We start from the raw sequence: 144,179 nt of genomic DNA, 5'->3' as shown, positions 1-144,179 counted from the left end.
AATAATTTATCTAATATTTACAAAGTTTTTATGCTAAAAAAGAGAGAATTTTCTTCAACGATTTATAGTTTTATACTTTTGAATAGGGCTTTTCATTTTAAAATCACGATTCACATTTGTTTCGTACTAAATGATTTATAACCAATGTGATAAAATGAATAACAAATATCTTCTATCTTAGTCCTACTTATTGCTGTCAGTACGAAAAAATAAACTCTGCACTTGCGCTTATGACATGATGAAAAGGCCTATTATAGAATTTTGAAGGTTCATGATGTAATGAATAAACTATAGATAGAATGAACCAACATATTTTCAATATAATTTTATAAAACAAAACATTATTATTAATACTATGATTATCATTTTGGACCGGTGAGCGAATGGTGATGGCTGTTTGTCGAATTTCGAACTACATTTTATATTGCTTGCAGACTTTCTATTATTAATTATATTTTATTTTAAATATATACCGCATTATTTTATATACTAAGCAGTAAACTAACACACTAACACAACACATGCAACTAGGATTGCCAATTTTTTTTTTTACAAAAAAACCAAATTGTTTGCATAAAAAAAAATTTTATTGAAAGAAAATAAAAAAGTATTTTTCCATTTTATGATTATACCATGTATATTTGTAATTTACAAGGTATACTAAGTTTAGTTCCAAGTTTGTAACGCTTAAAATTATTATTAAAAATATTGTGTTGATGCTATGAACAAAATTTTGGTATAAGTGTTTATAAAATCACCTAATTAGTCCGTTTTTTGCTGTCTGTCCGCCTGTTTGTCTGTCTGTCAACACGATTACTGAAAAACGAAAAAAGATATCAAGCTGAAATTTGTATAGCGTATTCAGGACGTAAAAAGTGAGGTCGAGTTCGTAAATGAGCAACATAAGCCAAGTGGGTCTTGGCCTCTGTCCCATCTTGTAAAATGTTAGAGATAGAACAAAAGTATAAAGGTAAAAAATTTTCCAACCAACTTTTATTTGGAACATTTTTTCGTAAACATCACTGTTTACGCGTGAGGGCGCAAATTAGGCGTTAATTGTATAGTATGTACTATATGGGAATATCAGTTATGTACATGTGACATGTATGTATGTATAATGTAATAAAGTTATCAACACTGTCTATACATGGTATTTCAACAATTAACTCAGTCAATGGTTTGTTTTCACTTGTTTAATCTTTATGTTTAGTCCTAAGTGCTGGACACATGGCATTTGAAGACGAAAGCGTATTTAGATTAATTATTCAGCGTGCATCAATTTTTCAAGAAATGTAAGTCTAGAGGTGAATTACCTAAAATCTCATATATTCGCAACAACCTTAATAAAAGCTAGTTAAGAAAATTTAAAAGATATTGTTTGAAGACGTGTACTATTCGGGTTGTATTGACTTCGTCTGGTAATGGTCTCTAAGGTGTAATTTTGAATATATTTTTAAGTATGACGCTGTAGCGTGTAGCTTTTATACATAGTAGGGTAATTTGTTGTAACCTGGACACAATTTACAATGAAACACGGCGAAGGTTCTACCGGTGAGAAAGTTACCGAAGTGCTTGAAAAGATGGTAGTCGGTTGGCAAGAAAATTAGTTTAATTATGAAAAGTGCGGACGGGCATTGACGTCGAGCAGAATCGGACCTATTCTGTTCCTCTTCAATTTTCGGTACATTTCGTCAATTTCCTCACAATAGGACTTTGCTGTGAGGATTTGGTTCGGTTGCAAAAAGTTATAGTTTTTCCAAACCATCATAAAAAGCATGGAACCTGACGCTCAGTTCTTCCGCCATCCCACGCACCATTTGTGATAGGCCAATCTTCACCAGGGTCCTCAAATCTTCGCAATGATTTTGAAGATCATCGTCAATTTTTTAGTTTTTAACTTGCACTTGAAACATAGCTTAAAACACTTTCCATTAAATTACTTTTCAAACAAAAGCAAAAAATTGGTTAATCTGTTTAGGCACTACGATGCCTCCGACAGAGAGACAGGCATACACACATAGCGGTCAAACTTATAACACCGTTTTTTTTTAGTTCGGGGGCTAAAAATACCTTCACAAGGACGAGGGGCCATAGTGCTGTGGTACAATACTCTCCCATACCGTACTGTAATGAACAATGTCGTTTAAGTATAATTAAATTATTTATACTATAATGTAGCCAAACCATTATTTGCATACATTAAATAAAACTTTTTGAAACAATATCTTGTTCTAACTCTATTCAACCATTTGAAAACTCCACAACTGATTTTTCACTACAATATTATACAAATTATTATCATCATTGTGTTTGGTGTGCTGCTACTGGTTTTTCTATTTTCTTTTTTTTTTCAATTTTACTAGATTTAATAACTGGTTCTGATGAATATAATTTTGTAATTTTATTCTGATTTATAAAATTATTACGATTATTTCATTTTTTTATTTCTAGAATGTTAAGGTTTTGTACCGTAAGATCTTAGATGGATATTACATCCATGAAATCAATGAAATAAATCGGGATTTGTGTTTACTTTTAGTTAGAGTCCTTCATTTCGACGCACAAAATCCTAAATTTGCCCTTGAAACATAGCTAAGAACACCCCTTAAATTATCTTTCAAACAAAACCAAAAAAATCAAAATCAGTTCATCTGTTTAGGCACTACGATGCCACCGACACACAGACAGACACACACACACTTAGCGGTCAAACTTATAAGACCCCTTTTTTTTGTTTCAGCGGTAACAAATTCTAAATACACATAATTTATATGTTTAGTTTAGTAATTTAAATGTACGTTTTCAGCAACTCTGTACAGGTACGATTTAGGAAACTTGATAATTTAAGGACATTTCGAGGGATAGGGGTTATCGTAAAATCGGGATGCACAGACGCAATTTTTTCTGAAGATTTTTAAGCTGCTGATTACGAATATGTGCGTCATTTTTTTGTAACAAACAAAAGTTATTAACAATTTAATTGCTTAAATCGCGGTAACTCGAAAACTTTCAATGTTAACCATGAAAGTATATACTAAGGAAATGATGTTTCTGGGGATTTCAGAGGTCGCTAAATTCGAATCTGCCCATAAAAAAGAGATAATTCCAAATGGTGACCGGAAAATTCAATTTTCTAGCTACTCGATTAAAACAAAATCAAGAAAATATTACTATTCTGAATGTTTTCGAAGCCACTTAATCCTAATTAGTAAATTTTCACATTTTTAATGTTCAAATTCGAATTCAGCGATCTTAAAAGCCCCCAAAATGGTATTTTCATCCTCATTGAGGTTTGCGTAGGGAGTAAAAGGGATGAGCAGTGTTTTCTGAAGGTTTTTAGGTAAGAGAATCGCCTAAAAATGACTTTACGGTAAGATTTTTTGTGGATATCACTATGTCAATATCAATGTGAACGTCATACTAATTTAACCATTGAGGGAATAGTGACATAACCAATAGTTATGGTGGACGAGTCAATGCAGTATGGTCGTCAGACCCATACTGTTTGGCGGGTCTCATAATACTTCTGGTGAATAGCCCTATTCAATATTGTTATATTACTGACGGTATCATAGTCTCTATACCATACCAGCATTGTAGTAAACATTTCTTACCGTGATAGTTATGAGAAAACCTTTTCTGGTACATTTCGGAAATATATTTAGAAATAATTGTTTACAGAGCCCTTAATGTGATCGTTTAGAATAAAACTTGATCGTTGAAATATAATATGCAACATTGTTCGATGATAATAAAACTGCAACTATTACCATAAATTGGCTATTTTAAATGAATTTTATTTAGTTACTTATAAAATTATAACATTTGTGACATTTAAAATGGAGAATGGACCCTTATCTACTTTTTAGGTAATTGAATCATACAAGTGACTATATTCACATTACACCACTTGTGCTCATTTTATCACATTTATAACGACAATCCCTTATCATTTTTCAATCTAGTTAAAATTTTGTATTACATTTTTGGATAAATAGAAATTATTAAATCTTGGTGTAAAATTTCATAATGTACTTAAGGATGTATGAGCGCCAAGGCACAATTTTGGATAAAAGGTTTGATTGTTTTTATATGAACGTCTCAATAGAGGGAAGTGGATTATATAATTTACTGGGAACCACCATGGCTCCCACTCAAGAAAAGCTTGCGAGGATGCCATACCAAGAAGGTCTTAACAGATTAGGAGATAATCTGAAAAACCAACAATTAAAGGCATGGACCAGGTACGAGGGAGGGCGAATCGCCAAAAGCCTGTTTGTGAAGGAAACTCGCTCGGTAACACAGCCGAGGAGATCTTGAAACTAAACAGAGCTGATATTAGAGTCATCAGGCATGATAACCTGAACAAGTTCCAACATCAGATTGGAAAAAGACAGTCTCCCGCGTGTGACAGATGCGGAGAAAATTCAGAAGAAACATCGATCCACTTTCTCTGTTACTGCCCGGCGCTCATACAGCAGCGAAGGAAATGGTTTGGTCCGGCCATAATCGAACCAGAAGAAATTAGGAAACTCAGCGCCAGGCAAATCCTGGATTTCAGTACATAGCCACTAAAACCGTAGCGGGGATAGAGTACAAGGGTCTACTAGGCTCGAGCATGGCCCGCTAACCTCCATACCATACCATACCATACCGTAATTTAAATTATAAATGACTCCTTAGTTTAGCTAAATCACTTATTTTGAGCTGAGCCAATACCTGATTGAATTTTATTCATACCTTTTTTTTTGACCATCTTGTAATATAAAGATGCTACCTATAAGCGATTCAATATCCCAGAGTCTAGACAATAATTTACATGACATATCACTTAAGTAAAATGTACTAATCATAATTTATGTATGATGTAGATTGTAGAGAGAGTATATTTTTCTTATGGTTGGTAATATGAATTTTCTTATTACTTATTATTCATTGTATTTTTAAGTAAAAAAGTTCTTATACGCTAAAATATATATAATAAACTTCATACACTTCCACACAGCCCCGCTAGTTCGCGCGACCCACCCTTCACATACAACATGTTCTTTGCATGTTATATCAAAGCTCGTTATTGCCATATTCATTGCACTATAAGCTCTCACACCATAGACGCGGTGCGATGTTCGTAACAAAACCCTTGTTAAAAACTTTATCCTTATGCGACATCCGTTATTATTTCTGTTGTTAATCTTAAGAATATATTCACATTAATTTCCTATTATCATTTACTCCAAATTTCTTGTTTATTTATTATTTTCATGTATTGTTTTTCAGTTCTGTTTTCCATATAGTTTTTCATTCCTAATCATAGTTCTGTTTCTAGGTATCAAATTACTCTACTTATACTCAATGATGACATTTTACCAACTCTCTAAGGACGAAATAGTGAAAAGTAAAAAAAACACTATTTTGTAGTGACAATTCACTATTTGCTAGTGAGAAGTATACCACTATTTGAAATAGTGAAAATAGTGAATAGTCACTATTTTCACTATTTCGAACTTAAGGAGATATGCAAGGATTGAACGATACTAGGGATTTCAATAAAAGAAAGTTTACAAAAATCACAATAAATTCCTAGGTCATCGGGCTTTTTGTTTATTTTTTTATCGTTCAAAGTTGGCTGAAAAAATGACGAATCATATAGGCTATCCTTTTCAATTGGATATTTCTATATCAAAAAATCTAGAGAGTGTGATAAAAAACTATTTCAAATATTTAGACAATCTTGATAGTAGTATCTCTATCAGTTAATGAAAGTTTCTAATAGTTTTCTAGTTAATCCTTCATTTGAATGTGAAGTGCTTTTATAATTGTAATTAAACACTTAAGCTCAATCGTCCAAATGTGTGTCACAAGTATCTTCAGTCAAAAGTCTTTGTATTGTACACTAACAATTGTTGCAAAACTTTTAATTGTTTAAAAGTCGACCAAATTGCCGACATCTCTTTTATTAACGAAAGTGTCTTATTATACAGCTTGAATGAATATTTTAGTACAAGAAATAGAGATTTTCCACAGTACATACTTAAAAACCAAATACATGCTTTGTAGTCAAGTAATGAGAATTTGAAAATTTGATAATATAGATATCGCTCTTCAATCATCAATACTCTAACTACAGTCGTCTCTGTTCATCAAATGATGGATCTTCGATGAACTCAAGATTGTCTAAATATTTTTGATAGTTTTTTATCACACTCTTTAGATTTTTTGATATAGAAATATCCAATTGAAAAGGATAATCTATATGAATCATCATTTTTTCAGCCAACTTTGAACGATGAAATAAAATTAAAAAGCCCAATGACCTAAGAATTTTTTGGTGATTTTTGGAAACTTTGTTACTCAAAAAATGTATTTATAAAGTTTTATTGAAAGCCCTGGTATTATTAAAACCTTTATATCTCCTTAACTGCTTCTTATAAATTTTATTGCCCACTTAAACTGGTTAATGAATCTTTTCGTGAATTAATTGAAGTGAATTGAAATGAATTATCGCGAGCGAAGCCACGGGAAAAAGCTAGTGTATATAATAAATTGAATATAACATATAAATTGATTAAATAAACTACATATAAACAATACTGAAACATTTTTTGATTAAATAAAAATGTTCGAATATTGTTGTAAGAACCTAAAACGATAGTGAATTTTATTCGATAGGTATAATCGTAATAGAACGATTATATATGTCAATACATATTATTTACAAATCATTGTACATTGATAAATCGACATAAAAGACACATTTCGTATTTATCTATAATAATTATTATAGAAAAATTTTCCAATCGATCAGTTTTATTACAGTTTTTTGGTACTGTACACTGTTCAACAAAAATCAGTTGTAAGAAATATGTTTCTGATTCAAGAAAATATCTTTCACTTTTAATAATTTTTACCACCTTTTCTGAAAGCAAATATTTTATTTAATTATAATCAGTAGCCTTATATCCATGAACTGCTTGCTGAGCATTCAAGTTTTTTCTACAATAGATAGAGTTAGATAAACTGTTATACAAAAATCATTGCTGTTTTTTCCGTTGTTGATTTTTATGAATCTGTTTGTAGGAAAAATCTTATTTGTAATGATAACAAACCTGAAATTTATGCCATTAAAACTTGTCGCAGCACACGTATTGTTGACAATGAATTAACACAATGAATTCTCGACCGCCAATGTTCGTAAATAATCACAGAGGAGTTTATGTTTTATTTCACAACACGTATAGGAGAAATCAACATGATTATATAGAAACTTATCGAATATTCGATATTAAATCAGTGTCGAGATGACTCTATAAATCGATTTTTTTCTCAATTCAGACATTTTCCACTTTTGATGTTGGTACGCGTGCCAACAAACCAGTCGGGAAATTCAATTCCCGCGAATTGAAAAAGTTTTCGAAGTTTTCGCTAAAATTTGCCGCCCCTCAATTCTTGCCACTGTAGGCGACTGCCTACAATGCCTGCATGGTAAATCTGGGCCTGCACTAAATGATTAGTTTAGGGAATCATTGATTCATTTCGAGACCGTAACCTTATCTTCACATATCACATCGATACCCCACGGACAATATAGAAAATGCCAACCTTAAGGGAAATCCACCACATGCTATCCTTTAATCCATTTGCTCCCCTTAGGCTGCATTCCTCTGACAATAAGGAGGAAAGTAAAAACCGCATTTCTCTAGCATGTAAAGAAGGAAAAAGATGCTTTTCCTATCATTCTAATGAAAAAGGTAGTTTTTTGGGTGTTTTTGCCATTTTTGGGGGGTTCTGATTTAGATATTATAATAAATATTAAATTATAGATTGAAGTCTATTTCCTTTTCTGATTTGTGTATTATAAAACTGCCAATAACTTAACCCTAACTTAAGACATCATTTCCCATACAAACTTTCAGTTCACCCCATTCAAGTTTGTTTTTTTTTTCACGACAAAAAGTTTCAAATGCTCTTCCTAAAAGTCTCTCTATATCCAAATCAGAAACCATCACAATTGGTACAGCAGTTTAGGGGCAGAAACGTAACAGACAGACAGACAGACACAGGGTTGTATGTGAAAAGGCGTTCGTTGCCCAGTAGACTCAAATAATTGAAATTAATTTTTTTTTTAATTTCTAGTTATATGAATGTGACTAGTTTTGTCTGTAGTTTTAATTGTTTGAATGAATCCTTTTTAGTTGAACTTCCAAAAACTTATTTTTGAGTTTGAGGTCCTCTTCAATATCTTGGTTTGCGATGGCGGAAACTTCGGTTGACCTGGAACTTAAGTTCGGATATAATCTACTATCTGCGACTGCGTGTTATATGCGTTTTTTTTATTTACCTAGCACACGTAATAGATTTCTCGAGTTCTCATGGCGTTAAGTTTTTTTTTCTGTACTAAATAAGATAAATTTCTTGAGAATTATCTTTTTTACAGTGTAGTATGATGTTGTAGTCGTTTTATTAACGAATATTGAATTCTCAATGGGAATATAAAGACAATATCTTTCGTTTTAATTGGACTTTATTATAAGTCATTACAAGTTTTTTCGTCTTAATGTAAAAATAGGAAACCTAATCAAAAGTTAAGTTTTTAGTTTTGGGAAATTATGAAAATTAACTAAATTAACCTCTTGGTAACATTTGAAAATTACTACATATGAGATTGAGGTAATCAGAACAAGAATACACGAAGATCTTGACAGAAAATTGAGTCACTTTATAGTCTACTTCCTAGACCGGACATCTAAAGGGCTCAGATTCAAGTCCTGGCTTCTGTGTAATTTTTTCCGTTTCTTCTATTTTTTTTAAATTTAAATACGTTTCTCATATACAGGATATAAAAATGATTGACACAATTTAGACGAAGAAACAAAGCACAAAAAATGATCAAAGTTCGAAAAATTTGAGCAGTAAGTTGGATTTGAAGGCGATTTTTGGCATTCGATTCGTTACAGCGTCAGGAAATTTTGTGACCTAGCAAATAGCATAATTAATATGCATTTTATAATTGCATTTTAATTGACCGTTCATATTAAATTCGGTTAATAGCGATGAAAATGATTTCAAACTTGTTACTGTGCGGATTTTGGGGTCGCTGAACACGAATATCGTGACAGAATTGGTCTCAGAGGTAGCTGGTGCTCAAGATAAACAGTTCCTCGTCGTCAAGTAGAGCTTTCGAGAAATTCCTCATATTATGAGTTCAAACTCGTTACTTTGGGATTTTTGGGGTCGCTGAACAAGAGTATCGTGGCGGAATCGGTCTCAGAAGTACCTGGTGCAACAGTATCCCCATCGTCTTCTAGAGTTTTCGAGAAATTTGTCATTTAATCAGTCCAAACTCGTTACTATAGGGTTTTTGGGATCGCTGAACACGTTGCATCGCTTAATTCGTGTTCCGTGATCCCCCGGGTAACAAGTTTTGAACCATTTTCATCTCTATTAACCGAAATGTGAATTTAAATCCGACTAGATCACAAAATTTTCTGACACTCTAACGAATCGAATGCCGAAAACCGTATTCAAATCCAACTTACTGCTCAAATTTTTCGAACTGTATTCCTTCGTTTCTTCGTTTAATGACTATTGATGTTTGGCATGTAGGGTATGTTGTATAGAGCTAGCTCAAAGCTGGTAGATTTATCAATTAAATATGTGGCCAAAACATGCTGCGATACACGGACCATGGAGTGTATGAATGTTATTCAGGTATTTCAGTATCATAATAATAGTCTCCTATATACGCATATACGTTTGATGCGATATATAATGACATTGTTATGTTATTACAACATTTTGTAGTCACTAGTTACCGACCAGGGACCAGGGACCACTGACCAGAGACAATAGTAAGTGGGTATAGTTTTTTAAGTAGTGTTGGAATAAATAATTTTGATTTACAAAAAAGATTGGAGATATGCAAGGGATTTCAATAAAGCTTTATTAATAAAGTTTTTGATTAACAAAGTTTCCAAAATTCGCAAAAAATTCCTAGATCATCGGGCTTTTTATTAATTTTTTTATCGTTCAAAGTTGGCTGAAAAAATGATGAATCATATAGGTTATCCTTTTTAGTTTGATATTTCTATATCAAAAAATCTAGAAAGGGTGATAAAAAAACTATCTAAAATATTTAAACGATCTTGTAGTTTATAATAATACCATCAAAATATAAGGTTGTTGATGATATAACAATAAAATTTTACTTTAATTATGAGTTCATCGAAGATCCATCATTTGATGAACAAAAACGACTATAGTTAGTTTATTAATGATTTAAGAGAGATATCTATATTATCAAATTTATAATCAGCATTTGCACACAATATATTATATATTTTTGTAGTTGCCTGATATTGTAAAGCTAAAAATAACTCATTACTTGACTACAAAGCATGTATTTGGTTTATATGTGTTTGAACTTGAGACGGCGTTTTTTACGTCCCACTAACAGAGGTAATTCAGTGCTAACGCGTTGGAATCGCAGCATGAGTTCCAGTTATCGAGGTTTCTCACATATTCAGGTCCTACTATAGCCAAGTTTCACGGTATTTTTCGGGTTAAATTTTAAATTAAATTGCATAAAGGAGAAGACTTTCGTCGTGCAACGAAGCTGACAAACACAATCTTCATTTTTAGAGTTTTAGATTATTTTCCAGATTTTTTATTTTAACGAAAAGTGACTTGATCTGATCGAAAATAGGAAAATTATAATTTTTTTGGTATTCTCTCTATAAACATGACGTATCCGTCCGTCCAATCGAATACAAAATAGTTATAATCCATGGCTTTGAATACAATTACAGGAGGTAGAATATCATTGCGCGTTCCACTTTGTTGAGGGTGGGGGGTGTAAACCATATATACTGATTACTAGAATATACTGTTGAATGAAAAATGAAATAAATCAAAATTATCGGTTAAATATGTGTTTTTCCAAATAAATATGAAAAGCATACCAAAAAATTAAAATATTCATCAACATCGCAATAAATTAACTAAATATTTTTTTAGTCATGTTTTCCCCGAAAATATAGACTTTGTCACAGCAGAAGTAAGGTTATGACAAATTTTTGACAAAAATACAAAACTTTGTTCCAATCTTTCGATTGGGCGAGTAACGCTCTCTAATATAAGAGTTGAAACGTATCTTATTGCAGTCCTAACCTAACTGGTTTTTAAGTAGCACTTTGAAACAAGACGAAACTTTTCCTTTATATCGACAATGCTGGGAAATGTGTCATTTCCAAGATATATAATATTTTTTCACAAAATATGACGTAATAATTTACCCCATTTCACTGTAAGATGTATTTTATATGACTTGTTAGCTTTGATTAAGATTGAACATGTTGATTAGGTAGACGGAGTGAAGGGTGGATTTATTGAATAAAATTTCCAATTGTATTTGTAAATACAATTATATAAATAACTAGCTGTACCCTCCCACACTTCGCTGTTGCACACAATGATTACATGGATATTTATGAGAAGATTAACAGCTGATAAATTTTATAAAATTTGATAAACCCCCGACAAAAAAATACACAAATTTTAAACGGCTGATTTTCATGTAACTTATAGATTTGTTATATACACGCCATGCCCATTTATATTATTTCGTACTTGGGTATATTTGAAAATTTTTGATTGTTCATACCCAATTTCCTCCCCACATCCACTGTTATACCTCCTTGCTTCGGGGGCTGCATTTTTCTAACGCATACAGGTGGTTTCCTTTAATTAGGCCATCCTCTAATAGGGTTGTATATGATGTAAATATTTTAGCTCAATCGATGCAGACCTTTTGAGTTTTTGAAGCATATATATATATATATATATATATATATATATATATATATATATATATATATATATATATATATATATATATATATATATATAGATTAATGATACCTACAAATAATTGTAAAATATGTGCCATGTATCGTATTCGTATCCTAAACGCATTAATTTAATTAGCAACAAAATTAATTAGTTCAATGATATTCTAAGAACAGTGCCTACAGTGGCGGATTTATTAAAAAAAAAAAAGGCACAGCGAGAAATTTCTATCGAGTAACTGGTTTTCAGAAAATAAAATGACAAGTTGGACCACTAAAAGTCCGCATTGGGATGCTCTTAACCATTCATTATTCCTGGGACAAAGATGATTTTTTTAATCGACCCAAAAAATTGTATTCAGATTGGATCAAATTTCCTGAGTGTCCAAAATTAATCGATTTTTAAACGATCAAAAAACAAAATTATAATGTGCTCTATCAATCAATTCCAAAGTATATCCTAATTTGCTACAAGGCAAGTATGTTATTTGACTAAATTTGGGTCATTCTTTTCAAATTTGTGGTCAAATTAAACTTATCTCTATAGAGGCCTTGTCTCGACAAAAATGACTGTCAGTGTAAATCGAATATCAAAGACAAAAAATTGAACCAAATTCCTATCTTCAATTGGTTTCCAAAATGTGTGTGTCCATGGGATTCGTCTTCTAGGGGAGCTTATTGCTTCCTTATTAACCGATGAAATCCGCCACTGGGTACGTATTATGGAAATATATATAAGTATTATAGAAATATAGTGTCATGTCGCCCTCTGTCTCCTAATTTTAACCACAATGTCTTGCTGTTGTGATTAGTTGGTTTGCTGATCATATTAGTATAATTATAAAGCCATATTCACACCTATTTTATTTTAACCCTTTTAGCGTGTACATGATCTACAGATAAAGACCGAAACGGTAGAAATGCATAATTTAAAAAAAAAACAGTTAACACAGTGAATATAACAGTCGGGGCCCATTACAAATCTAAGACATAAAACTTTGGAATAACTGTGTTGTTTTTAAGTTTTTTAATTATAGTATGAATAATTAAAACTTCATAATTTGTGACTTAAAATTTTTAACATGTGTTTAAAAACTATTTTATAATAATAATTAAAAAAACGCCATCTATAAATAGTAATCAAAAGTAACCAAAAAATCAGTTAAGTGATCAGAATTACGTATTCATAGTTAATTGTACAGCTTTAATTATTATAAAGACGTTTAGAAAACTGAAAAATGCTTTAGTTTCCTATTTTAGTTTTCTATTCCTATGTCGTCTAACTCGCCTATAGAAGTTTTCACCTCAAAAATTTCGACCAAGAAAAAAGTGCTTAAACAGTTTTTTAAAATAATTTTTATTTTCTACAAATAATATTTATTTTGATAAAAACTTAAAATTTGGTTTATTTACCTGTCTTAGCTATAATTTTTACATCAAAATAATAAACTAGTTACAACAAATCTTGTTATGTAATTTATTTTTATTTTATCAAAATAGTATAAAATACTTATATCTGTATAATTATTATTTTTGTTTACTTATAAAATAAAAAAGTGAATATTGATATCAATTAAAATAATTAATTGAATAAATACTATACTTATATTGGTAGAGCACTTAGACTCATGCAAATGTGGCATTAGTATGTTAATATAACATTGCCTAACTGTTTCGAAGTTAGTGATATTTGTCTCACATAATAAGGTACATCCCTCTTACATAATAAGGTACACTGTGATTCAGCTAATACTTTAAGAGCCGTAACCTCGAAACTATTAAGATAACACAATGGATTTATTACTGTTATGTTTTAATAAGAGTCAATCTAAGCCATGAACCATTTAATCTTTCAGATAAGATAGAAGTATTTTTCTATGATTTTTTATTTCGTAACTAAAGCATTGTTGTTTATTTACACACAACTAAAAAAGTTAATTGCTTTCGACGAATTTATTAATTCGATATTTTTTTAATTTGTTTAAAATTGTTTCAGGATTTTATTAGATATTTCCGGATTTTATGCGATATTCAAAAAACTATTTGTCTAATCGGCAAATGCTACCGATTTTCGTATTTTTTGGGTTAAAATGACCTTATAAACTGAGTTTGATCAAATTCTGAACGAAAATTTTTTTTTCGATTTTTTCGATTTTTTTGCAGGAGTACCCCTTTAAAAAATTTCAAAAAATCGAAATAATTTTTTTGTTTCGGAATTTAATAAAACTTAGTTTATAAGGTCATTTTGACCCAAAAAATACGAAAATCGGTTCTATTTTACGATTTAGCGAGTAGTTTTTGAGATATCATCTAAAATGGCTTCAAAATTCTGAATATCTCAGAAACTATTTACCCAATCGCCAAATGAATCCCATTTTTGTATTTTTTGGGTCAAAATGACCTTATAAACTGAGTTTTATCAAATTCTGAAAGAAAAATTTTTTTCCGATTTTTTCGATTTTTTTGCAGGGGTACCCCTTCAAAAAATTTCAAAAAATCGAAAAATTTTTTATGTTTCGGAATTTGATAAAACTTAGTTTATAAGGTCATTTTGACCCAAGAAATTCAAAAATCGGTTCTATTTTACGATTTAGTGAGTAGTTTTTGAGATATCATCTAAAATGACTTCAAAATTCTGAATATCTCAGAAACTATTTACCCAATCGCCAAATGAATGCCGTTTTTGTATTTTTTGGGTCAAAATGACCTTATAAACTGAGTTTTATCAAATTTTGAAAGAAAAATTTTTTTTCGATTTTTTCGATTTTTTTGAAGGGGTACCCCTTAAAAAAATTTCAAAAAAATCAACAAAATTTTTATCTTCTCAATCTCAACAAGACTATGAATTTAAGGTTAGTTTTTGAGAAATTCAAAATTTTTAAGTCATTTAAGACACAAATAACATAAAAACTCTCAATATGTCCATTTTTTCATTTTTTGCAAGAGGGTAAAATAAGGCCTAAATGCCCTAGGTAAAAAAAATAATCGTTTTTTCACAATTCAGGATTGTTATGGTTAAAAAATCCAATTCATATTATTCTTATCCAAAACCCTTGGATTATCTGAATCACGATCTGAAAAGGTTTCTGAGATATACATGTATCCATGTTCGTAACAACTGTAGTCACACCCCTTACAACATGACGCCTCTACCCCTCTCACATAGCATTACAATGTTTACTTTCACCGCGAATGAATAATGACTCAATGAGGGTGTATATGTATATGTATTATATGTTTTTCTATTATACCCTTTCACTTTCCCATCTTTAATGTTTATGTGTTGATTTTCATTTACGACTCTGAAAGATTTGTTTTATTACAGTAGCGGATGTATGAGGACAATTCGATTTTACAGTGTGAACATATCTTTTATAATAACTTTGAAAAAAACGACATATCAGTTATAATGACCAAGAAAAATTTAATTAAAAATTTTCTATTTTGAATATATTATGCCAAATATGTATGAAATATATCAAGATATACTAAGTTTAGTCCCAAGTTTGTAACGCTTAAGAATATTGATGCTACCAACAAAATTTTGGTATAGATCATGAAGGTTATAAAGAAGGAGAACGATCGCTACCTGTTAAAGCATTAGCGCGTCTGTCCCTGAAAATTTATAGAATTTATAGTTCATTTTTCAGCCACCAGCCGCGCTGTCATCATTAAGTAGTATCTGCGAAGTTAGCTGTTTATGAGTACAAGTAGATGAAGTTAGTTGCATAATGTACAAATTGATATATCATTTCAAATTAGGGCACAACAGCCCGCTTTTATTGATACAACTTATCGATCGCAGCGCCTCACTTATTTTATCCATATTTCGGGGACAATATTTTCTATAGCGATCGTTCTCCTTCTTATAACCTTCATGGTATAGATGGTCATAAAATCAGGTGTTCTAATTAGTCCATTTCCGATTGTCCGTCTGTCTGTCTGTCCTAAAATTCAGGATAAACTCCGACGCAAAAATCAACATCAGTTTGAATTAATTACCTGAGAAATTGTACTTCGAAGAAAAATGAAAGTTCGCTCGTCAAAAGGCAAGCTAGTTTTACTAACCCATTGATATCCAAATATCCAAGCGTAAAGCTTTTTTTGTTGAGGGATATAAAATTCTTCTTAATACGCTCCTGGTTGATGGATTAGTCTACTATTTACAACACTTATAATCATTTAATAAACAAACAAAAATTTTCAGATTTTTTTGTGTGCTTTCGAAAAAAGAAAAAAAAATTATATAATAATCTGGAACTATCAAAATTAATCCAGAAATGGTTATAGCACAGACAATACAGACTTAAGGATCAAAAATTTGACGAAAAGATATGATTATATGATATATAATAATAATTTTCTTGGCCCTGTATCATGGAGTATCAAGAAAATATGGAAAATTAACATCACGAAATACAAAGTAACAAAAAAAAAGTTCTAGATGACGTAAGTGTGTACATTTTTGAAGCTTACTCATTAAGTGTTGTATAATGTGCTGTGCCCATCAGGTCATTGTCAGTTTCAAACAATAGATGCTTTGTCTGCAATACACAAGTACGCAACGCATACACAGCCATTACTAAAAAGTGAAATATACGCACGATATTTTACGCAACAAAAACGAGATCATTCGATTTTGAACAACTGTGAACTTATTCAACAATCAGGCGATTAAGGGTTTTACAAAAAAATACATGTCAGCTCCTGAACTATTTAGTAGGATGTAACAAAATGAAATATTTATAAGTTTGAGTCATTTATTATTTGGAATGTAATAAACATTTCCCTTATCGATTAATATTCGTCAAAGTTAATAACTTCATACATCAAACGATTTAAAATGCAATTTTATAAGTTGTAAGTATAAGATGTATAAAAGTATAGGCATACATTTTGAGACAAACTATAATAGGATTTATAATATAAAAACTTGAGAAAATATAAAATCAGCGGTGCTCCATCACTAAGGTCAAGTTTCTCCTCTATTAGATACATTTTATTCATTTGTATCAAATTACAACTTCAACATTATGGGTGGTTTGTCTGTAAGTACGCGGTCCGTTTTGATAAATACTTGCTCAGTCAATTTTTGTTTTCACTTGGTTTTTATAATAATATCAATAGCCAAATAGAGTTTTTTTATGGTAATTTTGCATTTAGGCCACTTCTTCACACTATGATAAAACACATGCTCTGTTTAAGTAGTGTTTTATTGGATGAATTTTATTTTGATGAATGTATTTATTATTACTTGATTAACATTTTCTTTTTTTTCTTAACTTATTCAGGAAAGTTCTTCAGTCAATTATAAAACATCCCTGTATGATATACCTACAAAAAGCTCCATAAATCGTGGTCTAAGAGTTATAAAACGAATTTATAACCCCCTCCCCCTTTCTGTTGACCTTCGATAGAATGCCATAGTATATATTTTCGAAGAAATTATAAGTAAAAACATTCTAAAGCTTCTTGGATAAATAAATTCTTTGAGTATATTTTCAAATCATTACTAAAACTTGACTTCATTAAATATTCTTTTTATTTTAAATATGATAGGAATGTTTTTTATACAACAAGTGAAAACATACAATTGACTGCGTTAATTGTTCAAATACCATGTATAGACAGTGTTCATTACATTGTCACATTACACAACATACATGTCACACATATATAACTGATATACCCATATAATACTATACAATTTGCGCTCTCACGGGTAAACAGTGACGTTTACGATGTTTCAAACAAAAGTTGTTTATTTTTTACATTTAAACTTTTGTTCTATCTCAACAGTTTACAAGATGGGTCCTACGGACCCAAGACTCAATTGACCTATGTTGCTCATTTACGAACTTGACCTCACTTTTTACGTCCTCAGCACGCTTTAAAAATTTCAGCACGATATCTTTTTTCGTTTTTGATCGTGAATCGTGAAGACAGACGGACAGACAGACGACAGACGACAGACAGACAGACAGACAACCGGAAACGGGCAAATTAGGTGATTTTATGAACACCCATACCAAATTTTTGTTCATAGTATCAGTATTTTTAAGCGTTACAAACTTGGGACTAAATTTAATATACCTTTGTATATTTCATATACATGGTATAATAAGTATAAAAGTACGTATATACGATCGACGTAAAGACGCATAGACGAACAGACAAATAGTTAAGCTTACGTCTTTAAAAAGAAAAAGTTCTTATATAATTCCCATATAATTGAAAAAGTAGTCACAAATCGTTAATAACTAAACAGAACTACAAATTTTCCTTAAAAATGTTCCCGGATTATGTTCTACATGTTTTTTCTTACACAGAAGAGAAGCCATTTTATCATACCATTTAACTTAAAAGAACCATCAAAATTTTTCTCATTGATAATAAAATAAAGTTAATCATTAATTAAATTGTTTATTTAATAAAAGTTGCACAAAAAATGAACAAAAACTCTAAATAAATATACTTTGGATGTTAAACAAGTGAAAACAAACAATTGACTGAGTTAATTGTTGAAATACTATGTATAGACAGTGTTAATGACGCAATCGTTTGTTTCTTGACGTCAAGTAAATAAAGAAAGATCCACTCTTAAATAGCCACACACACATAACTGATATTCCCATATTAAAATGCACTGTAAAATTTGCACCTAATAAGCGCCCTCGTGGGTAAACAGTGATGTTTACAAAAAAATGTTTCAAACAAAAGTTGTTTATTTTTTAATAAGGAACATTTTTTACACTTTTGTTCTATCTCTAACGGTTTACAAGATGGGTCCGTAGGACCCAATTGACCTATGTTGCTCATTTACGAACTCGACTCGAGTTATCGTGCTTACGGACAGACAACCGGAAATGGACTAATTAGATCATTTTATGAACACCTATACCAAAATTTTGTTCATTGCATCAATATTTTTAAGTGTTACAAACTTGGGACTAATCTTAATATACTATGTATATTTCATATATACATGGTATAAAAATTTAAAGGTACATTTTCAGCAACTTTGTATTGATACCATTTAGGAAATTTGGTATACAAATTAAAAAACCGAGAAAAACTTTTACATTAAATTAAAAAAACTTATCGCCTTGATGAGATGAAAAAAAAAGAAAACGTTGAGCTTAAATTTAAAAAATTATATGAACCTATAACTTTTTGTACATGAATTTTATGTTTCAAAGATTTAAATATCCCATAAACATTTATGCCCAAATCAATTATTGCTTTTTTGGTGGAGATCGAATACCAACGATAATGTTTGCATTTAAATTGTTTTTAAAATTCGATTTTCTTTTTCTCCTGTTTTTATTTATTTCGAATTATATTTTGAAGAACTTTATAACACAACTTATTTTGTATTCCATACGATTGATAAAAACTTCGATAATGTTCGAGCAAACAATTGAATGAAATATAATTTATACGTTTTTCAAGTTCAAAAGGACATTCTATGGGATTTTTCAGTAACAGTGATGGTTTTAAGATAGTTCTTTCACTGACTGGAAGTAAATCCTGACCTCTTTAATTCAATAAAATAAGTATTCGAATTTTGAATTTTAAAGTAGAGCAAGAAAATATTTTCTTAAATCAAAGTATTTACTTGCTGCCTTAAGAACAAATTTTACTGCTAGTACTTTTTTTTCAATTTATTTAATACCTCCCACATCTAAGTGTCTCTGTATGGGTGAAATAGTTAGATAAATATGTTTAATTTTTTTGTTTTCTTTATAAATGAAGACAACAAAATATTTTTTTTTAGTATTCGCTACCCAATTAAATCAATTTACAATCAATTATTATTTTATGACAATCCCCTCTATATTATCTAAGTGACACCTACTAATTTAATAAATTTGATAGGTCTGTGAATTCATAAATCTTTTTATTTTATCCATAGCCATATCTCCCGAATTAGACCTTGGATCGAAATTTAGTAAAGAGCTTTTCCATTTGTCTTGATAAACTTAATTTACTGGTATAATTTTCTGTTATCAATAATAGAACATCCTGTATATACCATGACCTCGGTACAGCAGAAAAAATACTTTTTGAGATTCGAAGCTACAAGAATACATGACATTTAAGGGGACAAAACTTTTGAAACAACCTAATTTTTCGCTTCTAAAATTAAAAGAATCCCTCTTTGACAACATTAAGGATGTATGAGCATGACAACAATGTTTGATTTAAAGGCTCAAAATTTGTTTGTAGGTAGTCTTTTACTCAAAGAATATGTGGTTAAAATTTCAGCTTAGGTAACCGTGCAAATTTTTAAGAAAAAAGTCATTAAAAATCGATATAAAATACATTGGCTCTTATGAAGGAATCTCAAAAAACGACATATTTTGGAAGTTTTTGATAATTTTCATTTGGAATGAATGAAAACAAATTTAAAAAAAACTTTTTAATAGAAAGTAAACATATTAGCAATGAATTAGAAAAGAAAAAAACTAAGTGTCACCGTCCATATAAGGGATGTAAGAGCAGGGTAGATTAAGGGTTGAAATTATTTTTATCTTATTTTCAACTTTGATGATGAATTTTGTTATAACTTCATGAATGTAGACGAAAAATAAGAATAAAATTTTTCGATATGTGTCTTGGTTTTCGAAATATCGAAAGCTAAATAATTAAACAAAATTTTCAATTTTCGATATTTTGAAAATTAAGCCAGATATCGAAAAATTGTATTCTTACTTTTCGTCTTATATCGTCAAGTAATAATATAAATTTATCATCAAAATTGAAAATATCTATTTTTAAATTTGTGCCCCCACTACCATGCTCATACATCCTTAAAGAAACCATTTTTGAATCTGGGTAAGGTTATTTAAAAAAATAATAATTTTCAACAATTGTAACTACTTGTAAGTAGATGATTTTAATTACTAGAAAACACTTTTTAAAAAAAAACCCATTTCGAGAGTATATTATTATTTGAATTGAAGAACAAAAATACACAATTCTTTTAGTATTGTGAAGAGTTGTGCGTACAAAATATAGGAGTAACAAAAAAAAAAGTAATGAATTTGAACAATAAACGTCATTTTGTCTTTACGTAGGAATATTTTATGTTATCATGGTTTTTGTTTGATGCTTAAATAATGAATATCACAAGCCCTCGCTACATCTCTGCATTCAAACAAACATCAGTTTGTTTGTTTACGAAAATGTGTCACAGTCTAAACTAAACGATACTTCAAGCGTTTATATGGATATTTATATTTGTTTTAAGGGGATGTTTCGAAAGTAATTGATCACATCTTCAATTTAGAGCGCATTTAGGGGATAGTATCCATAAACCTTAAAAGTTTAAAAAATTTTATTTCAAAAGAGTTTAAAAAATTTTAATACTTTTAACAAATTTTTTAAGTTAACAAAAAATTCATAAAAAATAATGAATGAGATATGCAATGATTGAATAATTATGAAATCATCGAAGATCCATCATTTGATGAACAGAGACGACTATAGTTAGAGTATTGATGACTGAAGAGCAATATCTATATTATCAAATTTATAGGCATCACTTGTACACAATTTGGTAGTTGCGTGGTATTGTAAAGCTAAAAATAACACATTATTTGACTACAAAGGATGTATTTGGTTGATATGTGCAATAAACCAAAACTTTTTTACAATACTGAAGGCTTACATTCACCTTAAGCCAATTTTATTGATATTACAATTTTTTTTTCTCCTCTCTGGGTGGAAAGTAGTCGCTTTCTGCCTCTGTCGAGCAAAAAAATAGTATTCACTTAACACTCTTCCCATGTATACTACCCGTTAAATATTGTGCTAGTTATCGATTTAAAAACCGCCCTGTATATAATATATATTGACACGCAAGAAAACAACTGATTCTTATATTTAACTAAATTCGTTTATTTCTGTCCGCAATGATAATTTATGTGCTTATTGATCAAGATTCAGTAAATGTTACACTAACCTCAGTCAGTCGGTAATTAATAGTATAACAATTGTTGTGGGGGAGAGACTAGACCGTTGAACATGTCGACATTCTTAGAATTTTTTCACATAAAACAATTTCTTCTCTCTGGTTACAATCTTACATTGTGTGAAAAAAAAAAAATTGTTTCAGTTTATTAAGTATGTTTATTCAGACGCTTTGTTCAAACAGAGAATCTTTCTTTCAAATAGTTCAAGTTAAAATTCAAGGATGTTAATGTTGAATTTAAGTTCTTACATTTGCTAGCTCTTTTAATAAAAAATCATCACTTTCCGAAGAAAAATGGAAACTCAACCGTCACAAGACAAGCTGGAATATCAAAAAAATGGATCTCGATACCCAAGAAAGACATCAAATAAGGTTCTAATGACATTTCTGAATGATTGTTACATAGTTATAAAATAGTACATAATGAATTTTAGGTCGGTTCAATGTCAGTATAATCAGCTTTGGCTCTATTTCTAAAGCCCATATTTCTTTTCGCCTTCTAAGTAAATTTCGAAGTAAAATGTGTTGTGTAATTATTGATAGACTGACACACTAGCACGTGTAAAACAAATTTATATAAATAAAACATTTATTTTAAAATTGTTGTGTATTTAAATATATTTATTTTATTGGTACTTTTGGTAGGTTGGTAGCTTTGAAGGTATTTAAAATGAATTTCTAATTACTTATTTGTAAGGATTTAAAAAGGACTTACAATAATCATACAATTTATTATGTGAAATAATTTATGTAATAAAACGTCGTAAACGGGCATATATTTTGTTTTTGAGGTGTTTCGTATCCACATCAACTCAATCGTTTATAAGAGGCGTTTTATGGGAGTATTTTTAGATATACATTAGCAATGCTGTCTTCTGCGCCGACCTTCGAAAACTCGACCTACTTTAAGGTATTGTGTCATCCAACCAGGACCCAGAATTCATTTAGCCTACGCATTCGGTCATCGAAAACGCCATATAGCGTTCGTAGGTCGTTTGGGTGAAGAAGAGAACTGAACCAATCCCAGATAAAGTCATCAACTTCAGGAAAACATTTTCCCTGTTTAACAGTTTTCCCAAATACTTAAAAGTTTTACAGGTACGCTAGCTTTGGCATTTATATGTACGAAAAGAATAAAAGTATTGGCATCAAAGCTGAAATTTGGTCAAGCATCCCGAATCCTTGATTTATCACACCGTATAGACAGTTATTTTGGAAAATATAACATAACTTTGTGCCTGGAGTTGTACAAATATACCCGCATCCGGAGGTACTTTTTCCGACCAACTCCTCAATGTAGGTATTTTAAGGAAGGATAATTTAAAGGATAGGGTAGTTCGAGTAGAATCAGAGGCGTTCTGAATCAACATCCTACTTCCTAAGTTCTCAAAAACCAATATCATCCGAGCTATCACTGGGCACTGACTAACTAGAAAACAAACACACAGAATCTTCGTGAGCCTTTCAGTGGGTTACGACTAATTCAGAAACTGACTGATTTTATATTGTCATGTCCATCATTGTTTGGAACGCAAAAAGAGGGGGTGGAGGCCCGCTTTTTTCTCAATGCACCAGGGCCCTTGCCCACTTAGCTACACCACTACACAGGATAGTGGCTGGAATTAAACCTGCCATATGTCATGGGTATCATAACGAATCTCATGGTCTGGTCTAGGCGAGTCTTTGATACTGCCACTATAATTTAACTTAACCTAAAAAAGTTTAAAAATATAATGAGTCGATTCGGATACTAAACGCGTTGTTTAGTATTTCGTGGGTACAGTTAACGTCTATCTTGAAGGTGAATATGTATCTATGGGTAGTTATAATATACGTGTATGGTATTTGTATTTACAAGCGTATTTGTTATTTAAATAAATATGTTTTCATGTAAATAATATGACTTATTTGATTTATGGAAATTTATAATTAATTATTTTGTGAATTTGTATATGTTTTGTGAGCTCCTAGTCCATGAATACGAATCGAAAATACGTGCTTGTGTCTTTATCAAGTATTTCAATCTTATTTTACCTCTGTCAAGATACGTTCCACATAGGCAACGCAAAGGTCTATTTATATACAATCCAATAAGTTGTATTTTCAAAAAAAAACAAGTGAAAACAAACAATTGACTGAGTTAACTGTTGAAATACCATGTATACACAGTGTTGATTACTCTGTCGTATTACACATGCATACATGGCACACATATATAACTGATATTCCCAGACTATATAATTTGCGTATAATTTGCGCTCTCACGGGTAAACAGTGATGTTCACGAAAAATGATTCAAACAAAAGTTTTTTTTTTTAAAGAACATTTTTTACATTTAAATTTTTGTTCTATCTCTAATGGTTTAAAAGATGGGTCCTACGGACCCAAGACACACTTGACCTGTGATGCTCATTTACAAACTCTACCTCAATTTTTGCATCCTAAGCACGCTATAAAAATTTCAGCTTGGTATCTCTTTTCGTTTTTCATCGTGAATCGTGAAGACAGACGGACAGACAGACGACAGACGACAGGCAGACAGACAACCGGAAATGGACTAATAAGGTGATTTTATGAACACCTATACCAGAATTTTGTTGGCAGCATCAATATTTTTAAGCGTTACAAACTTTGGACTAAACTTAGTTTACTTTAGTATATTTCATATACATGGTATAAAAAAAAAAACTAAAGTAGTCCGGAAGTCACTACTAAAAGTTTTATATCTCGAATTTCGAACTCGACTCAAAATCTCTATTGTCGGAGCTATAATAATGAATTGAACATAAAATGCAAATATTTCAAAACTTAAAATTGTGAACCAGTGATAAAAACATTAGGAATACAATTAATTAGATAGAATAATACATTTCCTTAAATTAATTTACGTTAATACTTAAGAAGTTACGTTACATGTGTGCAGTATGACAATGACAATGAAACTGATGGACATTTATAGTCTAACTGTTTGATGACAAGTAATTAATATTAATTATAGTTAATAGTTGCTTTAATTCAGGTGATTCATTAGCCATTATCTGGTTAACAGCAGCTGTGATACACTCAACTCAACTCGAATCAGTTGAGCTGAGTTAGAACTGAGTTAGAACTGTTAGTTGGGTACATTCGCTATGTACTATGTATTATAGTTCAAGGTGGCGCAGAAAAGTGTGTGATTTTGAGAAGACCGTTGAAAAATTTATGCTATCGATTTGTCCAGAGGATCAAATCTACTGTTTTTATCACCTTAACTCACATATAATTGGTTTCACTCGCTATTTGAATATTTCATCCTGAATTTGTTGGGATCAAGTTAGCACGAGTCTGCCGATTTTTTAGCTCCAACGTTAATACTGGGACAAAATTACCGGCGGGTCTTTGGGTTGGCCATGCTATTTAGTACAGGTCTATGAAGTTTTAATCCTGTAATTAATAATAACAGGCGTTCTACGAATTGGTCATGCGATTAATGAAGTCGAGTTAACACGGATCTACAGGCTTTAGGGCCTTTGAGTTAGCCACTCTCTGATCAACAAACCAATGCTAGTTCCGAATCAGAATGAATTTTATGATGTACGTAAGGTGACACTAGGATAATTTGGAAATATTAATGGAATTTAATTTTGAGCGTGTTCAAAATCGTAGACTTCTCTGCCCCATACTGTAATACGTAGCAAGTACTATATGTACTAAACTAGAGATAGTTATGTTAGAAATAGTACAACAAGGTGTTCTATTTAGTATCAAATTAACAATGGAATTATCAATCAATCAATATATTACATAATATAATACCACACACATTGTGCACTAAAATTAAATGAGGCATTCATTACTAGAGTAAGAGGACACTCGTGTTCATTAAAAATGTACGCACTAGCACATAAGGTCGTGATAGTCATCATAAATTTTGATATTCCTATCGAAATTTGGATCCCATATTTGAAAAATATGACCCAAATTTAGTAGGATTACATACTTTGTTTATCAAAATTGGATATTATTTGGATGTGATAGAACCAAATTAAAATTTTTGGATTTTGATGACGTCACTAGATAAAAAAATCAATTTTTTCGAAAGCAGAGGCAAATTTTATGCGATCTTAAAGGAATTTTTTTTGAAACCCACTAATTTTGGGCCAAGTTTTTCATATTTGAGGTTGTTTTTCTCTAACGATCATCTTTATGATAAATATCGGAACCAGGACCCTACATTCTTGAAACCTATTAAAACTATGTTAAATTTGACAACAAATTTGAAGAATATGACCCAAATTTAGTAGGTTTACATACTTGGTTCATCAAAATTGGAAATTATTTGGATGTGATATAACCAAATTAAAATTTTTGGATTTTGATGACGTCACTAGGTAAAAAAATCATTTTTTTTTAAAGCAAAGGCAAATTTTATGCGATCTTAAAGGAATTTTTTTTGAAATCCACTAATTTTGGGCCAAGCTTTTCATATTTGAGGTTGTTTTTCTCTAACGATCCTCTTTATGATAAATATCGCGACCAGGACCCTACATTCTTGAAACCTATTAAAGCTATGTTAAATTTGACAACAAATTTGAAAAATATGACCCAAATTTAGTAGGTTTACATACTTGGTTTATCAAAATGGATCATAATTTGGATGTGATAAACCAAATTGAAATTTTTGGATTTTGATGACGTCACCAGGTAAAAAAATAGCGAATATGTAATGATATTCGATGTTGTTATAACCGATACAATCATCAGGGGTTCGTCGTTATAACAAATTCGTCGTTGAAATCAATAATGTAACAGACTTGGACTAGAGTTGCGAGTGTATTTATATTTGTCAACATTTATTAACTAACAAATGTTTTATTTACAGTTTTAATAACATCAATAATTACATTTCAAAATAAAAATACATTAAATGGAAATCAATAAAAGTTGGAAAAACAAAATGAATCGTTTCTCACAAATCATTCTGTAGTATAGATTTATGTATATAAAAAAAAAGTAAAAATATATCTATTTAGTAATTTTCGAAGTTGTTTAGAAACTCGTCACCAATGTCTAAAACTCCATATTGACTGTTAATGTAATAGAATGTGGTCTAGAAAAGCAACGGGATATATATCTTCATTATATCGATACATCTCGTATCGTCCAAGCGGATGACATGTTAACTCGACATTATTTTCAAGTAAAAGATTCGAACGGAAAATTTTTAAGGATTATAATGATATACAACTTTTCAAGGCAAAGGGATTTTGGACTCATCGCTGCCATCCATCAATCCATCAATTCAAGAAAAACCAAGAAAAAAAATATTCAGTCATTATTCGAAACTTCTGGTCTCAAATTAATACTAGTAGAACAGAAATACAGCGCCATCTATTGAATACTTACACAAAATAAAAATAAGACTATTTAAGGGAAATTGTAAGACTCTTACCGCCATCTATTGAAAATTTATAGAACCTAGAAACGAATTCAACCCTTTCTCTATAAAAAAAAATTGAGATAAAAACTATCATATCTTATAAGTTGGACCAAAAATACTCATCAACATAATTTGATTGAAATCAGTTTGTCGGGACCCGACATTTTTATTTATTACGGGGGTCTCTCTGTGTGACAGTCATTTTTTGAGGATATTTTGAGAATTGTTTTTGACGAAAAATGAAATGATAGAACTTTGAGATTTACATAATTTATTTCTTATTATTTTAAGGCTATGTTAAGAAAATTTCAAAGAAAAATTTTCATTAGAACGGAAATTATACCACTCCGAAGACACCTGCCTCGATTTTATTTCCAGTCGCGTAGTTGAAGTGGGAGATTATGGAGTATATTGAAATTTACCTGTGATCAATTTTCATACAGATGAAAAGTGCTCATTTTACCTTTCACCATTCAATTGATGTGTGTGTAACTGGTAAACAGATGGACCACCGTTCACATTAAAGATACACGAAGACAAACAGACCATTCGGTCTACGTTATTGATCTTAATATGAACACATGGACGGTACCCCTTATTTAACTGATTGTAGTAGATTCTATATAGGTATTGTATCTTGTATTATATATTTATAGCTGCTAAATTCGATCCCTTTTCTTGAAAATTACATCAAATAAAATTAATAACTGTTACTTGTATAATGGGTCCGAGAGACCCAACGGTTTTTTCCAAATCATAAACATCAAGTTAATATTTCAGAAAAATCGTTTTCGATACCCAACTTTTTAATTTACGATAATTCTTATAAGAGTTATATTCTCTTTCATGCGGCTCGGAAACTTTTTAATCTGCAAGCTTCACTTTGTCGGATATCCGTTTTTTTTGTTGTTGCTCTAATAAGAAAATCTAATCTGATATTTGATATAAATCACACTACCAAACAAAACTACCGAACGGATTTGGATGAAATTTAGCACAGGCGGAGGCATTATTACGTTCGGAATAATTCAAAGAAAAAGAAAAATAGCATTATTATATCACGTTAGATCACGAGCCTGGATACGTAGAATCAGTACTTGGAAGTAGATATGATTTTTTTCTGAATATATTTTATCATAAATATAATTATTACTATTTGGAAAATTTAAATAAAACTAAGAACTGATTAGTAAACAGAGATATTATATCGCACTTCTAGAGCTTTTAACTTCGAAGAAAAATGCACAGCATAATAGTAGACTGCATTTGTTTTGTTTCTTAGAAATCATGAAGTTGTTTTTCCCTGCTGGTTATAGAGATTCATACGAACTGTAAAACAAAGTATAAAAAAAAATCTGGAAATAAAATATGAAGATGATTTCTTGCGAAATATGTTTTTTTCTTACTCTGATCTCTTCAACATTTTCTTCAAATCAAATTTGACACAAAAGTCTACTCAATATCCAATACTATCCCAATCATCGTATCACTTTGACATCTGTGTCGCTTATAATTTCGATGGTATCATAGTTACAAGATGTAACGGAATATATGGTCATCATTTTTTCAAACTTTTTTTTATCTTCATATAATTTTATCTATTTTACAATTATGAATTTTTCAGAACTTTTCAAAATATTCATAGTTTTAAATTTTATTAGTTTTTGAGAGTAAAGGTGTAAGCAAAAAATATCATCTTCGGGAATTTTCGAACCTGTTCGTGTATTTTCTTTAGTTTCATACAAGTCGAACTCAATAAAATATTTTAATGAAGGTGATTGTAAACCTACAGTATTGTAAAAAAGTTTTAGTTTATTGCACGGTGAATACATATAAACCAAATACATGCTTTGTAGTCAAATAATGAGTTATTTTTAGCTTTACAATACCACGCAACTACAAAAACATATATAATATATTGTGTACAAGTGATGCTTATAAATTTGATAATATAGATATCTCTCTTCAATCATCAATACTCTAACTATAGTCGTCTTTGTTCATAAAAAAATTGGATCTTCGATGAACTCATAGTTGAATTAAAATTTTGTTTTGATATCATCGACAACCTTATATTTTGATGGTATTATTATAAACTACAAGATTGTCTAAATATTTTAGTTTTTATCACACTGTCTAGATTTTTCGAAAGAGAAATATCTAATTGAAAAGGATAACTTACATGATTCATCATTTTTTCACCCAACTTTTAAATTTTTATGAATTTTTTGTGATTTTTTGACACTTTGTTAATCAAAAAATGTACCTATTTATAAAGTTTTATTGAAATCCCTAGTATTATCCAATCCTTACATATCTCCTTATTTTTTGTATAATAATAATTTTAAAAAATACATATTTATATGGTCAAAATGGTCTAACATGAATTCAGTATTTTATGATTACAAATGAAACAGATTAAATTTTAATTACTATTTCCTGGGATCCGTTTTAGATACTCTATATGTATTGTAAATGACTGAATAGAAATATTAGTTATTCAGACGTGTAGTATACAAAAACAATTGAAATAAGGTTATATATTTCCATAAATTATCATAAATATGTAAATGAGAAGTTATCTTTTCAAGAAAGAAATTCTAGTTTTTCCATCTAACAATAGAAAAATGTTTGAAAGGAAGGATGTAAAAGTGTGAACATTATTTATGAATAGATGTAATTATGAAATAAAACTTATCACTAAGGACAGGATTTGTATACACTATGTTATTAAAACTTTATTCTTTAACTAAAATAGGATATTCTACTATTTTTGAAAAAGTACTTCAAAATGTTTATTTTGCTAATAAAAAGCCACCAAAAATTTATTTCGGAAAAATACACAAACTTTCTTGCCAAAAACTTAAATTTTAAACCTTTTTTAAACTGTCAAAAACACGGGCATTCAATTTGATGACGTAATATCGGTATCATTATACGAAATAACACAAATAAGTTTGACAGATATATTCATAGACAACTGATTATAACAAATATAAATACTTATTATCTATGTATAGGTATATTATACCCAGCTGTCTGAACTAACTGATGGTCTATGGCTCATACCGATATGACATCACATCAAGGCTTGCCCGTGTTTTAGGTCATGTGCTTTTATGACTCGAAATCAGAATATTTAAGTATATTTTTACATAAATTTTAACTTTTTTCAAATTTCATAATTTATTTTTGAGATAAGGACAGGACAGGAAAAAACTTGCTAGAATACTATATAAGATAATTAAAAATTGAAACAAATGAATAAAAAGATTGAAAAATATAATAAATAAGCGGATTCAATCGATGAAAAAAGATGGATACATACTTATTGTTTTCAAAAAGAAACTTTTCAATGTATAATTTCCAGTATTCATCTCGTGACAAAGTTTATTTGTTATCTAGTTCAATGTTTAATGATGTGAATTATTTGTAAAAAAACTTTTAATCTATTTTTTTTTTTTTTATATTGTGGTTCAATTTTTATACCACTAATTTGTCACTTCATGCAACTTTTCCAAGTTAAGAACTCCTACGGTCTCTGTAATAAATATATTTTAACTTTCAGATGTCTTTTTGACTTATAATCAATAATATTTTTCATAAAGTAAATATATTATACTTTTTTTTGTTATATAAAAGTTCGTTAAAATTTCATTTGGGAAATCGTTATGCGATTAATTGACTCTGAAAAATGGTATTATATTCTCTGAATATTATGCGATAATTAAGATAAAAATGATACAGCGAACAAAGAAAAACATTGTTTTTATCAAATATTTTCATCTGGTTTGTTTCAAAAAAAAAATTTTTATATAGTAATTCTACTTAAATACATTTTTACAGGGTGTAACAGTAACGCATTTTGCTTAATTTTAATTATTTACGATTTTGAATACTCATTTAACGTGTCTGTACGTATGTTACGAAATCACGCCTAAACTACTGAACCGATTTAAATGAAATTTGGTACAGACATACTACCCTAAGAAGACATAGACTACACTTTTTGAGGCGAAAAAAGATTGAAATAGGACTTGAAATGGGTGTGCTTCAAAAATTTAAAAAGTTCAGCATTGATTAAGTTATTTTTCACACTATATACAACCAGCTTCAAGGATTGTTTTATCTATTTTTATCTTTGGGGGGGGGGGGGGTTGGAAAGGTGGGGCGTGGAAGGAGTGATGTACACTGGAGTATTTTCAAATATACAAAGGTGGGTTATGAAATGAAAGAGCATGACGTGTACATTACAAAACTGTAACTCCGTAACAAGGGGCTATGTAGTGCTGGGTTGAGAGTGTCATCAAATCCCATTCAGAAATCAATACAGAAAGAGTACATTCCGGCTGTATTTTAAGAATAAATTTGGAGAGCTTAACGGCGATTTCAAACTAAACTGACACTCATTTCCCCACGGAAACTAAACAGTGAAACCTGACGAGATTGTTACAAGATGGAGTGGGGATATGTCATCATTTCCCCTTCTGACAGAATATCATTACATATCCAGGATGAGATATCCAGACGATACGTCGAGCATAAGGCTGGTGAACTGTCATTAGTAAAGAAGATAAATAGGTTCTCCAATGAACACAAGGTTAGAGGAAATAGGGTTTGCGAAGTAAATTTCTGTAACATTCTGTATCTGAAATACTCCCAACGAAATATCAACAATATATATGGGAAGTATTAAAAAAAACGCATGATGATCGAATTCACGTTAAATTTGATATGAAATGTTTTTTCCAACGGATGTTATACGTGTCTATGTGCGTATAAATTTCTATGTCCGTCTGTCTGTCTGTCTGTCTGTCAGTTAATATGTTGTATATTTTTCCAACAAGAAACATGTGAAAGAAAATATAACAATGAGTCGTGATGTTTGGGTTACCTATGTATTGACTTAAAAAAAGAAGTTGTAAGTGTTGAATGTTGACAATACGACATGGTTACACTGTTCAGTGTTCAATGTTCAGTGTTCGGGCGTTCATATTATACAGGGTGTTCTATAATTATCTGCAGAACTTCCGCTTTCTGAATAAGCTGAGAAAAAAAAGAAGAAAATGTTCTTTACCAAATTTGGATCTAAGGCCTAATTTACGAGATAATCAACATACTCTTAAACATAAAACACTACTTACTTAAACAGGGGATATGTTTTATCATAGTGTGAAGTAGTGGCCTGCATGCAAAATTACTACAAAAAAAAAAACTCTATTTAGCTATTTATGTTACTATAAAACCTAACCCTTAAAAACCGAGTTTTATTACACTTTCTTTGCAAATTAAGTTTTTTACATAACCTATCGTGCGCATATCACATATCTTAAGCATGTACTTGATGGAAACGGACCGCGTCCTCACGGACAACCTATGTATAGTAGTATTGTAGTATTTTTGCATTTAGGTCACTCCTTCCCACATCCTCTGTTTAAGTAGTGTTTTATTGGATGAATTTGATTTTGATGAATGTATTTTTTATTACTTGATTAATATAGTAGGTTAATTATCTCGTAGATACGGCCTTAGGGTCAAATTTGGTAAATAATAATTTCTTTTTTCTTTCTGTTTCAGCTTATTCAGGAAGTGAAAGTTCTGCAGTCAATTATAGAACATCCTGTATGCAGTACAGGAATACAACAAAAAAAAAAAAACGATCACATCACTTCGATACAATCTATTTATTGAAAATAATTGAAAAAATTCAATAGACTTCCAACTATGTACATGTTGTATTTCGTAAAATTTCCACTCAATTAATTTTGTCCCTCTGGCGGTAAAAAGACCAAGGCAGCGGAATCGTTGATACGAGCAGATCCCTCTTTTTCACTAGGTACTCTTGGCAACTTTCCAGAACCCTGTAATCAACGGAGACACGATCTGGCCTCAATAGGAGAGTAAAGTTCTCAGCTCCTCTTCTTGAAGATATTTCATATTTTTGATAAAATACAAAAATCTTATTTCAATAAAAAGCATCTAATAGTAAGAATCATTAAATTAGGGGGAAATATGACTTCAATTAAAGAGGTGTGTTGTTTCCGAGTTTTTATTAGATAGGTAGATAGGTAGTTGTAAATATTTATTTGATGATCATGGAAGTTTTACGATCTATTGCTGTATAATTCGATAATACTTAATAAACATTAAACACGATGTAATTTATATATAATAAAAAATAACCTATAGAAATTTGTTTAAATGGTTTTTTCAATAAATATTTATTTATACTTGAAATAACCAAGAAAATGGTTTTTATTCATAAGAAAGTGTGGCCATAATAATATTTAAAAAATAAAAGTAAAAAAAAAACATTTCTTAAAATGGTTAAATCAATAGTTTTTCATCAATTTACTTCAAAATATTATCTATAAAAATATAATATTTTGATACTTTTTTATCAGTTATCATCGAATCAAATATCAACAAAACATGGTTAATTCACACTTGTGAAAACGAATTTAAACAACTAAAAACAAACAATTGACTGAGTTAATTGTTGAAATACCATGTATAGACATATATATCACAAATATATCACAAATATATGTCATAAATATATCACTTATATTCCCATATAATACATACTATATAATTTGCGCATGATTTGCGCTCTCACGGGTAAACAGTGATGTTTACGATAATTGTTCCAAACAAAAGTTGTTTATTTTTTTATAAGAACATTTTTTACATTTAAACTTTTGTTCTAGCCCTGAGGGTTTACAAGATGGGTCCGTAGGGTTTACATTATGAGTTCATCGAAGATCTATCATTCGATGAACAGAGACGACCATAGTTAGAGTATTGATGATTGAACAGAAATACCTATATTATCAAATTTATAAACATCACTTGCACACAATATATTATATATTTTAGTGGTATTGTAAAGCCAAAAATAACACATTATTTGACTACAAAGCATGTATTTGGTTTATATGGTATGTACCGTGCAATTAACCAAAACTTTTTTTCAATACTGTAATCATTTTAAAAAATTTGGTGTCCTTTCTAAAATGTTCTATAAAGTCATGAAACCCAATCCGGGTAACGCTGATCATTGCAACGAGTGATTTTGTAAATAATGCAAGGTTTCGTATACCAACTCGAATCAAATAGAACAATAAATAAAATCTGAATAAATAAAATTTCCATGTGACCAAATAAATAACAATTTGATATATTTTTGGGAAAAAAAACAAATCAGACGGTTATTTGTTATCGATCACAATATCACAATATCACAATACACAAAGAGTTATCGGTAGTCGGTACATAAGTTATTGTGTACAACTGATGTACACGACACACGTACAAAGTACATTTGTAACATGACTACGTTGCACTGCAATGCACTTATACAGGTGAGACGAGAGGTCGATTTTATACAAAATTGCTGTATATTTTTTACGTTTTTTTTTTTAAATTTAAATATTGAATTGTTTGACAAATAGATGGAGTAACATTTTGTTTGTACATTCTGATTTATTTTATCAATTTTCAACAGCATATAAGTACAGTCAAAATCATCTGTAACGATATTTCTTGCAATGATGAACCGGTTATACTTCAATCATCTTAGGGTTTCACAGGAAATCCAGTAATTTTAGGCCATTCTTTTCAGCTGTGATGTCAGTTTTTCGCTAGCTATCACTTATGTACTTCGTTCCGTGGCCAGGACTCCACGTTATTGAAGCCTATTAGAGCTAGGTTAATTTTGATCACAAATTTGAAAAATTTGACCCAAATTTAGTAGGATTACATACTTTGTTGATCGAAATCGGATAAAATTTGGATAAGATTGAGCAAAATTAAATTTTCTGGATTCTGATGACGTCATAAAGTTAAAAATTCGATTTTTTTGATAACACAGACAAATTTGATCCGATCTTATTGGAATTTTTTTTGAAACCCACCAATTTTGGGTCATTCTTTTCCGCTGTGATGTCAGTTTTTCGCTAGCTATCACTTATGTACTTCATTCCGTGACCAGGGCTCCACGTTCTTGAAGCCTATTAGAGCTAGGTTAATTTTGATCACAAATTTGAAAAGTATGACCCAAATTTAGTAGGATTATACACTTGGTTGATCGAAATCGGATAAAATTTGGATATGATTGAGCAAAATTAAATTTTCTGGATTCTGATGACGTCATAAAGTTAAAAATTCGATTTTTTTGATAAATCAGGCAAATTTGATCTGATCTTATTGGAATTTTTTTTGAAACCCACTAATTTTGGGTCATTCTTTTCCGCTGTGATTGCAGTTTTTCGCTAGCTATCACTTATGTACTTCATTCCGTGACCAGGGCTCCACGTTCTTGAACCCTATTAGAGCTAGGTTAATTTTGATCACAAATTTGAAAAGTATGACCCAAATTTAGTAGGATTATACACTTGGTTGATCGAAATCGGATAAAATTTGGATATGATTGAGCAAAATTAAATTTTCTGGATTCTGATGACGTCATAAAGTTAAAAATTCGATTTTTTTGATAACACGGACAAATTTTATCGGATGTTATTGGAATTTTTTTTGAAACCCACTAATTTTGGGTCATTCTTTTCAGCTGTGATGTCAGTTTTTCGCTAGCTATCACTTATGTACTTCATTCCGTGACCAGGGCTCCACGTTCTTGAAGCCTATTAGATCTAGGTTAATTTTGATCACAAATTTAAAAAGTATGGCCCAAATGTTGTTCAATTACATACTTGGTTTATCAAAATTGGATAAAATTTAGATATGATACATCAAAATTAAATTTTCTTGGATTTTGATAACCTTTAGTTGCAAACCGAAAACAAAATATGCGTCACTCTATATATGCCGTATTTTTTAATTATTTTTTTAAAACAATATCTTTCGTACACTTTAATTTGTCTTCGTTAATTTAATAGACAGAAAAGTTCATGGGATAAAAATATCTTTCCAACTTGAATATGTATGTAGAAATATGAATTGATTGCAATAATAAGATTTTTCCAAATGAGAACAATCTTCTAACAACAAATAACACTTACATTATTAATATTAATTGTCAAATATATTTTCGTGTGTTTTAAGGAAAACTGTGATATTTTCAATTATACCAATTACTCATAATTAATAAAATTACTCAAGTTTTATCAAGATTTATATTTTTAAATCATTTTATTTGTCTTGAAGATGTTCAATCAATTTTCTTTTAAATCTGTTCCAAGTTTAAATTATCCGCTGATGCTTCTCATCCGTGACTTTATTACAGGCTAAATAAATTATATTTTAATTATAATTATTATACCATGTATATATGTAATGTATATCAAAGTATATTAAATTTAGTCCCAAGTTTGAAATGCTTAAAAATATTGATGCTACGAATCAAATTTTCAAATAGGTGTTCATAAAATTACATAATTAGTCTATTTTCGGTTGTCTGTCTGATCGTCTGTGAACACGATATTTCAAAAACGAAAAAAGACATCAATCTGAAATTTTTATAGCGTGCTTGGGACCTAAAAAGAGAGGTTCAGTGCATGATACACCCTTCCATCTTGCCCCCTCCCCTCGCTACGCCACTGATTAGTCATTAATCTCTAAGAGTATAAAATATTCGCTGTTACGTACTCGAAATTGAATAATGTTGGTCAAAACTTTTTCTAAGTTGTGTACCGATATAAAATAAACTATTTTATATTATTTTTTTATTTTTAAATCCGCATAACTCATATAAAATAAAATGATAATGATGATGAACGAATATTATTAAATAGATACACGAGACATGAGTATCTCATGCTCCTACCAACATCCATAGTTTTGTATCTTAGACGAAGAAACGATGGAATAAAGTTCGAAAAATTTTAGCAGTACGTCGGATTTGAATGCGGTTTTCGATATTCGATTCGTTAGTGCGTCAGGAAATTTGGTGACCTAGCCTGATTTATAAGAAATTAGCATAATTAATGTGCATTTTAAATTGACCGTTAATATTAAATTCACAATTCGGTCAATAGTGATGAAAATGATGTCAAACTTGTTACAAGTGGGTTTTTGGGGTCGCTAAACACGACAGAATTGGTCTCAAAGGTACCTGATGCTCATTGTAAACGGTTCCTCGTCGTCTAGTGAAGTTTTTGGAAAATTTGTTATATAATCGGCCCAAACTCGTTACACAAGAGTGTTTGGGGGCGCTGATCACAAATATCGAGACAGAATTGGTATCAGGGGTACCTGGTGCCACGGTATCCCCGTCGCCTCCTAGAGTTTTCGAGAAATTTGTCATATAATCAGTGCAAACTCGTTGCACGAGGATTTTTGGGATTGCAGAAAACGAATATCGTGACGGAATTGGTCTCAGAGGTTCCTGGTGAAACGGTATTCTCATCGCCTCCTGCAGTATTTGAAAATTTCATCATATAATCAATCCAAACTCGTGACAAGGGGGCTTCAGGATCGCTGAACAAGAAAGTCTTGTTCAGCGACCCGAAAAACAACCGTGAAACAAGTTTAAAATCATTTTCATCACTAATAACCGAATTGTGAATTTAATAATTGCATATTTTTAATTTCTTATAAATCAGACTAGGTCACAAAATTTCCTGACGCTCTAAAGGATCGAATACCGAAAACTGCATTCAAATTCGACTTAGTGCTCAAATTTTTCGAACTTTGATCATTTTTTGTGCTTCGTTTCTTCGTCTATCTTTATAAATATCTATTTCTCTAGCGCTATAGTAGTATCTCACATCCTACCCTACATTATATATATATATATATATATATAACATTTACGCTATTTACGTTACATTATTTACGTTATTACGTAACATAGAAACATTTCATTCAATTCATAGAAAAGATCAGATGTGAAACAGTATCTCGTGCTTCATTCTATAAATGCACGTAGCCCTTGTACCTTGTAGGAGGTAGTACCTTGTGTATTCTATATACTTTTAGATGTCAGTAACTAATATCCTTACAGTGAAATGATGCTTTTAGAATCCTAAATTTTTCGTTAGAAGTACCGTGTGTTCAATCTTTATTATGTTGTTACCTTTGGATTACCTAGGGAATGCATTTCTGGCACTCCAAGACATATAAACTCGAAGCACAATATATACTCGGAGTATAGTGCAGTGGAGTATTTCTATAAAGTTTCTGGAAAACTCAGCTCGATTTGAATTGGTGTAGTTAGATAACCACTCCATCACGAACAGAACACTTAAGTTCCTTCTACCTCGCCCCCCCTCGCCTGTTTTGTAAGCCACAATCTATCTGCTCCTACGAATTTCCCCGATCTTAAGTCCGTTATGATCAAAGCACCCTCCTGTTTTTAAACACCTCCAGTCTGGACAACCATTCTAAGGTGCTTCCGAAGACCCACAGCTTTAAACTTTAGGATCATACTGAGTGACACTTCATTTATTTTACTTGAGTGGGAATCAGTCCCTCCTAAATAAGGGTGGCTTTTGAGAGAGTATACCACATGTGTATTCAAGTTTCCTTCGACAAAATCTTTAAAATTAGCCCCGACTGAACGTAAAGAGGATAATTACAGTACAAGACGATACTGTCAATGGCTTTCATTTCTTAGAGGATCCTGTGGCAAACTTAATTATGAAAAAGCCCTAACTAGAACTTTCTTTTTTCGAATTCTGGCCACATTTTTAGGCCTTTGGTCGCATTGTACTCTGTCAGACTTTATACTGCTTTCACTTTTAAAACTATGTATGAATTCTGTAATCTCATATTTGACAGCAATGTTAAATTTGACGAGTATGTACTTGAGCGAAATTCGACCACAAATTATTTTAAAGTAATATTTAATGTCAAAGTAAGTAAACGCTGTTCACCTCCGTCAGTACAACACCTGAAGGAGCCTTATACTAACAAAATAAGTTCACCGAATATCGATGAATCGTAAATTTTTGTGAAACACCCGGTTTTGATGCATGTAAACCATATTTGTATAGTTCATTTCAACTCAGTATGCATTTCCCAATTCATTTTGATATTCATGTGAAGATTACGTCATTGAAATGCTATGATTTTTTAACAGCTTTTTAAACTTTTTGAATATGATTTGTTTCATAATAAATTTTTTACAAATATTAAATTTCTCATTTATTTATAAAAGCTTTGCAATGTTCGTTTTATAAATTGAAAATTTGGCATTATGAGATTTTTCTATTCTCTTAATTTGTTTTTTTTTTTTTAAATGAAGTTGGAAGTCCAATTGGATATTTCTTTATCAAAAAATCTAGAGAGTTTGATAAAAAACTATCTAAAATTTTTAGACAATCTTGTAGTTTATAAAAATACCATCAAAATATAAGGTTGTCGATGACATCAAAACAAAATTTTAATTTAATTATGAGTTCATCGAAGATCCATCATTTGATGAACAGAGACGACTATAATTAGTTTATTAATGATTGAAGAGAGATATCTATATTATCAAATTTATAAGCTTGCACATAATATATTATATATTTTTGTAGTAGCGTGATATTGTAAAGCCAAAAATAACACATTATTTGACTACAAAGCATTGACATAAAGTTTGGTTTATATGTGTGTACCGTGCAATAAGCCAAAACTTTTTGACAATACTGTAGGTTTACAATCACCCTAAAAAAAATCTCAAAAATATTTTGTAATCCATGCAGGCAAAGTTGCGAGTCCAGCTAGTATTATACCTTTTATGACGTAGTCATATAAGTTACAAAAATAATATAGTAATATGTAATTTACTCGGTGCAGTGTTGATAAGTGGTGTAAAGCTTACATTTTTACGCTTTTTATTTTTCGGAAAGCAAAGTTTTATCTCGCTCTATCCTACTCTATAGTTCTGTAACGCGAGTAGTGCGCTTGTAGTTGAGCGGCTGTTGTTTAATTTTCGTGACCCGTTGGAAAACTATAATCAAAATGAAACGTATTTACACACAAACACACAATGCTGAAACAGAGAGCAAATCTTGGTTAAGAAATGTGACCTATCGAAATGCAAGTTAATGATAACGTAAGCATTTTTGAATGGCAAAACAGTAGCGATACCACTTAAATTTTTAACATTTAGTTTCAACCGGTCACGCGAGTTCAGTGCTTTTTCCCCATCCCAAAAGTGTCAATCGTGTTTAAAGAAGTTTTCACATCAAAAAAGAAAATTTGGTCGATCACACACAAGAATACCAAAAAAGAAACTCAACTTTAGGTTATTTTTTCATTGTCTCAAAAGTGAAATCACTTGATGTAAATGTGGCATTAAGCCACCAGACTACTAACTCGACTAGAACTAGCATGTATGTATGTTGGCTGCAACGCTTAAATCAACGAGCACACATTATTTTATAAAAATATTTGAAAAATTCTTTTGAAATAAAAACAAAAGTTATTTGAAATATTTACAAAAATTGTATCTTATAAAGATTTTTTACATTATTTTTCGTTGTAAATAGTAAATGAATACATATCTACCGTTACATAACCAAAGCAGGTGAAGCAGGGCAACAGATAAGCCAACTTTAGACAAATAGAAAAATCATATTTTTATCTACATTTGTGTTTTACATTTCTTTTTATACCATGTATATGAAATATATCAAGGTATACTTAATTTAGTCCCAAGTTTGCAACGCTTTAAAATATTGATGCTATGAACAAAATTTTTGTTATAGGTGTTCATAAAATCACCTAATTAGTCCATTTCCGGTTGTCTGTCTGTCGTCTGTCTGCCCGTCTGTCATCACGATAACTCAAAACGAAGAGAGATTTCAAACTGAAATTTTAATAGCGTGCTTAGGACGTAAAAAGTGAGGTCGAGCTCGTAAATGAGCAACATAGGTCAAGGTCTTAGGTCCGAAGGACCCATCTTGTAAACCGTTAGAGATATAGCAAAAATTTCAATGTAAAAAATGTTCCTTATAAAAAAATTAACAACTTTTTTTGGAACATTCATCGTAAACATCACTGTTTGGCCGTGAGAGCGCAAATTGTATAGTATGTATTATATTGGGATATCAGTTATATATATATGTGTGACATGTATGTATGGATGTGTAATGTGACAGAGTAATCAACACTGTCTATACATGGTATTTCAACAATTAACTCAGTCAATTGTTTGTTTTCACTTGTTTATATTTTTCCCAAGCTTTTCCAACTTCACTTGTATGTCTGTATGTCCTGGAATTTTGCCTAAATTTAAGCCCTGCTGTGATGTCATATTGGTATGAGTCATAGACCATCAGTTAGTTTAGTGTAGAGAGCTGGGTATAATGTATACATAGATAATAAGTATTTATATTTATTATAATCAGATGTCTATGAATATATCTGTCAAAGTTATTTGTGTTATTTCGTATAAAGATACCGATATTACATCATCAAATTGCATGCCCGCGTTTTTGACAGTTTAAAAAAGGTTTAAAATTTAATTTAAGTTTTTGGCAAGAAATTTTCGGTGGCTTTTTATTAGCAAAATCAACATTTTGAAGTACTTTTTCAAAAATAATGGAATACCCTATTCCGTACGGGTCGAACTAGTAATATTTATATATATATTTTTAACTCTATTTTCCATAATTTATGAAAATGATTATTAAGAACTTTACAGTGCTAAATTTAAGAATGACATAGTGACAATGTAAAATGTCTAACTAAAATAAACATATAACAACTTCATGCACATTTATATGATTATATTTTAAATAGTCAACAAGCTTTTATTTTGTTGAACTGTTAGCTTCTACTTCTGCTTCTACTTAGAAAGAGAATTTAATATCTTATATCTAATATGGGACGTATTGTATAAACAATTGGAATTAAGATACTACTACTTGACTTTACCTATGTATGTTGTATCTTGTATCATAAGATCTTGTATTATACAGAAGATAATATAGAGATGTTTTATTATCTACCTAATGTTCACTTCTTATGTTTGCTGTAGCTGATTTCGAATGTCTTTTAATCGAGTAAGATTTCGCTAAGAAAAGAGAGAGAATCAAATTTCTACCCCTGACTTGATTAAAATATAGTCGAAACATGTTACAACGACATTGAAGTTTGTTTCCCTACAGTATTGTAAAAAAAATTTTGGTTTATTGCACGGCACATACATTTAAACCAAATACATGCTTTGTAGTCAAATAATGTGATTTTTTTTAGCTTTACAATACCACGCAACTACAAATATATATAATATATTGTGAGCAAGTGATGCTTATAAATTTGATAATATAGATAGCGCTCTTCAATCATCAATACTCTGACTATAGTCGTCTCTGTTCATCAAATAATGAATCTTCGATGAATTCAAAATTAAACATCCTGGCCTTTTTATGTCCTGGCCAAGTTTTCGTTTTTGAGCTATCATATTCACAGACAGACAACCGAAGATTGACTCGTTAGTAGATTTTACGAATAACTATACCAAAATTTGTTCATAGCATCAATTTTTAAGCGTTACAAACTTGGTACGAAATATATTTCATATATACAAGGTATAAATTCCTCCAATTTTATGTTGAGAAGCTTTCGATGTGTTCATATACGTATTTATATGTGGATTCAATCGGTCCCTTTCTATTTTGTCGTTACTACCGATTTTGAGTGTTACATATAATTATATAACAACATATATTATATAACACAAACGACTTGGAAATAATATCAAAACAATATAACAATTTTGTCAATCAAATAAAGCTCGTATTTTGCTATTACGTTATTTGTAGCAGCTTATATATGCATTGTAAAGGGTAGATTTAGTAATTTCCGGTTAATTTTTTGTGTATATTATAAATTTTTTTTTTTTTAATATTCTTTATTGTTGAATTTTCCATATATGTAGGAAATAGATTATTGTTATACAATTTTTCCATTTCATTAACGTACCAATTTTTTTCAATATCCTGATTTTTGAGGGAAAAAAATTGTTCAAACAGTTTTCTATATAAGCTTTAAGTATTAAATTCAAATTGTTATGCCATCTATGATAAAAAATATGAATTATTTATGAGAAAATATGTTTAAATATTCTATAGCAATTATTTAATCCTGTAGCTTTATCTTTTTTTAAAGCTGGGAAATCAACACGCTATATTCAAAACGTACAATTCTACCTTACGGCTCTCCCATAACATAAATTTCCCATTCTCTGACTAAATTTGGTGTGAGGACTTAAAAACTTCAAAATTCGTGATATTTCGACACAAAAATATTGAGAATCATTGAGAATATTGCATCATACGATTATGACATATGACTATGACAAGGACACATAGAAATGAACTGCCAGTCTTCTCTCTCATTCATCATATCGCATCCACTCACAAGCTTGCACATCCTTCGCGTTATCTATGTATTATATTCTATGTGTAAAATACCCTAAATTTTGTCCTAGAGGTTATAAAACGGATTTATAGCACACCCCTATCCTATATTCGTTAACCTTTCGAGTACACATGTCTATTAAAAGGCAACAACCTATAACGCCAAACTTTTGCCTAAACTGTCTACACGTAAAAATACGTAAATATGTATTGTCACTAAAGAAGTAATAACACAAAAACCTCAATGTTGCCATCCAAATGGTTGATCGTTATAGAGAGAGACCTAAAAAAAGTACGCGTATAGCTGTCTTCTTCTGTCCTATATTACCTCTATGAAATACACAGACATGCACGTCAGGCCACGAGACAAAAAGGGAAGACGGTCCTTTTTTTATCTCTTTTTTTAACGGTCAATAATTCACTTATTGCGTTTCCTATGCTTTTAAGTCTCTATGTTATATATTTGATTGTCTCACGTAAAAATACGTAACCTAAAAACACATTGTACACAAAGAAATTTCGCTCTTAGCGCTTGCGCAATATCGTATGATTTTCTCTCATCTCAAGAGTAATGATTGTGATATGAAAGACAGCCTGATATGTTAAAGTTCTGAAAAAGTGAATAAAGGAGTGTAATGAAAATAGGGCGTAAAAAAAAACTAAGAAATGATATATTTTAATAATATATTTGAATAATCGTTATTAATTTACAATCTGAAATAATGCCAAAAATGATCTTTTTAAAAATGAACATTTGTATTGTGGAAATTTGTTACTTATACATTTTCACTAATCGATTAATTATACATACAATTAATTAAAAAAAATTTTGGAAAAATATATTTATACATATTTTTTTTAGGAGTCACAGTGTGTAACAGGAAGAGGTTTTAGATTCTAGAAGGCTACTAAAACTTATTTAGTCAAAAAATATATTTTATCGAAAATAAATATTATATTGTTTTTTTTTTCTTATTTATGTTTTCTCTTTGTTTCAAATGATATGTGTTTTTTCGCGAAAATTTTAGTAGCCATATTTTGAGGTAAATCAAAAAATTACCCGTTTAAAGTTAGCATAGTAATTTGAACTTAAAACAATTATTAAAAAGTTTATAATTTTTTCGTGAAATAACCATAAATTAATCGTGAAATCTTCCAGGAAACCTGAGGAAAACTGACCAAATAACATTCGTGTAAGCATAAATAATATCGTAGAAATAGCAGTTTCTAATCATTTCATGCGGATCTAATTTACTGATCAATAGTTGCTACGGAGATTCTTTAACCTAAGCTCCTATTAACTAGAAAAACTTACTGATCTCTGGAAGGTGGGGGAAATTAAAGGGTTGAAAATTTGTTAAGTGCTTTTTTGAGTATCACGAATTTTTATGTCGCAACATCATTTGTGATTTTTAAGGCTTTTTTGCACTACTGTAGCACCATGAAATTGAGCAAGAGAAATCAAAATTTGTGTAAGAGTTCAGTAAAAATTAAGGAAGTAGCTTTTTTGAAAGACTCCTGAATTTAGGACCAATTAAAAGTGTCTTTACGGATGGTCGCACCCTCTATAACTGTAAGCTGATCAGTCGATCGCTTAAGTAATTCTTAAGTAAGATTTCAAGTTTAATTTACGCTTGAGGAAAATTATTACTCTTTTTATAATTATTTAAGTTAAAATTACCATAACATCTTCGAAAGAGTCCAAAAAACTTTGAAAAAAAAAATTCCACAATACATTCTTCCATTTTGAAATATAACATTTTCCATTTTCAATAAACAATAAAATTTTTATATATAATATTTTGTTTAAATTACTATGATTTTTTTTTTTTTATTTAGAAGGCATGCGCAAAAATTTCAACTAAAATTAACATTAGTAAAATTTGTTGTTTGTTATTTAAAAAGGGAATTTTTTTTAGAGAGGGGCCTGAAATTTGATTTTTTTTTTAATAATTTTTTTTAATTTTCATTTTTTTTATAATACTACAGTAAAATTAATAATTAATAAAGAAAAAATTGTCGCTATCTTAAAACTGAGTACAATTGCTTCTTAGACCTAAAAAGTCCACCATCCAAAATTGTGACAAACATCACTTTTTGAGGATTGAAAAATAAAAAAATCATATAATTTGAAAACTTTGCAAAAAATAACATTCACGGTGTTCTGTTATTGACTGCAAATCGGTGGCCAACAGAATAAGCTCATAAAGACGAAGGAAAAAGTTATTTACCAAATTTGGATCTGAGCCCTAATTTGGGCGCTACAAATATGACAAAAAATAATAAATTTGTTCATTCGTGACTATCATTCGATAACCAGCAGTCAATGATAATCAGTAGATATTAGTAAATTTCATTTAATAATATTCAATTAAAGAAGGGATATAAACTGATTTCATTTGATTATATTATTTTGAAAAGAAAAAGTTAAAAAAACTATAAAATTATTTCATTGGATTTGGTCAAATTCCACTTTTTATATTTTTATTATATTTTTGAAAGAAAACATTAGATTATTAGTAAAAAAACAAATTACATCACAATAGGTGTGGCTTGTTTGTTTACGTTAAATTAAAATCACGCCTTTTGTGACGTAATTTGTTTTTTACTAATAATCTAATGTTTTCTTGCAAAAATGTAATAAAAATATAAAAAGTTAAATTAATTCATTTATTCTCCTAAACGAATTAATTAGTTATATTTTTTAACATTAAGGATTTTCTAATAAATTAAACTTAATAAACAACTGTGCCCTGTTTCAAAATAGTTCTTTTTTCTTTATTACGCCGATATTTAAGTTATTTTTACTGTATCATATTCGGTAACCGATATATCAAACCCTTGCAAGAATAAATAAGTTTTATTTTTTTGAAAGTGCTTATTTTTAATCACTTTTTTTGAATTTTTTTTTTTTTTTTTTTTAACTACAGAATTACAGAAAGCTTGAAAATTGTGCAAGAACTTCAACAATTTAAAACTGTTTTTTGAGAACATTTAAATATTTTTTTTTTTGTCAAACTTTCACTATAATTAGAAGATTCATATACTCAAGCTTTGTTGAGGTGTGTTCTCAAATTCTTAAAAAAATTTTTTTATACACGACAACATTTATTCCAGCCAATATTTTTTTATCGTTCATTTATTTTTTTTTAAATTTTGAGATTTAAATTTGAATTTGCGAAATTTGAAGAAATAGTTTTATATTTTATTTTTTTAATAATTTTTTAAGTAATTTTACTGTGTTTTGTGTGTTTTTATAATTTTTTTTTAATTAATTAGTTTAGATTATTTAAGTTAATTACTGATTAGATTTTTTTTAATTAATAAGAGAGAAATAAATATGTTTTTAAGGTCTTGGTGCCAAAGCATGGTATTCGACAGTGATTTTTGATCGGCTGAAAATTTATGAGAATATATTTAAGATCGTGAGTCAAAATTATCGATTTTCGTCAGAAATTTAAAGATGCCAGTTTATTGATTATTTTTATATATTTTTTATATAATAAAACACGCCTTCATAGTTAAAATTACGTTTTCTAGCGGCAAAAAAACTTTGAAGAGCTATCAGAAGCTACCAAAGATCAGAATCACTTAGTTAATAATTAATTGTACAGCTTTAATTATTGACGTGACGTTACTAAAGTGCCACCTACTAATTAAATGAATTTGATAGGTCTGTGAATTAATAAATCTTTCTATTTTTCCCATAGCCACATCTCCCGAATCACTCCTCAGATCGAAATTTGGTAAAGAGATTTTCCATTTGTCTTGATAAGCTTTATTTACTGGTATAATTTTCTGCTATCAATAACAGAACACCCTGTATACATAACTTGTTCCTGACGCGAATCCGTAAGATTTTAACCTAACAAAAATCGCTAACGCGTCTATAGAAGTTTTCACTACAGCAAACGCCATCGTATAGTGATTTTTTTATATAAAATTCTTTAAGGCCTCTTCAATTTGCTGACGGAAAAAAATTTTATCCGACTCACCTTATCTTTTTTCAAATAAGAAAAGTAGTCTGATAATTTTCAACAGCGTGAGAAAAATTAAGTAGCTTCTTTGTAAGTGTCCAGCAATGAAAATTCTCGTAAAAAAAAATAGTTAAATACAATTTTCAAAGGCTGTTAAATTTTCATTCTGAATGTCAAATACTATGCCTGCTCCCAGATCTATTACTGGCTTTAAAGTATTTAAGATCTATTAATTTAAATCTATTTTGTTTAATAATAATTTTTTTGATAAATTTGCGTGTGCAAGTATTGGAAAAATATTTTATTATGAAAGATTTTCGCTAATCTTAAATACTTATAAACATCGTAGCAGGTGTGAAAATCTAAGAAAAAAGCTACAAGAAGAAATTTTTATTACAGCAAAGGCTCAGTTAATTAATTTCTTGCTTAATCACTGAAAGCAAGGCAATGGCACGATTTACTTGAAAATCATAAAATATAATTTAAATAAAATGAATAACGTCTCCTTCGAATACACCTCAAGGCCCATTAGCTTCGTTGTGTTAGAAATTCACACCTGCCGATCACTGATTTATATAAGTAATCAGATAGATTGAGATAATAGAGACTCAATGGTCAATATTGGTCCAAGAGCGACCCTTGGATTATTTTGATTAGTTCCTTAGCTTTATTGTAAAGATTAAGTATCCCCTAATCTCCTAGATAGTACCATTTGTTTTTTAAATCAGTGTTATGTGATTTTTTGTATTGCTATGAAGATATGCTTTTTAAAAATGATAAATTACTCTAATTAAGATTGACAAAGCATTTTTTGTTTTTCTTTATTTTATAAATATAGTCGGAGATCACTCCCATATTTACTCCAAAATTTCGATTTATATAATGGATGCCATTTGGAAAGTTGTGACCAGGCGGAGGCCCCAGTGGTAGACCTGTAGCAAATTTTATCAAGGGGTCCTAGTTTGCTCTTTAGGTCAGGGTAGCAACACCTTCTTTTTTGTTAGTCTTCGTAAATCTAACTGGGGTCCCCTATGATCCTTTGACCAAAAATTTGCCTACTTCGTACCCTTTTTCTTCCAACTGTCAATTTTCTCTTTACTTTTAGTGCTAGTAAAACTACCTGGGAGCTCTTTAACCAAAATTTTTGGTCCAAATAAAAGAAAATATCAGTCAGAGAAGAGTGCGCGGGGCTTGTATCATTTGCAACTCTTGCTTAGGGGATAATCCGCCACTGCACCATGCTAGATTTATTTTTCGATAGGCTACCAAATATTAAGCCAATATTAGCCGTTTGTCTGTCTGTCAATGACTAAGGAAAATTAATGCCAAAACTAGATTACTTTAAGGCCCAGTCAAAAATAGCAGTCTGCGGATACAGTATTGCTCCGCCCTAGTTAAATTGCCAGTCTATCAAAACGAAATAGTCTAGTTTCCAAAAGGTGGTTTCCAAATAACTCGAAATCAAGGACTGCCACTGGATTTCTCTCTTTGTCTCAGTGGGTTAGCCACTGGGACATTAGCCTCTTATTTTTCAACTTGATAGTAACGGAAAAGCAGTAACTTATCTTCGTCGAAAAGACTACTGACGTTTTTAAAGTTCAGAGCACACAAAATTAAGTTAGTCTGTGCACCCAACTCGGATTACCTAACACTTAGTCGCTTTAATTTGAGTGCTTTGTGTTTGGGTTCCTCCACTTGTGACGGACTGCATTCATTTCACCTAATTCGATAAATCACTGTCCATTTGACATAGCCTAAACTACTACCAGATAATGACGGACGCTCATTTCATCCACGAGCGCAAATCACTTTCTATTTGACAGAACTGCAAAAAAATTTCAATTGAAAGGGCAAAATTCTCAGAATGAATTTCAGAGATAATTGCTAAAATCGAAGACTTTAATGCGAGATTTACAACAATTTAAATGAATCGTCACTGTCGGATTCAATACCATGAAAATTATATAATTCCAAATTTTGGATTATGGATGACCTTCGACTAAAATGAATAAGTAATAAGTTGATAAGAACGATAGATTTATAGATTTTTTTTTTGGTTTTTTGGTTTTTTTTTTTTTAATAAATACTAGATTAACAACAATTAAAGATGAAAAGCAGCACCAATTCTTTTCATTTTGTGATTTTTTGGTTGCTCTTTTTAGAAATTTCATTAAAATTTTTGCTGATGACAATTTTCGATGTCGACACATGTGACGACTAAGATTCAATACCGATCTCGATATGTGTGATTGGCACATTAGATTTGAAATACTAATTTACTAAAAAATTTTCTACGACATTTTTTTTTAAGCAAAATTAATTTGAAAAAATATTGCTTTTCCATTTTTTTTTTTTGTGTTTTATTGTCGATGAAGTGGACTCGATTTTCTTTAATTAAATGTCGTATCATGGAAAATTGTCAATCGAAATTATTATTTTTTTAACAATTTTTTTTTATTTGAAGAACAATTCTATAATAACATGTTACTGAGAGGTCGAACCCACAAGGCAATAATTTTTTTTTTTAAATATTTTTTAGATGCATATACAAAAAAATTTACGATTTTTTCCGTGTGAGTGGCTGTAAATGCATCCCAAAATTTTTATTTATTTATTTTTATTTTTTTTTTTTAAATACAATATATATTTTTAACAGGCAAAACTATGTTTTAAGTTGTTTGGATGATATCACAGAAATATTTTTAACAGTGGCGTTTGACTGTGGTTTCATAGATTTCATAGAATGGACTACAATAAGTATGCCGCCACTGTAAAGCTTGTTTGATTTTCAAAGGAGAGGTATATTATTTTTAAGTCAAATAAATTTATTGTGCATCCCTACGCTTATTAGTCGAGAGGCTAAAGTTCATTTTTTTTTTTCGAAGAAACCTTGCCAAGAAAAAAAGCGTCATTTGGTACATATGCTGATTAAATCATAAAATTTTGGAATACGTGTTTGTTTTTAACAAATATCTCAAAAACTATGAAGTTCGTCTGAAAATTTTTCTTTTAGGCTTTTAGAAAAATAATCGAAGTAGTAAAAGCCGTGGAAATTTCAGTTGTTAAGTTGCAAATTCTACAGGAAGATTTTTGACGCAATCCACCAATCGTATCTTTTGGGAAAAAAGCTGTATTCAATGAAAAGAAGTAAAATTTGCTCCATTTATATTTGGAAAATTTCTTGTTTTTGTTCTCTCTGAACGCATGTTCATTCAACGTTCCCCCCGACTTGCAGCTACCAAAAACTGAAAACTTTTACTTTTCATACGATTTTGAAACACGTATTCAAGAATTTTCACATTTTCAAACACATTTCCATAAACATTTCTTCAATATTATTTTTTTAATTTGGTTCTGCAATAAACCTGATAGTTAGGTTCAGTTAGGTTAGAGTGGCTGTCCTGGGGTGGGACACACTTAGACCATAGGGTCCTTTGTAATACCGAAAATGGGTTGGCCCATCCCCGGCCACTACTCCATGAACTATTTGGAGCTGTTTAAAAAAACAGCAGGAGTGCTTTGACGTCTACGGACTTTAGGTTGGAGAGGTCGCCAAAGAGAGACTGGCTCAAGTAAGTCCATCTCCTCATGGCAAGCGCTGGACAGTTACAGAGAAGATGAGACATTGCCTCGTCCTTCTCACCACTGTGACAGCTCTTGCAGTAGTCATGGTCCAGGCGTTCAGCATACCTGCCGTACAACCAGTGTCCTGTAATAGCCGCAACAACTTTGCTAACCCCTTGGAAGAGATATAAGATCTTCGGAACGCCTATGATTGTATTCAGACCATATCTTTTTAAGATTTTCTCTTTAAGCAGCAGCTTACAATTCGTGAACGGAACTCCCGAATGCCAGCATTGTGCCATTTCTAGCTTCCTGGAATGTCTCTGTGTCCCGGTACCCATACAAGGTTTACTTTCATTTGTTTCGCCAGCTCGTTTAAGGGCGTACGGCAGCCCCGTGTTACCTTTGAGGTTAAATAAACGGAGCTGAACGATTTAAGATCTGCTTGGCTATCGGTGACGATAGTAACATCGCTGCACTTGAGACTGTTCAGTCTTCATACTTTCACATAACTCGTGAATAGCCATTACTTCCGCTTGATACACGCTACAGTGATCTAGCAGCCGAAATGATAGACGCAAATTAGAAACCTAATAGTTTTTGGAAAAATTTGTAAAAACAATTTTTATCCCATAAATTTATGAAAATTACAACATCTAAAATTGAATTTGAACACCAAAAATGGCAAGGTAAAAAATTTCAAAAGCCTCCAGACTTTTTTTTTAAATTTGTTTATCTGGCAAAAATTAATGTTTCGGGCCCATAAGAAAAACAAAAATGATAGCTGAATTCGATATGTAAAATAAATTAGAAAATATGCCACTGAAAATTACGAATATAATTTAACGATTATTTAAAGCTAACTTGTATAATATTATATTCCTTGAATATTTTATTTACAAATTTTTTGATTTATTTTTATATTTTTTTTTTTTTGGGCTTTATACAAACGGTCATTTTTTTTTTAATATTTGGGACACAAAAAACATAACAATTTTTCATTTGTTTTTATTTTTTTTCTAATTATTTTTTTTTTAAATCTAATATTCTAATAAAAAGTCACTTTTTGTATAGTTTAGTTGGTGTTTTCATTGTTCATAAATTTGCTAATTAATTTTAATTTAATTAAAGTTAATTAAATATATTGAGCACGATTTTATAATCCACACAAAATAATCGATATCATCGTGACTACCGCGCATATAATATATATTTTGTATTTTTTTGTAATAAAAAATGGTTTTTTGTTTTTTTGTACTTAAAAAATGATTTTGAAATTAAAGACTTTTGTTGGTGTTTGTTTGAGCCTTTTCACAATCACGATCATGATTTACTCGATCACGATTTTCACGATCATTACAGGTCCCATAAAGTTTTCTAACAAAAATTTTCGTTACACATTTTCCGATCGTAGAATACGCTAACGGGAATCATTTTATTTCCACCAAATGCTTACGAAACGATCTGAATGACATTTTTGGTCTCCCATTATTTTCAGGAACAATTTAAGGATTACATACATTCCGTCCATGTGTTTGAAGAGGGGGATTTAGATGTCAAATGTCAAAAATTCTCTCGATATTTTCAGTGAAGATACGTTCCCGAATATCTACCAAATATTTCGCGGTATAGCAGTTTTACCTGTGACAACAGCGACAAATGAACTTTCCCTTTTCAACTTTGCGTCGTCTCAAAACAAACCTTATGTTAGGTTAGAGTATCTGTCCTGGGTTGGAACACACAAAAAAGGGTGGAACTATCCCTGGCCTCTTTACTCTATGAACCATTTGGAGCTGCTTAAGATCAGCAGGAGTGCTTTGACATCAACGGACTTAAGGTCAGAGGCGTTATCAACGAAAGGCTGGCTCAAGTAAGTTTATCTCCTCAGGGCAAGCGCTGGGCAGTTACAAAGAAGGTGAGACATCGTTTCTTCCTCCTCCCACTGTGGCAGCTCCCGCAATAGTCATGAAACACTGTCAGGTCCAGGCTTTGCGTGCCTTCCACTTAGCCAGTGTCTTGTAATAGCCGTAAAAAGATGCTAATAGAGATCCTTGGTAGTACCACAAATACAAAAACAAACCTTAGATCGACAATATCTGAAGATTGGTAAAACGGTTTTAGTCTCGCACAATATACATCGCGGTTTAGAGGTCGGTGTGCACACACTTTCGGAAAAGACCCACCTTCCCTCCGCTTGGATAATTCCTGTCCATGGGACGGAACTTAAGAGAATAAAAGCAATAAATTGAGTCGTTTAAAAAAGTTCGATCAAAATCTGCATCTTCAAGAATTTCTCGAAAGCCTTTGAAATGGAAATGGTTAAAAAGCTTTAAAAGCTCCTGGGCTCCGAGCTCCCTTCCATAGGAAGACTTAATGCAGCTTACCATATTTTAACCAGGTGTTTTTTAATCGTCTCTGATTCCAGTTCCAAAGTTTTTTCCCCAGTTATGCTATCTCCAGGTGTCCTGTGGTCTATTTTACCGGATCAAACACACTTACATCATAAAGCCCATTGTGATACCTAAAGAAAGGCTTCCCATAGACCAAGCCACTAATTTTTGACCTATTTGAAGCTGGTCAAGGACAATAGAAGAAATTTGACGGCCATACATGCCGGCGACAAAATTTCCGTATCTATACACCAGTAATGATCAAATTTTTTTTGTAATATCGTCCGATACGTGAATAGTGTGAACAGGCCTTAAAGTGAGTGTTTTATTTTTTGTATGTGTTTGCAAAACACCTTGCACTATGCAGTATTTAATGAATAATGTAAAAAAACAAAAAAAATTTGCTTTTTTTCTTGTAATTTTGTAATTTGTAGTAATTTGTTATTTGTAATTTGTTGTATTAATCTATAAAAGCAATTTATATTATTGATTTCATATCATATTCAGCTATGTATGTATTTGTATGTTTTATTATGTTATTAATAAATTAATAATAAGTTATGAATTATGAATTATGATTGGCCTTATATAAATTATATTTTTATCATCGTTACTAAATTTTTTTTATTTTTTTTATTTTGTTTAAATAAAATAGTTTTAAATACGTTTATGAAGGACAATTATTTTTGATTTGTTGACTAAAAAAAATTCACGATTAGTATATATTTAAGTATATACTAAAACCAACTTGTACCACCGCCTAATTTTGAACCTAAGCCTCCAATGCCCTTACCAAACAAATTACCGACACGTCCGACAACCACTGATGATATATTACTGATGTTCACACCTTCTTCACCGCTTAAATTCTCTAATATCGGTTTTGATTTTGAACGCTCCCCATCTTCAACACTATCACCATTTCCTCTGCAAATAGTAAGAGGAAATATTTAAAAATAGGGTACCAGCTGCAAAAGGAAGGGGAGAAGTGGACAATAGGGTGCATCATGCCCCGGACGCTACTCACAAAGGGCGCTAAATGATCCGCAAAACAAAAAATTGCTGAATAATTTTTATTTTTATACCATGTGTATATGGAAATATATCAAGGTATACTAAATTTAGTCCCAAGTTTGTAATGTTTAAAAATATTGATGCTTTGAACAAAATTTTGGGATAGGTGTTCATAAAATCACCTAATTAATCCATTTCCGGCTGTCTGTCTGTCTGTCTGTCTGTCCCTCTGCCATCACGATAACTCAAAGCGGCAAGGATATCAAGTTGAAATTTTTACAGCGTGCTCAGGTCTGTAAGACCCATCTTGCAAACCGTTAGAGATAGTGCAAAAGTTTTAATGTGGGAAATGTTCCTTATAAAAAAATAGACAACTTTTATTTGAAACATTTTTTCGAAAACATCACTGTCTACCCTTGAGGGCGCAAGTTAGGTTCGAATATTGTACAGTATGTATTATAGGGGAATCCGTGAGAAAATCTCTCATCATGTGACTAAAGATTATCGAACGGTTGAGGCGAGTGCTGACGGGTTAACGAGAGTTCCAATTTTTTGTATATCTAGTTTGGCTTAGAAAGCGAATAGTCAGTCTATTTGAATACTTACTCAGCTTCATCTTCTTGTTGTCCCATTAATAAAGCACATGTTGCTTCTTCGGCTTGCATCCGTTGAGATATGGTTTGGTAGGCCTTTGAATTTAATTTATCTTCCATAACTCCTTGAAGCTCAAAATCTGAATATATTTTCTAAAAACAAAACAAAATCAATATCCAATTTGAAAGATCGCGCCAGCAAATCTGTCAAATCGAAAGAATCTTCACAATTCAACCTTTTCAGCTTTTTATAAATTCCGGCATATTTATATCGAAAAGGTATCTACTCGGACTTAAAATTGGACGTGTGAAAATGATTTGGATTTGAAAAAAGTTGAGAATTATAGAATAGAGAATTTGTCTTACCTTTACAATGTGAGCAAGGCACGTACATTGATAAAAATGTAATGAACGATCTAATCGATCCGATAACCAATTACATAATAAATTTATTTGTGTTGTGTACCATTGTTCAAAGAAATTTAATATCCATAATTCATCGTTCACTTTACTCCGTATCTGATCCATACAATTTCGTGTAAAATTTACATATCCTTGTCCCATATCCTTACCGGATCCTGATACATTCTGTACATACACATAAAATTAATAATTTATTAATATAAAAGTAGGTTAATTATCTCGTAAATAAGGCCTCAGATTCAAATTTGGTAAAGAACATTTCCTTCTTTTTTTCTCAGCTTATTCAGAAAGCGTAAGCTCTGCATACAATTATAGAACAACCTGTATATAGTACACATTAATTCATTGTATACAGGGTGTTCTGTTATTGAAAGCAGAAAATTATACCAGTAATTTAAGCTTATCAAGACAAATCGAAAAGTTTTTTATCAAATTTCGATCTGAGGCCTGATTCAGTAGATGTGGCTATGGGAAAAATAGAAAGATTTATGAATTCACAGACCTATCAAATTCATTAAATCGGTAGATGTCACTTTAGAATATAGAGGGGACTATCGTAAAACAATAATTGATTGTAAATTGATTTAATTGGGTAGCGAATACTAAAAAAAATATTTTGTTGTCTTTATTTATAAAGAAAACAAAAAAATAATACCTATTTATTAAATTATTTCACCAATACAGAGACACTTAGATGTGGGAGGTATCAAATTATACATTAAAAAAACAACAGAATACTTACAGTAATACTTAAAATTGAACCAATTAAACTGCCTTCATCGTATCGGGATAACTTCGATAATGTAGCTTCTAACACCGAAATTAATTTACTAATCATTCCTTGATTCATATTTACTAAAGTTTTATCGATTTGATCATCGATTTTAGTATGATATTGATGCTGAAACATTCCAATTTATTTTTAAATAAATTCAAATGCAATGGTCTCTGTTATAGAACTTACCACATCAATGCCATCTACAGCACATAACTTAAACGATTGATTTTTAGCATCGAGTATCACATTAACCATAGCACACATTTCAGACGGTATCACATAATCTGTTGAGATGAACGTTACAGATTTTTTCAGCCATTGCTGGAACGAACTTTCAGTTCGTTGAATACATGATTCTATCATATCGCATGCCATTAATTTTAATCTTTGTTCTAAATGTTGTCGGAATTCCATATCTGGCCAATGTAAGTCACGTATAAATGATTGTAATGCGTCTAGCTTCCAAAATAGGTCTTCAGATGTCGCACATCCATTGCTGAAATCAATCAATTGGATTTAAAGCATCCAGGAGTAAATTTTTGGGGTTGTGGATTAAAGAAGATCATTTATTTTGGGATCTTTATCTGTGTTTTAGATAGCATTTAAAATTGTTTCTGGTTCCAGTCCCAATGTTTTCTCCCAGTTATGATATCCCCAGGTGACCAATGGGCTGTTTTACTATCCGACAGAAACGTGTCATTTCCATAGCAAGGAATGGCTACGCGAAGCTAATCTTGATTACTGGAATAATGTGAAAAACTGTGTAAAGTCACAGCTAGGCCATTCGACTGTTCTCACCTGAAACTTACTATATCATAGTTGAGAAAGATGAAAGAATTTTTGACAGGACACTGTTGATTTAACTACCCCCTTTATAACATGGGGATCTCTGATGATCCCACTTATAGGGCCATTATGAAGGCCGATGAAACCTCCTTACATGTTGTCTAACCTGGAGACGTCTCGCCTTCGAGTGACAGGTTGTTCTCAAAAAGAGTACAGAAGACCCCTAAGTCCAGATGGTAGGGACCCATTTGCGGTACTCCCTCTTAACTACTATTATTATTATTATCCGACAGGTGGAAAAAAAATACGCCCTTTTGTGTCAAAAGCAAGAAACCATACACTAGATCGAAGATTGGGAAAATTATGTGACAAGAAATGTTAGTTAAAAACTTACCCTTTAATTTCCCATCGTTCTTTCTCAAATCCTTTATGAATCGATTGCGCTATGGATGATTCCATTAAATCTACATAACGTACAACTAACGGCGCAAACGTGTCCCGTAAATGTTGATGGAATCGGCCATTCTTCAAATTATCTAAATTACAATTGGATAATAAAAAATTTGTTCGAGAAATCGGAATATAGCAGAATATTGTTTATTATGACCCAAAATTATAAAAAGAAAAGGTTTTAAGATTGTTTATTAAATAAATCGGTTTCTGGAGTCATAATAAACGAATTTTACTATCCAATTTTTATTTACCATCTGTTCGAAGATAATCGTTCATAATTTGGAATAATGGAAATGAATCCCATGTATCTGGAGGTTGCTCCGCTAGGACACGATCCATATCAACAGCAAATAATGACCAAAATATTTCAGCATGTTCCACTAATAAATCGCTGAACCATGCAAAAGCCTATCATGGTAGATTTTAATTTTAATTAACTAATCTCTATATAATTAATAAATCTAATTTATAATTAAATCTAAATAATTATATCGATAATTACTATTCGTTTTTAGGCTCGAATCAATTTTTTTAAGCTATAAAAGCGATTTTTGCTTGTGAAACCATCATTAAGGCACCCTGATAAAAAAATCTGATTCATTAATCGGAAATTTCCAATTCAACCAATCGGAATGAATAGGATTCAATTATAAAAAAAAGTTTCGATTCATTCTAATTCAAACCGATTATAATTTTAAATAGAAATTTTATTTAAATGAATCGGGTTTAATTGGAAAAAAATTTCCAATTCATTCCGATTGAGTTTCGATTCAATCCAATAGAACTAATCGGAAATTTCCGATCGAAAAATACGAAAATAAATTTGTTTCAAGCCATAATTTTATTAAATTCCAAAACGATTGATAATTTTATTTTTACCTTACGAATTATCTGAACTGTAAATTAAGAATTTAGAATAAAACATATCGATACCTAATTTTATTGTCGAGACTTAAAAATAATTTCATGAATTGTATTTATTCAAAATCAATTTGAAATTGCTAATTATCAAAGAGAAGATTATTGGATGTCCATTTTGATTCAGTTTCTAAATTTTCTTAAGATTCTATCTACAATGAGGATATTTTTACGACCTTTATATCAGCTTGTTTTCGGTTCCCTTAACCCACTCTTTAATAAATTTTATAATGGCATCTACAAATAAGATTCTTCTATAATGAATAATTTAAGAATCAGAAGTAATAAAATATGTATTCATCAGTATTCATCAGTATTCATCAGTATTCATAATATATTCAAATATTTATATTCATCATTAAATGCATTATGAGTTTTATACATCGATATTTAATGTCCGTATTCATCAGTATTTAATTAATATCGATAAATTGATTTGCATATTGATGAATACTGGTGTATTCATGTATTATTCATCACTGTCAGTTGCATTCATTTGAATTCATCATTTATATTCATTGATGAATACGGATATATTGATCAATACACTGAAAAAAATATTTTTAATCTCAACCGATCTGAGGTTATATCAACCCCATCGCGAGGCAAAAATGGCGAATGGGGGTGACGAATGTGATACAACTACCGTACGGGATTGAGTGGTGAAGTTGATTCAAACGCATGAGTACAAACGATTGTTCAAACAGTTCGTATTCATCTCTGAATTTAAAAATTTTGATTCATCACTTTTCTATTCATTAGTATTCATCAAAGTATTCAATCGTTTATATTTATCAAATTATCGACGAAATTGATCATTATTCATCATATCGTTATTTATCGATGCCAGCTAGTTCCAAAAATGCAATTTCATAATGATTTTGAAATGTGTGGACTGAGTCAAGTGTCTGCAAGCCTAACCTGACATGTGACATAAAAGAGGTATACATCGAATAATGTGTGTTATTTGAATATATTTTCATGCGAAAATTTTAGAAAAACAAAAATAGCACATCTAAGCGGGAAAAAGTAATACAATAATTCACTTGAGAGAAAAAAATATATATAAGAATTCATACCAAATAGAGAAACACCAATGATTATAGCAAAAAACAACCAAATTCCATGATTTTGACCTGATTTCACATCTCATTAATAGTGGACCGATTTTGAATTTACAAAAAAATTACATAAAATTAAAGCAAAATTTTAAAGAAAAAAACAATTTTTTTTTCAGAAATTTTGAGGAAATTTTCATTATGCAATCAAAAAATTATATAAATTTTGAAAAAAAAAAGGAAAATCGAAAAAAAATAATAAGCCATAAAAGGTCGAACTCATTACATTTAGGCACAGGTCAAGTTAGCAGACAAATACTACAAAGTTTACAAAAGGTGAGATTTTTTATTCATATTTGCATTGATTTCGAGGGGAAAATTTCGACATTTTTGATCCAGAAAATTAATGCAATTATGAATTCAGATAGATACAAAGATTCTTTACATACCAAGTAAACTTGAAAAAAATAATGAAATCATTAGAAGCCTTTGATTGAGCTTAATTTTTAAGCACTGAAGTGCGCAAGGCTAGATTTTTTCATTATTATTTTCAATAAAAAAGGCTAAAGTTAGTTTAATAATAAAAAGATTAATATGAAAGTACATGCCCTGGGTTGGGGCGGCGTGTACGTAGCATGCGTAGGCATGCAATAGCGGAACACAGTGGTAGTTTGTTTGGCATCGCGCGCAGCTGTTGCGCTTGTTGCACCTGTTTGTGCAGGCGCTCCGGCTTGCGTCGGCGCTTGTTCGGTTTGTTCAGGAGGCAGGGGTGTACGCAACTAAACACACACACACAAAAAAACAACAAAATACAACAAAATAAATACCAAATACATATTAGTTTTTCTTTAATTTTTTTTCCAAACAAAAAAAATAAAAGATTTTCATAGACTTTTTTTATTATCAATCAACATTTGAAAATATCCAAATAAAACTTTTCAGAAAAAAAGATTTTCCTGAACTCTTTCGAAAAAGATTGGATAACTTTCAATTAAGTTTTCCACGAGTGTAAGCACTCTGCGAATTATCTTCACGATTGGAAATACAAATTTTATTTTACCGATATGTTTGGAAATTTACCTCATAATTTCGAATTATTAGTTATTGAGGGGAAAAAAGAAGGTGAGTTAATTCAACTCCTGCAAACATATGGTTTAACACCTTAGAAAACTGAGCAGTCCAGGAGAATCATCCGATTTCCTTCTTCTCTATCCAAGCTAAATTTTTCTTGTTCATGAACGTCACTGCCACATTTGATTACGCGGCATTCTTTTCTTCGTTGGAAAATTTAATTTCCAATTTTTCTTAAAATCTACTAATTTAGCATTAAAAAGCCGATAGACGATGAAAAATCGAGTGTTAATAGAAAAAGTTGTATTTTCTAATGTTGATTCTATATCATAAACACAAATAAATTTCAAAAAATTTTGCCTTTTTTAGAATTCTTCTTTTATTCAAGCAAAAATTTTTAATTTTCCATAAATTTGGATCGAATTATTTTTGATAGAAACTAAGTTTCGATTAAGCAATTTTTTTCTGAATTTCTTAAATTTCCAGACGTTTTTTTGGGTACTTTTCCCAAAATTTCTAGGCAGTTAGAAAACCGTAAATTAGAAGATACATATATAATGTCAAAGACCGTGATTAGAAGATACAAAAGTAACTACGCCTAAATCTCCAAACCTTCACCAATCCTATGCATATATGGTATATTCTTTGCACTGAACTATTGTCAGTGGCGTAACTATAGGGTGACAGAGCTGGCAAAAAAGGGCCCTCGATCCAAGAGAGCCCCGGCCCAAGAGGCAGAGCACTTACAAATAAATTTTTGACATTATACCTCAGGTACAGTATCTGAGTATATTATTTTGCTTGAAAAGTATATTTTTAATTTTTTTTAAGTATCTGCTTAAAATCCATTAAAGTGAGACAACTAAAAACCATAATACAAGCTCAAAAGCCAAAAAGTGGCTGAGCGGTCTAAGGCGGTAGAAACTTTGACCGTTTGTCTAGCGGACCGTTTGTTTAAACCCATGCCCTTGGAAATAAAATTGTTATCAGTGTTGGATAACTGTCTTAAATGGTTAATTAAAATTAAACTAGGTAAGACGTGACGATTTTTACTGATAGGGCTTCATTAAAAGAAATTTCCACGGGCTCCAGATAGTATGGTTACGCCACTGACTATTATAACAGATTATCGATATATGCGGGGTGTTAATTGTACGGAGAAGGTGGTTAAAAAGCCGTTGCCTTTTGTATCTTCCAACCATGCCCAATGTGTTTATGGCTGGAGCGTCTTATGATGAATAGAAATGAATATTTTCCCATAAGTTTCCCCAAAATCATTTGAATTTAAAGTTATGTAGGTAACGAATTATAAGTAAAATTTATATGTGTTTACGATTGAAAAAATATCCAAGAGAAATATGAAAGAAAAGAATTTTACATTAAAAAACACCGAAGAAAATTAGTGAGAGCTTTAGAGTGTGTTTTCAGTATTTCTGTTTCTTGTTTCCTCTTATCTACCAATTCTAAATTTGTTTACAATTTTATTTTTTTATATGTTTTCTATTTTTTTAGGGAGGGAAATTGATATTAATACAGGCACTGAAATTGAGTATCCAAAATAAACTTTTATTTGTGAAAAAACGGCGCGTTGGAAATTATACTTCTTCGGTAATAACAGTTAATCCATCTAGTGTTCCAAAATGACACTTAATCTGTCATCTATCTATCCTTGTCTACTATGAGTGACATTTTGTTAATCGACTAACTTCATGGTGTTAAAAAATTGTAACTAACCTCAATATGCAGTTTCCGCATCACCCTATGCGCGCGCATCATAAAAATTCACTCTCATCTTTTTTTCATAACATTTTTTCAAAGGTCAGGGATCCGTAGAAGTAAAAACAGCGAACAATTTTGCATACTCATTTTTGTTCAGAACCTGATCGATATCAATTAGTAAAAAGACAAGGGACGGTTATTATTAAAAATGTAGAATTAAAATCTAAAAAAATTCGACGAAACATGTACAAAGTTGACCAAATTTACGTGATCTGATCTTTCTTTCCGGATCATTTTATATCTGGGCTTTGTAGTCTCGTAAAAATTTTGTATTCATTTTAAAAACTAAACTCATTTGTTTGGGTGTAAAAACTTATTTATTTTTGATATTTTTGCTAATTTTTATGTGAAAGTTGTAACCGCTTGGAATCCAGAACAAGGGCATCGGGTCTATTCGACGATTGGACGCATAGACTTTGAGCAATCACCTGAAGTCGCCTAGATATAAGAGATATCTCAGAAATGATTCGCCAAATCGTTAAATACACCACATTTTTGCGTTTTTTGGGTCAAAATAACCTTAAATATGGAGGGAAGCAAGTTGAATTTTATGAATCTCTAGACGGAGGCGGCTACCCCTATCTGTTCCCTCTGGTGACGCTCATGATCCAGGATAAGACATATTAGAATTTACAAATAAAAAAAAAAGATTATTTCACCCAATAATTAGCAAAAATATATTTAAAAAATTAAGTTTGGGTACCAAAACTTATCAATTATTTCAGGATAACTTCTTTTATGATGACCGTTCCTCATCCTTTTTAATAAAATTATCAGATTAAATCATAGCTGTGTTGCTTTGAGATAAAAGAAATCGAACTGGGGTTGAAAATACCAACGCTTGTATGTTTGCAAATTTTTTTTAACTCAAAGAAACACAGCTCATGTCTGATTTAAATTTAGACCATAAATGGGAAAGGGGTACAATTGATAGAGTATAGACTAAAGCTTGAAGCTGACTGGAATTAAATTAAAAAAACTGACCTCTGCATAATGCTCTTCATTTTGTTGTAGTAAATCCACACATAATTCCGCTAAATGGATGAGATCTTCTAATTTCTTTTGTGGACTAATCACAATTTCACCCGTACGTTCATCCACAACTCCACCTAAATAAAACATAAGTTATATTTCAAAACTTATCGAAAAAAGGGATCAGAATCTTTTTTGAAACTCCTCAACCCCCTGCAACATTTCAGCAGCCCTACAACCCCATTATAGGGTTTGTAGGGCTGCCAACTCTTCGGTTTTGGACCGGAGCATTTGGTTTACGAAATATGCCTCCGGTTTTCCTCTTTTCAAAGAATAATCTCCGGAATTATAAGAATAATCTCCAAATTTACTGAAATTTTGATTTAGCAGCCCCAGGGGGGTTGGGAATTCCAAAAAAAAACTCGGATATAAAAATAAATGCAAGATTTTTACTTACCTTCCATATTACCTTCGATTTTTGTTTCGGAGGACAAACGTGTGTAATTTACTAATGCCGCTGTTTCTAAGCATTTCTTAATCATAGCGCGTACTTCTTCCGGTGGTACTGGCGTTACGATATCCTTCATGAGAACACGTTCTAATAGTGATAAGGTTGCTTTCAAGGCACCTTCAGGTCGTCCAAACGGGAAACAATATCTAGAAAATATTTTGAACTTAATAAATAAATCATTCATTTCACCTAACCATCTGATCCTTATTACAAACATGGCATAAAATTTTTAAGGTTCCGTTCCCGAAGAGTAACCAGCGGGAACCCTATTACTAAGACTACGCTGTCTGTCTATCTGTCAGCTAGCTGTATCTTTCTTTTGTTTCTTTTACGAAAGTATTTAAAAGTACATAGCATAGGCGTCGCCAAAGGGGGGCAAATAGAGACAGCTGCCCCCCTCTAGAGATTCACAAAAAATGGTTCAAAGCACACACGAAATTTTAAACAAAAAATTTTCTCCCAAAATTTCACCCCTGAAAAAATTTGACTCCCAAAATTTGGGTTTAGTATGAAATTCTCTGTAAATCAACTTGCCCCCCCCTATTTTCCATCGACTGGCGACGCACTTGGTTTATATTTTTTGTGAAGTTTGCAAAATTTTGGAACAACGATTGTTATTCACGGCAAATGATTAGAATATCTCCGATTTATTGCTAACAGAGAGTTTTTTGCTGATATTTACCTGAAATTAGTGATTTGATTTTCTAATAAGACACGTAATCGTTCTTTAATCTCCTGGAATTTTTCTTTTTCCTCATGTGTTATACTCCCCACTCCATCCGGCCTAATAAGTATTAAAATAACAGTTAAATTAAATTCTTCGAGTCAAATACAAAGGTTTCTGGACTTACCGATTTCCATGTACATGACTGGCACAAAACGCAAAACTATAATGTATTAAAGTTGGATCAATCATGACATCTTTTTCAGCTCGATCTAAAAGATCTGACAAATAACAAAGATGCCGATAACATCCTCGAACACCATATCGGGCACAATATTCATCCAAAACGAAAACTTGACCGGGACTAAACCATCCCAAGGAACAATATGGATCATTTAATCGATAATCGAGCGTTAAATTTTGTAATAATTTGAATAATGATGCATGATCGAAAGTGCATGGATCCGCTGATATAAAATCTTCCATACCATGTTTACGGGCACGATCGGCATCACCTTGAATTTTGGATATTGTTGAATTCTTATCTTGTAAAGTTAACGGTGGTGAGGGTTTATGTGATTGGCCTGTTGCACGATACATAGCCATCACCCATAAATGGCATTCATTTTCATCATCGCTTGCATATAAAATACTATCACCTTCTCGGACAGCATTGAAAAAGAAACGGCCACCTTCCAAATCTAAAAATGCCAGTTATAAATAACAAAACTATTTCCCAGCCCTTTTGCTACTAAAGAGAGTCGTAAGGCATAAATATTTTAAAATTTCGAAATTCAGGACCAGTTAATGAATCTTTATAAAAACTGCTCGACTGCATTGTTTAAAACTCGGCGGAAATCGAACCCACTACCCAAGGCACCCCCCAAATGGAATTGATTACGCCTTAACCAACGAAGCTACTGGGATTGATAAAGCTGACATAAGGAAGAAAAAAAAAGTTTGTGCTATCTTGCCGAGGGGTGGGAGTCACCTCTACTCGATAAGCGAAGGGCTGGATGGCACAAACTTCTTCATGTCAGTTTTTAACAATGCAGTCGAACAGTTTTTATAAAGATTGATTGACTTGTCCTGGATTCCGAGGTATAAATCCTACGGCTCTTAACTATATGACTTACCCATGCTGACCATTAAATTCGCTGAAGATGACTCAATATAATCGACGGTATAACCATCTAATTGCATCATCTCCGAAGGTTCTGATTTCTTCTCCTTGTAACTACACATTGCAAACGTGTATTGAGACACTTGTACAAGAACAAAATAACGTTTTTTCCATTTTTTCCAAACGGATTTACCAATCGCATACAAATATCCACAATGTTTCATATTTAATGGTTTATCCATTCGACAGGCAATTTTGATTTTTAAATCTTGATCAGGTAAATTTTTTGGTACAACCATTTTATGCCATTCAGGAGCCTTGGAAGACAATGGCGTTGGTTTCAATATTACTTTACCTAATTCTTTATCCTCCAATGCAAGCATTCCAGGATTTTCAGTATAAAGTTTTACTTTAACGTAGGGTAAAGGATGAGTCGTACAAAAATCACCCTGAGTATCCCACCTTAAAAATTAATAACAATTTCAAACCAATCTTTGGTTGTTTTTTTTTTGCACTTTCGTATATTAAGCAATTCTTGGCACTCTGAAGAAATTCCAAAGATTCGTTTCTTCCCAGAACCCTACAGAGATGAACTTGGCAGAAAAGCTGTGAACTTTCTACGTTGCTTCCACCCTCGGTGGAATCATGTAGTTAAACTTTCTTATAATAACACCAACCACTGGAATATGACTCTAACTTCCCCACTGGACACTATAAAATGGGAAGGGGTCCCGACCAACCCTTAAAAAATCATTATTTGCAGCCGTCGTTTCATTCTACGCATTCAGTACTCGATCCAATATGACAAAAATAATTGATTTGCATGCGATAATTGAAATATGACGCTTATCCGTTAACTTATAGGCATAGAAAATGGAGTACGTTCTCGATTTAGCTGCGAAATGAAGTTTTGAAGTTCTAATTCTAGGACTAAAACTGAAAACGTTTTGACTATTCTTTAATTAAATATTCTGAAGAAACTAAAGATAATTTCCGCTGGCGTCTTTCCTAAGAATTTCACCGTCATGCCAAAATCTGCCAAATAACCGATAGTGTATTGAACAAAAATTACATACATTGGTTTTGATGCTTCAGCCTGATCTGTTTGCAAGCGTTCACCATTTTCAACTTCCATAGTACAATAGACTATCCGATTTGGTGCTAATGATTTAATTCCTTTCACTTCCATGACAACAACCTACGTCCAAATATGATGAGTTTAAAAAAAAGGTTGTTAATGATTTACTGATATATTACCTCAAGTTGAAAGGTTAAAACCACATCTAACTTAGTTAATTGTGTATCACTATCAGCCGAATCACCTTCGAGTTTAGCCAATGATCCTTGTGACCTGTACATTAAGTAAATAAAAATTGTAGCGTACAAAATAATAGCAAAGATCTTTTTCAAACACGATGCAAAAACTACCACATCAATATTTTTAAAAATTTACAACATTCAACACATAATTCATAATTTACAAAAATAATTTAATTAAAAATTTACAATTTTTTTGCACTTCTTACAATTTTGCCAAAATATAAAATTCCAGAAAATAATCTTACTTCGATTGACTTCGAATAATTTTTTTAATTTGCAACCAAGAAGTTGCGTAACCTTAACTTCTTTTCCTGGCACTGAACAACACAGTCAGGCTGATCTGGGTTCCGGGTCACTCTCAGGTTAAAGGGATTGAAGCAGAAGACTCGTTGGCACGAGACGGGTCGTCTCAAACGCCTCTTTCACCTGAACATGTCATTCCCATACCAAGATGCTCTATAATTTACCGAATCAAAGAATGGCTACGACAAACCCATCTTGATTATTGGGACTTTGTGGAAGACATGCGACAGGCCAAAGTGTGTATAACCACTGGTAGGCCCTTCGACTGTGCTCGCCTGAAACTTACTAGAGCACAGTTAAGAAGAGTGGTGGGGCTCTTGACAGGACACTGTCGATTGAATTATCACCTTCACAATATGGAGATCTCTAATTTTTCCACTTGTGGAGCCTGTGGGCTTTCTGTGTAGGATCTGACCTCGACAGAATCTTTTAGCTTTATCTGATTTTAATAGCGCCTCCCACTCGAAGACGACTTGAGTGGCACTTCGTTCTCAAGGCACAGAGGACTCTTGGTCTAGCTGATAGGGACCCGCTTTCGAAACCCCTCTTTTATCTTATTATTATTATTAACTTCCTTTCAGTCAATGATTTTCCCTCCCTCTTAGCCCCTTTCTCCAGACCGATTTAGGTCGAGTCCATAAAAATATGAAAATAAATTAAAAACCTATTCATGAGTACTAATTCAACAGGTTGATCATTTTCAAATGATCATGAGAGTACCGAGAGGAGAACACGTCACGGCAGTGGCTCTTCCCCAAACATGGACTTACCATAAATTTTGTTGGCTAAGTGCTGTTGAATTTATGCCTGTGTAAAAATCCCTGCATTTCCTCGTCTTTGACCTAAACTTGGGCTTAGATCAATCACTGATGGTGAACATATTTCATTTACCTATGGTCGTCGATTGTTCCAGGCATCATCAGACATTGGTGTAAGCTAGGAGCATTGAAATGAAAAGTTATCGAACGGATAAATTTTTCGAAACCTCTGCGGTGCTCAAAATCTACAAGCAGTCTTTTTAGTTTAATAAAAAAAATCGAAATCAATCGAAGATACGATGTTTTGGGTATTGCCTTTTTTGGAGACAAAAAATTTTCCACAACGATAAATTTTCTCAAATCTTTCATATTTTTAGATTTTCATCTCCTAAACAAAAAAGAAAGAATGCAATTTTACAACGTTTCGTTTAGCTTTTTTTATAAAATAATTCAAAATATTTTTGATTAAGTTTCCACGATTAACGTGTTTGTTTCAAATGTGTACATTTTTTATGCTTGATATCTCGAAAACTAAACGAAATATTGAAAAATCTTACTCTTTTCATTTCGTTTAAAATATCAAAATTATATAAAATTTCGGGTCTTACTTTTTCTTTCTAAAGCTTCCTTTCAACTTATATTTCCAAGTTCCAATTGCAAAAAAATTGTTTGTTCAAATGAAAAGAAAAAAGAAAAAATAATAGTGAAATTATAAAAGAAAAAATAATAAAATTAAAAAATTAGACCACACGCCCTTTAGTCGCATAGTCTTAGCGAAGTTTCTGAAATGAAAATAGCATAAACTATTTAATTTATATGTGTGAATGGCATTTATAGCTATCACTCCAACAATTTTGATCCGATTTGAATTAAATTAATCTAATATGCTTTTAGTATTCAAAAGTTTAGTATGCTTTTAGTATTGAAATTTTTACAGTGTGCTTAAAACGTAAAAAGTGAGGTCGAGTTCGTAAATGAGCAACATAGGTCAATTGGGTCTTGGGTTCGTAGGACCCATCTTGTAAACCGTTAGAGATAGAACAAATGTTTAAATATAAAAAATGTTCCTTATATAAAAATAAACAACTTTTGTTTGAAATATTTTCTTGTAAACATCATTGTTTACCCACGAAGGAGCTCATTAGGTGCAAATTTTATAGTATGTATTAATATGGGAATATCAGTTATGTGTGTGTGGCTATTTAAGAGTTGAAATCTTTCTTTATTTACGTGACGTCAAAAAACAAACGATATGTCATCAACACTGTCTATAAATGGTATTTCAACAATTAACTCAGTCAATTGTTTGTTTTCACTTGTTTTTTTTTTTTTTATTTTATTAAATCATAAGTCTATTAAGGTGATGGGCATACCCATCATGCCTATATGGGTGGATCCGACACTGCTGTTAATATGAGACTAAGAGAAATAATGATAAGTTGATAACTTTGACTGATTAACGATTTTGGTGTTTCAAATACCAAAAGCTTTAACATTAGATATGAAATTTTATCTCAAATCTTATTCAAATTGTAAGAGCTTACTCCGGAAATTTTGTTGAAATTTTATAAGCTCTTTCAGAAAATTCGCTGTAAAAAATTATTTAAAAAAATTAAGAAAAACATCTAACACATAATATTTGATAGTGATTTATAGACAATAGCACATCTAAGATTTTTGCTCCGTGCAGAATAATTTGAAAAAAAAAAAAAGTTTACAGGCAAGACTTTGTACTACGTTACGGAATACGACTTCATTATTTTCGTTTTTTTTAGTACTATTAAACCTACCCAAGCCATAATAATTGACTATACGGTTTAAGTTATTTTAAAATGAATAAAATTTTCAAAAAGTGAAAGGTCGTAGCCATACGTATTATAAAAAATTATAAAACAATTTTTTACTAAAAAAATAGGCCTAGCATTTATATATATATATATTGAGTGCAGTTTTGTATATTTTGAGTTTTTGAAGTGCCATATTTGATTTTTTTTGAATTTGATGACACAATCAATGTATACATAATATGTAATTATATACATATACCAGATTTTCACCCAATCGTAACGTATTTCCACCCTGGAATCGAAACGCTTTCAAATTTGATTCAAAGAAATATTTGACTGATCGAAGAGAGAAACCCTATCATTTGTTTATGGGAATTTCCAATGGTTTGGAATATTTCAAATCTACCTAGAAAAGATTAATATTGGTACATCGAAATTGGCGCTGTAATCGAGGTACAGATTTATTTTTTGTGTTGTTTTCGAAAAGAAAACATTTCTGCCCATAACGAAACACATCTGAAAAGGGTGTAAAATTGGAATAAGATACGAAGATTTTATGATTGAAACTTAGAAGTGGCGGATTTAAATCCAAACACGGGTTGATTGATTGGATAATTGCAGCATAACCGATGATTATTGTGAAGATTTCTACAGTTTCTCTAGCACAAACTTCCAATTCGATCAATTTTTAGCTTTAATATATATAATTCTCGTTAAATCACCTTTTAAGCGGTAAAACCTAACGAAAAGGATTCAATAGGTATTTTACTCAAATCCTTTCATCAACTTGGAAAGATTTAATGATCTTCAAACTGCTGAAAAGGGACCCCGATAATTGCATTGCCTAGTGGCCTCAATATGGTTAATCCAGCACTGGCTCCCCCCTCCTGTTAATCTGAATTTACCATTGATTTATTTGGCCATAATTTATGAAGTTTTAGACTAAGGGCCCATGTAGATTCAGGCTAATCTTTAATCAGCACCTTTTTGTTCTTCAATTACAGTTATTCCTTTAACGGAGATCGTTTTTCATTCAAAATTTTCTATCTCAGACCTTTAAAAAGTTGGGCAACAATTGCCTAAGTCAAAATCATTGAAATAATGTGGCAAGAAAAGCCAATCAATTGGAGGATAAGATAAAAACGAGCCTTAAGAAGATACCATTAGATCTAGAAGAAGAAACGAAGGAATAAAGTTTAAAAAATTTGAGCAGTAAGTCGGATTCGAATGCGGTTTTCGGCATTCGATTCGTCAGAGCGTCAGGAAATTTGGTGACCTAGTTTGATTTATAAGAAATTAGACTAGGTCACATAGGTCATAGTGATGAAAATGTTTCAAACTTGTTACACGAGGGTTTTTGGGGTTGCTGAACACAAATATCGTGGCAGAATTTGTCTCAGAGGCACCTGGTGCTCAATGTAAACGGTTCCTAATCGTCTAGTGGAGTTTTCGGGAAGTTTGTTATATAATCGGTCCAAATTCGTTTCACTAGTTTTTTTGGGGTCGCTGACCACGAATATCGGTCTCAGAGGTATCTGGTGAAACGGTATCTCCTAGAGTTTTCGAGAAATTCGTCATATAATCAGTCCAAACTCGTTACACGGAGGTTTTTGGGGTCGCTGAATAAGAATATCGTGACGGAATTGGTTAAGAGGTACCTGGTGCAACGGTATCTCCGCCACCTCCTGGAGTTTTCGAGAAATTCGTCATACAATCAAGTCAAACTCGTTACTAGGGGGTTTTTGGGCTTGCTTGATTTCTTCGTCTACACCTTCTTATCGCCAAGACAGAATGCTGACGAATTCAGCAAGAAGGATGGTGGACGAAAAAAAAACAATGAGGTTAAGAACTATGAGGTTAAGACAGCTAAAAGAAATTTTTGGCGAAAAGATTTAAAGTAGTAAATTACAAAAACCAACGACCATAATTTCTCTACCAAACAGTCAAAAAATTCACTTAAAATCGTTTTATTTCCAAAATAAAAATACGTAACTGATAATTACTTGAACACCTGGTACATGCACATAAATTTATATATTACAAAAAAAAATGTTCTGTATGTAATATTTTTTTTACAATATTGAGAATAATTGTTAAAATGGTCCCAACCTTAAGCACGATAGCTTTGTGGATAAATCCGTGTACGGCTTGCTTCCGGAAAGCGGCTTCGCGGATGTATCCCTGAAAAGCTTGGGAAGGGTTAATTGAACTGTAATGTCCCAATTATAATAATCGTTATCATTTTCGATCGATGTTTCAATGTGTTTATCGTTTTATCGTGTGTTTTTGAATAGTGTTTGGAAATGTATTTTTTGTTTGTGTTCTTTTTGGATAATGTTTTAATTAAATGTATTCAGATCTAAATTTTTAAATATTTAATATTGAACTCTGAAGCTACAATTCATTTTGGTTTCAGGTATTTTTTGTTTCATTCAGAGGTGTTTGAATTCACGAGTTTCATACGTTTTCATTTTCAGCTAAATCAATTGTATATAATTTTGTTTTTCTTTTTGAACTTTTATGTCATTCTCGTAATCGTACGTCACTCATAATTGAACACCAAAAAAAAATAGCTATCTGAAAATAATCGATACTGAATTTCATGACCAATTTTAATAAAAATTTTAACGTGTCAATTTTTATGTGACATTTACATGAACTCAACCAAATTCATAGTTTTTCATACAGAATATTTACGTCCATTACAAGGGCGTCGCCAGTCGATGCAAAGAGGGGGGCAAGTTGATTTATGTAGAATAGGAAAAGTATGTATTTTAGATAAATTCAAGTAAAAACATGGGAGAAAATTTTATTATTATTTTTTTTCTTTTTTAAAGAAAATATTTCCTTTTTTCCCTTTTATCTTGAAGGCCCTTTTCCTAAAAACTTGTTATTAAAAATGATTTTATTTAGGGTATATATGAAATATATCAGAGTATATTAAGTTTAGCCCCAAGTTTGTGGCGCTTAGAAATATTAATTCTAGAAACACCTTACAAAAATTTCAAAAAAATTAAAGTTATTTTTTATTTAGGGATTTGATTAAATTAAATTTATAAGGTATAGTTGACCCAAAAATTTCAAAAATCGGGTCTATTCGACGATGGGACGCATAGTTTTTGACCAATCCCCTGAAATCGTCTCGATATAAGCGACATATCAGAAATCAATCGCCAAATCGTTAAATATACCACATTTTTGCGTTTTTTGGGTCAAAATAATCTTATATACGGAGTTTTTTCGAAATCCGAAATACAAATTTTTTTTCGATTTTTTGAAATTTTTTTAAGGGGTACCCCTTTGAAAAAATCGAAAAATTCGAAAATAATTTTTGGTTTAGGAATTTGATTAAACTAAGTTTATAAGGTATATTTGACCCAAAAATTTCAAAAATCGGGTCTATTCGACGATTGGACGCATAGTTTTTGAGCAATCACCTGAAATCGCCTCGACATAAGCGATATCTCAGAAATTATTCGCCAAATCGTTAAATACACCACATTTTTGCATTTTTTGGGTCAAAATAACCTTATATACGGAGTTTTTTCGAAATCCGAAACCCAAATTTTTTTTCGAATTTTTGAAATTTTTTTAAGGGGTACCCCTTTGAAAAAATCGAAAAATTCGAAAATAATTTTTGGTTTAGGAATTTGATTAAACTAAGTTTATAAGGTATATTTGACCCAAAAATTTCAAAAATCGGGTCTATTCGACGATTGGACGCATAGTTTTTGAGCAATCACCTGAAATCGCCTCGACATAAGCGATATCTCAGAAATTATTCGCCAAATCGTTAAATACACCACATTTTTGCATTTTTTGGGTCAAAATAACCTTATATACGGAGTTTTTTCTAAATCCGAAACCCAAATTTTTTTTCGATTTTTTGAAATTTTTTTAAGGGGTACCCCTTTGAAAAAATCGAAAAATTCGAAAATAATTTTTGGTTTAGGAATTTGATTAAACTAAGTTTATATGGTATATTTGACCCAAAAATTTCAAAAATCGAGTCCATTCGACGATTGGATGCGTAGTTTTTGAGAAATCACCTGAAATCACTTCGATATAAGCGATATCTGAGAAATCTTTATTATATTATTATAAGCGATAAAGCGATAAAACAAATTGGACCTTAAAGACCTTAAATAATAACATAAAATATTCCATATGAAAATCTTAATTTTAAAAAAAAAGGCTGAATTGAGTCCGGTACATGTAAATATGTCATCCAAATATTGAATAAAAAAATCACTCTGTACTTTTCGATTTGATTTTCAAACACCTATTTCTAAATGAATTTTCAGAATTCAATTTTTCATAATTATTAATTCGTTTTTTAATATATTCAAATAAAAACTTACATTAAGATAAAAATTTTTTTTATTTTGTGTGTGGGCAAACTAGATCATCAAAAAATGATTTTTTAGGATTTTCTTTCTCGATTTTTCGTTAAATTTGTTTTTTTCTAATTTTAACTTAATTTTTAAATAAATATTTTTAATGTACTTTTTTTTTTATTAATAATAATTAATAAAAATTAAAATTAAAAAGTGTTATTTTGTAATAATGTTTAAGATATATAAAAAGTAGTGTTTTTTCTTCGGAGATTCACAATGAAAGATAGTCGTTACGCAACATCAAACAGATTGTATCTGCCACTACAAAGAGAAAAGAAAGGCTCCAAAAAACAAAACAAAAATAAGAATAGACATATCAAATTTGTTGTTCCAAAATTGACCATCAACATTTATCAATAAGTTTTTGAAAATTTTTGTTGGTTATTGAATAGCACATGTTTTTGAATTCAGCTAATCAAAATAGACCTTTTAATAACCCGTTCAGCGCAAGCGCCTGTGTCATTGTTTCGAGCAGACAGTATTTTTATTTCTTATTCATTTTATCACATTAGTTTCTTTGACATACTGCCCGAAACAAAAAGCATTCGTTTTTTTAAATGAAAAGGTCTATTGATATGGGTGGCCATCGCTATTTTATGTTTTTTACTCTCGCGTTCACGATTTGTCAAAACTTTTGTTTCTGACTTTACAGGAACAAGAACTTATAACTATCAGTTATATCTACTCCCCCCAGGAGGCTCGGGTTTGATTCCCGGTATGGGAACCAGTTATAACTATCAATTATAAACTCCATAGCCACCCCTTCCCCCTAATCCATTAGAACCTTTGAGAATAAATTAGAAAATTGCACTAAAAAAGGGACCATCTGACCCAAAATAGAAGGTTGCTCTTCTTTTAAGCTTTTCAGTCCGTTGAAAAATGAAAAAAAACGGAATTTTTGTAATCGATTTAGATGAAAGTTATTGTACAGAATGCCGAGAAAGTCATATTCCGATTTGAACTAAATACGGATATTTTAACATGCGGATATGGACCATGTGTTTGCAGATTGTTGAAAGCCGGGTACCGTAAGAAACCTTCTCAATGTTAGCACAAATACTATAAAAATGAAACCGCTTAATTTCGCTTGATGCGGGTCAAATTAGGGTTCTACCTAGTTGAAAAAAATAGAGTTATGTCCAGCGTCAAGCAAAAAATGAGCGCCAAAATAATTTTTATTAATATGGAAAGTTGATAATTCGAGATGTACATTCTAAAAGTAAGTTAGTAACCTCATTTTTAATGAAACACTCGGTAATGAAAATGAAAGTTTCAATGATTTTAAGATAAATTGTGCACTTTTTACACAAAGATAATGAAAACCATTAAAGATTTTTTGAGTTAAGGATCTCAAAACTTAAGTATTACAAAAATAAGTATTCGACTTTTAAAGTCATAAGTTGGTAGATACCGAAAAGGGGTTGGTCCATCCCCGGCCACTACTCCATGAACCATTTGGAGCTATTTAAGAACAGCAGGAGTTCTTTTGACATCAACGGACTTTAGGTCGAAAAGGTCGTCAAAGAGAGGCTGCCTCAAGTAAGTCCATCTCCTCATGCCAAGAGCTGGGCAGTGACAAAGAAGATGAGACATTGTCTCCTCCTCACCACTTTGACAGCTCCTGCAGTAGTCGTGATACACTGTCAAGCCCAGGCATTCAGCATGCCTGCCGCCCAACTAGTGTCTTGTAATAGCAGCAACAACTTTGCTGACAGAGGCCCTTGGAAGGGATATAATTTGCAGGTAAAATATGAGGGAAACAGATCTAGAAATCTCGAAACCTTTATCCTACATATAAAATAATGTAGGCTCTACTAATTTTCATCCAATCACTAACATAGACTTTTCAATGTTAAGAAGAAATCTAAAAAAATCATAAAATAACGAGACTTGCCTATTTTGTGTTATTCAATAATACGAAAAAAATAATAAGTTTGACGGCGTCATAATGCCGAATCAGGTCAACATATATAAATTATAAGCTGCTTAGATAGCTTACTTTTAGGTGCTTATAGAGAAAAGTGCTTTTTCTTAAAAGATTTTTTATAAAATATTTCCAAGTTAGAAACGTCCATAGCGACATTCGATGAAAACATTCGAATGAACCAATTATTCAGTCTTCTAGTTATTTGAGCCAAAATTTTGGAAATTTATTCGATCCAAGCAACATTTTGATATCATGAAATTGGTTTTGGTTTGGTTCATTCGAAAGTATACAGCCCAAAATCGGTTATAACGACGAATTCCGTGAACATACCGTTTATAAAAACACCGGTTATGGTGACCAACATGTATTATTTTGAACATTATTCACTTAATTTTGAGTTGTATTTGTAAAACCTTTTTTTTTACAGGTCTAACTAGGCTAAAGTGTCAAAGCGATAGCCTGTTTGGGGCGAAAATTTTAATGGTTAACAAAATTGCGCCCCAGCTTGATGTCTGGTGTTCCTGTTAGTCTTTTAACAAATCATTTTAGAGAAAAAATCACCAAGTTACATTCCAATGACATATCTCTCAGAAGAAATAATCGTAAGAAATAAAATGATCCCTTGAATGATCCCTTCAATATCGTTATAACAGGTTTTTGACTGTATTTGCATTTAAAAATAAAAAATAAATAAGAAAAAAAAACAAAAATTGTGTGCTAGCTGGGCAGTAATAGACCTTTTCATTTAAAAAAACAATTCTTTTTTGTTCCGAAAAATTTTCAAAAAAACTATTCAAGTAAAGATATATAAAATATATTCTATCTTTGTCAAACAACTCTGTTTGATAAAAGTAAAATATGTTGGTTTTTTTAACTTGAAAAAGTTTTTCGACAGTTGTTCGAAACAAATTCGAATCACGATGAAAAGGTCCATTAAAAAAAATGATCGAATATTGAATTAGCGAATAAAAAAGGAATGCGTAACATTTATCTTTCACTGTGACGTAAAATTTGAAATGAAAAATCATATATAATTAAATATATGGCCAGCTTGAAGAGAAAAAATTTTTTTAAAAGTATATATAAATATTATTTTTTGAACATAAGAAGAGAAAAGTTTTTGTGAGTAAAAAGTGGAAAGCACAAAGTATTTACCTATGATTATATCTTTTGATTTTATGTAGGCCATATTTGGAATCCATTGAACCTTTTGATACCGGTAACGATTCCAAATTTGCCATTAATAAATTAATCGATGATTTTAATTCTTCGATGTACAATGATTCCATTTCTTTCAATAAAAATTTAGGCATTAATTTACGATTCTGAAACAGATTTTTTTTTTCGAAATTAATTTTTTTATAATATTTTTTGATTTTGTGTAAATCCAAACCTTTTCCATTTCTTGAACTCTTTGCATGCGACCATCGAGTTCTCGTCGAATAGCTGCTGCTTGTTCATCAGCTGAATCTAACTGAAAATTTCAATTTTATTCAATTAGTATTCGATCCTTATTTACAGTATACACTTTAACGAGTTCCACTCACGAAAAGAAAAAACAGAGATACAGTTACTTATGTTTTCCTTAAACAGTTTGCGCTTGCGCTATATTTAGTTTTTAGGAGAAGGGTCCCAGGTAGACAAGGGCGTCGCCAGCCGATGGCAAATAGGGGGGCAAGTCGATTGATGGAGAATTCTAGGTATGTTCAAGTAAAAACACTTATTTAACTGCAAATTTATCTGGAAACAGGCGTGGATCTAGAAATAAATTTTGAGATTTCACAGACACTGGAGTCCGAATTTATACTGGTTTAAATCGATTACCTAAAAATATATTTTTCTGCTATTTTGATTTTCCCCTTTCATCTAAAAGGACCTTTTTTCTAAAAACTTAGTATCTTAAGTATAGTCCCAAGTTTGTAACGCTTAGATATATTAAACGAACCATTTTTCCAGAAACCCTGAAGTAGTCAGTCAGCTAAGAGCCTAAATGGCCGAGCGGTCTAAGGCGTCAGTCATAGAACGTTGGACTATTTTGACTTAGGTTGTGGGTTCGAATCCAGGCAGCGGCACTGTGAACAATTTATAATTAATGGGAGTACAGAATTGATCACATTGTCTTCGCATGGATAAGAACGAAGTAACCGACTCCACCCACATCAAAATTGTAATTGTAAATTATGTTTGTAATTGAATAAATAAAGATTAACAAATAATGGTGTGAGTGGCTTCTGTGATAAGGCGTATGTCACAAATACGGAGGTAAAACCCCCATTATTATTTTATTTTAGTGAGTGAGCTACATCACAATAGATGCTCGATAAACAGACTTTATAATCCAAATAAGGTGAAATCTCAACTATCCCAAATCAGCCGAAGATCTTCAACTCATAGGGGGTTTGTCCACATCGTACAACCAGACAAATTCATGGATGAAAGTCTGATTAAAAATATCAAAGCTCAACTATATTTTTTCTAATCTTGGGTGGAACAGAACTCATTTCGAAACTTACTAATAAGGCATTAAATAGTAGTTGATGTTCAAATTTTTTGACACCCAATATTTGTTGAAACATATCGTAAAGCTGTTCTTTGGATAAAATTAATTCTGAGTTTAATGATTGTTGCTGCATACGAGATGGCCGCTTTGATTCTTCGTCACCTAAACCTAATTTGTTTTTGGACATACAAAAATATTTATAAGTAAAAAATATTCTGAATTAGTTTTTAGCGTAAATAATTTTATGTAATGTGCAGCAAATCAATTAAGGAAGTTTTTTTTTTTGAAATAATAACATGAAATTAGGAAAAACTAGCCATACTACAGCAAATCAAAAAATAAAACACTTAAAAGTTTTAAGGAAAATCAAATATTTGAAAAAATTTAGATGAATCGATCATGAAATTCTTAACAAGCCAAAAAAAAAACTCAAATTTTCTTTGTTCCTACAAGATTCAATTCAAAATTCGTTGTTTCCGCTCAACAATAAATTGTTTGGAGGAAAGATTATAAGAGTCTAGTGCTGAAAATAGTGCCTCTTAAATTACATTTTTCTAGAGGGGTACCGCAAGTGAGTCCCTAGCATCCAGACCAATTCCTCTGTGCCCTCCTTGAGAACGACCTGTCACCCGAAGACGAGGCATCTTCGGAAGTACTATTCTAGGAGGCGCTATTAAAATCACATGAAGCTAAAGGATTCTGTCGAGGCCAGATGCCACACAGAAAGCCCACAGCTTCTCCGCCGGGATCTTTCCCAGGATATATGGAACCAAGGTTTCGAACCTGAGCATTCTGAATCTAACGCCCTGCAGGTTTCTGTAGGTGCAAATAACATGTATGGAAATTTCGTCATCTTCCATACACGCTGTGGGATCATTAGAAATCCCCATATTGTGAAGGTGATAGTTCAGTCAACAGTGTACTGTCAAGAGTCTCACCAACCTTGCTCTAGTAAGTTTCGGGCGAGCACAGATGAATGGCCCAGCTGTGATTATACACAGTTTAGCCTATCGCATGCCCTGCGCAAATTCTTAGTAATGAAGATGGGCTTATCGTAGCCATTCTTTGATTCGGTAAATTACAGAGCATCTTGCTATGGGAATGACTTCTGTATCACTTAGATTTCTAATTAAAAGAAATAAGAGAAGTTAAAAAAGAGAGAAGTGGTTTTTCGAATAATTGGTGAGGTTTGATCGAAACATCTAAAATTGAAAAATAAAGATGTAAAAAGTAATTGTAAAGAAAAAATGTTTTTGAAAAACAAAGCAATCAACAGTTTTGTTTGGTGCAAGAAGACATCAGATAGGAATACACACACACCGGGCAGGTTACCTTTCAGGATGCAATCGAATTTAGCCATCCAAGATGTTAAAACTGTTTCTTTACTTAACCCATCAATTTCTGGTAACGATCTTATATGTAAAATACAAATATTTATGAATTATTTTTAACAAATTTTTCAATTTACGATACTTACCTAACACGTTTTTCAATATTATTTCTAAATACTTCTCTGAAATCATATTGTGAACAGGCACCGGATTGGACCATTTTAATGACACGCTCTGATTTCAAAAATACATCAAAGTAACTTTGTACAGCATTTTGAAATGCTTCGTCCGCCATTATTTGTGTTTCACCTTTGAGAAAACTCTGAAGAAGAAAAAAATTCGTTTTTTACAAACAATCCATGCATTCCCGTCGGAGTTTGAGGATAACGAATTTTTTTGTCACCCTCAAAACTCCCCTGGGCTTCATTCCAATTTAACTGCTAACATATTGGGATCAATTTCTTACAGAGCCCCATTTCAAGTTAAAAAAAATTCGGAATTTACAGGGTATTTACACAATTATGTAAGTAATTATTGTTTTAAGTTTACCTGAAATCGTGAACTAATTGTTTCTAATTGATGTTTTGTGATTTTGGTTTGGCGTCGAGTCATATCTGTCGGTTGTTTTGCATTGAACGGATACGCAATACATCTTGAAATGAACACATATAGTTGAATTCGTCGTTTCTTTTCTTCTTCTTCACGTTCCTGCTTTTCCTAACAATGAAAATAAATTTTCAGTATTTTCCTATCAAAAACAAACAAATCAAATAACTTACCACCTGTAAATCTAAGTCAGTTTTCTCACTAGCAGCGGACGGCGATGGACTTGTGGGTCTTGGCAATGAATTCGCTCGCGATGACCCAATACTATGACTTAGAGATTCAGATGGTGCGCCGGTTGAAGGTGACAATGACCTACTGTTTCAAAATCACTCAATTATAATATTAAAATTGTATGTTTAGAGTACATCACCTTGAAATGCTGGCCGCTGCAGAAGGCACTGCCAAATTACCCCCTTGAGGTTCTGCAGGATGACTGTATGGGTGTGGAGGAAATTGTTCCGCTTGCTACACACAATTCATTGATTAGTAATTCAAAAACGGAAACTGGCACACGATCTAATCTATCAAGCCAATTTGGCAAAAATTCAAACAGTGTCCGCCTCTCTAGAAAAGTTTTAAAAATTACTTACCGAGGGTGCATGTGAGTGGCCTCCACTATGACCATGTGATCTGGGTGACGGATGATGTACATTTTCCTCCTCACTATCGTCTTCGGATGAACTTGGGTCGATCATGGTTTATATATCACCGTCTAATTATTCAAAAATAATTCAATTTGATTAAAGCCCGAAGTCAATCAAAATTAAATTTGGATAAAGATCAATTTATTTTCGATTAATTATAGTTTCCTAAATTGGTCAAATCAAAATTTCGAGTCAATTAAACACTTGAAAAAGGTTTTGTTTAAGTGTTCACCTAATCGGAACTAAGCTAATGAAAGTCTTGATTTCCGATATACATTTCTTTTCTATCTTACAAGGTTAAAGCCACAGTAAAATTTCAAATACGCTAATCATAGTTATAAATCTGCACTGATTTTGATAAATTAAGTCAAGATTATAAAAACATGCATACAATACTTGCAAATTTCGAGTTCAGTACAGGTTAACTTCTTATTTTAAATAATTTAATCACTAATTGGAGTTAAACTACTGAACCGATTTTGCTTATTATATCAAGTCAAGGCTGTAAAAACATATTAATTTTCGGTTCATTGGGCCTTGCTACATTCAAAGTAAATTTTTAGATACACTAATCACGGTTAAACTAGTGAGCCGATTTTTAGCGAATAATCCACAAAATTTGTACACTATTTGAGTTTAAAATAAGTTTTTTCCATAGATGATTTAAAACAATAGTTTAATTCAGGAAAAACGGTTAGAATTTTTTTTAAGCACTCGTATAAAAAGCAAAAGTTTATTTAAGATTTTTAAAAGAAAGAAATTTTTCTAATTTAAAATCTTCCAAATCCATTTATTAATTATCTTTTTCGCAAACAATTTTTTTAAATTGAAAATTTATGATACAGTTAATTACAGGAAAATGACCTTGTTAAACCAATACGAGAAAATTTTAGGGGAAAAGTATGTCACACCATAAATTTTATCCACTGATATCCGAAGTCATAAATTTTAAAAAATGATTACGGGAAATATTGTGAAACAAAATAACTCATCCCCAATTATTAAAAAAAAAATATGACTATTTTTTTTATAATTTTACAAGTACATGAAAAATGAATGTAACAAACACGCAAATTTCTTGTATCCAATAGGGTTCGATTGCATGTTATTATTACAAGTCCCTTATCGTAATAACTCATTTTTTAATTTTGCAAGATCAGATATAACTTTGCAAGTTATTGATTCCCAAATAAAAGCCACGTATATTGCATTTTGCAAAAAAATCGATTCACCAAAAAAAATAGATTTGGAAAGAAAGCAGCCTTTGCAAGTTGTACACAGCACACAAAATTCAAATAAGTTATGTAACACTAAAAAAAATAATTAAGAATGCAGATATTTGAGATACAAAAAAGGACCTTCGAATTATGAAAAGAATACAAAAATAATACATACTGAGTTATACAATTTGAGATCATAAGTTTTATTAAAAAATAAAATTCACTAAAAAATTACGAGATAATCGACGGAAATGATTCAGTTCAAAAATTTTTCCAAAAAAAAGAAAAATAAAACAAATTTCACAAATTGCACATTGAGGAAAATTATTAACTATTTTCACTTTATTTTTGTTTTAAATGTAGTTGAAAACACTTAAAAATTTCTTTCGCAAAAAGCAGCTTCGATTTTGAACTATAAAATGAAGCTTCGAAAGCTACAATAAAAGGAGCGTTGAAAATGAATGGAAACACGGCTGTGTTATATGACTGATATCACGAATACGTACTGATGAGTTGTTAGTTTTAACTCTCATGTGAAAACGACTTGAGTGCCCTACACAAGGTATTGATTTTCCAACGCCATCATGAATAAACACAGAGTCGGAGCATTTTCCATACAATGCAGAGGCGTAGGCTTGTATGAGGCGCAATTAGTATCGTCAACAACTACAGGCATGATAAACAAGAATTCATTTTAACGAGATATGCAAGGATAATACTAGGGATTTCAATAAAACTTTATAAATACATTTTTTTATTAACAAAGTCTACAAAAATCACAAAAAATTCCTTGCTAATCGGGATTTTTAAATTTTTATTTTATCGTTCAAAGTTGGCTGAAAAAATGTTGAATCATATAGGTTATCCTTTTCAATTGGATATTTCTATATCAAAAAATCTAGAGAGTGTGGTAAAAAACTATCTAAAATATTTAGACAAGCTTATAGTTTATAATAATACCATCAAAATAAAAGGTTGTCGATGATATCAAAACAAAATTTGAGTTTAATTATGAGTTCATCGAAGATCTATCACTTGATGAACAGAGACGACTATAGTTAGTTTATTAACGATTGAAGAGCGATATCTATATTATCAAATTTATAAGCATCCCTTGGACACAATATAGTATATATTTTTGTAGTTGCGTGGTATTATAAAGCTAAAAAAAATCACATTATTTGAGTACAAAGCATGTATTTGGTTTACATATATGTACCGTGCAATAAACCAAAACTTTTCTTCAATACTGTAAATTTACAATCATCTTAAGGTTCTGTATTTGAAAACGTTTAAAAAAAAGTTTTTTGAATCTAAGTATCTTAAACCGAACAAAAGTGGGATATTAATCTTCAATACTCTGTACCCAAAAATAAAAACTATATTCTACGGCACTGTTGATTGCACTAAAATTCATATCTTGAACTATACAACCCTGTTTTACTAATACAAATTTTCATTTGATTCATAATTTTAATTTTCCTTAGGTTTTTCCTAGCTAAAATGAAAAGAGTTACGATAAGGAATTTTTTAAAAGAATATAAAAATTATCTGATCACAATAAGCAGAGTGTTATTATCCTGCAGTATTTATCCCAGAATGAATTTTACAAAGGGTACGTCGTTTATTTTGTTCCGCAAGTTTTAGAGACGCATTTCTACGCATGTGTTATAAGGAAGGCAATTATTTGATTGATAGAAAAATTCGTAATCCTTATTTCATTCTTAATTTAATGAGTCAAATAATACCTTAATACTTACAGTCAAAACCAGTTATAAGGACATTTATCTTTGAGAGAAATGTCAATAGAAGCTAATTTGTTGATATTTTCCCTAAAAAATAAAAAATGAAACCCTGGTCGTCAAAAAATAAGCTGGATTACCAAAACCTCGGATTGGTTTATTTTTCTGCGGAGAAAGATGCCACGAAATGAGCCTCTACTGACAAAATAATTTAATAATGTTGATTTGTGATGATGCATGCGGGTGCCACCAGGCTCCAATTCAGTTAACCTTATTTAAACACGCTTTTATTAGATTTATTTGTAATTAATTAACAAAAAATGTAATAAAATCTTAGAAGTCTACTTTCTAACTGTCCGATCAACTCGAAAATTTTCGCTCGAAACGAGGTCCGAACCAGACTCACCAGGATAAGCAACCCAATAATCTTATATTTATTACTTTAATACAATTTTGAAATATAAATATTAATCTTATCAATAAGATGATGTAGTGTCTAGAATGTCCGTTTTTCAACCGTAAGGTAGCCAAATCGAAACCCATCCACGCCATTATAATTTTATTTTATTCTACTTGTAAACCTACAGTATTGTAAAAAAAGTTTTGGTTTATTGCACGGTACATTCATTTAATCCAAATACATACTTTATAGTGAAATAATGTGTTATTTTTAGCTTTACAATACCACGCAACTACAAAAATATATAATATATTGTGTGCAAGTGCTGCTTATAAATTTGATAATATAGATATCACTCTTCAATCATATAATACTCTAACTATAGTCGTCTCTGTTCATCAAATGATCTCTATCAGTAATTAATCACCGATTCGTCATTATAACCGATTTTCACTATACAATGTCATTTATTTACTTATATGTTCTCTAATAAATATATTACATCGGAAGTATTTTCAAAAAAAAAAATTACTTTCTATAATTGATTTAAAGTTTATATGGAAATTATACTTTTTTTTTATTGAAAAGGAAACCTTACTAAAATTTTAAAATATCACACTTCCTTGTTCTTAAAACAATTTTTTATTAATCAACACTCAAGGCATGTATTGCTATTGGAGTAAGAATCTTCCAGGGAGAAATGCTACTAAGAGCTAATTTGGTGATTATTTCACTAAAAAGACTTCTTCTCCAAAAATAATAGAAGTCCGATCTTCGAAATATAAGCTAGATTATTGTATCTGTTTGTCCGTTGCCTAAGGTTATCGAATCCAAAAACTATACAAGTCGAAAAAAGAGCAAAGAAGACTTTAGGAAAAACCAGATCGGAAAAAATAAAATCGGATAAAATTTCTGTAATAGTAGTTTTTGAATACAAGAGCTAAAAACTTCAGAACCCAACCAACTCCTCTATAGTCGACAAACTGAACCCCACCAACTCGTAATTACAACAATACTCCGGGTCTATAAAATTTTCGGTCTATTTTATGTAGGGAAAAATTTTGCTACCGATTTCTCGTTTGATCATAAAAAAACGAATTTTTATGTTTTTGGGGACTTAATTACCTTGAAATACTCAGAATCGATAACGACGCCGAATAGAAATCATATTAAATACCATGTAATAGATTTGTACAATAAATTGCCTACCTTTAAAAAAACGATAACATAATCGATATTTTTCAAAGGTTAAAGTAGTTTGATTAAAAAAATATAAATTAGTATTGTCAGACAAATAAACAGACAGGCAGATGGAAATGTGGAAATGATCTAAGTGGATCACCTACATTCAATTCATTCAGCCTTACAATTTGTTTTTGTCTATTAACAATATTTCTAATCGTTACTAAGTGATAATAACTACAGTAGAATCTCAATAAAATATGCAAGGATTGAATAATAATAGGAATGTCAATTAAACTTTATAAATACATTTTTTGAATAACAAAGTTTCCAAAAATCACAAAAAGTTCATGGGTCTCCGGGCTTTTTATTAATTTTTTTATCGTTCAAAGATGGCTGAAAAAATGATGAATCATATAGGTTATCCTTTTCAATTGGATATTTCTATATCAAAAAATCTAGAGAGTGTGATAAAAAACTATCTAAAATATTTAGACAATCTTGTAGTTTATAATAATACCATCAAAATATAAAGTTGTCGATGATATCAAAACAAAATTTTAATTTAATTATGAGTTCATCGAAGATCCATCATTTGATGAATAGAGGAGACTATACTTAGAGTATTGATGATTGAAGAGAGGTATCTATATTATCAAATTTATAAGCATCACTTGTACATAATATATTATATATTTTTGTAGTTGCGTGGTATTGTAAAGCTAAAAATAACTCATTACTTGACTACAAAACATGTATTTGGTTTATATGTATGTACCATGCAATAAACCAAAACTTTTCAGGGATTTCGTAAAAGTTAAGCGAACAGTATTTCAGCCACTAAAACATATCTTAAAAATTTTAACTATTTTACACCTAAAATATGCCACTAAAAAATTAAAACTGGCGGTGAGTGAACCTTAATACATAACTAAATCTTTTAATGGTTTCTCTTGAACTTATCGAGGTTTTACTGTACTACATATATACAGTGTAAAAGTATGAATTTTTACAATACCCGTATAATATCGCATATTATGTTATACAAAGTACAAAAACTGCAGGTTTTACTTAATCTGCATTAGAAATATTCAATTACATTATATGCCATAGGCAACATTATGAATAGATATGTATACTAAGTTGCCTATCTTTACAAAAAAAATACTTTTATCGATTTTTTTTTTTAAAGGTTGAAGTTGTGTTTCATTAAAAAAACAACATTGATACATTTGAAACAAATGAATGTTTTCCATAATTAATTTTACAATATAAATAAATAATTATACTGTATTATTGATTGTAAATTTTACGTTGTTATTTTGCTGTATCTAAATATTTAAGGACATAATCGCAAAACCGCATCGATTAATATTACCAATGTGGGTCAGTATTATGCACTCTAGGCGGATAACTCGAAGTTATCTATCAATTTTCTTTTCTTTATCAGGAATTTTTGTTCTAAGAACTATGTTCCTTATCGCAAGCTATAATTTGTTTGCTGGTTAGGAAGTAAAATCAAAAAATGTGCAACAATATAAACAGACCTCAAAATCCGAAAATGTGTTATCTAGGAAACTAAAACTTTTTTAATCGACTCAGCTTGTCATGAATTTTGAGAATATTTTGAAACTAATTTATAATTTATATTTTTTGTCCACTTATGTTTGAGTTGTGAGTTATCAGAAGAAGTTAAACGTAATAGAGATAATTTAAAGTAAGAACAAGATAATTTTATGTTATGTCATATTAAATATCTTGATCAATTAAATTGTGGGTAATGTACCCACAAATTGGGTTGACTACTAAATCAGAAGTATGTCTTTTTTAAACTAATATTACAATTAATTCATAAAGTATAGAGTTAAAGTAGCTTTAATATTTAATTCTTAATTATTTGACTTCTTAAATTAATACTTCAGAATTCAAATCAGCAAAAAAATCAAAGGAAATCTGAGTAAAAAAGGAACCGCTTCATTTATAATATACGAAGATAAGATGATATGAACATAATACCTACCGGGTGTCCCACGACACCTCTCGTTTAAAAAAAAAAAAAACAATATACATTTGAAATAAATGTATGTTTTTTTCATAATTAATTTTTACAAAATAAATAACTCTATTGTTTTTATTGATTGTTATTTTTGTGTTGTACGTTAAAAGTTTAATTAACTCCATCTGTGAGACTCAAGGACCGTATAATTTTTATTTCATATTCATATAAAAGATGATAAATTTGCATAACAATATGAATCTTTAGTTTATATAAAGAATCAATTTTTAAATAAATAAATCAGTTCGTTGCTTTTTTTTACTGGTTTAAAAAATGTTTTTTATATTTGTGATTTTTATTGTACTGCGTATTTCTAACGGTTTGATTTTTTTCTAAATTATTTTCTTTTTAATTTTTCATTTAAGACAGCGGCTTCCAAATTAAAGAGAGGACGTCAAGGGCGCCAAATTTATTTTAAAATTAGACTTATTTAACCATAAAATCTGAAAACTGGATCTAGAGTTAAATTTTGGGGTTTCATAGACACTGTAGTCCGGATTTATCGAGTTCGCTATTTTTTCCCCTTTCATCTTATGGTGGCCCTTTTCCTAAAAACTTGTTTTTTAAAATGATTTTATTTAATTTTTATCTAGGGGAAGATCAATTTTGTGAGACACCATCTCTTGATCCAGGAGTATGTATTACAATACATAAATGCCCGTCATTACGTAACATGTTACGATCGATCAGAGAAAAACCAGAAAATCGTGATTATTTAACTCAATCGATATGCGGTTACAATAATACCGTACCAATTGTATGTTGTCCAGAAGATGTGGAGGATGTCAATAAATTAAAGCTTTCCACAAATTGTGGACAATTTGATGAAGATACTGAACAAGAATATCCATGGATTGTGTCATTGGGTTATGGACGTCAAGAAAATCATGATGAAATTCAGTGGCTTTGTGCTGGTACACTTGTTACGAAGGTGCATGTTTTGACTAGTGCCTACTGTGTTCGAGCACGTAATGATTTGTAAGTTGTCAGAATATATTGAGGTTCCTTTACAGGATGCTACAAACAAGCAAATTAACTATTTCTTCAATGAAACGTTTTTGGAAATAAATATTCTACTGATTTCTACTTAATCGATTTTCGAGTCAATTTTCGTAAAAATATTTCTTACAAAAGTTTTGTTCGTACCATTTTCACAAATGAAACAAACAATTGGCTTAGTTAATTGTTGAACTACTCTGTATAGGATTGGTTGAATATCGTTTTTAATAAATTAGAAAAGCTTAAAGAAAACCAACACAATTATGGCGAAAATTTTGCTTCCTGCAAATTTTCAAATCCCTATCTTTTATAGTTTTGGAGAAAATGGACAGCAAAGCTTTGTTCTAATATGCGCACTTGCGATAAACAGTGATGTTTACAAAAAAATGTTTCGAACAAAAGTTTACAAGATGAGTCCTACAGACCCAAGACACAATCGATTTTCATTTTTAAGTAATCTTGTGGATAGACAGGCGGACACCTCTATTATACCTTTACCAAAATTTTGTTCCTTTCTAAGCGTTACAAACTTGGGACTTAAATTAATATACCTTGATATATACTTCATATATAACAGGGCATAACAGTTCTCTAGCTAATTCTAAGTTAGGAACTGTGAATTATCTCCGAACATAATAAGTTTCATAAGAATCATTTTTCCCAAAAACGTTTCATTGAAGAAATGTGGTCTCATGTGTAACAAAAGTGTATATTTTTTTTTTAATTAACAGATTTAAGGTTCGCGCAAATTCGTTCGATTCGGATAATTTCGCAAATGAAGGTATTATCAAAAAACAAATCGTTCATGAAGAGTACAACAAACTTAGCCATAAAAATGATATTGCAATACTGTTGGTCGAATGGTCACAATCTGATGAAGATCCAATTCCTATATGTCTACCAAAACTTCCAAATATGGAATTTAATCGACAAGTTAAGCCAACTGTTGCACATAAATGGGGTAAGGTTAAAGTAATATATGCTGATAGGTCGAAATATCTATAAAAGCGTAGAAGTCAATTATGACCGCTTAATATTTCGCCTACTTAGACTGTGTTGTACAGTGGAGTATTTATACCAAATATCCGGACAAAAGTGAGAAAACTCTTTTGTTTTGCATAGAAAGTTGTCTTTTGGTGTAGTTAGATAACCACTCCATCACAAACAGGTCACTTGAATTATCTTAACCTCGTCCCCCGCCTGTTTTGTAAGCCACAGTCTACCTGCTCTTACCAATGCAAGTTATTATTGTTGTTGCTCTCGATTTACCGTGTTATTCAATTTACGTTTAATGTGAGTGTTAGTGCAATAAAGTACGGATTTTTTTTTAATTGAAGGCGAAGATATGCTAATAATATAATTAAATATTTGTGATTCATATTTGCCGTTAAAAAAGATTTTTTTTTTCATTAAATTTATCAAACTCAAAGTTTTTTCATACAAAGTGATTGTAACTCAAATAATTTCGTTATTCTTACTGGAATGACACGGTAAATTCAATATCAAAAAGTGCCGATAGCGAACTGCAGTATCCGTTAGTCCCATTCAATGTTAAAATTTTTGATATTACCCTTTTTTAGATTCGGATTTAAGTTCCCGTGAAATCACAATAATACCCACAAAACAATGTGCTCAATTCTACGAAGTTATCAAAGCAGCCAAAATTAACGACAATACTTTGTGCTCGAATATTGAATCATCGTGTCAGAGTATTACAGGTAGTCCGCTAATGTTAACACAATCGCAACCGAATGACCAATCCGACAAATACTATGCAATTGGAATATCATCATACAGTTTTAACTGTAATTCATCGAATCAATTACCAAATGTGTTCACCAGAGTTTATAAATATGTCGATTGGATCGAATCGAATTTGTATATTTAAGTTTAAAATTTGTAAAATAAATAACATAAAAATACAGTTCCTTTACATGATTTGTTATATTTCTTTCGCATGTCCTAATAAAGTAATCCGTAGGCGTTAAATATTTTCCAACTACAGCAAATTTCCGACACATATTTAAGGTAGTATGAGTTATTTTTAGGATTCACTGTCCAACATTTCCATATGAAATTATTTTTCTTGCAAGAGCCTAAATGGCCGATCGGTCTCAGGCGTTTGTCTTCGACTGTTTGTCGATTTAGACTTAGGTTGCGGGTTCGAATCCAGGCAGCGGAAGTGTGAACAATTTATAATTAATGGGAGTGCAGAATTGATCACATTGTCGTCGCTTGGATAAGAACGAAGTAACCGACTCCACCCACATGAAAATGTAATTGTAAATATGTTTGTAATTAAATAAATAAAGATTAACATATAATGATGTGGGTGGCCTCTGTTATAGGCGTATATGTCAGAGAAACGGAGGTTAAACCCCATTATTATTATTATTATTATTATTATTATTTTTAGGATTCACTGTCCAACATTTTCATATGAAACTATTTTTCTTGCAAGAGAAAACGAAGACTCTACATGATTTATTCTATTTTTGTCGTATGTCCTGATAAATTAATCCGTAGGCGTTAAATATTTTCCACCTATCAGAGAAATTCCCAGGCATATTTAAGATAGTATGAGTTATTTTTAGAATCCACTATCCAACATTTCCATTGGAAAATAATTTTCTCGCAAGAGCTACGTACAAAAGACATCGCTATGGTTCAGAAGTTTCTGAAATCGAGAAATATTGTTTTAACTTCACAGTCTACAGAAAAGTTATTGTAATTAGTCCGATTTTAAAATTTTATCTAAAGTTTTATCCAAATCGGAAACAAAAAACCCCTTTGAAAAAATCGAAAATTATTTTTCGTTTAGGAATTTGATTAAACTAAGTTTATAAGGTATATTTGACCCAAAAATTTCAAAAATCGGGTCCATTCGACGATTGGACGCATAGCTTTTGAGAAAGCGCCTGAAATCGACTCAAAATGAGCGATATCTCAGAAATGATTCGCCAAATCGATAAATATACCACATTTTTGCATTTTTTGGGTCAAAATAACCTTAAATACGAAGTTTTGTCGAAATCAGAAACACAACTTTTTTCTCGATTTTTTTCAAATTTTTTAAGGGGTACCCCTTTGAAAAAATCGAAAAAATCGAAAATTATTTTTCGTTTAGGAATTTCATTAAACTAAGTATATAATGTATATTTGACCCAAAAATTTCAAAAAACGGATTTATTTGACGATTGGACGCATAGCTTTTGAGAAATCACCTAAAATAGCCTCGACATAAACGATATCTCAGAAATCATTCGCTAAATCGTTAAATACACCACACTTTTGCGTTTTTTGGGACAAAATAATAAAAGAATTTTGTTTCCGATTTGGATATAACTCATTTTGTAGGGTAATTTGACCCAAGAAACTCAATTAACCATTAAACGATTAGAGATATTCTTCTTCTGAGGAATTATTCGCCCAATCATCAAATAAATCGATAATTTATTTTTTTTGAGTCAATTTACTTAATAATTAAATAAGTTTTGTACGTTTGGACGAGTAGTTTTCATTTAATTGTTTACCCTTCGGGTACGGAACCCTAAAAATTCACTAAAAGAACAATTCTATTAAAGTTAAACATAGAAGATGCAAATATATGAAATTCCACCCCATACTGTGCTGTAATAAATGCAGGTATTCTGGAGTTGAAAACAAAATACGTAGGTATTTAAAACAATAAAATTAATAAGTATACATCTGAACTGAGAGCTGATTGATTAATTACAGAGAATTTCCAATACTTAAAAAACGAGTGACTAATGATTTAATTAATAATTTAAATAACAATGAAATTGTTTGAAAAATATGGTGTGAAATAATCATACGACTTCCATATACTTACACGTTCAATATCAAATATTATTTATATTTTAGAAATAAAAAATCTTTAGATACACGATTTCCTCAGCCGTAGAGACTTCTACATCAGGCACGGGCGAGTTATTTTAAGTCGAAGTTATAACGAGCTGGTGATTCTTGTTTCTTATTAATCGTATACAAGATCAGTGAGATCCATAGTTACCATCTCGTACATATTACTTTGGTTACACAAACAACCAGTTACCCCCAGAAAGTTACCCCCAGTTACCCCCAGGATTTAAAGACGTCACGGTCAAATGGTTGTTTTTATTTCTTCTCCTTATTCCAGCATTAAAATGTAAGAAGTTCTTACAAAGTCACCATTGTTATAACTTTATTGTGTGTCACAAACTTTATAGTGTGTCTCTTTATCCAAGTCCGCATTACTCATAGAGGAGGAGATAAGTATACGACTCTTCTACCTATCTCAGTTTCTCTAATAGTAATGATATAGGTTGAAAAAAATTCTTTTCTCTCTGTCTTACTCGTATTTTAGGTTGCCATTGGTTAGGTTGTCACTATCTTACTCGTATTTTTAAGTAAGGAGTCCGACTTCTGTAAGTCCCATTTGCCCATGCCTGCTCTACAGATTAAGTTAGAGGGGGGGGGGGTCAGTCTAGGCAGCTGGCTCCAAAATTACCGGTGTAACATGACTTCTGCTGTTAGCTCAGTTGGTTAAGGCATAACCAAATCCGTCCGCCGTAGGCTTAGGGTAGTGGGTTCGATTCCCGCCATCGCAACAAAATTAATTCAATTAATAATTGTAATGGGCTGGTGTAGTGCATGGTATATGCATGAAGGAGGTGCACTCAGCCTCTGAAAATAATTGAGGAGCTGATAAATGAAATTATCAGTGGAAAGGTGGTAAAACACATATATATGGTATCACAATGAGCTCTATAGCCTAAGTGTGTCCTTCGTGGACAGCCAATATAACCTAACCTAACCTAACCTAACATGACTTCGAGAATTTTTTCTATATGTAGAGTCGAAATTCTCCATAAACGTGATATAATAGAACAATTTGAAGGATTCAGCTCGTCCTAAAGCTTTGAGCAAAGTAAACACACGTTTTTTGGTAAAATGTTTATAGTTGAGTTTAATCTGTACGATTACTCCATAAATATACAGAGGTAAAATTTAAACAATAGCAAAATAATTAGAAGCTAAAACGGGTTCGAGTGAATCGTTACAGCGTTACAGGTATCAAATAAAGACCATCTCTCGTATGTCGTATTCATTAATGTAGTTTTGCGTAGGTACTTGTATGACCAGTACTTATTTTGTTGTGGGTATATAAAAGCTCGAAGCATATTAATTAAAACTAATGAAACACTGAAGAGTTCAGATCAGATTTTAAAAAAAATGTTTTTGTTGTTAATGTTTTGTGCGCTCTCTAAAATATGTAAGTGATCATTATAAAGCTTCATCAATAAATCAATAGACTTGTATTTAAAGTGGGTGCTATAATAGGGTATTATCGTTAGTCAAAAATAAACAATGAAATTTGAAAAAAATTTATGTAAAAATATACTTAAATATTCTGATTTCGAGTCATAAAAGCACATTTTTCTTTTAAAATATTAAAATTAAAAATCGTAATTTTTAAACTGTTTTAAAACGCGGGTAAGCTCTGCTGTGATGTCATAGCGGTATGAGTCATAGACCATCAGTTAGTTCAGTGTAGACAGCTGGGTATAATATAAACATAGATAATAAGTATTTATATTTATTATAATCAGATGTCTATGAATATATCTGTCAAACTTATTTGTGTTATTTCGTATAGTGATACCCATATGACGTATTTTTGGTGGCTTTATATTAGCAAAATCAACATTTTGAAGTACTTTTTCAAAAATAGTGGAATACCCTATTCCGGGATACACACTTAACATAGATAAATTAAAAAAATTGTTTTGTTTAATGTTTTCAAATAATTATGTTTCCAATAATTTAAAATTTGATTGATTATCATAAAATTATCAAAGGTATTATATTGCTGAATACTTACTAATGGTAATAAATCACAGGTATTATAAATATTATCGATATTAAATTAATTAATTTAATAGAAACTGTTACTTTACTGATTATTTTAATAATAATAAAAGTTATTTTGTAAATAATCATCGAAAACCAATTCAAATAACAAAATATAAGTCAAGTTTCAATTTTCTGTTTTACAATGCCATATTCCCGGAATTGCAACTTTGCGCATTTTCATAATTTACAGAAAATAATTAATTAGAATAGTTTGAAAAGGCTTTAATAACGATTTATTTATTCATTCCAATCAATATTTTTACATATTTAAATATGATAAACTTGCCAGTAAACTAAAAAAACTTAAAATCTATAAAAAAAATCCAAAAACTTAAGAATCCATCACTGTCACCTCTTACGTAAACAAAGAATATATTTGTAAAAAAAATCATGTTAAAACTAATCGATCACTTTTTCGATCGGTATGAGAATTTAATTGTGATTAGGTTTGTTCAAAATGTCAATTTTTTTGCTCATATTTTAGTTCTAGAGGCTCTGTTTTTTTTTTTAAATTAAAAGTTTAATCAGTTTTTCTTATTTTTTTATCAAAATAAAACACCCGGAATAACGTACTACCCCATAATATTGTACATTTACCTTAGCATAGAAATCCCAATGTCTATTTTGCTTTGTCTGTGGATAGCTCGATCTTAAAAGCTCATATAAAGATCAATATAAATAAACGAAATAAACAAGCTTTCGATGCCTTTGAAAACTTTGGTGTTAAGCTTCAAAGGCCGCCATTTCTAGAATTGTGTTGGTTTTTTAATTTATAAAAAATAATGCAAGCATTGACATTCAACACTTTCTAAAACAGAGTAGTTCAAAAATAACTCAGTCAATTGTTTGTTTTCACTTGTTTCTATACTTTTTTAGCTCCAGGAGCATGCGATAACTGTGTAACACCAAAAAACGAGAATGGTACATGTATTCCAATTAAACTGTGTCCGCCATTAATGCAGATTTTGCTATCAGCACAGTATCGTTACACACCACAGTTGGCCGAACTTCGAAAATACACTTGTGGATTTTCCTATAAAGTACCGTTAGTTTGTTGTCCCATTTCTGTAAACCAGTCCCAGCCATTGATACCAACATCGACGACTACATCGACTACAATAGCTCCAAGAATTACAACAAGATCAAATTTACCAACAGAATGTGGAACATCCGCAAGTCAACAAACGTTACCAAGAATTATCGGTGGTTATGACATTAAAAAAGGACAATTCCCATGGATGGTTGCACTAGGATATGAAAATTCAACAGCCAATGAAATTCAATGGTCTTGTGGGGGTACTATTATTACGAAGAGACACGTGCTTACAGCTGCGCATTGCGTATTTAATCAACCAGAATTGTACGATTTGTTTGAATCTAACATGAAATAGTCAAGGAAATAAAGCAGGTCCGTGCGCAAGAGTGGGGTTTTGAGCGTCAAAACCGTTCCCATTGAGAATCTGTCCATATTAATTTTGAACAAACAATATAGTCCTGTAAATGCATCCATTTATGAGACGCATTTCCAGAGACGAATCAGATATCCAATATCCATGCATATTTTGAACTCAGCACATTCTTTGACTTTTTCTTTGAGTCGAGTACTTCAAACAGAAAACCTGATTCCTGGCGAAGCTATCGAACTAGCTGATGCTGCGAATCATATTTTGAAAACAAATACAAGCTTTTTCCAGCGGGTCTTATAAAAATCTGACGAGAAGTCGATCTCTGGCTTAGATTGTTTTTTCGGTTTTATTTCCTCGATTAAAATTACAAATTACATTTACAAATTACTGAAAATGGCCATCGATCAAACTATAAAGTCTTCCAACCCAAACCGATTGGCAAAATTTGAAAAATCTACAACCACAATTGTCTAAATATCACCTTCATATACATGAGCATATCCAACTTTTGGCCCAAGGAGAACAAAACAAGAATTTTTGATCCACAGGGTTACCAAATATCACCCATGTTCATACATTTTGCTTAAACTTTATATCGGACTCCAATATTTAATTGTAATTTGTAGTTATCAAAAAATTTGTAAAATGGGAAAAAAATTTTATAACAAATTTTACATTTACAGAAAATACATTCGAATTGGTGTATCAGATATAAAAAAAGATTGGGATTATTGGGAAGGTGAAATACTTGAATCGTATGTGCATGAAAATTTTCGATCTGGATTATACAAACATGATATTGCAATATTAAAAATTGACTTTGATATGGATAATTTAGGTCCATTAGTGGGTCCTGTATGTTTACCAACAGATCCAAAATGGAAAAATCAATCATTTGTACGATACTATCCAATTGTATCTGGTTGGGGTGTTACGAAACTTGGTAAATTTTACTTTTAAATTTAATGACATAATTATGGTATGCCCATTAAATGTAGCCTCCGGAAGCTGTTGTCACATAAAAGACAATTGCCTTGCCGAGTTTCAAAGCCTAAAATCTTCTTTTTTTTAAGTTATACTTTTTTTAGGCGCGTTATGAAATAATTTTTATGGTGCGCGCGCAGGGTGGCATGGAAACTACATGTTGAAGTTCACAATTTGTTAACATCATGAAATTAGTCGATAAACGAAATGTCAATCATATTCTTAATAAATTTTGGTTGTCCGTCTGTCTGTGAGCACGATAACTCAAAAACGAACCGAGATATCAAGCTACAATTTTTATAGCGTGCTCAGAACGTCAAAAGTGGGGCTAAGTTCGTAAATGAGCAACATAAGTCATTTGGGTATTGGGTTTACAAGACCCAATTGACCCATGCTGCTCATTTATGAACTCGATCTCACTTTTTACGTCCTAATCACGTAATCAAAATTTCCGCTTAATATCTCTTTTCGTTTTTGAGTTATCTTGCCCACAGATAGATGGACAGATGGACGGACAACCGGAAATTGAACTAATTTGGTGATTTTATGAACACCTTTACTAAAATTTTGTTCGTAGCATGAGTATTTTTAAGCGTTACTAACTTGGAACTAAAATTAATATACTATGATATATTTCAAATATACATGGTATAATATAATGCAAGCACTGACATTCAAAATTTTCTATACAGGGTATTTCAACAATTAACTCAGTTAATTGTTTGTTTTCACTTGTTTTTGTTATTATCTTGTACACCCTGCACACCCCGTATCTTTTACCTCGATTTGCTAACCTCGAAATTATATTTCAACTCAAAAACATGAATTTAACCAAAATTGCTCCGTGGACCCTGAAGTATATACTCAATTATCATCAGCTTCCAAGATGTAACAACTTTGATGAGTTTTTTTTTTAGGCTCTACAGAATCAAGTGAAATTCTACAAGGACTACAAATTCCTATAATCTCAAATTCAATTTGTGAACTCAAATATAATGGGACTATTAACTTTGATCGAACCTTATTATGTGCTGGATACCAAAAAGGATTAAAGGATTCGTGTTCAGGAGATTCAGGTGGACCGTTATTATTACCACAATTAGATGCTGACAGTAATGAAACAATATTCTATCAAATTGGAATCGTTTCGTCTGGATTTAATTGTGCTGATCCTAAACATCCAGGAATTTATTTAAGAGTTTCCGAGTATATTGAATGGATTGAATCGAAATTGATTTTCGATAACTAACGACACTAAAGTAATTATTTCATTAGCATTCTAATAATCATTGGGAATTTTATTTCGACTTGACGAATTCATTCTCTAAAAATTTGCGACTTATTTAAAATTTGTTTATTTTATCAAATAAGAAACAAAAACCATTGTATAAATATTTTTAAATAAAAATTATTTATTTTAACTAATATAAATTTATTTCTAAAATATTCAATTACATGCTATATCAATTATACGTCGTATTATTAGTGATGGAACGAATAATCGCATTCGCATTCGCAAAAAACGATGCGAATGTTTTTGATAAAAAATCATCATCATTTTGTATCATAAATTGCAAAATAACTCCAAACTTCACTGTTAAATTTGAATGTTGGACAAATCGACAAAAATGCAATTATAGTAAACTAACCTCAAAAACAAAAAAATTGAATTTTGCTTTTAATGGACTTATATGGCTAGTTTTTAATGGACCTATACGACGGACTCTTTTACGCAAATGTAGAATTATATGTATTAGCTCGACCTGTATAAAATTCCGCTCACGTGGCTATCGTAGCCCATGGCTACTCTGTACTCCTAACTAAGACACAGCAACAAATTTCGTAGAAAAGTGGCAAAAAAATCAAAAGTTATTAAATTGATATTAGTAGAACATGTTTTAAAAATAGTTTCATTTGAAATATCTTTACAGTTGCTGATTCACTTCTTAATGATGCTTTTAAAACTGTTATATTCGAATCATGTTTGCCTGATACACTTATTATTAAACTCTTTTAATATAGATATATTTTTTCGTTAAAATTATTTATTATTGTCTAGTTTGTTTTTTTCTAAGTGGTACAATTTTAGCCCGTGAGTATATTTTTATATATGGGATAAGGTTTGACCAGAAAAAAAACATAGTCAAACCTGGATAAGCGGAAGTTCAAGGGAGCACAATCTCATTCTCGCTTATAGAGGTTTCTCACTAACCCGAGTTCCTCGCTAATGTAAGTACCTTGTTAGCGTTTCTCTCTTATAAAGGTACGCAGCAATAACAAGTCACAGCAAGTACGAATGTAGTAAATTGAAGCTATAGTTCCTCCTAAATAATATAAATAAATAAAGCTCGACTGTCGCTTATAGAGGTATAGATTAGTAGCAATCTCCCTTACGGAGGTCCATGAGGGAAAAACGACTCTCTTTTACAGAGGTTTCTGTTTCTCGCTAATAGAGGTTTTGGGAGCTTAAAATGACGGACCTCGGCTATTGCTCTCACTTATAGAGTTTTCTCACTTACCCAAGTTTGACTGTATTAGGATTAATTAAGTGAATACATTATAATTTGTGAGCGCTTCATTTGAAAGTTAACATTCGCATTCACGAATGTACAAATTTCAACATTCGTCCCATCACTAATATGTATATAATACTTATATGTATACCATTATTAAATTCCAAGTAAATTTGTATAATTAATTATTGGAATTTGATAATGGTATACCGATAAGGTATGGACAAAAAACTGGAGAAATAATATATGAGGATTTATTAAGTGAATACATTCGATTTTGTTAGAGCGTCATTTAAAAGTTAACATTCGCATTCGCATGTACAAAATTCGACATTCGTCCCATCACTGATTTAAGTCTGAATTAAAATTCTATAAATCAAAATACAAGTTGAGAAAACCAAAAAATTAACATACTGATCTGCGTATTTTTTAAAGTTTCGATTAAATCATTTGTGAATTTGAATGGTAAGCTATTGTGTTATAATCTTTAAAAATATTATAATTGTAATTGTCTCAAAGTGTAATATTTATAATTCCCGCACAAAATTAATTGAATTGATTTTAAATACATCAGAGGCATCTATGATTTAACATACAAGTATCATCGAAAATTGAAGATGGTTTATAAATTATAACGTGCTCGCAGTTTAAGTGTGAAAATAGTAACGTAATGTTTTAAAGAAAATATTGGTTTGAGTAACAGTTTTTATTTCCTAAATTTGGAGTGATTTTAAAAGTTTATCCTTAATTCAAGAAATTTAACATGTCTATGTTAGCTGAAAGAAAGCGAAAACAAAAATGGTGTTTAAATCCAAGAGGAAAAGATTGGTCAGAAGGTTAGGATTTACAAAAATTTTTCATATGAAAAAATATATTAATTCAACTTAATTTTTTTAGATTCCAATAAATTTGGTCAGAAATTGCTAGAAAAAATGGGTTGGAGCAAAGGAAAAGGTTTGGGCGCAAACGAAGATGGAATCACCGAACATGTTAAAGTCTCGTTCAAACATGATAGTAAAGGTATTTATTAAATTTTTTTTTAGTGTTACAAACAAATTTCCCTTAATTTGCTTTCTAAAATAAAATTCCAATCTGGAATAAAAGAAATTTTCATCCAGTAAAATAGAATTGTTCGAAACAGGGAATTATCGATACAAAAATTGTCTATTATCTCTAAAGTGACGTAAATGTAACTCTTGATTCTCTGAAATCTTATACCAATGCAAATTTTTGGAATGTCAATCAAAGTTTATGTTGTTTTTGGGTCGTTATATCGATGGGACTTCTGTTTCCTGAATCGTGACATATCGAGATATATTATGATGATAAAATTCGTAAATTTTTTTCACATCACCTTTTTTTTATTTTCAAGAAATTTTAAACTGACAATTTAGTTATTACAGTAGAACCTCGATAGTTTTTAAGTTCAAGTATACGGTTTAAAAGTTGGTGTTATATTTTTACGCTTGTTTATTCGTTTAATGTAAACTTAGGTTGGCGATCGACATCGAAGACTTGTAAATCCTTGGGTTTAGTTGTAAAAGGTTAGAATAGTCATGGAATTTTAATGGTGCTAAACCCTTGAGCGTACCGATGAGAGACTAGGTCATGGTGGCTGCTCTCCTGAAAATTGATTTACCATTTATTCTAGACCAAAAAATCATTCAACCATTTACTCTCTTGACCAAACAATTCTGTTTCGCTACCCTTGGACCAAAAGCTGAATACGCTCGTGACTAAGTCCCTACATGATGGTCACTTCATTGGGATTGCTAGGGAATTCAAATTTTACTGGAAATGTCAGGGAATTACGTTTTTATCCCAGTAAAATGTATGGTTCTCGTGGGATCGATTTGTTTTAATTTTTCATGTGTCAAAGAATCGATATGATTTATTGCACAGGTAGTGATTGTTTAGGGATCAGAGTTTGACTTGGGCTAATTTCTATCCCGGAAAATGCACGGTTCCTATGGGATAGCATACAGGAACCGTAGTTTTTGAATGATTTTGTAAAAGTTGTTGAAATAGATTTTTAGTGCAATTTTTCAGGACGGCTTGATTAATTTACACAGTAGCAACGATAATTACTGTTGCTTTAGTTTTTGTGACTTAATATTTATAGGGGATCACAGAAAGTGTGACACTGTGTGATAACCGAGGGAAGGGGGTCTCAAATCCTAATTTTAGTGTGTCGTATTTTATGAACAGCCCCTAATTTAATTATACTGAAAAATCGTAAACCTCGTCTAGCTGCAACAAGTTACATTAATTGATATTTTACCCTGTAAATATGAAATATATCAAAGTATATTAAGTTTAGTTCAAGTATGAATCGCTTAAAATTAATATTGATTGTTTTCGTTTACGAAAAATAAACGAAAGCTGAACGTCACATTTGAGCTTTGACCGACCATTGTCAATGACATTACTGACCTACGAAAAATAAAACTAATAAAAACTAACTCACCCCTGTATATTGACACGGGCTTGTATCTTCCTCCACCACCACCACCACGAATACGAAAACTCGGTTTTAGACTTAGAGCATGTCCCCAAACACTCCTTAAAAATTTCAGTCATTAAGTATTTTTTTTAAGTAAAACTTATTTTCAGGTTTTACTGTCATTAAATTGAGTTATTTTTTGTATCCATAGGAATGGGTTTTAAGGAAGATCAAGATCCCTGGACAGAAAACGAAGTAGGTTTTGCAAATTTACTAAAGAACCTGTCAACACAAAATACAAACAGTCTTAAATTGGGATCGGATGGTGGATCAGATAATTCTGAATGTGCGGATGTGTTAAATATACAATCGTTAGAAAATAAATCGAAATCATCACGAGCGAGAGTTCATTATCGAAAGTTCACGCGTGGTAAAGATTTATCACGATATTCTGCAAAAGATTTAGCTCAGATATTTGGAAAATCTTCATTGGATATTGAAACATCCACTACAGCGACGTCAACTCTTCGAGCAATTAAATCTGACGAAAGTAAGTCTTCTTTTTTTGTTATTCATTTTAAATTTTATTATACACATGAGTATCTAAAGAAGAAAATAAATGCAGGCAAAATCCATGGTATTCACATTATTGGAAAATCTGAAAAACATAGAAATGTCAGGGAATTCATATTTTTCTAAAAAGAGTCAGGGGATTCCATGTAAAAAAAGAAAGTAGCGAACTTCTAGAAGTATTTTTATATTTATTTTTTCTGTTCGTATTATTTAAAAAAAAAAAATGTGCGCATGCGTTCTTAATATCTTGAGTTACATTTAGTATTAAAATTTTTCATGGTCGTTATTTGTAAAATTTGTTGGGCAGATCAACCATGTCATGGCCGTTTGAAAATCATCAGCTCTTTTCAAATTGATTTGAATTGATTCCGGAAAGGGTAGAACCGATTTTAATCGACAGATATTCCAAAAATATATATTCGATTTGAGATAATCCACAATTAATAGGTAATTAATCCGCAACGCAAAGTATATCGATTCTGTCTCATCAAGAAAATGTGTTCATATGAAGAACTAAATCTGAAAATCACAAAAATGGTGTCGCCTGGAATGTAAGTGGAGGGGTTTTAGTCAGTCCCCAATCAAAAATGTAATTGGAGACTGGCTAAATTTCGCCATCTACATTACGGGCGATATCAGTTTTAGATAGGCGATAATTGTTTATGTGAACAGATTTTAAGCCATTCTGAGATCAGTTTCCCGATGAGACAGAACCGACATATTTAGCGTTGCGAACTTATTAAAAGCCAACACTATCATTCCGGTTATATTTTTTTTAGTTTATCAGTCGATTAAAACCAGGTCTATCTTTTCTGGAATCAGTTCAAACTTGAGATAGACGGTACATCTTTTGACATTGTATTGGGGTTAAAGTCCCCCGCTTTGTTAAAAGTTATTTATTTTTTTATGAGGAACATTTTTTACATTTAAACTTTTGTTCTATCTCTAACGGTTTACAAGATGGTTTCTCTTTTACGTCCGAAGTATCGTGTCCACAGAAAGACGAACAGACGTACGGACAACCGGAAATGGACTAATTAGATGATTTTAAGAACACCTATATCAAAATTTTGTTCGTAGTATCAATATTTTTAGGCGGTACAAACTTGGGACTAAACTTAGTATACCTTGATATATATTACATATATACAGGGTATAAAAATTTATATACACTTATTTAAATGTTATTTATTTTTAGATCAAGTGACATCTACAACAAATTTTGGAGAACAGGGTGAAGAGTCGTATAACGAGAACCTCACCGTTTCCGACACAAATATGACGGAATATTTTTTAAGAAAAATGAATGGCAAAAATACTAAAGTGGAAACAGTAACATCATCTCATGCTGATGAAGAAAATCATTTACCAGAAATTGACACAACTGTGCCACCAACGGATACGATTACTACTACGTACGAAAAACCAGCTAAAGCCTCTAAAAAGAAAAAGAAGAAATCACATGCTGTTAACGAAATTTACGAGAGTCAGAAACCTGACTCTTCTCAACCGGAGGCGGTCATCAAACTGAAAAGGATAGATTGTTCTCCAAACATTAAACCAGAATATGTAGCAGAAAAGGATGCTTCACCAAAAGAGGTCAAATTGGAAAACGGTGATGATAGTAAAACAACAATTCCTAATAAATTTCAACCATACGTCGAATTAGAAAAAATAGACTATTATGTGGAGACGAAGAATGATTGTAAAAAGAAAAAGAAACACCATGATGAAAACTCTCTTAAAATAAAACTTAAGAAAAAGCACACGTATGATAATCCTGCGTTAAACATCAACGATACTAGCAACGACATTGAAAATGTAAGTAATCTACCTACTGTGTGTTCCAAAAAAAATTTTTTATAGCTGTAAAACTATTTAGATCATTTATCGGGCACTGTGTTCCAGACTAGTGATGGGACGAATGTTAAATTTTATACATTCGCGAATACGAATCACCATCAAAATTGACAATATATTATCAACGATCTCGGAAATGGATCCAACGATTTTCATGAAAATGAGTACGCACGGGTTTTTTGGGGCGAAAAGTCGATCTAGCTAGGTTTCATTTATTAAAAAAACGTCGTTTTATCCGTGTTTTCAGGAAAAACTGAAACATACACTGCCAAATATGATTCTTCCTGACATCTATTGGTGTATATCGTAGTTAACGAAATAAAGTACATTACCGGGGCATTCAAATTGACATTTTTATGGAAACATTTTAAACGGTTCTTATATTAGTGATAAATTTGTGTCTTTTTAGTTGGTAGTCATAGAGAAAACCCTGTCTGTCTTCACGTACTAACATTAGCATTATATATATATATAAATTTACTCTAAACTTAACTATTATGTTTTAGAATAATGTGAACGAAGTCGAGCGAAAAATAAAAAAGAAGAAAAAGAAGAAGGGAATTGAAAATCCAGCATTGGAATTAAGTAACTCCGATGAATCCGCGACACCAAAGAAAAAGAAACGTAAAACAACGTTCATATCGTATATGAATTCAAATGCAGAAAATACATTGACAGTTAAAAGTGTGCCAAAGAAACGTAAGCGATCTCACTTAACCGAAGATTTAGGATATGAATTAACTCACGATGCGACAAAACATAGCAAACGTTCCATGGATAATCCGACCGAAAACACACTGACAGTAAAGAGTATACCAAAAAAACGTACACGGTCGCACTCAACCGATGAGTTAGGTTATGACAACCCAGCATTTACTCACATTTCCAAAAAACGCAGCAAACTTACCATGGATAATGAATCTGGTTACGATAATCCCGCGTTTTCACAAAATAACACAACAGAATTCGAAGGAATTACTACACCGAACTCAAAACAAGGTATCTGTAATTTTGGATGCGAAGACTACGAAGATTTGCCAATTGCATTCAGTGAAGTGAAAAAAACCGGCATGGTACATGTCGAATACAAGAAAATGCCAAATAATAGTACACCAAAAAGCGCGCTCAAGAAAAAAACGTTCGATCACGTAATAGTTCGACCACGAAAATCCGTGCAAATAAACGAATCGATCAACGAGGAGAAGTATATTACAGATGATTCAGAAAACGAGGGTGATGAAGACGATGAAGAAAACACTTCGATATCACAACGTATCGATAACTATCAAACTCAATTAGAAAATTCGTTAAATGAAAAAAAATGTGTGAATGGTAAAGATCACACATCCAAAAAATTTAAAAATATTGCGTTAAAAAAATTATCGCAACGTCGTGTTTCTGTTGTTTTTCCTGGAGTCAAACATGAAAATATTATTAAAGGTTATGGAAATAAAAATTAAAATTTTATTCTTGATGTATAAAAAAAAATATAATATGTATATTTAAAAATAATTTGAAACTTCCTGTACTCAAATTTGAGTAAAAGTGGTGAAAATTCAGAATTAAAATCTAAATAATTCTTCTCAAAACAATTTTAGACGGTGCAAATTTTATAAAATTCATTTAAAAGATAGAGAAAAGTCTCACTAAAAAACTTATTCGTAAATCAAATTAATTTTATAAAAAGTTATTAATTTTTTCGAATGTTAATTTGTGGATTTCCATAATAAATAAATTAAACTGAATTATTTTGCAAAATTCAGATTGTTCTCATTCATAATTGTATAACACAAGATTAAGACGGTTCTTCACTCATTTTTCAAGGACGTGAAATCATTATTTGATTGGCGTGAAACTTTATAACTTTTTTAAGACTCCTCTTAAATATTCATTGGTGGAAAAAAATATAAAGAAAAGCCATTTTCCAGAAAAGAATGGTTAAAGTTGAATTTCAAGCACTACGATTATACCCTTTACCCTATCGATTTGATATTTGGATATTTTATAGGTACTCATATTCTATCTGCCCCTTTCAAATTTAGATATAGTGGAATACGAAAAAGTACCTAAAAGTGAACAGTGAAAATTAACAGGATTTTCGAAAAATAAAAGTAACCAAGGCAGATAGAATATGAGTACTTCTAACATATCCAAATATCAAATCGATAGGGTAAAGGGTATAATCGTAGTGCTTGAAATTCAAATTAACTCTCTCTCCCAGGTAGGGGAGACGGTCAAATTAGTAAAAACAAAATTGCGATAGGTAAATTAACTCGAGCACGTCAGATTAAGATATGGTGGGTTAATTACATTCTAAAAATGTACATTTCAATGGGAAATGCGAGGGTTGTAAAGTTGCGTTTTGAGCGCTATCAAAATTGTTTCAGATTATTGAAATTTACATTTTTTATCATGTAATTAACCCACCATATCTTAATATAACGCGCTCGAGTTAATTTACCTATCGCAATTTTGTTTTTACCAATCTGACCGTCTGCCCTACGCAGGTCCCCCATATTTAGTAACTACACAAATACCCTCTTGGGCTCCCCTGCTATAATAATGCATTTTGTTATTTAGCAAATTTTCCACTACAGTAGAACGCCGATTAACCGGATCGCCAATTATCCGAATCAGTTTTGTTTTGTTGTAACAAGAAGGAACTTGTTGAACTCGATATGGTTGAAAGCTACAAGACACTACATATTTTGCGACGTTGCAAAGTTTTTTTTTTTTTTTTTAAATATCATTGATTTACTTAAATAGTTTTTAATGTTTAGTTTATTCTATGTGTGACAGTTCGTATTTCTTTACTATCAGTCTATGTTCGATTATCCGAATCGACCCCGGTTCCAATTAATTCGGATATAATCGGCGTTCTACTGTTATATTTTTAATTTTAAATCAATTAAAATAAATATTGTAACAATTGTTTCGACCATTATGAAACAATAAAATTCTACAATTCTTAGAGCTGATTTAGAGATGGATTCAAACATTAAGGGGATAGGTGTAGTCAGAGACATGAAAAAATGATAATTTTAAATAGTTTTTTTTTGCGAGTAAATCATTTTATTTTATAAAAGTAAAATCATAGCATCATTAAATAAGATTTCGACTTGATAGAAATTGGAAAAAAATTAATTATTTTAGAAGTAATGGCTGTTGTTGGTCCAGTTCCAAACGAAACTCTTTGCGGCGACCATCACTAATCCTTGGAGATTCATTTAAAATCAATCAGACAAAAAAAATTAGTTTTATTTATAGATAATCTAGTGCCTGGTCGAAGCTTTTTTTTTTTTAAATTAACAACATGACGTGCTTAAGAACTTCTTTTCCAGGTTTTCGGAAAAAAATCAACAGTTGATTGTTTATAAAAATCGAAGTTTAAAAAAAAAAATCCTTTGATCAGGCACTAGTTTTGCATGTTTTAAAAAAACTGTATGAACTGTGGTCACCAGTTCAAAAAACATAGTTTTGAGAAAAATGCATTTGAAGTTTTACTCTTAATTAACGTAAAGTAATACGTATTATTTAATTACTAACACCGAGTCATCTATTCCTGGGCCATACAATAATTCTTCAGCCGTTGTAGCAGCTTCCCAAAATATCTATTTGATGTTGTCGACGTAGCATTCTACCTTCTCGAGTTTTGTCGTTAGCGCGCATTCTTACTCTCGAGCGTTCCAAAGCGCCCGACAACCTTTTGATAACTATCGAATAACTCGAAAAGTATTTGTCGGATTTACTTCAAATATTCAAAGAATATTTCTAAGATATTATACTTTAAGAAAATGCAAAATCGATTTTTTTTTTTTTAATTCTGACTACACTTAACCCCTTAAACAAACAAAAACAGGGAAATAACAAATTTACAGTTAGTTAATAGCAAAAAAAATTTTGAAGGTCATTGAACAAAAAATGAGAGCAATTAGGGGCTTAGGGGCTTAAGGACGTAGATATGAAAAAATAATGAATGAAATGATTTGAACACATGTGAATGTACAACTAGTATAAACAGTGGTGAAAATTTTAGGCCACTTTGGTCGTTCAATAGTTGCGATTTATTGGTTTTATAGATTTCTAATGCCACAAATCAATTCAATGTTGCGCTCTTTCTTGCTAAGTATAAAAATTCAAATTCTTTCTTGGGTTTATCTCCTGTTTCTATAAAATGAGAAGCCACTAACCTTTGTTTCTCATTTTATAGAAACGGGACGTAAATATAATGCCTCCAACAAATTCAACCTTATGCTTTTTCTTGGTAAGTGTAAAATTTGGAACTCTTTCTTGGACTTCTGTCTCGTTTTTATAAGATGAGAAACAAATGCTGGTGGCTTCTCATCTTATAAAAACGAGACAGAAACCCAAGAAAGAATTAGAAATTTTACACTTAACAAGAAAGAGCGCAAGGCTGAATCGATTGGAGGCATTAGATTTATGTCCCGTTTCCATAAGATGAGAGGCCACCAGCCTTTGTTTCTCATTTTATAAAAACGGGACATAAATATAATGCCTCCAACCAATTCAACCTTATGCTCTTTCTTGGTAAGTGTAAAATTTGGAACTCTTTCTTGGACTTATGTCTCTTTTTTATAAGATGAGAAACAAATGCTGGTGGCTTCTCATCTTATAAAAACGAGACATAAACCCAAGAAAGAATTAGAAATTTTACACTTAACAAGACAGAGCGCAAGATTGAATCGATTGGAGGCATTAGATTTATGTCCCGTTTCCATAAGATGAGAGGCCACCAGCCTTTGCTTCTCATTTTATAGAAAAATGACATAAACCCAAGAAAGAATTCGAAATTTTAGACTAAGCAAAAAAGAACGCAAGGTTGAATTGGTTGGAGTCATTAGAAATCTATAAAAACAATAACTCGGCAATATGGAAAGACCAAACTGACCTAAAATTTTCGCTACTGTTCTTGGCCATGTACTAGTGCGTGCATTCACATTTTATGTTAAATTATTTCATTCTGCGTGCATATCGGACCCAAGCGTGGAAATCCCGTATTTAACTAACTGTGAAAGAAAATTTTGCAAAAAAATTTAGTTTTATTTCTTGATAAAAATTATTTGTAATGTAAATGCTGGCTACTATCAAATTTAATCGCTTTTCGAATAAGTTTTTTCGAGAAACCATTTTGCTCTCTTTTAAATAAATTTAATACCCGACTAAAATTGTTTAAAAAAATTCTACAAAAAGAAAAAAGATGATTTTCATAGAATCAATTAATATAATTATGTATCATCTGTTACCCTTGCACCCCCAAAAATCTTCCCCAACCTCTTTTTAGATAAAATATAAAAGAATACCTATTTTAGAGTTTAAATAATTTATTTTTTAATGAATTTAACTGATTTTTCCTTGATCTTATTTATTTGTTCCTTATTTTTTTAATGATTTTCAAAAGAAATAAAAAAAACTTTATGTGCTGTAAAAATATTTTTTGCATTTTTAGTTTCCAATTTTTACAGTTTCAGGACACTCCCCCAAATCCCCTTTTTAAATCCAAAAGAAACCTGCCTAAAGTTTACGGAAAAACATAGATATTTCTGTTTGGGATTTTCAAAATTACAAGGAGGGGTTGCTGCAATCCAATTGTTTTAATAAAATTTCCTGACTATCATTTCTGAGCGTAATTTAAAGTTCTTCTATTCGAAAAGTACAGAAATATTTATGTCTATTCTGATAAAATTGTTTTTTTTAATCTTTTCATTTTAATTATTTTTTTTTAAAATTAATTTTATTAATTATGTTTTTTTTTTTTTAATAATTATGATTATTTTTTTAAATTATGTTTTGTTTTTATTATATTTTTTAAATGAAATATCTGAATATACAATTTTATTTTGAGTATCGTGGTATTTATTTCAATAACTATGTCTCAATTCGAAGTGAACAAAAATTCATCCTTATAAAAATTTTATAGATAAAATGATTCAGAATATATAAATTCGGAGATACTGATGAAAAATCAGGTCCACAGAATTGAATTCTAGAATCTCGGAATAATCATTTTTTCAGACAAGTACTCAAATTCTCTCACTTTTTGAGTATCATAAAATTGCCTGATATTTGAAAGTTTTTAAGATCGATCGCCGCTCCGATTAAATTAAGAAAATTGGTGACGCTTAGCAAGAGTAAGTGGAAAGAAAAATTGATCTACAAGCAAGGTAAGAAATATCCCAAATGTCAAAACGATAATCCCCGTTTAAAAGACGAAAATTTTTGGAGTGGTGGCAACTCTAAGATTCAACATATTGAAAATGTGAATGAACAGAGTAATCCATTTTCATCAATAGACCCAAATAGGTTCCTTATTATTATACCCTGTATATATGTAATATATATCAACTCAAGCTATACTAAGTTTAGTCCCAAGTTTGTAACGCCTAATTGATGCTTTGAACAAAAACAAAATCACCTAAGAGTCCATTTCCGATTGTCAGTCTGTGAGCACGATAACTCAAAAACGAACAGAGATATCAAGCTGAAATTTTTATATCGTGCTCAGGACGTTAAAAAAAAGTGAGGCAAAGTTGGTAAATGAGCAACATAGGAAATTAGGGTCTTGGGTAAGTAGGACCCATCTTGTAAACCTTGTTAAAAATAGAACAAAAGTTTGAATGTAGAAAATATTTCTTGTAAAAAAAGAAATAACTTTTGGTTGAAACATTTTTTCGTAAATGTCACTGTTTTTCCGAATTTTCATTGAATTTTTGTACTACGTTGTCTCACGTTTACAATAAGCTTGACAACAAATTACGAGTGACATGTCGCCCAGTGTTGCCTCAGTGTAATTGCGCCTTTATATATTATGCTGTAAATGTTGTAAGTCTATGAATGGATAATTTGTGTGTCTATGATTAATATTTGTTATCTATGGTTTGTTTTGTATACATCACATATCTATGAATCATCGGTTGGAGGGAATATACAGAATACAGATTACAGATTCGTATACAAGCCATCATAGCAGGTTATCACATGTTGTAAGTTTATACGAAATCTAAAATGTTTTCTAAACAAATATAATTCCAAGTATTTATTTAATGTATTTTTATTAAAAGTGCTAAAGTTATCGAAGATCAAACACGAAAATAAATAATATAACAGTTAATTTTTTATAACTTGTATCAGAAAAATTTTTTTATATTTAAACTTAAATTTACGAGATTTTTTACAAAATTAGGCTTCAGATATTTTTGGTTTTAGTGATATTCGTACGGAGTATAGTAAGTGGAAGCGACAGTTACAGCGATCGTAGCGCTCCCTGTAAAAAAAATACCATAAAATCGCTGTCACATTCCAATATAACTCAAGTGAAAAGTTATTAATCAAATGGTAAATAAAAGTGTTGTAAATTGCAAAAATACTGGCAAAAACATTAAATGTAAATATTGAAAATTTCCAACTACAAGTTGGAAATTAAAATAGAGAAAAATTTGGATAAATACAGTTCAAAGAAAAAAGTAAGTGACAAATAACCTAATTGTATAATGTATGAAATTATTAGAATGGGGTTTCATAGTTTTAAATTCTTTTTTAATTATTAATAATTATAATCATATTTGTAGTTAATTATAATCAAAAAATTATTTTAGACTAAATACTTTTTAGGGTTGATGGATCACCGTGAACTCTTAAAACTCACAGTAGTGGGCATTTTATAGAAGGGAAAAATGCGCAAATGTAAACAAAAACTGTTATAACGTTTTCTGCTTTGAGTTTCCTGTTAAGTGTTCAATTGTGTCAAGAATTTTTCATACATTACACATCGGGAATTATATTTTTTTTATATGTTTGTGATAAAACATTTACTTGGAAAAATCAGTTTAATTCATCTTAAACGAATTCATAATGGAGAAAAAAAACAATTTTCATGTGAAATTTATGGAAAAGTGATGGAAGCAGTTTAATTCAACCTAAGCAAACTCATAATGGAAAAAAAACAACCTTTTTCATGTGAAGTTTGTTTAAAAACATTTAGTTTGAATCGGTGTTTAAGGGGTTAGGTATAGTCAGAGACATGAAAAATGACAATTTTAAATAATTTTTTTTCCAGTAAATTATTTTATTTTTATAAAAGTAAAATCATAGCATCATTAAATATGGTTTCGATTTGCCAGAAATTTGGAAAAAAAATTAATTATTTTAAAAGTAATGGCTGTTTGTGTTGGATCCAGTTCCAACCGAAGTTCCTTGCGGTGACCATCACTAATCCTTGGAGATTCATCTAAAATCAATTGGACAAAAAATTAGTTTTATTTATAGGTAATCTAGTGCCTGTACGAAGCTTTTTTTTTAAATTAACAAAATGGCGTGCGCAAGAACTTTTTTTCCAGGTTTTCGGGAAAAAATCAACAGTTGATTGTTTATAAAAAGTCGAAATTTAAAAAAAAAAAATCTTTTGATCAGGCACTAGTTTTGCATGTTTTAAAAAAACTGTATAAATTTCATTGAAATCTATCGAGCGATTTTCGAGCTACAGTGGTCACCAGTTCAAAAAACATAGTTTTGAGAAGAATGCATTTGAAGTTTTACTCTTAATTAACGTAAAGTAATACGTATTATTTAATTACTAACACCGAGTCATCTTTTCCTGGGCCATACAATAGTTCTTCAGCCGTTGTAGCAGCTTCCAAAAATATCTATTTGATGTTATCTACGTAGCATTCTACCTTCTCGAGTGTTGTCGTTAGCGCGCGTTTCTACTCTCAAGCGTTCCAAAGCGCCCGACAACCTTTTGATAATTATCGAATAACTCGAAAAGTATTTGTCGGATTTACTTCAAATATTCAAAGAATATTTCTAAGATATTATACTTTAAGAAAATTAAAAAAATATTTGAAAATTCTGACTACACCTAACCCCTTAATAGAAAATAATCGAACCGATACTGGAGAACTCAAACGATTTAAATGTGCAATTTGTAAAATTATAAATAAATATTGTAAATTAATATTTTCCTAATTGTTAAATAAAGAAAATTTATGTTTTTTTTTTTTACTTTTTCCGGAGTGATCCGGAAATTTTTTTTAAAATTGTTTCCTATTTATTCCGATTGATTGAATTGGAAATTTCCAAATCATTAATCGGATTTCCTTATCAGGGAGTTAAATTTTTAAAATACTCCATTTGTCTTACAATATTCATAACAAACAATATCATATTTTTTGAGTAGTGGAGTAAAAAACTTACTCAAAATTTTCTCAATTAAATATTTCGAAAACTATTGCTTGTACGAAAATTTTGTATGGAATCTTTTTTATGTAAAATTAATTCAATCAAATTTTCATAGAGAACGCTAGGTGTCTCCTAGCCTGTAAGTGGATGCGATATGCGTAGCGAGAGCGAAAACTACCAGTGAGTATGCAACCAAAAATTTGATATTTAGCTTGGTCGCAATTTTATTGTCCCGAAGATACATATGATTATAGCAAGGACACAAGAAAACTCACTGGCAGTCTTCTTTAAGTTAATAGTTTGCGAGATATTTGGAAAAACTTATTTTCGTGGCATTTGATCTTGAATAATTTGTTCTACGCACATAATTTTGCAATGCGAATATAGTCCGGTGAAAAAAATTCACTTGGATTTTTAAGCAGAAAAAGCCTTTATTATTTTAAATAATAAAGAATACATTTTTTTGTATCCATAGGAATTAGCTGTTAAGAAGATTAAGATCTATGGACGGAAAACGAAGTAAGCCTTGCAAATCAACAAAAAAAATTTGTCAACCCAAAATAGAAATAAAAACTGAAAGTGTGGATTTGTTAAACATGCAATCGTCAGAAAATAAATCGAAATCATCCAAAGCGAGAGTTCATGATCGAAATTTTACACCTGGTAAAGATTTATCTCTATATTCTGCAAAAGATTCAGCTAAAAAATTTGGAAAATCTTCATTTAAGATGGAATCTGACGAAAGTAAGTCTTTTTTTTTAATTATTCAATTCAGATTTTATAATGGCGCAGAAAATTTTTCGTTCAAAGCACTAAGTACTAACTTGATCAGGGAATTTTTTAATTATTCAACTGGAAACCATGAGGTATCTAATGCAACGGTATTCCCGCCGTCTGCTGGAGTTTTCGAGAAATACGTCATATAATCAGTTCAAACTCGTTAATCGGGGGGTTTTTGGGGTCGCCGAACAAGAAAATCGTGACGGAATTGGTCTCAGATTTACTTTGTGCAACGAATTTGATCCGATTATATAACAAATTTCCCGAAAACTACACAAGACGGCGAGGAACCACTTACCCCGAGCACGAAGTACTTCTAAGACCAATTCTGTCACGATATTCGTGTTCAACTACCCCAACAACCTCATGTAACAAGTTTGAAATCGTTTTCATCACTATTAACTGAATTGCGATTTTAATATTAACAGTAAACGGTAATTTCTTATAAATCAGACTAGGTCACATAATTTTCTGACGCTCTAACGAATCGAATGCCGAAAACCGCATTCAAATTCGACTTACTGAAAATCACAAATTTGCTTGGTCAATAAAATTTATTTTCGTACCTAAAAATGAATAAATGGATTAAATTAATTAATTAAAATAGTTTATTAATTACCTTATTTATTATTAAATAAGCTTAAAATGTACAAAAAAAATGATGTTAATCGCGAAAAATGAATATTTCAAAATTTGAGGTTATGATGTTCAGAAAAATTATCTTATTATTACGGCTATTATTCGAAATTTTTTGGGTTAAATTTGGGTATTAATGCAGTAATCGTTTAGTTTATTTTCGGTAACTAAACAGCGTAAGTGCAGTATCCATGCTAGATAACTAGAGTATAAAAACTGACCAACACAACATTAATATAACCAAATTATAACGGTAATTATACGGCATTGCGTAAATGCCGAATAATTACGGTATTTTTTTCTCATTCACATTCTCGAAACCGCTAGGGATATTTTTAAAACCATTATTTCTATTTTTCACCAATTTGAACTTGTTGACTAGACTATAAAATTATATAACTATTGTTGAAAACATTTTTTTTTAACAACTATTTATGACACCAAAGTCTAAAAGTTTAAGCACACATTAAACTAAATTTGCAGCTATACATCAAAGGTACACATCCGCGAATCTTAACTCTGGTGATCCGTATCCACCGAACTATATTTTTACTAAAGACGCATCACCAAAATTAAAGAATACAGAATAGAACACCATGTGTATATACGTATTCGAACTCACCATTTTGGTAGTTTGAACTACTCCTCCAGAGGGATTATTGGTTTGTTATATTCATAGTAGGTACATATTATACCATATACAACGTGTTCTGTTATTAACTGCAGAAACCTAACTTCCCAAAATAAGCTCATCAAGAGCAACAACAAAATTTCTTTTCCAAATTTAGATCTGAGCCCTAATTTGGAAGCTACAGGTATGAGAAAAATTGATAAATTTGTTTATTCACTGACTATGATTCGATAACCAGTAGTCCATGATAATCAGAAGTTGTTAGTAAATTTCATTTAATAATATTCAACTAACTCGTTGGATTAGTTTCCGAGATTGCTGATTGTTTTCACTTGTATTATAAAAAACACATATTATGCGCTTAGAGTCATCTAAAAGTAACGCCTAAAAAGTATTCTGTATTCGTCGTATTCTTTGTCTAATATGTACCAGTCTTGGGCCCCAATATTGCCCACGTAGACCAATCTCTATTATTATGTTAAAAGTTTAATAAAAAAATTTATATGCACTTATTTAAATGTTATTTCTTTTTAGATGAAGTAACATCTACAACAAATTTTGGAGAACCGGAGAAAAAAGTTTTCAGCACTGTGGATAAAAAATTTGATCCGTCTCAATGGCAGCCGGTCGTTATTTTGGAAAAAAACGATTTTTCTTCATACTTAAAATCAGAAAGTAATCCAAAAAAGGATGCTTTACAGAAAGTGGCTATAGTCAAATTGGAAAGAATTGACTTGACTTATATGAATAAACATCGTGATTCCACACTCACTCAAGATTCCTCAAAAAATAGGAAACGTTCCATGGATGATCCGACCGAAAAGAAACTGAAAGTAAAGAATTTACTAGCGAAACGTATGCGGTCGCACTCAACCGTAGATATACCAAAAAACCGTATGCAGTCGCACTCAACCGTAAATGTACCACAAAACCGTATGCAGTCGCACTCAACCGTAAATGTACCACAAAACCGTATGCAGTCGCACTCAACCGCAAATTTAAGCTATAACAACCGAGAATTTATCCATAATCTCAAACGTTACATGGATGATCCGACCGCAAACAAACTGACAGTAGAGAGTTTACTAGCAAAACGTATGCCGTCGCACTCAATCGTAGATGTACCAAAAAACCGTATGCAGTCGCACTCAACAGTAAATGTACCACAAAACCGTATGCAGTCGCACTCAACCGTAAATGTACAACAAAACCGTATGCAGTCGCACTCAACCGCAAATTTAAGCTATAACAACCCAGCATTTATCCACAATTCCAAACGTTCCATGGATGATCCGACCGCAAACAAACTGACAGTAGAGAGTTTACTAGCAAAACGTATGCCGTCGCACTCAACCGTAAATGTACCACAAAACCGTATGCAGTCTCACTCAACCGTAAATGTACCACAAAACCGTATGCAGTCGCACTCAACCGTAAATTTAACTTTTAACAACCCAGAATTTATTCAAAATTTCAAACGTTCCATGGAAAATAAATCTGGTTGTAATAATCCGAGATGTAATAATCATAAAGCAACATTTGATTGGCCGATTGCATACATTGAATGGAAAAACACTGGAATGTTACATGTCTGCTATAACCCATTGCCATCCAAAAGCGCGCCCAATACACAATCGGAAACAATTCTACTGGAGTAAGTTCTACCAGCAAAATCGGTGCTGATATGAGAATCTATTAATAAGAAGAATGTCATTACGGATTCGGGAAATAATTAAGAATCCTCCACTAATTAATGTTCCCCAACCCCTTAATGATTAAAATATAAAAGAATATATCTAAGAATTTAAGTAATTTATTTTTTTAATTGATTTATTAGGGAATATTCACGAATTTTTTGTATTGCTTTTATCAAAGCTGATTCATGTAACAGACAGCAGAGAAAAATTATTTCTCGAATAGAAAGATTTGTTTGTATCTCTAGAAAAATCGAATTTAACATGAAGCTCTTACAGTAAACAACATAGTATATGACGTCAAATACTATGTCCGATCTCTCTGTCTAATATCAGTCAAATTAAAAGTTTAAAATGTTTATAACATTCCTATTTCAGCCGATTTTCATTTCAGTTTCATTTTTTGTCATCAATTTTACGATATTTTCATATTTTGTTAAGAAATGCGCAGAAAAATTTCATGAATATTCCCGATTGTTTTTTCTTTGATCTCATTTTGTTCCTTTTAAGTAATTTTCAAAAAGAAATAAAAATTTAATGTGAGCATAAATATTTTTTTTCATTTTTAATTTCCAATTTTACAGTTTCAGCTGACGCACTCCCCTAATATACATTTCTCTTTGGGATTTGAAAAATTACAGGAATGTGGGGGGGAGGGAGCGGTGCGATCGAATAAAAGTTTCTCAAAGGAAATAATATTTCCTCTGGTATATTTCTAACAATATTTTTTTATACCATATATATGAAATATGCCAAGGTATACTAAGTTTTGTCCCAAGTTTGTAACGCTTGAAATAATGATATTATGAACAAAATTTTGGTATGGGTGTTTATAAAATCGCCTAATTAGTCCATTTCTGGTTGTCTGTCTGTCCGTCTATCATCACGATTACTCTAAAACGAAAAGAGATATCAAGCTGAAATTTTTATAGCGTGCTTGGGATGTAAAAAGTGAGGTTAAGATCGTAAATGAGCAACATAGGCCAATTGGGTCCTGGGTCTGTAAGGCCCATCTTGTAAACCGTTAGAGAAAATAAGTAACTTTTGTTTGAATCATTTTTTCGTAAACATCACTGTTTACCCGTGAGAGCGCCAATTATGCGAAAATTGTATAGTATGTATTATATGAGAATATCAGTTATGTATGTATGTGTAATGTGACAGAGTAATCAACACTGTCTATACATGGTATTTCAACAATTAAATCAGTCAATTGTTTGTTTTCTATTGTTTTTAGTAAGCAAGTGCTCCGATTCTGATTGATATCAAAATAAATGCTTTATAAATTTACCGAAATCCGGATCTGTAAATATAAAAATTTTATTTCAAAAAGATTCCTATGGGAATGAACTGAAATGAGACAACTACTAATTAATGTTTAATTTATTTTAATGAATTCATTTCATTAATTAAGCAATTTTTACTTTTAAAATTTTAAATGCGGTTTAAGCTTCACATAACCTCTGTATGTATATACATACAATGGGCTGAAGAATACAATTACAATTTTTATCACAATAGGGCTTTTCATTTTAAAATCACGATTCACATTTGTTTCGTACTAAATGATTTATAACCAATGTGATAAAATGCATAACAAATATCTTCTATCTTAGTCCTACTTATTGCTGTCAGTACGAAAAAATAAATTCTGCACTTGCGCATATGAAATGATGAAAAAGTCTATGAAGGCTGGATTCATCTTTTCTCAGCTCTCACTAATGACATGTTTAATATGGTTAATTTAAATAGAACATATTTACATATAGTTTTGAAAATTTGGCTCACAGGGATTATTAACACATGTAAACGCTGATTAGTACGAAGTTAACCGCTCTTAATTATGGTGCTTTAAACAGACGTGTCTGATTAAATTTGTCTGTTTAAAGCACCATTATTAAGAGCGGTTTACTTTGTACTAATCAGCGTTCACATGTGTTAACAATCCCTGTGAGCCAAATTTTCATGACTTTATGTAAATATGTTCTATTTAAATTAACCATATTAAACATGTCATAAGTGAGAGCTGAGAAAAGATGAATCCAGCCTTCATAGACCTTTTCATCATGTCATATGACTAATTGATCCATATTTTTGCGAAAAACGGAAAATTTAACACTTTCTGGAAATAATTGTTTGGGGAATGTATGGACTGGCTTTGGGGGGTGTTATTTGCTTTGGCTTCAGAAAACTATTTTTAAAAGAGGTCTATATGGTTTAAAGCAAAGTTTTAAGTTTTAACCCCCGAGCTGTTAGGGAGAAGGGGTGTATGGAATAAATGTATCTTAAAAGATTTTAAAAAGAAGTCAAAATAGTTTAAAATGCTAAAGTAACCCAAAACTTTAGATGTTTTGATTAATATAGCCCTTTTTACAACATCCACCCCTCCCCTCCCGCTTTCATATTTTTTGCAAATTCAAATTTTTTATGACGTATAAAGGGGTTTTTGGGGTCGCTGACAAGTACACCCCCTAAAAATATTACTATTTTTTTTGATAATCTAGGGCAAAATTTAGTTTTACTCCAGTATTGTGTGTGGAGGTAACAAAAGGAATTTATCTAAAATACCAAAGATAAGATTTCATTTGTAACAATCTCTCTATGAATCCGATAAGAATTATGAAAAACGTCATTCCCATATACACCACAAATCTGACAAAGATAAAAAGAGATCCACTTATACAAATACAACATATATGCATATAGTTATCTTTGTCTACACCTGACATACATATGTTTTGAATCCGTACTTTGCACTAAAAAATAACAAAATAATGGGAAAGAGCTGTCAAGTGTTTAAAAAATTTTCAAGAAAATTCAACTTTTTAATCAAAATTTAGCGTTTGAATTTTTGTGTTTCGATAAAAATCAATTTTCGGGGGGGTATTTTCGACAGTTCATAAAAATTTGGTTCACAAATGTGAATTTTTTTTAGAATAAAATGAAAAGATAACCAAATTTTTGTGTGTTTCTGGTAAGCAAGTCATTTGTATGCAAATTCCAGTTATGTATGAGAAGAGAATTTTTTTTTTTGGATTACGGTTTTTTCTTTGGTTTTTGCAGTGAATATGTGATTGATTGTGTGCGTTGCAAAACGAATTATTTTGTGTGTAACAATGAATTGGCTTAATAGTTCTGGATTTCGTAGTGGTTTTACTCGACAACGAACCCCTAGTTTAGATGCAACGACTGCTGATCCGGATGCTTGCTATGCCAGTTTTAAGGAACACTGGCAACAGGCCTATAAAATTATTCAACGTAGTTATGTATGTATACAAATTTATTTTAATATATCATTTTGTCCCGACTAGAGAGAGCCCCAGGTGGCAATCGATCTGAAAAATCTTGAAATGTTAAGGAATTTTACGATTCTGGGCAAGTCATTATCCTGTACAAAAAATGATTTCTCAAATCAATTGCAGGAAAATGTTTTTGGATTTTGTTTACTATTAAACCGTAAGGCTATTCAAACACTATCGAGTATTTAACGGCCATCTAACGCTAACGCTTTCGTTAGAGAATTTTCTTAAAAAGCTCCTAGAACGTCAGCTAAAAAACTAAATTGAAGCATTTTTTACGTAAATTACGAATCCGTTTTATAGTTTTCTTCTGTGATTGTATTTATTCCCTGATTTACGGGTTAGCCATGTCTTCAATGGGGTTGAGTTAGCACGGGTCTGCTGATTTTTTGGATTTTGGGTTAACTCTGTGATTGCGTTCATTCACTGATTCTCAATTAATCTGAGAAAAGCTCAAAAATCTTAGATAATATTCTGTTCACGTTAATCACCTATTCCAAATTATCTTATCGTGAGACTCATGTTAAAAACACGCTAGTGGCCGAATAGCTTTAGCTTTAAAAAATATTAATTTTCGTATTTCTTTTTTAGCAAAAACCGGTCCACGACGATGTACTGGGAATGGTTAATCATTTAGAGCAAATGGTAACTCTACTTTTGTACGAGTTAAAAAATCGTAATGTCCATTTAAATACGAGTACCCTTACAAATTTAACGCCATTATCGCCAAGTAATACCCATACACCTTGTCTAGAATATTTACTATCGGAAAATCTATTAGATAAAGTCTATGAATGGGGTCTACGAACTGGAAAGTAAGTACAATTCGTGTGAGAGGGATCTTAAGGATGTACGAGCGCCAGAGCAAACAAAAAAAACCCGTTGTACCCGACTAATTATCTGGAATAATTTTCAAATAAATCGAAAATTTTGTTTACTTATTTAGCTTTCGATATTTCGAAAACTATGACAGATATCGAAAAATTGTATTCTTATTTTTCGTGAAAATAAGGTACAAATAATTTCAACCACAAATCTAAACTTGCCTTGGCGCTCGTACTACCTTCCGAGGGCTATTTGATCAGCCCTCCTCCTTCCCTCTCATCTCTTTTATTAATTCATTTCAAAAATAATTGAATGGACTGAATGTAAAATATTTTTTAGGTATGGAAATGCTGTTCGATTAGAGCAAATAAAAATGTATGAAATGTTAATAAATATATCGTCGCATGAATTACTCGTCCACGAACCATTTTTACGGCCCCTTTTAAAGCTATTGTTATCGTGTCAGGGTGAATGTTTCCCTGATAATATTGTTAAGGATTTAGTCCAATTATTGTATCAGTTATGTGTTTCGCTTATGCAAAAAGCTGAATTATTGGATTTATTTTTTGTATCAACACCTGGTTCACCGACTAAGTAATTATTATTCTTTAAATAAAGCACCTCATAGACGTCATCAAATTTCATTGAGAGAAAAAGATTTTGAAGCAACTCGATGCTCCAAGAAATATACAATCAAAACTGATCAGAACGACATTGAAGAGGCCCAAAATTATGTGCGTTATGTATATTTTATCTTTCTGAAAAACGTAACTTCCAAAAGAAGTTTGGAGTTAATTTGATCAATTTTCACTGAAAATATGATCGTTGCGATGCCCCTCTGATGTATTATTATTATTTGGAAAAAATCAATATAATGAGTCTATGGGTCGCTTTGTTCAATGGCATTTGTTCAATAGTTAATGAAATTTATTTTTTAGATTTATAATTTTTTCGTTGCTAATTCCCTACGTCCATACCGAAGGTGCCACTGGCCTACAAGCGAGAGACGCGTTGTTACTTTGTATGTCACTATCGAAAAAGAATTTAAATATTGCTGAGCATAGTAACGTCTGTCCAATGTTGGCTACAGGTATGACTTTTTGTCAATTTCCATGAAAATAATACGACCCTGCGCCTAGTACACCTCATATAAATTACATTTAATTTTTATTTCAGGTTTAAGTGGTTTATATTCATTGTTACCGCGAAATTTTAAAATTGAAACAGAAGACTGGCATCGTTTCACACCAGATGATGTAAAAGACATTAAAGAGTTAGCCTTGTTTATGAATTCATTAGAATTTTGTAATGCGGCTGCGCAAGTTGCACATCCAATTATCAAATCACAATTATTAGATTTTTTATATCAAGGTTTTCTGTTTCCTGTTTTAAAACCGGCACTTTTACAGGTAATTTTTATTTGATATCTATTCAATGATCGAAAGTTTTTGAACCTTTTTCGATAAAATTCGACCCTGTTGGCACATTTTCATTTTCTTGAGTTAGCGAGGCGAAGTTTTTCATAGCTAATTCAGCATGGCGATTGACTTGGAAATCTTGAAAATGTCGGGGAATTTTGACATTCTGAAAAAATCAGGGAATGAAATTTTTGCTATAATGGAAAAATCAAGGAGTTTTATAAAAACAATTCGACCGCTACCCTTAATCTAAAAAATGAAGGCCAATAGGGAGTTGGAATTCTTAAGACCAATATGATTTGATTTGACATTGTCTGTTCCTCCTCCTCACTGTGAGAGCTCCTGCAGTTTTTAAGAAGCAGCTATCAGTTCGTGAATGGAACTCACGGATGCCTATTGATGCTTGTGCCCGACAGCATTGTGCCATTTCTAGCTCGCACAATTTCCTGGAATATCTCTGTCTCGGTACCAGGTTTACATTCATTTGTTTCGCCAGCTCATTTAAGGACGTACGCCAGTCCTGTGCTACCTTTTTAACGAATTAAAATCTTCTTTTTTTTTGCAGTCTGACGTAACGGAACAAATAGCCGCTGTGGCATACCTAGATTTAATAATGAGATCGGTATCAGAACCCGGTTTATTGCCAGCGATGATACGATTTTTATTAAAAGAAACAATCAACGATGTATATTTATTAGAAGTATTAATTTGTCGTATTGATTCGGCGAATTCCTTTCGTGTAAGTATTTTAAAACTCCCTTATGAAAAGCACGTTATGAGGGAAGAAATATGACCTTTTTTTAAATTTTTCAGTTAAGTTTAGTAACATTGGCATTATTTGAAACGTTAGTCGATTTAAACTGTGAAGATATCATGTTAGAATTAATATTTAAACATCTAAAGCCATGTTCACACTTAATGTTACCACAACGTCCATTAATTATCGATACGGATACGTATACGATCAACATGGATAAATTATTTTCGTTAGTACCAAATTGTTGTCGAATTAACAACTCCCAAATACCACCAGCTCAATCAATATCGTCCACAAGATCCTCTCTATCGAACGGATCATCAACGTCCGCGGATGTCGTGACGAACAACAGTGGTGCTATGTCGTTGCCAACAAATTGGAATCATTATGGCACACAAGTGAATGATACGTTGCTGGGCAATTATCATGCGTATTTGTGTGACGCACGACAAAAGATTACGATGTGTCGTCAAGCATGCGTGTCCTGGAGTTCAACGTACGATTGTGTGGAACGAAAATTTAATACAGAACATCAGAATACTGGTGATAGTTTAATGGATGGAACACTTTGTTCGGAGGATCTTTACGATTTAGGTATGTCGCTAACCAATTTATAATCGGGGTGAAATTATAAAGAAAAACGTTTCGAATCCATTTTAGCAATTTTTCACATTAAACGTTTTCTGTAAAAAAAAAAATCCAAATAATTGAAACCCCCCTTTCATAAAAAAAATTTTGTATACTTTTAAAATTTTAGAAGAACGAACAGCTACAAATAGTTTACAATCGTTAGGTGACAGCAGCGATTACGGAAGTTTTAAGTATAAGGGCGAAGAAAATGGTATTAATAGTAGTAAAATGGTATGGAAACAATCGTGTCATCCCCCCTTAGATATTCATAGTACAACTATCGATAAAGACGATTCAACCACTGAAATGTGTTCGAGTGTTGGTAAGTTTAGATATTTTTCGCTTTATATTACAGGGTGACGATCGTATTTGATAATTTCAGTAGTTCGATCGCCGCCCTGTTTTTAAATATTTCATGATGATGGCGCTTTAATATAAATTTTTTAAATTTATTTTCTAGGTTTATTTTTGAATATTTTATTGGAAAAATTAAGTGATATGCTAAAAAATAATATTTATGTAAATTTCCATTTAACTGGTCTCATATCACGGCTGGCAATTTATCCGCAAACGTTACTTCAATCGTATCTTTTGAATTATCAATTAGTCTTACAGCCAAATGTTCGATCTATTTTCCAAGTAAGTATCCAATCAGTTTAAACTTACCATATTTAATATCTTAAAAATGAGAATTGTCCTTAATTGAATTTTTCAAAATTCAATTAAGGATAAATTTTGTAAATTTTACTTATTAATGATTTTTTTTTTGTTAATTGTAGGTTGTCGGTTTATTAAAACATCAAATCGATGAATATATGTCGAATAATGCGGATTCCGATTTAATATTAACGAATGCACGCCAATGGTTATTCGAACGAGAGAATAAATTATTAAATTTACGATGGAAAGGTGTACGTAACGAAGAACCAATACCAACAACGAACAATCAAGTCGCCAGACTTGAGCCAAATTTATCACGTAGTTCGAGTAGTTTAACCAATTCTGTCACGTCCATGTTAAAACGAACTAGTATTGGTTCCAACTTTTTCCGTAAGTCATCTTTTTATTATCTAAAAATATTTTTTAGTAATTTTCTAGCTTAAAAAATGTTTGTAAACAAGGGGGTGCCAAGGTAATTTAATCGTCTATTAGCCCCTGGAGAATTGCATTGCCTAGGGTCCCCGATATGGGTTAATCCGACATCGTTTTCAGATAATTCAATTGATTTTAGGAAAACAAACAATGCAACAAAATTCGTCGCACAACAGTAATTCTCAACAGTCAGCTGATTCAACGTCTTTACATTCATTAAACAACGAGGCGCATTCATTAAACATAGCAAGTGGCTCCTCCACAGGTGGTACAGGTGGAGCTACATCTACATCAATATCACGTGGTGTTGTTGATAATGTTGCGTTATGTGCAATACTTTTAGATGAATGGTTAAAAGAATTGGCGGCCATATCACAAGAACAAACCATTGCTCAGTTAACGGATGTTTTCTCCAAAAATTATTTACATTAATGGTTTGTTTTCTAGCCGACTAAATAAGGAAAAGTCTGTTTTCATTATTTTTTATTTTGTAAAATAATTTAACATATCCCTTTTAATTATGTTCCCTTAGCCACCATATTTACGCACAAAATATTCGCTCATTAATTTTTAATAATATACATTCATTTTTTAATATGTTCAATTTTAAGGATGTAAGAGCGTCAGGGCAATTTTTGGATAAAAGACTTGATATTTTTTGTAGTTGGACTAAGTCTAAATCAATTCTAAAAATTTTAGGGGGGGTTGCCTGATTATTTAACATTGGTTTTATGGGAAAACGGTAGATGCATGATTTGTTTTCATGGATTTTAAAAATTTTAAAAATTTATTGAAAACAAAAAAACCCGTTGTGTCCGACTAATTAAAGATGTATGAGCACGGTAGTGGGGACATAAATTAAAAAAACGAAATTGACGAAAAGTAATAATAAAATTTTTCGATATCTGTAGTAATTTTCAAAATATCGAAAATTGAAAATTTTGTTTCATGATTTAGCTTTCGATATTTCGAAAACTAAGACATCGCAAAAATTGTATTCTTATTTTTCGTGTACATTCATGAAGTTATGACAAAATTCATCATCAAAGTTGAATATAAGATAAAAATAATTTCAACCACAGGTCTAAACTTGCTTTGGCGCTCGTACTACCTTAAGCAGTACATGATTCTGTATTTTGAAATGATACTGAGAGCTAATTTTACGGTCTAATAATTTTTTTGACTAATATTAATTTTTAATTATGTTTCATCAAATAATTACGTCCAATTACGTCCTTAACATATAAATATTTACGGTCCTAATATTTATCATTTGTTTCGATTTGTATGTAGTGTAGGCGCTGAGTAGACTTCGTGTGCACGAAGCCCACTTAGCGCCTACACTAATATGTGTAAAACATTTTTAACAACCACTCGGCACAAAGACCGTTTTTTTTATTTATTATACAATTTAAATAAAATTTTTAGAAAAAAAAATCTATCGTAAAACGATGCCGTCTAATTAGGTAAGATTGTTATTTTAATTAAAAATTTTTGTTTTTTGTTTTTCTTAAATCGTACAAGGTACTCCAGAAAGTACAAGATATCTCAAAAGTGATTTACGGTATTGCGACTGCAAAAATTAATATGCAAGAGTTTTGAAAAGGTTTATGAGAACAAAAATTCCAAAATTTGTGACCTACTTTAAAATAAATTAACTTTTGAGACTTTGTATACAGAATTTATGAGCAAAATTACGTATAAAACCAATTGCCACAAAATTTTTTGTTTTTGTCTTTACATTAAATCGAGTTCCTTAAATAGAGTTCAAAAAAATATTTTGCTCAATCCATTCACAAAATATTTGCCATTTATTTAAAAAAAATAAAAGCTATAAATCTTGCCTCAAAATGGTCGAGTTAAAAGTATCGATCAATCCAAAAATTAAATCACAAAATTCTTCAGAAAAAAAATCGATCCAAATTAGAAAAATACAATTTTAGATCTCTCGAATCGCGCTTTTATGTAGTTGTAAGCTTTCTTCTTCATTTTTTTTTTGTCAACGTAAATATGTGACAATTTACTTTCGTGTTTAGAAAATTCGAAGATATTTTTTTAATTTGGATCAAAAGGGGAAATTAAACAATTCTACTGATAATTTTTCATTTCCCGAATCAATGAAAATTGTCCTAAACAGGAACTGTCATTAGAATATGTTTTTTTTCCCTCTATATTTCGATTTATTAACTGTATGGAGTTCGAAATAAAACGATCCTAAAAAAAATTACTATTAATTTCGAACAGTAATAAATCGAATCGACAATTTATTAAATTTGTATATACATGCCTAGGAAATCCCTTCGCCACCCATATCCAATTTCCTCCCTTGCTTAATCCTTCTACTTAAGTATATAGAGAGCTTTATCAATTACAGTCAAAATAATCGGTTATAACGACATTGACAACGCGTACAGACGGTTTTAATTGAACCTGAAAACTTAGATCGAATTCAATACTTAGCATTTTCCTCGACTAAATTTATTTATCGAGTTTCAAGCATATGTCAAGTTAAAATAGAGCATCCTGTATATGGTATGAATGCCATATACAAGGTGTTTTGTCGAGAGCTACTAAATAGCTAGATCGGGTCCTGCCGATAATGCCGTTTTATCTGAATGTTCTTGTTATAAACGAGATTTTCAAATTTATATCTACTCGTCGTTATAAACGATGTCGCTACAACCGATTCCATATTTCGATTGACTGTATATAAAAAAAAATATATATATACATTATATAAAATTATTTTTTTGGAATGTTTACAATTTTCATTTATAATTTTTATTTTATTTTAACTTTAAAAGAAAAAAATAATTGTAATATAATCTGCGCGCGCATCATTTAAATAGTTGACAATAATATTTACTAATTGTATCTATACAGAAATGTCTAATGGATTTGGTATGACCAGCGCACGGAAAAAAATTGATCTCTATATATATTATAAATGTGAAAGTAAGGATATTTGTTTGTTTGTTACGCTTTCACGCAAAAACTACCGAATGGATTTGAATGAAATTGCTTAACAATATAGCTTATACATTAGAATAACACATTAGATATAATTTATAAAGATTTTTAACTAAATTTAATCTGACATTTTACTGCTCCATCTATGATCATCATTTTGAATCATAAATTAAAGATTCCTGTGAAAATTAAAATCGTAAATGTAAAACAATTCATGGCCATCTCGTCTGTTGTACTCAATGAATCATGGCTATTTTACACTTAAAAAAAATTTAAAACTGTGCATATATTTTAGATGTGTAAAACAATCCCTTCGAGTGTTAAAGAAGGGAGATAAGTGAGATAAAGAGATGGAGGCATAAAGCGGTGGTTTTTACTTTTAAGCCCAGTGAAGCGGGCGGGTATCAAGCTAGTAGATCAGAAAATACCAAAACCGTTAGACATTTGATTTCTAACAATAGAAAATTACTAATTAAATAAATAATTCAAAAAAACGAAAAGTCAATCATTTTCAATTTAGGAAATAAAATTACAAAAACAACTTTTTTAAAGCTTTTATTAAATTTTTATGTTTACAAAACCTGGATATATTTTCGTAATAAATTAGATGTAAGTTACCCCCTCTCCCTCATTCACCCCTTTTTAATTTTTAAAAATAACGAACGCATAATATACTTAGAGGTGACTGTTTTTTAAAATAATTGTAGATTTTTAAAATTTATGAATAATGACCGTTTTTAATTAGAAATTTGTTTTTTTTTAAATAGATTAATGATCGAAGCTTTTATGTTTTTAATTTTTAATGTTTTTATTTTTTATTAAATTGCTTGAATTATTTCAAGGGTAACTTATTTTCTTATTTAAATAGAAAAAGATAATCGATTATAAAAAAAATTAGTTTTGACTCAAAAATATGTTACTCATATTAAAAAGTGCAACTGTATTTGCAAATTTATAAAAAATTTATTTAAATGCCTAGTGATGACTTTTTTGATCAATCCATTTAAGGGCGTTCGATTTCTCTGCTAAGATCGACAGTTTTCCTTTTAGTTTCCATTTCATAATTCCATTCTACTTCTGATATTTTTTTAATCGGTTTTAAGCGCCTTTAGGCAGATAAACTATCAAAACTGAGTCGAACCGTTGAATTGGAAAATTCTCAATCTAGCAAAATAAGATGTTGCATATTTTTGAAACATAAACTCGTCTTATAACCCCTCATCTTTTTCCAAAAGAAAAACAATTGAATGCCTTGTTATTGCAAGACAAAAAAACACGATTTAAAAATTATAAGCAGTTATTAAACTCTCCATTTTATTCGAGTGTTTTTCCTCGAAAATCTCCAAGCGGTAACTTTCCAAAACCGAAGTTTCATAACTGCAATAGTTTTTGAATTGTGTTCGGTAAAAAATAAACAAATGAAATCTATATTATATTTTGTGTTCAATGGAAGGTTTCATTTTAACCGCATGTTTGAAGATCTCTTGAAACCATTTTTTTATTTGCGTACAGTGAAACCCTCTATAACATATATTGTTGTTTACAAATAGAATTAATAAGCGTTGATTTTAATTCATGAATTTTGTCTGTGAATTCTTTATAGAAAAAAAAAATCGTTGTTACCATAAATTTCAAAAATAAAAATGTGCAATTTTGGTACGAAAATCATTTTTTATTTACCTTCTTCATACTCCCCCCCCTTCATCCCGTTTATAAGAATTGCAGAAGTAAAACTACAGAAAATTTTTATTAAGTCTGATTACTGGGCTGGGATAGTTGTACAATTCAAAGATTGCTCCAGGACAATCATCCTCAGGACCAGATTAACCATTTGGCAGAGTTGATAACTGCCTAGGAAACTAAATTTTTGCCTTTATTTCGAGCCTCAAGGGAAAACAAAGTTATTTACGAAAAAAATGTTCCAAACAAAAGTTTAATTTTTTATAAGAAACATTTTTTACACTGAAACTTTTGTTCTATCTCTTATAGTTTACAAGATGGGTCCTACGGATCCAAGACTAAATGGACTTTTGAACTTAACCTCACTTTTTATGTCAGAGCACGATAAAAACAAATTTCAGCTTGATATCTCTTTTCATTTTTGAGTTATTGTGTGGTTATTAGATTAATTTTACGAACACATCAAAATTTTGTTTCTAGCATCAATATATCTAAGCGTTACAAACTTGGGACTAAACTTAGTATACCTTGAAATTGCATATATATAGGGTATAAAAATGACTCTAGTTTGTTTTGAATTTGTTATCAAAATATATCACTATGGCAACCACATTGAAGTTATTTTAACAATCATCGAATTTTATTCGACTTACAAAAAAACAATTGAGAATACAAAATGGTTTTGTTTGTGGATAACGAAGTACGTTTCGATGTACCATATTCGTACATGAAATTACGACCCGGCGAAAAAATCATTGATCGATTAGATTCAATTGAGGATACAAAAGGTAATGGAGGTGATATTGGTAATATGTTTATCACGAACCTACGAATTTTATGGTATTTATTATCTGCAACGGGTGTTAGCTTATGTACGTATTTCATCCAGAGCTGGATTTAGGAGTCATTTAAAACAAAGTCCCTAAATCTGGCTCGTTATAAAAAATTTTGTAATACATTTTCGACGTTTTGATTTTGATAGCAATTGGCTTCAACTGTGTGGTGAGTACGAGTACTACTCTTGTCAATTCGGTAAGTACGATTTTATGGAATACAGTAGGAATACGAAATATTCAACCTGACAGAGGATAACTCAGTTAACTTGTCCAATCGTTAAGACGTAGTACGAGCGTCAAGGCAATTTTAGACTTAGGGTTGAAATTATTTGTACCTTATTTTCAATTTTGATGATGAATTTTGTTCTAACTTCCCCCCTCCCCTAAAATTTTCAGAATTGATTTGGACTTAGTCCAATATCAAATTAAAAAAATCAAGCCTTTTATCCAAAATTCCCCTGGCGCTCGTAAATGCATAAATTAACGCAATTTCTGAAATTTTTGGAGTCAAATTGTCTTTCCAATTAAGTCAAAAAACTTTTTTCCCAAACTGTTACAGTATCTTTTATCCAAAATTTCCCTGGGGCTCGTATATCCTTAAACTAACGCAATTTCTGAATTTTTTGGAGCCAAATTGCCTTCCCAATTACGTCAAAAATCTTTTTTCCTAAACTGTTACAGCATCTTTTATCCAAAATTTTCCCTGGCGCTCGTAAATCCTTAAATTAACCCAATTTCTGAAATTTTTGGAGCCAAATTGTCTTCCCAATTACGTCAAAAAACTTTTTTCCCGAACTGTTACAGCATTTAAAAGGAAAAACTGAAGCTTTACACATCTTGACATCTTACAAAAATTCAAAGTTTGAATTTATTTTTACAAATTTGATTCCTGGAAATTACCGACATTTTACATCTGTTATGGGAGTGCATAAGTATGAAACTTTTTTTAGCATACTTTGGATACTTTTCGTTTTTGGATTCAAAAATATTTTTTAGGGCATACGTACTATCCAAATTGTACCGTGAATTAAAATTACGTGGATCTGTTGTACAAAATAAACAATTAAAAATTTTACCTTCGGAACAAATCTATTCGAATACGGCAGGAGTATGGAATTTGAGCAGCGATCAAGGAAATTTGGGAACACTAATTATAACAAATATTCGAATTGTATGGTTTGCTGATATTAATGAAGCGTTTAATATTTCTTTGCCATATTTACAAATAACTTCTGTAAGTTTCTTGAATTTTCTATAATTTTAAAGTTTCATATTTTATTGCTAGAGATTGAAGTAAGGTCCAAACTTGTTTGAAATTCAGGGACGATAGAAAACTCATTTTCCTAAATTTTCAAATTCTTTTTTTCAAAAATTAATGTCAACCTATTTCGAACCCCCTGTTGACGATTTATATATATTTTCGTATGACAAAAACCTACACAAGAATGGAACTGACAGTTCCGAACTGTCAACTTTAATCGTAAACTTTCGTGTATATTCGTTTAATACACGAGTTCGGAGTAATCGGAATAATACACGAAGAGACGAACATTTACGAACATGAGTTTATTGAACTCTATTGACAGAAAATATTTTTATCGACATTATAATCGTTTATTTTCGCTTATAATCGTCATAACTCACGAATTATTACAGATAAAGTAATCGTAAGATTTCGTGTATGTTCGTTTAAATAGTCGGAATAATACACGAAGAGACGAACATTTACGAATATGAGTTTAGTGAACTCTATCGACAGAAAATATTTTTATCGACATTACAATCGTTTATTTTCGCTTATAATCGATAACTCACGAATCATTAAGGATAAAGATGAAAATTGCCCGCCTAAAAAAAAAAAAATACAATTTTTTTTTTTTTATTTTAATAAATGAGCGCATTCGAATACCCTGAAATCGATCGACGAAAAATTTGGGACATTTTCAATTCAAAATGTTTGAAAAATCACCTCAAAATTTTAATTTTGATTGTAAACCTTTTTTGAACTGATGTGATTGCAAAATTTTCAAACAATTTGATTCAATTTGATTTATTCTTAGAAACATAGGCTGTACCAATTTTGAAATAAAGCACAATTGTTGAATTGATCAAATTTTTAAGCTTACAACAATGAAGTATCCAGATTTATCATTTGATCGTTTGAGATGCTTGAAACTTTTAAAGAGCGTTTTTTTTTAGGTAAAAATTCAAGAATCCAAATTTGGTTTAACATTAGTTTTAACAAGCCACGAATCAAGTGGCGGATATGTTTTGGGCTTCAAATTGGATTCCGTGGATAAATTACAATCAATCCACAAGGAAATTAACACATTATATCAAGTCTATTTGAATAATCCAATTTATGGTGTCCATTATATTTGGACGAAAAAAACGCCACCATCTCAAAATGAAACTAAACCCATCGATGATTTACAAGAGCTTGCAACTGATGAACGTAATGAAATTTCGAATACATTCACAATATATATGACGGAATCGAATAAAAATGGACAAAATCTTCCAAAATATTATCCACAACTTGGCTTAAGTGTTGAAAATTTAAAAGATGGTTTTACTTTGAAAAAATTATGGGAGGTTATCCCACAAAATAATTAAAAGTTATCAAAAAATTAATACAAATTGTTTTTTTTATTGTACATCCCATTTCCTATCCAATAAAAAAGTTTCCCCCCTTACCCTCATAAATAAAGAGAATATAAAAATTTCATAAAGTTGGAATTTCCAAGGATTTTAAAGAATAAAAACAAAAAATTTTCAATACTAAATTTCTTTTATTTAAATTTTACAAAGTTATTCTCGTAATTTAAAAAACAAAGAAAAGAATAAGAGAAAAGAGAAAGTAAACAATGGAATGCAGCGAGAATACAAAAACTTAAAAAATTTCTGAAAAAAAAATCGTTAATTTGAAATTTTTATAAAGAATTTGTTTTTGAACACTTTTTTTGAAATAAAAAATAAATAGACGAATAATCAATCAATACCTCATCAATCAATAAAATATATTAATTCGCTTTATAGAATTTCCATATCAGTCAACAAGGATCACACTCTCAAAAAATTTAGGAAAGTTAGTCATAACAAATTTTGATCGCGTTGTAAAATGAGATAACTAAAAACTCAAGTTTCACCTGTTGCGACGTCTATAGTGGAATGGAACTGTCAATTGTAATCGTAAACTTTCGTGTATATTCGTTTAATACACGAACTCGGAGTAATCGGAATAATACACGAATAGACGAACATTTACGAACATTAGTTCATTGAACTCTATTAAATATTTTTGTCGACATTATAATCGTTTATTTTCGCTTATAATCGTCCTAACCCACGAATTATTACGGATAAAGTAATCGTAACATTTCGTGTATGTTCGTTTAAATAGTCGAAATAATACATGAAGAGACGAACATTTACGAACATGAGTTTATTGAACTTTATTGACAAAATATTTTTATCGACATTATAATCGTTTATTAAGGATAAAGAAAATTGCCCGCCTAAATTAAAAAATATACAAGGATTTTTTTTTTTGTATTTTGATAAATTTTCGGAACCTATTCAGAAAATAATGACTTGAAGTTAATAAGACTGTATTCAAATGACCTAAAATTAATCAACGAAAAATTTGGGACACCTTACATTCAAAATATGTAAAAAATCATCTCAAAATTTTAATTTTGAATGTGAACCTTTTTTGAACTGATGTCAATACAAAATTTTCGAACAATCTGATTCAATTTGACGGATTCTTAAAAACATAGGCTGTACAAATTTTGAAATGTAGCACAATTGTTGAATTTATCAAATTTTTAAGCCTACAAGAAACCAAAAAAAAAAAATATGGCCATGCTTGCAAAACAAATAAAGCATCAAAGCAAAAAGAAAACAAAAATTAAAATCTCCAATATTTTGATTAATCGTCTATATAAACTATAGAGTGTTCCATTTTCTATATTATGTTTAAATATATCGGCATTTTGGTGTTTTTTTACTAGACCAACATGTCAAAATTGATAACCGGGAGTTGCAACCCCCTCCAACTGGCGATAATAATTCGTTCTAATTAAAATATTAAGCTAAATCGTTTTAAATAGTTTCAATTCCGCCCACCAGATAACAATACTTATATTTATCATTTGTCAGATAACTGGGAGTTACAACCCCGTCTTGAGTAGTTTTAATTAAGACTATCAGGTTACTTTACATTCAGCCAAACAGGACATTGTAGTACAAAACATCAAAATGGCGGCATATTAAAAAATAATATCGAAAATAGAACAGCTTTATAAAGAATAGATTTAGGGCGTAGGCGTAGTTTTTAACAGTAATTTCAGAACTATTGGAAATGTATTTTCATAGCCGCGGACTTCCCTTATAGGGATCTCGCAAAATTTGTAATTGCGCTGTAAGTTTATAATTGTATAATAGTGTAGGCGCTAAGTGGGTTTCGTATGCATTTACAGGTCCCACCAAACAAGGAGTGTATTTCGACGTTTAAAATGTTAACAAATTTTCCCTCACTCTGAGCGATGAGCCGAAACTCTAGTCGAAATACTTTCCTTGTTCGGTAGGACCTGTTAAATAAAAAAATTTGAAAGAATGAGATACCCGTTGCCCACATTCTAAAAGTTTTAAGAGCCCCTGAACGAGAAGCTTCCGATTAAGAAAATTTTCATATTTTAAGAAGGTTTTAGACATGACAGTCTGTAAAATTGACAACCGTTCTGAAATAACTGTCAAATTACATGCCTAAAAAACAATATTCTACACAACAAGATCCATTTTAGTTACGTCATAACAGATGGTTTTTTTTAGTTTTGTTTTTAAACATTCACATTTACACTTAAATTACTCACAGCCGACTTAAAATTTAAACACAAAAACACATTTGCAAACTTGATTATTATTTTTTGGATTATTTTTTCTCTCGCAAAATAACTACTTTTTTTAATTTTTTATTTACAATTAAAGTGAAAACACATTTTAAGCCCATTTATGTAAAAAAATTATTATTATCTTTTTTTTTTGGATTATGACGTTTTGGAATTTTGTTCTGTAGTATAAATTATTTATTTAAAAAAAAAAAATTTGGTTTTCATCTATTTGCGTGTTTTGTTTTTGTTTTCTAAACTAGTATATTTTCTAATAGTAGGGTCAAATTATTTGAATATAATTGTACTTTGAGAGTGAAGTCGTTTTGAAAATATCGTAGAAATTTTGTTCTAATAAATTGACTCCAATTCTCTTGCTGTCTATGTTATTTTGGCAATGGTCCAGATATAACTTTTTTAAGAGTTTTCGAATAAAATCTCTTAAAACATATCGGAAAAAAAATAATTTAATCTGAATAAAATATACAGGAGTGTACCAAGAGTAAGGGACGCCCTTGTTGCATCAGATAGAAAATAAAATTCTACGATGAAAAGTCCTCTTACACGTCAGCGTAACAGGACTTTTCGTCCTAGTCAGCATATATATCTGTTTGAAGTTTTATGAATGCAAGAGATGGATTTGAATATTAGAACCGTAAAACATTAAAAATTAGAACCGTTTTCATAAAACAAACAAAATTTAGAGTTTTTGAGAACGAAGTGTTGTCAACTAGGCCTACCTACTCTGAAATTCGTTTCGAATTGTATTCAAATAACTTGATTTCACACGTTAGCTCGATTTTATATTCTTGGCAAAACTTTTGGAAGGAACTTTTTTCAGTTTTGGTTAAATATGTGGCTATTCCTTTCAAAAATAAAACAGACAATTGCTAGTCCTTCTAATTTTTCCCCGGAGTTTGATATTTTTACAAGAAGATCATTAGATACATTTTGAAAGCCAGTTTTGAAAGTTTGATTGTCAAAATACAAGTTGGAGCCCCATTTATAAGTACAATCGGAGGCGTTCTGAATATGTTATCTCCTTTCCAATGACCTCTATCCGCTATATAATAGCGGATGTAACAGGACATTGCTCAAGACACAATCTCGGCCAATCTTTTGACATCTTCTCAGACTTAAAACCAAAATGTGTACTATGATGTAAGTATGTCTCCTTGCGGACAGCCTAACAACTGCAAACTAGCCTAACGTCTAACCAAGGCTGTTGATGTTAAAAAATATGAAAATTGTAATTTTTGGAACATAAAAATCATAGCTAACGTGTAAAGTACATCAAAATTAATTAATTCCTAAAATATTAATTAAAACAAAAAAACATTGATAAAGTATTTTTAACTAATTACAAAAAAAAATTTTATAAATATATTAAGAAATTTAGTGCGTAATGCCCCCCAAATACACGAAGCCACTGTTTTAAGTGACCACAATAAGCCAATCCGAAACATTATGATCGAGTTGCGATCCTTTCATAGTCCAGCTTGTCTTTTACCGACCAAAGTTTCATTTTTCTTCAGAGAAGGATTTTCAATCGTTGCCTAGTATTCAATGTATCTAATATCGGATATAACGACCATAATTGTAGGCCCTTTCAATATCTTTAAAACTCTGTGATTGCTTTAAATCTGTGGTCAAACATAAATGAGGCTAAAAATTCCATAAAAGTGAACCACAACCGAGTATTACGTTCTGAAATAACTGTCAAATTGCATGCCTAAAAAACAATATTCTACACAACAAGATCCATTTTAGTTACGTCATAACGATGGTTTTTTTAGTTTTTAGTAAACCTATCCTGGTTTATGAGACTTAAAACAGTAACCTCGTGTTTATCGGGATTTAAGAGAATGTATTTTATATATATATTATGAAAAATTATTTGTGACTAAAATATTTGACTTGAAAATATGATTATGGATAACCTTTGACCCAAGTAACATTCGAATTCGAACGAAATTCATAATTAGTACGATATGATTTTATTTTTAAATGTTTTATGCAAAGTGCAAAAATTTATTTCATTTTTTTTTTAAATCTGTGAAAAGGACGGATTATTCATTTTTTTTTTTAAAATGGTCTCAAATATTTTTTTTGTTTCTTTTAAATAGAAAATAAAGCGTATTTGTATTCGAAAATATCCTGATTTTTGTGAGTTTATAGAAATATTTTGAAATAGTAGTGCAATAAATAATGTAATGCTAGAATGGCTGTGTTCAGAACTTACTTATTTTCCTCGAAAGATTTCTTTCGTTTGGGTATGAATAATTTAAGTTATTCATACCCAACTTAAAACTCTGATAAGTTTTTCCGATTATATTTATCGTTAGAACTTATATATGCGGGAACTTATACTTTTTCCATGAAAATTATGAGTAAAACGTCAAATCAGATTCTGAAGATGGACCATTTTATCTGTGATTATAAAAGGCTTCTGGTAAGGAGTCCAGGTAGATTTACGAAGGTTAAAAAAGAAAGAGAGTAATGCCAACAATTGGGCCACAACATTTGTAAATGCTTCACTGGAAACCACATTTATTTTTCATATTCCTTGGTCGATTTTCTTCAAAAACAGATCTTCAGAATCTCATTTGACGTTTTACTCATAATTTTCATGGAAAAAAGTTCCCGCATATATAAGTTCTAACGATAAATATAATCGGAAAAACTTATCAGAGTTTTTCGTGTTGTTGAAAATTTCTGAACACAGCTTAAAAGTATCAGTACGTGCAAAATTGTGACAATTGTTTTTTTTTGGGTGTTTCTAGACTAAAAAAACCCAAAGAATTCCCCTATTATTTTCCCTCACACCTTTAGACTAGAATATAATGAAAATATTTTCCCTTGGGAAATTCCTATTCGACTTGTATCTAGAAAGAGGTACACCCCTTTTCTTAGAAGTAAAAATTTTTAAGTAAAGTTTATGTGAAAAGTGAAATTTTCATTGTTCTAGCTTACTATAAATCTTTTGAACTATACAATTAAGAAGTAGATAATAACAATTTTCTAAGATTTTCCTATTAATATTACGATTTTTCTTTTATCTATAGAAAACAATTTACAAAGGGCAATCATGAAAACACCCGTATTTGTACAAATCGAATTATTTCTGCTAAAGCTCCCTTTTCTAAAAACGAAAAATTAAATAGAGGAAGTTCTTCGAATGGCTCATTGTCAATTTTCACTAAATTTCGAGTTTAAAATTGACTTTCCGTGAACTATCCTTTTTCCAAACTTTTTAGCCGAAAAAAATCCTAATTTGTACAAATTCGGTTCCATTCTGTTGCCCCATATTCTAACAAGACCATTCACATTCAAGCATCGCGAATGGGGATGCACTTAAAACTATGGTCAAAATTTCCATTTTTTTTTTTTTTTGTGACTTTATTTGTGAAATTTTGTTTGAATCCATGAAACACATTACAAAATACGAGGGCACATCACATTTTAAGGGGGAACACATAAATATCCACAAATATTCCTGAGGATTTTTTATTGCATTCCACTAATATTATAAAAAACATCAAATTTGGTGTTAGCCCCTTTAATTTGAACCTTAATCAATTAATATAATTTAATCATAGATGTTGTTACCTAATCTAAATCGCTATCAAGAAATATTACATTCAATTTTCTGTAACTAACATATCTTAAACGCGGAGTCAATTTGAAATGTCTAAGGAAATTGGATTTAATTTCAGTTCAAACCAGGTGTAGCGCTTTGAAACTAGGACTATGAATTAGATTTAAAAATTTGAAAAGGTGTTGTCAAAAGCCGCTCAATTAAAACTTTTTTGGATCCTCTGAAAGAGAAGTCTTTTGATTATGAGGAAAAAGTTCCTCATCCTCTAAAATCGAAAATATTTCCTTAAACGTAAGCGAATGAACAAGTTTTCAGCCTTCGACACCAGGTGTAATCTTCTGAAATGCTTAAAGTCGTTAAAAGTTTTTAAAATTTGAAGGTGTTAGCAAGGTCCGCTCTTTTTCTGATCCTCTGAAAGAGAAGTTATTCAACTATGAAAATTATCCTAGGGAAAAAAGTTTCTAGGCGTGATCTTGACAACAATCTTTCAAATTTTCAGAGCCGTTTTTACTGACCCTAGACTTGAAAATTCAATATAGCGATTTAAGTTAAGTATTTAAACATCTATGAAATTTTAATGAAACATGCATAATTTCCTAATTTTCCTAATTTTGGGTAGATTATTTAGAATTATTAATTAACAAAGTTTTTTTTTAAAAATATTTTACATAAACCGTTTCGGATTTAAAAATTTTTGGTCAAAGGATCCACTTAATAAAAATTTACCTTCCATATCATACCATAATAATTTTAACATATATTTTTAACATCAAATGCACGTCAAAAAAGGAACGATAAAACAAGAATGGAAAGGGGATGGAGGGAGAGTTTGTTATCGATCCAATAAATATTAAGGATCATTCTTAAATCTAATGAAAATTTCAACGGAATCAAAAATATATGTGTTCTAAATAAGCATGTACGTCTACGAAGCAAACATTCAGTAATTCCGTTGTAAATTTTTATGTGTGATGTTTTCTGGCAAACAAATAGTCCAGTCATTATATAAATTTGGAAATGCATATGAACTTAACAAGCTAAATTCAGCCTAAAATTAATCAGCCTAAATGGCCGAGCGGTTAATGGGAGTGCAGAGTTGATCACATTGTCGTCGCTTGGATAAGAACGAAGTAACCGACTCCACCCACATCAAAAAATGTAATTGTAAATATGTTTGTAACTGAATAAATAAAGATTAACAAATAATGGTGTGGATGGCCTCTGTGATAAGGCGTATGTCACAAATACGGAGGTTAAACCTCTATTATAAAAAAAACACGCTAAATTTTTGATATCACATGGAGGAGGTCTAGAAAAGCTTAATTCGAAGTTAAGCTTTTCTAGACCTTCTTCACGTAAAACAAACATTTACCTTGTTAGGTTCATATGCTTATCTACCCCGTTTTTTCCGTCGTAATGACTGGATTAAAATAAGTATCATTTTAAATTTTCCATAATTTCGATAAAGAAAAACTAGTGAGATTTTCAGATATTGGTCGATAGACACTCACACAACGCATTTAAATAGTGTAAATTTATTAAAATAACAAGTGAAAACAAACAATTGACTGAGTTAATTGTTGAAATACCATGTATAGACCATAGACATATAAGAATAGACTGAAGAAGTGGGCGTGATCTGTCGAGACTCGATAAAAAGAGAACGATGCTCTGACGTATGTTTTGTTTCTTTTTAGTTGCGTTTGCACATTAACAGTCTTGGACAAGTGTGTCAGTAAGTCACGCCCAAACAAAGAGACAAAACGTACATCAGAGCATCGTTCTCTTTTTACCCAGTCTGGAATCCTACTTACACGATCTTCCGTTACTAGCGTGGTCTATTCTTATATGTCTATGGTATTGGATTTTAACGCTAAGATGTCAGCGCCACGATCAAAATGTAAACCATTCTCGTTACAATCAGCTGATTATTTCAATGATGAAAGAGACAGAAGATATATGCTTTATTATACTTTTTTCTATCACTAGATAGAGTCTTTCTTAACATTAAAATCCAATAGACAGACTTGATTACGGAATCGTTTGTTTTTTACGTCATGCAGTGTTTTTGTCTATTATGCGAAATTCTAAATTTACAGTTTTCTGGATCATAGGTTTCTATACAAGGAATTTTTTAACTAAACAAAGTAATATATTCTAAATTATTTTGGTATGAGATTAATTAATTAATAAACGAAAAATAATAAAAAATAAAGGTCTTAAAAAATAAAAAATGGCCTTACTTACAAAAAAAAAAAACAAACAAAAAAAATTGAAAAAACAAATATACAAAATTTGTACAAATGAAAAAAAAATTATTGAACTAGAATTTATTGGGTTTTTTTTCTTTTTTCCTAACAAGAATTTTCTTTTAAAAACTACGCATTTTTTTTTAATCATAAAAATTTGATTTTTCATCAAAAATTGCACTATAATACATTCATCAAACAATTGACCTTCGCAATAATGGATTTAAGCTGTTTTAAGCTCTTGGCAAAGAAGCAATCTTATTTTACCTCGGAGGAGAATGATATTTAGTGAGTCATCGAATAAATTCAACAACTATCGGATATAATGACTCTCTTTAATGTTATTATAGCCGTTATTGTTTCTAATTTAAGCTTCTTTTCAAATAATTCGAATCTGTTCGAGTCTGTTTCTTAAATCCATCACTGGACCTTCGAGAGTTTTTTTCCAATGAAAATACAAATAGAAAACGAAATTTTTTAAATAAACAGAAAGGCACTATTCATTAACGAACTAATGATTTTCTTTAAAAAAAAAAACAGCTCTTAACATGTTTCCCGGTCAATTACATGATGGAAATTCTGAAAAATTTATTTAAAACATTTTTTCTTTTATGGTGGATCAATTTTTCTTTTATGGTGGAATAAATCTAAATTATTGAGTTCTAGATTTAGTTTTGGGTTCTTTTTAATTGATCTATTCCTTGTCGGATTTGATGGCGCCCTGGACCCAGGCATCGCGAGATGATTTTTTTTGTAACTAATCTTGGTCCGCCTCTGTTCTTATTAAGAAATTTTTTGCAATTTTTCTGCAATGACGTCATATTCGATAAAATATTGTGCTGAAAAAGAACCCAAAACTCTGAGTGTCTTAACATTGAAAAGAATTGGCCGTTTTAACAAATAGTTTACGTCGTATTAGGGACGAAAGGTCAAGTTTTCAGTGCCGGATTAACCCATATCGGGGACTCAAGGCAATGCAATTCTCCGAGGCTCCAAGGCGATGTAAAAATCAACTTGGCGGCCCATTGTATGCGACCATTTTCAAAAATATAGCCTTCGTAAATTAACTTGGGGTTTTTCTCGTACAAATTTATCTACCCCGAGGCCCCAAGGTAGTTGCCTAATCCGTCACTGATCGTACACGTATTTCGTGCGTTGCCCTGTAAAAAATTTCCTTTGACAAACCGTAAAAAAATGTTTTAAAATAAATTTTATAAAAAAAGTTTTATAAAATTTAATCAGAGGAAATTTTCAAAGTGTTTTTTTTCATCGTGCATTTTTTTTTTAATATGCCGGTTTTTTTTTTAAGCCAAGCGACAATACTAATATGCGCGAGCATTAAAAATTGATAGCATATTTTGGGCGTGATGATATTAACAAGTTTGTATTTTGGGAAGAACAAACTTAAAAATATTCACTCTAAAAAAGCTTTAAGCTTTGAAATTATTCTACAGAGTTATAATAACAAAATAGGTTATGTTTTTTTTTTAACCTGCATCGTTCTATGAAAATAAATTCGGAATGCCGCAACGCACTATTTTTAGTTAACGATCGGATTTTCACTTTTCCTAATAAAATTTCGACTTAAATCGGTATATGCATCAAAGTTTCATTAAAAGTTCTAGCTGAAGTATTTGTGCACATTTTCGTCTGTTTTTCAACTTTCTAGCTTCAAATTTGAAGTCTCGGCTTAGTTACAGTTTTATCTTAATAGCAGATTTGTTTAACGACGCAATATGGCGAAACTGATGCAGATAAAAGAAAAGCAAAACCTAAAATGTTTTTTTTTGTTTTAAGATTGGCAAGAAGTATTCAATATAATTTTAATTAAAAATTTTTTGATAAATTTCAACAACAATTTTCTTGATTTTCATTATAATTTTCAAATAAAAAATCTTCACACTGAATTTGTTTTGATTTTATTTCTAAACGCTACAAATTTTTTGTTTTTTAAAGATTAAGCGGTATTTTTTTGGTAAGCGAAAATTTTCGCTATCAAAAATTTTAAGAGATATACAAAAAGCAATGCTGATTTATCTATTTACAATAATTAATATTTCTTTCTATGTTCATTCAAAAATTTGTTGAGATTTGTTCGAAAAATCGTTCTACAGTTCGAATCATAAAAAAATTTTCGAAAAAAAAGTAAAGGATGAAAGAGTTTTTCATTTCTACATTTTGAGGGTCTTTGAAAAATTCTGGCACATTAGAATAATTTGTTTTCGATTTTCAGGCAGAATTTATTACACTTACACATCGTTTGTTCTTTTTCGTCGGAAATTTTATTATAAAAATAAAATGTCCGATGAAAAAGAGAAAATATTTATAATATTTTTGTGTTTTTCTTGAATTTTCCAATGAATTGATCACTCTTACAACACGTTTATCGTGCTTCACTATTCTTAAAATAATTTTCTGAATCATTCGGAGCATTTTTCGAAAAAAAAAGCAAATAATTTTCGGTTTTATCCCGAAATCTTTGAAGCATTCAAATTCAATTTG

General features: G+C 30.9%; 7 protein-coding genes across 9 annotated transcripts; 6 read left to right on the top strand and 1 right to left on the bottom strand.

Moving 5' to 3' along the window:
* Nucleotides 1-54,183: 54,183 nt before the first annotated feature.
* Nucleotides 54,184-82,656, bottom strand: LOC123303127 (calcium-dependent secretion activator). 2 transcript variants are annotated; one of them, XM_044886257.1, is made up of 25 exons: nucleotides 82,597-82,656; nucleotides 81,148-81,269; nucleotides 80,928-81,022; nucleotides 80,731-80,872; nucleotides 80,501-80,668; nucleotides 80,098-80,273; nucleotides 79,941-80,032; nucleotides 78,634-78,788; nucleotides 77,514-77,594; nucleotides 77,276-77,445; nucleotides 71,906-71,977; nucleotides 66,886-66,979; nucleotides 66,705-66,826; nucleotides 65,642-66,090; nucleotides 64,693-65,206; nucleotides 64,524-64,625; nucleotides 63,788-63,987; nucleotides 63,343-63,467; nucleotides 57,784-57,940; nucleotides 57,474-57,615; nucleotides 56,480-56,789; nucleotides 56,258-56,416; nucleotides 55,459-55,680; nucleotides 55,106-55,245; nucleotides 54,184-54,412 (listed from the first exon to the last, which is right to left on the bottom strand). In XM_044886257.1, exons 2-25 carry the CDS (start codon nucleotides 81,250-81,252, stop codon nucleotides 54,223-54,225), a joined length of 4,182 nt encoding a protein of 1,393 aa, XP_044742192.1. In that variant the 5' UTR covers nucleotides 81,253-81,269; nucleotides 82,597-82,656; the 3' UTR covers nucleotides 54,184-54,222. The 2 variants fall into 2 exon arrangements, with proteins under 2 accessions (XP_044742192.1, XP_044742191.1); XM_044886256.1 differs by lacking the exon at nucleotides 71,906-71,977 and adding an exon at nucleotides 60,117-60,287 and having other exon boundaries at nucleotides 63,343-63,461; nucleotides 63,800-63,987; nucleotides 66,886-67,009; nucleotides 79,953-80,032.
* A 5,439-nt stretch (nucleotides 82,657-88,095) lies between these two features.
* Nucleotides 88,096-90,708, top strand: LOC123302560 (venom serine protease Bi-VSP-like). Its single transcript, XM_044885531.1, has 4 exons — nucleotides 88,096-88,120; nucleotides 88,395-88,779; nucleotides 89,532-89,761; nucleotides 90,381-90,708. Exons 2-4 carry the CDS (start codon nucleotides 88,475-88,477, stop codon nucleotides 90,686-90,688), a joined length of 843 nt encoding a protein of 280 aa, XP_044741466.1. The 5' UTR covers nucleotides 88,096-88,120; nucleotides 88,395-88,474; the 3' UTR covers nucleotides 90,689-90,708.
* A 3,189-nt stretch (nucleotides 90,709-93,897) lies between these two features.
* LOC123302188 (venom protease-like) lies at nucleotides 93,898-98,480 on the top strand. The gene is made up of 4 exons (XM_044885019.1): nucleotides 93,898-94,075; nucleotides 95,593-96,076; nucleotides 96,806-97,065; nucleotides 98,024-98,480. Exons 1-4 carry the CDS (start codon nucleotides 94,036-94,038, stop codon nucleotides 98,353-98,355), a joined length of 1,116 nt encoding a protein of 371 aa, XP_044740954.1. The 5' UTR covers nucleotides 93,898-94,035; the 3' UTR covers nucleotides 98,356-98,480.
* Nucleotides 98,481-100,244: 1,764 nt separating this feature from the next.
* Nucleotides 100,245-105,970, top strand: LOC123302150 (G patch domain-containing protein 4-like). The gene is made up of 5 exons (XM_044884961.1): nucleotides 100,245-100,455; nucleotides 100,517-100,639; nucleotides 102,274-102,612; nucleotides 103,834-104,456; nucleotides 105,002-105,970. The coding sequence occupies exons 1-5, from the start codon at nucleotides 100,383-100,385 to the stop codon at nucleotides 105,953-105,955; spliced, it is 2,112 nt and encodes a 703-aa protein (XP_044740896.1). The 5' UTR covers nucleotides 100,245-100,382; the 3' UTR covers nucleotides 105,956-105,970.
* Nucleotides 105,971-111,440: 5,470 nt separating this feature from the next.
* LOC123303126 lies at nucleotides 111,441-117,625 on the top strand. Of its 2 annotated transcripts, none has more exons than XM_044886254.1 (3): nucleotides 111,441-111,496; nucleotides 114,166-114,434; nucleotides 116,272-117,625. In XM_044886254.1, the coding sequence occupies exons 2-3, from the start codon at nucleotides 114,194-114,196 to the stop codon at nucleotides 117,393-117,395; spliced, it is 1,365 nt and encodes a 454-aa protein (XP_044742189.1). In that variant the 5' UTR covers nucleotides 111,441-111,496; nucleotides 114,166-114,193; the 3' UTR covers nucleotides 117,396-117,625. The 2 variants fall into 2 exon arrangements, with proteins under 2 accessions (XP_044742189.1, XP_044742190.1); XM_044886255.1 differs by lacking the exon at nucleotides 111,441-111,496 and adding an exon at nucleotides 111,960-111,976.
* Nucleotides 117,626-120,377: 2,752 nt separating this feature from the next.
* LOC123302090 (FHIP family protein AGAP011705) lies at nucleotides 120,378-126,076 on the top strand. Its single transcript, XM_044884875.1, has 12 exons — nucleotides 120,378-120,405; nucleotides 120,495-120,697; nucleotides 121,322-121,545; nucleotides 121,895-122,149; nucleotides 122,494-122,645; nucleotides 122,732-122,964; nucleotides 123,539-123,712; nucleotides 123,787-124,324; nucleotides 124,488-124,682; nucleotides 124,821-124,999; nucleotides 125,140-125,410; nucleotides 125,592-126,076. The coding sequence occupies exons 2-12, from the start codon at nucleotides 120,548-120,550 to the stop codon at nucleotides 125,882-125,884; spliced, it is 2,664 nt and encodes an 887-aa protein (XP_044740810.1). The 5' UTR covers nucleotides 120,378-120,405; nucleotides 120,495-120,547; the 3' UTR covers nucleotides 125,885-126,076.
* A 4,639-nt stretch (nucleotides 126,077-130,715) lies between these two features.
* Nucleotides 130,716-133,554, top strand: LOC123303057 (Bardet-Biedl syndrome 5 protein homolog). The gene is made up of 5 exons (XM_044886155.1): nucleotides 130,716-130,974; nucleotides 131,085-131,134; nucleotides 131,743-131,870; nucleotides 131,935-132,172; nucleotides 133,138-133,554. The coding sequence occupies exons 1-5, from the start codon at nucleotides 130,779-130,781 to the stop codon at nucleotides 133,552-133,554; spliced, it is 1,029 nt and encodes a 342-aa protein (XP_044742090.1). The 5' UTR covers nucleotides 130,716-130,778.
* The last annotated feature ends 10,625 nt before the right edge of the window (nucleotides 133,555-144,179 follow it).

This window comes from Chrysoperla carnea, chromosome X, assembly GCF_905475395.1.
Source record: "Chrysoperla carnea chromosome X, inChrCarn1.1, whole genome shotgun sequence".
NCBI classification, from domain to species: Eukaryota; Metazoa; Arthropoda; class Insecta; order Neuroptera; family Chrysopidae; genus Chrysoperla; species Chrysoperla carnea.
The sequence above is the reverse complement of the archived record's forward strand: the minus strand, read 5'-3'. Positions and strand labels throughout refer to the sequence as shown.

Bases quoted from the DNA above. Each gene is read 5' to 3' on its own strand.
- LOC123303127 (XM_044886256.1), bottom strand. From the start codon at position 81,252: ATGATCGACCCAAGTTCATCCGAAGACGATAGTGAGGAGGAAAATGTA. The intron at 81,023-81,147 runs GTAAGTAATTTT...AATTGTGTGTAG, and splicing joins GCCACTCACATGCACCCTCG to CAAGCGGAACAATTTCCTCC. The intron at 54,413-55,105 runs GTAAGTATTCAA...TACTATTTGCAG, and splicing joins CAACAAGAAGATGAAGCTGA to AGGAAATGGTGATAGTGTTG.
- LOC123302560 (XM_044885531.1), top strand. From the start codon at position 88,475: ATGTTACGATCGATCAGAGAAAAACCAGAAAATCGTGATTATTTAACT. The intron at 88,780-89,531 runs GTAAGTTGTCAG...TTTAATTAACAG, and splicing joins GTTCGAGCACGTAATGATTT to ATTTAAGGTTCGCGCAAATT. The intron at 89,762-90,380 runs GTAAGGTTAAAG...ACCCTTTTTTAG, and splicing joins AACTGTTGCACATAAATGGG to ATTCGGATTTAAGTTCCCGT.
- LOC123302188 (XM_044885019.1), top strand. From the start codon at position 94,036: ATGTTTTTGTTGTTAATGTTTTGTGCGCTCTCTAAAATAT. The intron at 94,076-95,592 runs GTAAGTGATCAT...ATACTTTTTTAG, and splicing joins TTGTGCGCTCTCTAAAATAT to CTCCAGGAGCATGCGATAAC. The intron at 96,077-96,805 runs GTACGATTTGTT...TTACATTTACAG, and splicing joins GTATTTAATCAACCAGAATT to AAAATACATTCGAATTGGTG.
- LOC123302150 (XM_044884961.1), top strand. From the start codon at position 100,383: ATGTCTATGTTAGCTGAAAGAAAGCGAAAACAAAAATGGTGTTTAAAT. The intron at 100,640-102,273 runs GTATTTATTAAA...TTGTATCCATAG, and splicing joins GTTCAAACATGATAGTAAAG to GAATGGGTTTTAAGGAAGAT. The intron at 104,457-105,001 runs GTAAGTAATCTA...ATTATGTTTTAG, and splicing joins CTAGCAACGACATTGAAAAT to AATAATGTGAACGAAGTCGA.
- LOC123303126 (XM_044886254.1), top strand. From the start codon at position 114,194: ATGGACGGAAAACGAAGTAAGCCTTGCAAATCAACAAAAAAAATTTGT. The intron at 114,435-116,271 runs GTAAGTCTTTTT...ATTTCTTTTTAG, and splicing joins TAAGATGGAATCTGACGAAA to ATGAAGTAACATCTACAACA.
- LOC123302090 (XM_044884875.1), top strand. From the start codon at position 120,548: ATGAATTGGCTTAATAGTTCTGGATTTCGTAGTGGTTTTACTCGACAA. The intron at 121,546-121,894 runs GTAAGTACAATT...AATATTTTTTAG, and splicing joins TGGGGTCTACGAACTGGAAA to GTATGGAAATGCTGTTCGAT. The intron at 125,411-125,591 runs GTAAGTCATCTT...AATTGATTTTAG, and splicing joins TATTGGTTCCAACTTTTTCC to GAAAACAAACAATGCAACAA.
- LOC123303057 (XM_044886155.1), top strand. From the start codon at position 130,779: ATGGTTTTGTTTGTGGATAACGAAGTACGTTTCGATGTACCATATTCG. The intron at 131,135-131,742 runs GTAAGTACGATT...GAACTGTTACAG, and splicing joins GTACTACTCTTGTCAATTCG to CATTTAAAAGGAAAAACTGA. The intron at 132,173-133,137 runs GTAAGTTTCTTG...GTTTTTTTTTAG, and splicing joins CATATTTACAAATAACTTCT to GTAAAAATTCAAGAATCCAA.